Here is a 144,179-nt window from a genome sequence, read left to right on the forward strand (position 1 = left end):
GCCTGGGACTTGAGACCAAGAATGATAAGGGTAATTGACAGCAGTTTGCCTTTCTTGTCCCTAACCACTTTGAGCACAAAGTACAAACCACGATGGTTTTAAGAAACTGACTTTAAGATTTCCTTTAATGCACCTGAAAGGATTTGAGGTAAGGATGCTCAGGTAAAATGCTTGTAAAAATTGTTTCCAAGATGTCAGCATCCCTTTAAATAGAGTGAGTCTAATCTTCTGTAATTACCATACAATCCTATCCTTCTAACATGGGATGCACAGATAACTAACCAGTGTTCTAATCTGACTGTCAGCCGGGGATTTGGTGTCTTCATTGAAAGGGATTGCAGGTAATTGAATAAAGATAAGACAGGATTCACTGAAGATGACACTGTCCATACAAGCTGCTCTCTTGGCAACCACAACCTGAGAAGCAGAAAATATCCAGAGAAAAGGATGGGTTGAAAAGAGGAGCAGTTGCCTGAGTACACATATGCTAGGCTCTCCCAGAATGCATCTGCAAAGGCAGAAAAAGTGGAGGATATTTGTTTTACAATATCCTTTCTTCCCTGTACTGTTTGACCATCCTTAAATCATTCTCATAAGAAGTTTGCCCCAGTATCCCTCAGAAGAGGCAGTGGGTGGGCTCAGGTGGGTTTGCCTGAGCACACGCATCACTGAACACCATGGAGACTTTCTTCCTCTGGTGCTGTCAGTCTGTGCCTTCTCATCACTTATGCATTTGGATCAGGTGTGGAAGACAGAGAAGTCCCATCTTCCATGAAATCACTCATTCCGGTTACAGGGGGGAATTCTTCATCACCTGCCTCCTGAGTACCTTCCACAGACCTAGAGAGGCTAAGGAGCAGCAATAGTAATGCAGAGCAAGTCTGCTGAATCCAGTGGCTCTCTCCCCAGTTACAAGCAAAGAGGACTTCGGCTTCTGCACCCAATTTCCCCTGCCAAGTCATCTGCGAAGGTACAATTAATCACTATGGAGACCATTGCAAACTCACCAATTTGGGCTTAGTGTCTCAGCTGAGCACTAAGTAACAGGTACTGGGTGGCTTTTAGGAAAGAGCTTTTATTGCATGCTGGTGTGAACTGCCTGAAGGCAAAGAGAGGTTTTTCCCTCCTATCTAACAGGAAGCACACAGGCCAGGTGCTTAGGTGGGAATTCCTGCAGTAGAATTGTCTGTATGATGTGGATCAAGGCCCTGTTGCTGGTGGACATGCTGGGAGTTGGGGCTTAGCCATCATACGAACGGTCTTCCATTCTTCATGCCAACAGAGGTTTTTCACCTCACAGGAAGCTCTGCACTGTATGTAAAGCCTTGCAAAAAGGAGTCATCTCAAAAGGCAGAGAAATCAGTGGGAGCTGCAGGTATGCAGGGTCTCCAGGCAGGTCCATGGGGCTGTGCACAGGCAGACCTCAAGTTTCCAAGTTAGGGCTCCCAGTCGTGTCTGGACCAAAAGGCAGCCATAATAGCCCTGGAATGCAAAACCTGCTGAGTGAAACTGGGCCTTTGAGCAGCTGTGGGATGTCTGGGTGTGCAGGCTGTGGAGAGCAGAGTGTCCTCTCAGGTCCCGGCACACAATCTGAAATGCAAAACTGCAACCTAGGAAAAACCTGGGCTGGGGGCAGGGAAGGGACCATTTTGCTGTCACTTGCAGACATGGTAACTGTATTACATGCTGTAATCACAGCCCCAGGCCATCTGCCAGCCCAGCTCCTCATTCAGAGGCTGGAGCACAAGCATCTCTCATCACTCTGCCTACTGCTGCGGGTGGGAGCAGTGGATGCTGCTTTGCCAAGCCCTGCGTGAACACTTCTGGGAGCTGGGACTAGCACAGACCTTAGACAAGTGAGCCCTTGCCTGGTGCCTTGGCACAGGCAAACTAGGGGACTGCACTCAGCTGTAGGTAGTTTAAAGCTTACTTCTCGAGAGTAGACCTAAATATGTCATCTTTTCTATTTGGAAAAAAGAAAAAGAAATTTAGAGCATCTATGGGATTTGCTAGATCAAACTGCTCTAAAGCACTGGCAGCTGCTTGCTGAATTCGTACATGCAGCCCTGCTCCATCCCTGTCCCCTCAGCAAGTCCCCATGACGGGAAGGGGAGTGACAACGGTGGCCAATGACTGCACGGATTTATGCATCAAATGCTCTGTGCATTTCAGCAGCCTTGGAGGAGCTGAATCTACAGCCTGACAGGCACTCTGTGAAAACAGTAGCAATGAGTAACTGCATTCAAAGGCACCCTGGGATAGCAAGGCAAGCATTTTTTAACTAGGTACTGCTGATGCAAAGCCATCAGCACAGCTGAAAGTTCATATCCTCACCCAGTCATCAGGAAAGGACAGAGGGGTCACAGCCTGATGCATCTGTGGGTGAAATATTTAAATTAAATGCTGTGAAAAGGGCCTTAGGGGCATGGTAATATATTGTCCTTGTAATGCATGAGACAATCTGCCATATTCTGGGACTCAGCCCCCCCCCCAAGTTCCATTACTGCAGATGAACATTGAAGACAGTTGATGCAGGCCCTGAATAATTGCTTCCTTTCCCAGTGGTTTCTTGATAGGACAGATAGACTTAAATACCTGTCCACAGTGCCACAGTGCATTTTTGGCTATGAGGTGTACAGAATATCTCTCAAAGGAGATGTTGTGAAGCCTATCCTCTCCTTGAATCCAGAGGTACCTAAGCCCTTAGGGACGCATGTGTCTACATATGATTAAAAGCAGCTCTGCAGCTGCTATGCCTGGGATAGGCCTCAGCCGTCTCCAGGCAGCTCTTCCTGCCAGGATCCCTCTGTTGCAGCTCCCTCTCTACTCTTCAGATGTTGTAACAGCCCCTAAAATTGTGACGGAGATACTTGAGCCTAACTGAGCACTGAGGAGCAAGTACTGAAAGGTTTGCTGGTTCAGCAGAGAGACCCAAAACACAGCTACCAGAAAGGATAAGGCATGCTTTAAAAAGCATCAGTTCCAGCTACTTTCCAGGTTCAGGAAGGGGAAAGGTTAGACCTAGTTTCAGTTTTAGGAAAAGTACTAGATGCATTCCCATTTTATCTAAATCTGTGTTCTCAGACTTGGGCTCTACATCGTTGGTGGTGTTGTAGTCCCAGAAGACCACAAGGCATTGCCTTGTTACATGCCCTTTGAAAATAAAGAAGTTAGGCATTCATCAAAACTGGTCTAACAGAGGTTTTGGACACCGGTGAGGCAGGAATTGTCTTTAATATTGCAATCAGCAAAACCCCTGTGGTTTCCTCCACTCCTGTGCACTTTCTACTCATTTTAAAAATGTTTATTTTCTGAGGTGGCACTGCTTCATTATGAGGAAATAAGTAATGAAAACTATAATCATTCAGCTCTATTTCTGCACACGGAATTCTCTTAGCTGCCGAGCATCATTCAGGACACTTTGTTTTGGCAGCTTTACACTGCTAAACACTTTCACTGCCCCAAGCATCAATGTGTTTTTCACTGGGGCTTTCCACCCAGCCATCTAGGCTAGCTGCGGCACTGCCTCTGTCAGAGTCTTGAGGCTGCAGAAATTTTAACAGCAGATTAAAACCATTCAGATTGACTTGTGAGAGATTCAGGCCAGAAGTGTTGGTGACCTGTCACAGTTATCACTGCACGTTGACAGAGCATGGCCTCATTCCTGGCAACTGTGATAACACCTTTGCCCAAGCTTGCTGTGTCCCTGTTCTCACATACAGGAGAAACAGATTTTCCTGCCTCTGGGGCTGTAGACATGAAAAGTTGAGCAGGTTTTGCTACAAGGGCTGAAGCAGACACCTTTCTGAAGCAGACTCCTTTCTGAAGCAAGCACAAGCAGATCAGTGCACTTTCACATCTCAAATTTGCCTTCATGTTTAAATGAAGAAACAGGCCTTTGATTTCTGGATATGAGCCATCAGGAAAAGTCCCATTTGAAAACAGAGCACTTGAGGGTGCAGTTCTTAGCCTGGTTGCAGGGGCTGCCCTGGTCAGTTGAGTGACAGCACCTCCATCCTATCTATGTGCTCCCATCCCCTCTCCAATGCGAGGACGAATGTGGGCCCAGGGGAGCTGAAAACCAGACCAGCAAATAAGTTAATTATTTTTGAGCTGGGTCACCTCCTGGGATCATTCTTTGTGAAGTGTTGGAAAACCATCCTCGGGGTGGGAGAGGGCAAGAATCAGGTCAGCAGAGATGGAGGAGGGTGGTGGGTACAAGAAGAAAGGGGTGGATTGGGTGGTCCAGCCATAGCCTTGGTTTTGTGAGGTTCCAGATGCGGGACAGCTGCCCCTCATCTACTCGTTGTCTTCTCTCTGCCTTCTGGCTTGCTTTGTCTGAGTTAATAATTAGTGTGGTGACTCTGAGAAAAAGCAAAACACAACAGCCTTTTCTGAGATGGTTTCTGCCATGACATTGCTGCAAGTAACCATGAGCAGATGCATGGGTGTTACCCATGAACACCGGTACGTAGCAGAATACTGGCTAAAGTTAGATTTCCTCACCTAACATGCAAAATAAGCCCAAATGAATGAGCACTACCCTGCTCTGTGCTAATAAAGCAAGCATCCAGCAGTATTTTCAGAGCCACAGATTTTACCCCAAGGTCATTTGTGCTCATCTGTAAATGAAACCTTCCCCTTCAGGAGACTCGTCTCTGAGGGAAGCGTCACCAACTTTTCCTTTGGCTTTTCCCGGGCTCCATTTGCCTCTGGTTCTCCTGAGGCATTGCCAATGGTCTCCATATCCTGAAGAACAGTCTGAGCTGCTCGCACACCTCGTGCACATCTTGTCCAGCTGCCACATGTGACATCAGCTGGCAGCAATAGCAGCCCCTTCCCACCAAGGAGACATCCTCCTTTGTGCATCCCAAGTCATGCTGACTTTGGTGACCTAAGTTGCTGCTTTATTTTCTTCCCATTAAACCTGCAAATTGCATTTGCTGAAGCACATCATCTCTCTTTGGGACTCAGGCCAGTAATTGGGATGAGGAAACCCTCTACAGGTAGTAGGATAGGAGGTGCATAGAGGGAAGGCGAGGCTCCATACAGCTCTCATGAACTGCTCCATAAGAACAATGTGGTTTGTTGTCCTCTCCCAAGGCTGAGCTACATGTCCATGGAAGCTGCCAAAAAGCATGCAGGAAACCTGCTTGCTCTGAGCACTATTGTAGTTGTGGCAAAGAGCAGGCAAATCCTGTCAGAGAGCTGTCTGTCTCTCTGGGCTTCTGCCATCAGCCTGCTCCCCCTAGCCAGTTCTCCTCCACCTTCCCCCTTGCCTTCAGCAGGTTCCCAGAGCAGGCACCTGAAGGACTCAGCTCAAAGGCCACCTTCTCCTGCAGCAATGGCCTGCTGAGCAGCAGGACAGAGGCTTGTTCTTTTCCCCTTCTCTCCTCTTTTCAAAGGTGCTTGACAAAACAGCTCCACTGTTAAAATGTTGCCTGCAACACCCACTATGCCATTGTTTTCGTAAATAAAGGCTGGTTCTGTAACTTGCAATTTTGCCTAGTCCCTAAGAAACTAAATAAGAAGGTTTGCACTGTGTGTGGTTGTTAAGAAGGTAAGACTTCAACCCACCAGCAAAAAGCCTGAAGTTTCTGTCAATAGCCCTGGGGTTCAAAGTAAAATCTAATTAATCCGCAAACCGTCACAAATTGGTGGACTGGAGAGTTAAGCACTGATTGAAGACATTTTCTGTTGGGATAACTAACTCCTCCATTCAGAAGCCATGCCGTGAAAATGGACTTTTTCACCCCTCTAAAGCTGTTTTGCACTAACCTTTTACTTAATTGCTCTTTGGAGTGTAATAACCAATGAATGCGAGAGGGGAAGTTCTGCTGGGGAACTTAGAGCAAGTGCCCCTGTCAAAATGTCACAGCAGAAGATCCTCCTAGTTTTACAGACTGTCTCCAGGGGACAGAGTGTTCTGCTCTGTGTTTTCTTCCAGTGTGGCTTCCCATTTCCCTGCTCCTAAACTGTGATGGTGGCCTTCTGCAGGTTGACTTCCAAGGCCTGCAGGTGCTGCTTGGAAGACTTCCCGCCAATGCTGCTGAGTGCTTATCACTCGCACCAAGACGATGGCAGAAACTTCACAGAGTCATAGAATGGTAGGGTTGGAAGGGACCTTTAGAGATCATCTAGTCCAACCCCTCTGCAGAAGCAGGTCCACCTAGATCAGGTCGCACAGGAATATGTCCAGGCAGGTCTTGAAGACCTCCAAGGAAGATGACTCCATACGGTCCCTGGGCAGCCTGTGCCAGGGCTAACTGGAACTTGTCTTGTTCTCTAAAACCTTCAGCAGCTCCATATTCCACTCCCATCTTTCACTTAGCCTTTAGGAGTTGTGATAGGTCTCCCATCAGTCCTCCAAAACCCCTTGCTCCTTCAGTGCCAGGGTCTTTGGGCAGGATCTTTGATGAATCAAACTGGTAAAGCCTCCTCTCACCATTTTCCAAAGACTTATGGCCTGGTTCGATGAGGGTGGTTCTCATGGGGATGGACAGAGCACTTCCTGCCACAAAGGCCACCCACAGGTGCTTTGAAGGCTTTCTGGGGAAAGGTTTGTAACTCAGAGAGCTGTTCAAAGACAGAAGCTGTGAGAATTCGTAAACCTGGTAATTGCAAATCTGTACTCCCTTCCTCTCCAACACCCTGTCCTCAGAAGAGACAGAAACATTTTAGCTAAATTAAACCAGTGTTTTAGAAGTGGAGCCTGGCAATAGGCACCAAAAACCCCATGCAGTTTCCAGTGGCTAATTCATTGACGTGGTAGGCTGAGAGCTCAGTGCCAGGCCTGCCAGAGAGCCTGACACATGGACATGAGCTTTGATGCAAGAGTGCCCAGGTAGTTTCTGCTACCAGGTAAATGCCTCACACGTTGGATATCAGTGCATGTCAGATACCCTTCACAATAACACCCAGGTCAATATGGATCCCAGCTCAGTCTGTCCATCCATCCCTCCAACAATCTCCTCAACAATGTCTGAGCTCTCTAAAGGAGGTCTCCAAAACCTGGAGTTTCCCCAGATTTTAATGAGGTGGCCAGGTAGAGGAATCTCAGATCAGCTCAGTGTGCTACATAGGAAATATGGGTCCAAGTCCACACATGGGCAAGTCAGAAACAAATTGTCTGGGGGCAAATATAGATGGGAGGGTAAAACCTCCCTATTTTATCTAACAGCTATCGCTATGTTATAAGCACAGGACAATACTTCTCTTTCCTTCTGTGAAATAGAAAGAGGGAAGCTATTTTGAAATGAAGCCTCTGGTGGCTTTTCTTTTCCTTTCTTTGTTTTAGATTGAGCCTGTCTTTTCTGCTTGCGGGACATAGAATGAACTAGGGCATTTTTACATTTATAGGTAGAAGAGTGCTGTTCATAGAATGGTAGGGTTTGGAAGGGACCTTTAGAGATCATCTAGTCTACATTCATACAAATTCATACAAATAAATATATATCTTTGTGATCCGTATCTCAAAAATGTAGTAGTCCTGTTTTTATATACTGACAAAAATTTTAAAACAAGTTCAGCACTTCACCTTTCATCAGTAAATCTCTTCTTATTTTTTCTCTCTCAGGCATTTCACTGCCCTGGCATTAGCAGGCAGACAGCAGAGATGCTCAGGAGAACTCAAAAACCTACTCTAGGCTTTACCCTGACGCCCTTTGTTTCTAACAACAGCTAATTGCCTTTACCTCAATAACAGCATCATATTACAGCCTTCTTTTGATATTAAACATTGAAAACATTCAGATTAATTTCACCTTTCTCCCTCTATATATATCTGCAAGCCGTCGTTGTGACAGACAATTACAGTCAACGTAAACATGTTCCGGGAAACACATGCCAATGTACATGGCTCAGGAACCAATGCTCAAGCAGCTCCCTCGATGGAAAACTTGCTGCAAATACGACATTCACTCACTCCTGAGGGAGCATATTTCTTTCAATGAAAAGTGATGACATGAAGTTGAACCCTCTCCCAGTACTTTCCCACACTATTCCTGCTTGAGACTGCCTCTGATGCAAAGTCACACAACCAGGAGGCAGGGAGCTTGCTGAAAGACTGTAGGAGGCACACCTAGTAATGAATTTGCCACACGGCTGCATTTCTGCACGTGAGTGATTTGTAGCTCTCAATCCACAGAGCTATGATAACTTTTTAATAGGAAAAGCAGGCCCTGATGCTGTACCAGGCAATTTTTTTATGCTCCAGGGAAGTTATGTGGAAGGGGAAACAGCAGAGAAAATGGACCACCAGTATTAAAAAAGCAGGGAAGAGACAGACAAACTCCAAACTACCGCATACAGTATCCCTGAAATGTCTTCCTTCTTATTAAGTGAGGCTCTTATGAGCTTAGGGTGCTTCAAACAGTAAAGTTTAATTACACACAAGCAAATAAAGGGTCATCTTCATTTAGCTTTGAGCTTCTCCTCATACCAGCCTTGGAAGAGATATATCTGTACCATGCTAAAACTCCCTTACCACAAGCAGCAGCCCTAGACCCAGCAACATGCCGAGAGTTTACCCATGAGCCTCATGCTCTGCTACTGACACAGTCTGCTCGGCTAAAGTAGACCAAAGCCATGCTGAGTCTTCCCCCCTCTCCTTTCCCTTCTTCCATACATTAACCACAGCCACACTGCTGGCCTTGGCAGATTTGTGCTGGGCTGTCTCTGGGGAGTCACTGGTGAAAGTCACCTGCAAACTTGACCCAACCTTTTTGCAGATATGCTCTAAAGGGATTTTGTTGCAAAGGTCAACTGATGTCAAGTGCAAAAGTACAAAAGGAACTAATATTTACTTTTAGGATTTGTAAACCTGGATACTTGGGAATTTTAATATTTATCAGCCCATTTACAGGATAAGTACAAAGACCAACACCTTTAGCAAGGGATGCTGGTATGTTCTTTGTCTTGCTGAATAAATCTGACAATTTTCCAGGCAGAGGAGCCTGAACAAATCACTTTATCATTATGGATTCTGAACAGCTGTCCAGTGATCATTTAGTTTACAAAACCCTCTTCAAGTGTTTCACAGCTGCTCCATTGACTCCATTGCATTTTGCACGTAAACAGCACTCAGAAAGGCCCCATAAAGCCACAGTGCTTACATCTCACATCCAAAGCTCAGCAGTGCTCTTTTCCCCAATGTACAAGCTGAAGTGTAAGGTGCATATTTTCAGACCTATCAAACAGGTTTATTGTGGGCTCAGTTCCAAGCTTACTGCAGAACACCAGAAAAAGGACCTCAGCTGGTCTTTGGATCAGCTATTCCAGGAAACAGATTTGTACAAAGGTAGGAGGAGGAAGAAACGGGACTTAAAAAAATTGTGGGATCAATGACAACAGAAATGCTCCAACTGAAGCTTCAAGGCTGATGGCCAGTTTGCATGGCTGTGCTATGCTTAGCAAAAGTAGGACTAGTCTCTACAGCTTGAAAACATTAACTCCAGAGGTGCAGAGAGCTGATCAGCAAATGCTTTTGATTTCCTATGGCTGTCTAAAAGCTGTGCTCTCATCTGAACTAGCCAACTCTATTCCCCCCCTCATATCTGGAGAGAGTTATGCCTTGCTGAAGAGCAATTAATTCCTTTAAGATGGAAAGAACTGGAGATACCTATCAGCCTCCACTGGTGACAAATACATCTTGGACCAGAGACTAGATGGACAACTTGCAGAGCGCTAATATTAAGCAAGGCAAATCCTACCTCGTGCCTTTCAGCTCATTCAGAGTTTATAGGCAAGTCAGCAGCCAGATTCAAAGGGATGGGCTTTGTTGGGTGAAAGTGTAAAGGTGCTGGCAATGCCCATGTCATCTCAGCATCTTGCTGGTTGTTTTCATACTCAGAGAATCCTTGCTAAGTAGTGACTTGGCAAACAAAGTCAGCAGTCCATGGCAATGTTGTTCAAAAAGTACATATGTTTAATAATGATAACAAATACATTTTTCCCTCTGGAATTCCCACTAAACTATTTCAGGACGTCCCATCTGTGGTCACTGCAGTTTGACTGTAGATAGCTACTGTCTAAGCTGGATACATGGTTATGTTTTAGCAGTGTCGTACTTATATATTCTCTATAAATATAATAAAAGATTTAACATTTCTGTTTTCATTCTGATTCTTACACATATTTACTGGGTTTTTACAAAAAAATACATGTCTCTTTCTTGCCTCCCCCAACCTTTTATCGGGTTCCAAAGAAACCTGAGATTGTAATTCAAGTCAGTATCTACCATCTGTTCAGGTACGAAAGTCCAACGCAGGTAAAAGATGGGATTTCAGTGGTCCTTGCTCACTAGCTTTGCTGTGTAAATGTTTTTAGCATGATGAAAAAGAATACTCTTCAACGCTTTTAAATGAAAGGAAAAGCTTAAATGGACCCCTGGGATTCACAGGTGCTCTGTGCAAACAGAAAATGACATTGTTCAATCTGAAAATTGGTAAAATTATTTCAGGGTTATCTTTCTTACCATGTTGAGATTTTTCTGCCCATTATTTTACAAGTACCTTAACTAGCCCAGAGGCGGGTGTTCACACTACACTGACACCCCTGCACCAAAATGATGGGCAGCTGCTGCAGTGCTGAGGCGAAGGTCCCATCGGCAGGGATCAGAAGGACACTCTGGGCATTCATGCTCTGCTGATTTTGCCAGCAAGCATTCAAAATGCTGAACAGTCAAGTTATCTGCTCTGTTGGTGTTTGGATTAATGTCCAACTATTTTTTCTTGCAGATTTTGGTGTAAGGCCTGTGCTGTGCTGAGTACTAGGAACATACGCTCAGCTATGAGGTCTGCTGGAGACCTCCCCTGCCTCTGCTGGCCCTCCTCCCCCAATCCCTGTCTCTCATGAAGCTGGAAGGAAAGCTTCTAAAAGAGGGGTAACTCTCAGCATTACCACAGACATCAAGCCAATGGGGCCACAAAATTGCTCGCAAAAATATTGGTGAAAACAGGGCTGTTTAGCCTGGAGGAGACTGAGGGGTGATCTTATTAATATTTATAAATATCTAAAGGGTGGGTGTCAGGATGTTGGGACATCCCTCTTTTCTATAGTAGATAGTAACAGGACAAGGGGTAATGGGATGAAGCTGGAACACAAAAGGTTCCACTTAAACATAAGAAAAAAGTATTTCACTGTTCAGGTGAGGGAACCCTGGCACAGGCTGCCCAGAGGGGTTGTGGAGTCTCCTTCCTTGGAGGTCTTCAAGGCCCGCCTGGACATGTTCCTATGTGGCCTGATCTAGGTGAACCTGCTTCTGCAGGGAGGTTGGACTAGATGATCTCTAAAGGTCCCTTCCAACCCCTACCGTTCTATGATTCTATGATTCCTACTGATGGTCTTGAGGCAAAATCCTCATCTTCCAACAACCACCTCAAGAACAAGAGAACACTTCTGCTTCCTGGGTCTTGAAGTGGCATTAATTGGGTGGGCAGCAGTGGGGCACACGAGGGCCAGGCCTGCCTTCTTAGGAACCAGACTGGAACAAGCTTTGTTGAATGTCCCATACACACAAACACATACGCAAGCACATTAAAAGAGCAGTCTTTGGCTAAACCTTCTAATTTATAGGAAACGGTTTGAAGACAAAAACAGAACCAAAAAAGTGTTCCCAAGCTCTCAGATGAATGATTTTACTTAGAAAAACAAGACTGGTATGCAGAACATGGTGCCTTTTAGGAAAGTTAATATTTATCGCTCGTTACAATACCAAATTTTTGGTAACCACTGCATTACCAATCTTGCAGTATAAAACGGCATTGGTACTTGTTCACGTGTCCTTTTTTTAGTCTTTTTAATTCACTGCAGTCTCTCAGAAAAGCCTTCAGGTGTGTCCAATGCTGCCTTGCTGTAAGGGGGGACTAACGCAGTCCTGTATGTAGGTGCGCCACAGTACTAGTATGGCTGCAAAAATTGGAGGTGACTGATTGTTTAAACACAGCATGTTGCAATCTGGATTACTGTTTGAAGCATCCACTTGCAGACTCATTGTATGAAAGGAACAGGCCTCTAGCGTGGTGAATTTCTAAGTGATGAAACTTAGTTTTAAATGATCGCGTTTCTTCTGAGTGACATCATTAAAACATTTACTTCAGGAAAAACATTACTCTGTTATTAGCTACTTTATGTCACTAACAGTAAAATCTGCTTTGACTTCCAATACTCCCACTTTTTCTGACTGTTTAGATCACTCGTGTCTTTATTCAACCTTCTACCAACTTCATCTTCTTGGCAGTGCTTTGTATTTGGACGCAGCATCTTGAGCTTTTCCAGCTTTCTATCCACACGAACAACGCCTGTAGCAGTACCATGTACTGTGTGGCATAGGCAAGTGTAGCACAGGCAACCTTACCACAGTTCTGGGATAGGACTGGCATTCAAGGCACCACGCAGATTACCTTTGATGAATCAAGCTGTTAACCTTCGCTGTTCTTCCAATCAATCTCACTGCAATACTAGATGAAAGCAGTGAAAATACATATTCATGTCTCTCTTTCAAGACATGTTTTAGTGTACAGTCAGATGCCAGAGCCCTTTTCTTTCGACTTTAATTTACAGCATGACACCCTTCTTACAAGCTAACCTCTGATTTTCTACATTGGACCACTGTAGTGTATTATGTAGTGACAGTATAACATGCCTGTGGCTTTCCCTTCTTGTTAAAGAAAAAAAAGGTTAGGTCCCAGAGAAGAGCAGCGCAAGTCCCGGGATGTCAGACTAACACTGGCCACTGACAGCATCTGCTGCATTGAAGGAAATCTGTGTGGGGCTCATTTGCTGCAGCTGAGGCATCCTCGCTTCCAGCGGCTTGTCGTTCACTGACTGCATTGTCTGGTTCCTCTTCCGCAGCATCTGTCCAATCCCCATCATGGGGAATCTGCCTCTGCTTTTAACACAGTTGGGACTCCCCAAAGGGTTGTTGGAAACCAGCTGAGTTGGAGACGCTGCTTCTTCCTTTCCTGGATACGCTTTCTCTTCATACGTGAAAGAGACTTGGTTGGGGTGGACGGGGGACGTGCTCCCTGGCTGAAAAAGCGGGGACAGTGTCCTTTCACTTGAGCTTTTGTAGGGGAAATTCATTGGCGAGCCTAAAATCCTGTACTGGTGAGAGGGGGAAACTTGGTCTATTTGGTCCTCTCTGTCAACCGACTCGAAGGAGTGCACGATATTGAGGATGAGAGGAGAGTCCTTTGCCCGGCCCCCGATGCGGGCCGGCTCCTGCTGCGGAGACTCCTGCCTCTTGAGGAGACGAGGGGTTCTAGGGGGTGGCTGCTGCACTTCCAGGTACTCCAGGGAGCTGGAAGTGACGCAGCCTGTCTTGGTTGCCAGGGGTTCGTGGAAAGGGCTTACACCACCGTTGGAGTCTGCAAAGCAATCAGAAAAGGAACCAGAAAAGCAGATTGCATTTACTAGCGCTGCCTTCTCTGCCTTATGGCAGATGGCGTCCAACATCACCTTTAACAAATTTTAAAAGAGCGTGACAAACGCACTAGCTAAAACAAACGGTCTCAGGGATACAGCCAGAACCTAATTCCCCGACTCTCATCTGATACTTACGTTGTTGTTTCATGGGTAATTTATCTGCCGCTTTCCTCAAAGGCAGGAAGAGTGCTTAGACTGAGTAAGACAAGGACATGAAATGGAAAACCACAGATGTCTTCAGCTGTTTGTATTAATTGCATCCTCTGAGGCCATGCCTGAGAAATCTCGCATTTCTCCTTTCTTAGCACAACTTTGCATGGTTTATACTGAGTCCGCGTACTGTATTCTCTGACATATTGAGAGACACAGGGGACAATGCTGAGTTAATCTCTCATGTCCTTCCTTGCATTTTGGAACAAAATCTGTTCTTGGTTTCACACACACAAATATGGAGTAGCTGCACTGCCCAGATTCAGGCAGTTACAGCTGGAACAGATTTGCTGCATCGACTTCTGCAAGAATCTTCCACCAGCAAGGACTTAATATAAATGTAACAGTCTTTGCAGGATGTAGCCCAGTAAAACAAACAGCTCGTGGAGAACATCTGCTCAGGTTCTACAGGATGCTGGCACTCACTTATGCCAAGCTAGTCACAAGAAAACACGTTTTGCTGCCTTCATGGAAAGCTGTCTAAGGAGCTTGCTTTGCTAGGTTCCCCCAAATTGAAAGAATAGCAGATGGGAGTTAATCCCTGATTCCAAGTTCCCTCAGTCTCAAACCATCTAAAAAGGATATAAAATAATTTAGGTCTGCCAGCCCTCGAGGCACAGCCAACAATCTCATATGTATTTCTTTTGAAAGGGGTGGTCTTCTCAGGTGTTGAGACCTGAATGGATGTATGGGATAAAATCACTTGCATTGAGAGTTGTCTGGGAAGAGCAGATTAGGTAAACCTGGTAAACCTGACAAGTTTCTTTCTAAAACTGGCCAAAAATATTTGACCACTTCATTCTCACCCCTTCCTCCCAAGCTGCCTCCTACCCTGTGTGATTAATGCTCTACTTTCCCTCTGGCTGTTTCATCTTCTTTTCCTTTCCCTGCTAATGCTTTTTCCCCTCCTTTTGCTTCCTGAAATTTGCTGGGGTTAGCCCACCTGCATTTTCTCTTGGCTGCCTATTTCCCCTTCCTTCACCATCAGCTGCTGCCCACTGCCTCTTCCACGGATGGCAATCATTACTGGCGCTCTCTTCAGGGTCAGGGGTTTCTCCCTGTGCCACCCCTTGGTCCCTTCTTAGCAAAATGTACTTGCTGGGAGGAAGAAGCTTGTCTATCGGCTTTGGTTTGTCAGTGATCTGAGGTGGGTGTTGATGCTTCCAAGGCATCAGTGTGAAGTGCATATGATTTTCTCTAAGTACATATAAATGGGGAAAGAAAGCTTTTTTTAAAACACTGTGGGAATTCTGTCAAATAAAAAGGGAAGAAAAAGTGAGGCTTCATGACTGCTGAACCTCGTCATGGTTTCCTCACAATGTCTCGTTCAATGTTTGACTACATTATCCAGACCTCTTTCACACACCACCTCCAGAGCAGACAGTGAATGCAAGCTCACAACTATTTACTAACAAAAAGACAACACAGAGGACAGTCTCATTAATACCACACGTGTCTGCGCATGCACATGTGCACGGGTGCACACCACTGGTACTTCTCCCACTGACCTTTTTCTGGACCTCCAGCCTTGGTGACTTTCCGGTCCTTCAGCAGAGCCTTGGTGTTCTGCATCTGTGAGACAAGACAGGAAGAAGGCTGTCTATATGAAACTGGACTTTTCTCAGTTTTCTTTGGGGGCTGACGGTGAAGAATCTCCCCTTTCTTTTCTTGTTCTTTGAGTTTTTTGTCCTTTAAGTTGTAAAACAAACAAGAACAATTTGGTTTACTTAAGGGAAGTTTAAATGACCTCCAGACTTATAAGCACACCACTTACCGAAGCCAAATTAAAACCAATACATTTGCAAGGAACTTATCCTGGCTAGTCAAAATAATTAAACCTCCCATGTCTCATTTGCCTCTGATCTGTGTGACGTGATTTTATGGCTCCCATCTGCTCCGACACTCGTGCAGTGTGAAAGTTGGTTTTGGAAAATTAAAGGAAATAGAAAGGTTTGTCTTCTTCAGAGGCTGTTTGTTCCAGGATGCCTATTGGAGTAAGTAGATGGAGGTTTGTGCTCCTCCATACTGGAAATTTGCCTCCTTATTTAAGCATCATAAAAAGGTCTTTGGTATCTCTTCATTGCTCTTCCTCTGACATTTGAAAAAGTGAGCTGCAAAGCTTTCAAGAAGTTTAAATTCTTTCAGTCATCTATCTTCTGTCCAAACAAGATACAAAGGAATACGGCTCTTGCTTTTACAGCATCTCTACAACTGCACAGGTCACGGCAGGGGAGAAAATTACTGACCCAACCCTTTACTGAGCACTAACTCCTTTTCATGACAAGGAAAGCAGATGAAGGTGAGATTGCAAGCACTACATCCTATAAGACAGGTTTGATCCTCAGCGATGACAGAGGAAAAACAGAACCCAGGAGCGGGCCTCTGAAGAGGAATCATTTTACAGGTCAAATTTATTGTATCTTCTTTCAACATGAGTAACGAGGTTCTGCGAGCCATGTAACGCTCTTTACGTGCCATTGATTTCAGGGAGAGACAAAAGTCTTGCTTCCCGTCAAGAAGTCAGGCATCAAATTTGTGGCTTCCTTTTCTTACCCCTCAAAGGCTTCAAGGAGCTCCTACCTTTCTGGAACAAAGCTGTGTGGTCTGGCTTGAGATATCGATCTCAGAAAAGCGGGGCTTTTGTTTTGGTTGCTTTGGGATAGTTTCTGTGGCCGTAACTCCCATGTAAGTGACACGTTCTGCTGTGTCTTGTAAAAAAGCCACTGTAAGCGCAAGTCTTCTTTTTAAAAATGCAAAGGAGCTCCTTCACCCAATTATGTGCCGAGGCCTGTATCTTGTCAGATAATTATGCACTGTCAGAGGGCTAGTTCTCTTGATTTTCTTTTGAAAGTGAATTGACGTGAGATCTATGGAAACCCTCAAATGCATAGTAATGTGCATGCATGTGAGAGAGACAAAGAAATCCAGAGGACCACTTGGGTTCTTCTGGGCCATTAAACAGCTCTGGAAATAATATATTAAGACATCTAAGAGGAAAACAATGGGACTGCACTCGTTATGATCACTTCCCAGCTTGGATGGAGTCCAGCTCCTCACACAGATAGTGTCTGGGCACTGCTGAGCTCGTTAACCTTTGAATTTTCTAAAGTTACGAAGCCAGAAGGAAGAACTTCAGTGAATCATGAACTAGAGCTCTTAGTTTTAGTACAGTAGTGGTTAGGTGATGTGAGAGAGTGAGAACTGGAGAACCTCTGTGAGCTCTTCACTGTCTTCACCTCAGTGTCCCTTCATGCACATGTTTTTTATCCCGTCTTCCCTTCATCCAGCCCTTATCTCTTCCAATTTCTTTCCCTTTAGCTAGCTAGAGCTGACTAACCCTTCCATAGAAACAAACCAATGCACTATGGAGCCATCACCACTTCACTTGCATGACACCTCTTTGTCCACCTAGTATCTTTCCCCTAGCCTTTAGAGAAGCAGTTAACGTCGAGCCCACCACACTACTCTTCCTCTCAAGGCTCTGAAACTCTGCTGCCAACTTTGGCAGAGATTGGGCTCTACAGAGTATCTTTTTTTAAAGGTACTTGTGAGGATGAGACCAAGTGGTGACTATATTAAGCCTCAAGGAGCCGATGAAGATTGTTAGCAGCTTTCTGCTATTTTGGATAGGTGAGGAAAGAATCTGCATGTCGCTTGCTGCAGCATCTGTCAGAATGCAGGATGTTTCAATGCTGCAGCCAAGCTGCAGCTCCTCACCTGCCAAGTGCTCCTGACTTCACCTTCACACTGCTGTCATGTTTTCTAAGCAGGATTAATACCATAGAATGAGAACACTCATGGAAAATTCACATATCTGGTGTTAGCAACTAATTAGTTTACCCTGGATGAATGCTGTAAATAGTCTTACAAGTATTTTTAAAGCTTATTAACATTGTTTCTCTTAGATGATGGTTGTAAGAGGGGAAACAACCAAAATCCTAAACTCCCAACAAGCCACATACTATTATATTTTAAAAGGAAAGCAAGATTTCCTTCAATGGAGTTAGATAAAAGTTCACTCTTCACTGTACCATGCACAGCCATGTAATGGCATGCTGCCACACAATGCAGGAGTTGTACCAGCACTATACTTGAATAGGTTTGGTATTACATCATCCTCTGCTATTTCCTGTCCTGACCTCGACCCTAAAACCTACTCTTACTCCCAGTAATGGATTTGAAAGGAAGATAAAGGGTATTTGCCTTGGCCCTGTCTGAAACAGTGATAAGGCCATGACACAAGTTCTTAAAAACTGAAAGTTCCCTGAGTCTGAGCACACTAACTACCCCGTGGGAGGAAGGCAGCCCCAGCACTGGTGCCCTGATTTGCTGGAGACAGAGGGAGAGAAACTACTACCTTCTTCCCTCCTTTGTGCACAGCCCTGAGCACTAAAATGAAATCAGCCTGCAAAAAAACTTGGTTATTTAGCACTGGCAGCAACTCCCAGCACCTTCAGCCTTGGCACATTGATGCCACCACCCCAGGTTAGGAAACCTAATGGAGAAGAGCGGCTAGGCATGATGACCACTGCCCACATGCCTCATTGGCTGCCTCCCAGGGGCTAGGGGTGCTGCTGGCAGTCAGCCCTCTGCCTGAGGCAAAGTCCTTATTTCACACCACTGGAGTTAGATGAAAGAAATTCAGTCAGCTGCCAAAGCTGAAGCTGACCAGCTCTCCTCTCCCTTCTATTCCTATGGCAACACACAGCTCCCTTCTCTGTGCATGACTGCCTAGTCACCAGTACCTCTCAGTTCCCCTCTGGAAATGGGAGGTGATAAGGGGACTTTATGTACAGCTCACGAACCCGCTTGAGCTTACAGAATCCCTGCCCCTGCGTCCCAGTGGCACCCACTGACCTCAGTGGCATGAGCTAGACACTATGAGGGCTGTGTTCACATCCACATGAAGGCATTTGATAGACATTTACCATAGTTACAAACGGCAGTAGCATCCCAGGGTCTGTATTCACCCACCTGTGCGGCTTTAACTGTCCTGATACAATACGGGTAACAATACTCCTTTGTGTAAGTACAGCTCAAGTGACAGAAAACATGCTTTATACTCAGCTATGCTCATGCAGAAAGTATCATCGCTGTGTCTGCACTGTGGTTGCATCAAGGTAATTATTTCAAGAAATAAGTGACACCTCCTCATCCTCTAAATAGCTACACTGGGACTAACTCCAAGTGCAGAAGAGGCTTTGGAGGGAGCCTTTATCTCTAAGCATGCCTACAAACCAACCCGGGGTCACAGAGTGCTGCTACCTTTAGTCTTCCACTGTCCTTAGGGAAGTCAAACATGGGTTTCCCTCTATTGGCATTGGGATTTGAGGACTACCACCAAAAGAGCCCATGCATTTCTCTCTCAATTACACGTAGGTGCACTGGCAGGCCTTGCTGCAGACTTCCCTACACAGAGTAGGGACACAGAAGCTGTAAGCTACTGCCTGGATGGCAGGCAGAGCCATTCGTTGCTCTCTGTCACTGGAGGAAGCTGGCCCAGAGAGCATCAGGATGCACCATGCGACATCTGCAGCATTCACCTCCAGGTACCCAGCTGTATTTCCTGGAGAAGGTTACCCTGCAACAGTTTGAAGTAAGCTGACAAAATGCATTTCAAAATAACTATATTCATCAAGTCTACTCATTGCTGATACATTTGATGTAAGGTGTATTTTGATTTATGTTAGGGAAGTATGGTAAGGCCTTTGCTCTGGTATTTCCACCTGGCTTCCACTTCAACTTGTCTTGCAAGCAGTCTTTAAAAGAAAGAAAACCAGCTATGAAAAACATCTGCTCCTGCAATTAGATCACCAATCCAGGGCTGAAGAGTAGCTTTTGAACTAGGCTCTTCAACAATACTGCTGTTTGCGTTGGTAGGTAAGACTTGCACAGCTTATACTACTCCTGTAAGTTTAGTGCTTGGGAAAGAATCAGCCAGGGAAGAAAAATCCAGTCATGAGAAGACCCCTATTACCTGATTCATATTCTTTTCATACAAACTACCTTCTTTGTTTTCAGGCAAAAAGATTGGAGACCGACAGAGCAAAAGGTAACCTGGTTAATTATTTTCTCTGGCCAAGGGAAGTCCCTCACAATACAGTGGGCTAGTTCTGCATCACTTCTACCAAGAAGCAAAAAGTAGTAACCTAGGGAGAATTTTGCGCTGATACAGTTTCCTTGTTTCTGCTAGTCAAGCCAGGGTTGGCTCATTGACACCAAGAATGCCAGGTGACCAGGGAAGGTTATCCTGGCTGTCACTCAGCTCTCTGCCCTACACAACCAAGGTCTAGAGACTCAAGGCAACAGAGTTGTGGTCTTCTTACAACACTGGCAACTTGCACTCCAGAATCAAACTATGGAACCTCCTCAAGAAGTCTGCATTATTTTGCTAGACAGAGCAGTTAAAACTTTCACCTTCCTCATAAAATCTGAAAGTCACCTTGACACTTCCACCCTAGGGCTTTTCTATTTGCTCATTTGAAAGAAACTGAAGGAATTATTTGTCCAGCACAGGCAAGACCACAGGTCTTTTTTTAATCCACAGGTCCAGAAACCCATTGCTTTAATCCCAATTGCCAAAGATCCCCAAATTCAGTCTGCTTTCAGAGTACCTTAACGACCTTTAATGAGCTTTACCTCATAGGAGTCTTTATTTGCCTTGTATTTTTCTATCTGGTATAGTTGGTTCTTGTGGCAAATATTGTCCTGGCCTTCAGACTTCTGTAGAGACAAAAGTACAGAAAAGTAAAGTATGTAACCTAATTGGAGAAAACGAACACTTAATTACTGCTTAATGGACTGTATCCACTCTTGGTGTGGAGGTGCATCAGCTTACAGAGATGGTGAATTTGGTCCACTGCATTTGAGATACTATTGATGGCATCATTGTTAAAACAAGCTTGCTAAAAGAACTTAAAAGATATTGTCAGAGCAGAAGGCTCTTGGGGATAATTTCTCTAGGAAGCAAACATGTTAAGAAGAAAACTCAATACAAACCACCTCCCTGCCAGTGCAGTCACGCAGGAGCCTACAGACCCTCAACTAGTTAAGGCTCCTCACCAGATCACTGTTAGCTGTGTGGAGAACCCAAGAAAGACAGTGTGCAGCTTGTCTTTGTGTGCTGTGTCCACCCCAGCACTCCAGCAAGTACTATGCAAAACGTGGTCTGAGAGCTCAGCTGCCCAGGATGTATAAGGAAGGATGATGTGGCAGCAGACTCCTGTCCTAGAAAAAGCTGCTGTGCAAATACATCAGCAGTTCTTCTGACTCCCAAGACATGCTCAGGGGCCAGGAAGGTCGTCAGGAGAAGGCTTTATATTCATGTTATTTCTCATGTAAAACTTTCAGCTAAGTTTTCACTTACTAACTAAATAAAATCTTAATGGCTCTGGAGCTTCCTCTTGATTTCCTGAATGAAATTACATTGTGTTATTGGTATTACATGTGGCAGAGTTATTTCAACATACAAACACAGTATACCACAAGTCACAAGTAAGGCTCTGTGTTGTGGAAACAGGGACTTGTGAGACATAAAGCCTACCAGCAATTACCTCTGCAACCCGAGAAATTCTTACCTGAAATAACAATTTGCAAGGAAAACTTCCCCTTCATGGTTAGTTCTACAAAATTAGGAAAAACAAAACCCTCAAGCAAAGTCTTGAGATCAGACTCCAGCAAACAGGGAAACTTTTAGTACTTGTTTTACTCTCCTCACCCTCTCGTCCAAAGAATCGGCATCAAACAGTACTTACCCTAAGGCTTGCCAAGTAGCGCTCCAGCTTCTTATTAAGGAGAAAGTAGATGGCAAGTGTGTGACTTGCCCTGTTTGACAGCACTGTGTTGATGACATCGCTGTTTTTGTAGCCAAGCTTCTCGGTCATATGAAGCAGCACGCTTTGGCTGAGATCCTCAAGGTGAATCCTGCACACAGAAAGAGGCAGAACAGGCAGTTTGTACCATTGTCCCAGTGACAGAGCCCTGGACAGCCACTGGGGACGTGGCAGAGCACGAAGAGATGAAATCTCCTCCCACCAGTCTGCAAAAAAAGGGTAGATTATTCAGGAATGAACACCTCAGGAAGCCATGACAGCTGAACAAACAGCGCTCTCCCCACCATGTCCTACCCTGATGCAAAACAGCACCACGATGCTCAGGATGTTGCCATTTGTTACCCTTCATCTGACCAATGAAGACCATCAAGATCATCTGTCTGGTTTTGAAGGAAAAAGAGGTAAAATTTAACTCAGGTAGCTACATTTGCTTTTCTGAAATAACCCTTTCTCTGTAACCAAACACCAATGCATTCAGCTTCACCCCTCACCTGTTGCACAATATTCATGTGCTACATAGGTAGGGAATTTTGTGCTGGGGAAAGGCGATGTACAAAGAACTCTTGAAATGGTAAAACCACTGCTATACTCTCATCAGTTAAAAGCCTAAGTACAAGACACATTTATATATGTGCTCTTCTAGAAGGTCTGTCACATATCATCCAAGGAGAGAACGAGAGTACCACAGCCTCGTGGAAATGGCAAAGCATCTTATCAGTCTAAGTCAAAACAGATTTTCCAAAGAAATCTGCTCCTATGTAGGTCTCTAAATGCATTAGTCAGCTTCCCAGACGTACTCACCAACTCCCAGCCACCTCCAAAGAAATGCTGTTTTCATCTGGTTTCTAAAGGATATTCCTTAATCTTAGTATCAAGCCTAACACTTTCTAAAGGAGTTTAGGTTGTGGGCTTTTCTACAACCTGACTTCTTCCTTCACAAGGACCATTCCCACTCCTGCCCTGCCATAACCCCTGTCCTGTGCACCTGCAACACGAGGAATGCCCAGATAGCAGTCTGGGTCTGATGTAGAGGACTTAGACAAGATTTAAAATGCCGTCTGGAAAATCTCACATAACTCTTCTCCTTCATCTGGTGTGCTTATTAATAAGCACTTGTTCTGCAGCTAAGGAATGCTTGGGGTTGTTTTCTTAAGTTCAAAACCAAAATCTATCTTGGACATTACACATTAAAGCATCTGGACAGAAAAAGAAATTCAAACTATTTCTACTTGAAGTGCTCATCAAAATGAGAAATTTTTGCTTTCCTTTCAGAAATTTCTTTAATGAAAGCAAGCTTATAAAAAAGCCTGGAAGAGTATTCTCCTGAAAACGCAGTTTCTGCTATTCCTTCACCTTATCTACCTCCTCTCCCTTTTTGTACCACATTCCAATCCTGGGAACAATGGATGTTACTCCCAAAATGGTGGAAAAGCACTTCAAGAACATAACACAGACCCTTGCTTGTGTTGATTCAGTGAGGAAGTGATTCTTCACTAACTCAGCAGTGGATTATTCACAACTATTTTGCCACATCTTATGCACATCTGCACACTAACACACTATCTGCACACTAACAAAAACTTGAGAAAAACTCTGTTGAAGCTGACTCAAGTGGCACTTTCTGAGGCAAGCTCAAAAGGAGTTAGGTCGTACCTTTAAGTATTTCAGACTTTCTGTTTTCCCTATAAAGCTCCAGTATGACAAAGTCTAGGCAGGTCAAGCTTAAGGCATCAACTAATTAAACTAAAGAAACATTGAAAAAAAAATAAAGTGAAAGAAAGAATTTGTATGGATTTTCTCCTTTACAGATCCACATAAAATCTTTGTTCAGATAGAAGGATTACCTACTTACGTCTTGTTTTCAGACCAAATGATGACAAAAGCAATGCAATGAGAAAGTAATTGGTTGGGTTTTTTTAATAGCAAAGCATAGCATTCCACACTGATGTTCCCTTTAAAAGTGCTTACAAGAGGACAGGATTATTATCATCACCATACACACATATATGCACAAGCTAACATATGTTCTCTTTATAGTTCAGTACTGCGATTTCTTCTGTTCTTCTGTCTGATTCGTTTGCCTTTAGGAGGGAATGATTAATGGGCACTCCATAAATAAAGAGCATCACACAGCTATTCTGTTTAATAAGCCTCTTCTGTAAGTTACCTACCCAACTGCACCAATTAGCAAACTCTAGAAGGGACGCCTCCACCACAACCTGACTAAAGTCTGACAACAGCAAGCTAGGAATTAAAAAATAAAGGCATGGAAATATACCTACAAATGCAAAATAATTGTGAAAGCACATTCAAGCCTTATTTCTGTTTTCTTCCTCTTTTCTGCAGATAAGACACACACAGCAAGAGAATTAAATCACCCATACAGCTCTCAGTTACACTTAGATTCACTTAACAGATGCCACATTTAGTAGATTGATTAGACTCATTATGACAGTGATTTCATTAGCTTAACGACTCATTCAGTTTATACTTGTTTTCCCTTTCTTTACCATACAATCATCATATGTACCATACTTCAGCACAGTCCAACCACCACAAAAACTCAGCTTTCCTTTGTTGGACAGCATACTATGCAAATCTGTCCTTATATTTAGGGCAATAATGTCGAGATAATGGCTCTGCCTGATCTCGTTCTTATTCCCTGTGAAACAATTGTTCTTAAGGGCCATCTTTATATTCTGTCCATGTAGGACTGGGGATTGCAGGCAGTAGGCCTCACATTTGCCCTTCTTGTTTCAGTGGATGGTTCTGCTGATGCCCCCCAGGCATCCAAGCTGCTCAACATCTATCCAACCACATTTTGAGAGCAGGAGACCTGTTATTGTTCCCAGGTCAAAGAACAGCATAGTCACTGTGATCCTCCACGATGCAACATTTGAAAGTTCAGGCATTATCTCTGGAAGAGAAATGCTTGCTGCTAAATTAGGGCACCTCCATTCCCTGTCAATGCAGAGGGAAACAGAGGTGACTCAAATTAATTGCCTGGGGCATGTGGGCTGTGACCAATAAGCCAGCCAACAGCAATGTCAAAGGGAAAAGTCTCCAAAAATCCCTACAGGCTGTCCCAAGATTCAGGGCTGAAACCAACTTCTGATGCCCAGGTCTCAGAATGATCCAGCAGCAGTAGGAATGCTGCAGGTGCCTCTTGGCTCCACAGGGGCTGGACCCACTGCTCCAAACCATCCTCTGTTCATCTGGTTAGTGGTAGAGCAGAGTGGCAAATGGGTGGGTAGCACTCTTACCAGCAAGGCTGTGACCTGGGCTGAATGCTGAAGGTTGGCTCTATGTATGGCTTGAATATGCCTTTGGGACCAGAGTCCTTCATGGCACTGACCTGAAGAGATGGCCTGCTGGGTGAAGATCAAATAATTTTTGGGTGGCAGACAGTGGTTCAGACAAAAATGCAAATTGCTGCGCTTCTAGGCATGTGCTACATCTAGTATCTGGCAACTGTATGGAGGAAGCTGGGATCTTCACTTAGAGACTCCTAAGGACACAAATTTTGAGGCACTATCAAATCTTAATTATCAAAATTAGTCTTTAAGTTGCCATCTTTGCCTCAATATTGCTTATGATCTTGGCCTGCAAGCTAGTAACTCCTCCAGTGAATCCTCTGCAGGTACTAGATCGTGTATGAGAGACACAGCTGGAGGTCTTTGATATGGGAAGGAGGTTTTATCTGATCAAATATAGGCATAAATTCCTAAGTGGATTGCCTAAGGCTCCATTTGCAGTCACTGGAGAGGAATTTGGATCTTCTGGGCACAAAGTCATTGTATCACAGAATCAAAAAGAAGTCAGACGAATCATTCTGTAAAAAGTATTCTTAATTCTCTCGGTTGACTGTAATTGAAAGCCCAGGCTGGCTGGCTCATGTGCCAACTCTACATTGAAGATATTTAAAGTCAAGCAAGATTATTTCTAACCACAAGTATCTTTCTTTCCTTTTCTTTTTCCCTAGATGGATATTTGACTGGTCATGAGATTTGTTCTCTGCTCGCATTTAGTCATGCATTCAACACTGCACAAGTATCAAGATCAACAACCAACAAAGCAAGATCAAAGCAACTTCACTTTTGTATCACAAATAGACATAGCCTCTACTGGAAAAGTAGCTTGACGTTTACCAACAAACAAGAAGATCAGAACTACCTGTCACACACACCCATTCCAATGTCTGGAGCCACTGGTCATATGATTTGCACCCTAGGCCTTTCTCCAAATAATGCATTGTATGTCAATTTCTGCTGAAAGGGATTGGTTTTGACCATTTCAAGCAATGCATATTCAAAGGTCAATCCTAAAAACTTTTGGGATGGAGTCTCAGAAAGCAATCCCAGAAAATGCACAGGAATGCTGTCACATGAATAGAACTGAAACACCAGAGTCATTCACATTTTAACATATCTAATATATATACACCCTGGCAGGCTTTGTCCACTCATTCACATCTTACCTGTTTGGATATGTGACATTAGGTGGTGCTCTTCCAGGGTAATTCTCATTAAGCCACCGATTTGCAAGTGCCTGCTGGATGTTTGGTCTCTTGACAGGATCTGGCTCCAGTAGAGAGCGTAGAAAGTTTACTGCCGCTGTGAATCAAGAAAAAAAATCAAAACAGCTGTGTCATCTGCTTCACGACTTAACACAGCAGTTGAGTTACTACAGGTGTGCAGCCTGAACAAGAGCATAGTAAGAAAGAATATTTTCCTCACAGTATGTTCTAATGTCCTTGAGAAAAAGGGAAAACTGATAAGGGATTAGTAAGTAAAATAAACAGTGATTTATAGTTACAATGATTTATAGAGTCATAAAGGAGAGAAGAAAAGGCATCTTTTGTTTCAGAGCTTGTTTGAAGTTTCTGAGCAAGTTAACCAAAGCTTAATTTTTATATGAGGACAAAAGGCTGGAGTCAGGTCAGAGGCAAATCCCTCAATCTGTGTTTAAAGCAGAAAGAGGTGGACTAGGGATGATTAGAAGGGAGGGATGCAAAGCTGGGAGGGAAGACATGGACAATCAGTCTCCCTTTGACACTATAAGGACAAATTCTGTATTGGCTTCCATCCAGCCTACAATCAGTTGCAGAAAGTTTAACCAAATTAAAAGAGTACAATGAAATTTTGGTCTGTTTTCAGCTATTGAACCTTCAGTTTTCAGTGACATTCAACCATACCTCAGGATTTTCTTGCAAAATCCCTCAAAAGTACCTTTCTGATATTCTTAAGTCATGTGCTTCTTACATGGTTAGGAACAATGAAATCAAGTGATTTGCTTAAAGACTCACAAGTGTTTATCTGAACTGAAAATAAACTGTTTTATCTAAGTCTGGTCTTTATCCTCAAATTATCAAGGCTAGGTTCAGCTTATTGGCTACAAGATAGTAAAGAGTTAATTACGTCCTCTACAATTCCCTGCATGAAAGATAAATAAACCTAATTCTGGGAAAACCAAGATCGGAATGATTTTGTAGAGGAGACACAGTAAAGTGAGATGATGCCAAATAAGTCCCAAACAAAGTCAACAACAAGCAAGAGGCAGAGGTGATGGCTGCAGCACAATTTTCTCCAGGTCTGATGGACAGGACCTTGAGGGCTTTTTTCCACCTTCTTCCACAGCAGAGCCGCAGTATCCTTCCTGTGCTCTCCTCAGCATGTCATGTCTACTTGTCTCCTTATTACTGCAGGCACCCTGGGGTCACAGGACCACTGTGGCATGGTATAGCGTCCCCTTGCCAGCATAGCTACTTCTGCTCAGCACAGGCAAACCAAATCTCTTAAAAGCTTGTGTTACAAAGCAGATCAAACTTGACATGCTAAGGCCTCAATGCTGCAAAACTGTGAATCTGAGTCAGTCTTCCCTTTCGGCTTTACAAGCATTTGGTCTCACCACCTCAGCATGTTCTCTCGGCACCCTATGCCATTCCTTGCACTCAAGCAGAGCAGCTGCAACATGTCTTCTGCACCAGCAATGCAGTGAAACCCTCATGAACCCATTTCCACATGTGAGGTAGGAAGGATAATATGCCTGCTGGGGAGGCCACAATGTCCTCATCTGAAAAGGGCATAAATGTTAACCTAGCCACAGTGCTGCTGCTCACCACAAATTCTCCTCTATAAGACTGCTGCCCTCCTCTGTGCTTGCCCATCTGTCTCCCTCATCATTTTTATCTCTCCCACTTGGATCAACCATCATGTGTAGTATGGGAAAGGATGGCTGGGCTGACATGCCCAGGAAGGGAAAGTTCCTCTCAAATAAATCTGGGTTAGAACTGACATGTGACAACTCCTAACAGCTTGGATAACCTTGGTGTTCAGCATCCTGCAAAAATCAAGTATCAGTTGGAGAGGGCCCTGAGAGGCTGTTTGTTTCAATGCAGGCCTATCATCAAGAAGCTTATCTGTGGAAAAGAAAGGGCTACTATTATGTATTTACTGGTTCACGTAAGCATTGGCTGGGTTTCTTCCAAGCTCTCTCTTCACAAACTGCTGATTTATGTGAGATGTTTTACTTAAATCTTTCCCAACACTTTTGTTATTTTCCTTCAACAGCAATATTGCAGAATCAGCAGGAAAAGCTGCTATCCAAGTTCATAAGCCTGCTGGAAGCTGATGCTCTGTCTGCTCTCCGTGTGTCCTGAGTGCCTCTCTGTCATGCCTCTCTGGTGTGCAGCCCCTCATTACAGCAAACAACAACGCTCTTGTTCTTCATCTCCTCTCTCTCCAGTACCTCCCCCATCTCTGTGTTAGAAACTGCATGCATCTCATGGGTTCAGAGGAAAATAACCCCTCTACAAATAAATAACCCCCGGTCCACAAATCAGCTACTGTCTGTTTAAAAATCTTGCTTTTTTGATCCCCTTAGCAAAAGGCAGGATAATTAAATGAAGCTTGTGAAGCACCAGAGAGATTTACAGATCCAGACCAAGAGAAACTGAATCTGGAGAGCAGATCTCCCCAAGAGGCTCCCTGGACAGCCAGACTCAGGTGACACGGAAGAGATGTGTAACAGCATTTGGCTGACTGGAGCTGTCAGACAGTACAAGGAGCAGAGCAGCCAAATTTTTCAGTTAGACGTGCAGCTGTGGGACAGCAAAATTAATCTCCCAGAGAAGAAAACATGAAGCTGCCCAATCGATTTTTGGACCTGCTGCTTCTGAAGCCATTTTTCCTGCTGCACCAAGTAGGCTGGTGAACAAAGGGCACTGTGAACCACCCTGCCAGGGCCTCGTTACGCCACAACTCATTTATGATGGGCTTGAGGACAGCACTGATCTGATTAGCCAGTGACCTGCACTCAGTGGAATTTTGTTCCCATGGTGTAATTCTGGGGAAAACTTTGCTCTTTTGACAAATGAGACCAGTATAATGAGAAACTACATTTCTCTCTCAGCTTCCTTGAGTGTATCAAGCTCAATGATGACCAGAAGCAGAGTACGCTTCTGGCGGGATTACAAGACCTCTGCTGTCCTCATGTTGCCTGTCATGAATGAAACCAACTTAGTCTCTTTTTCATGCTGTGAGGGTATGCCTGGTTGTAATTAGGTATATAGGTATTTCTTACAAAACCAGAATGAGGAAATGCGGTGAGGTAATTTCACAAGGCACGAGAGTGCTCCACCTAATAAAAGCCTTTCTCCAAACTACAGGCATGGATAGATGATGGCTTTTCTTTCTGTCTCAACTTAATTTCTCTGTTCTAGAGGGAAAACCATGAGCATACAGAAGCGGTAAACTGAGGAAAAAAAGGAACACATGCAAGATGAATACCAACTTCTTGAGCAACTGAACTCTGCTCATCTAAAATCAATGATCAGATAGCTGTGTTGTTTAAAAAGCTTAACAAAAAACAGTTTCCTAAATGGGAAAATCAAACACTAACTCCAAATTTTCCCTGTTGCTACACAGTTGCTTTGGGTTCTCACAGTCACTCGAGATTTTAACTATTACAAATAAAATATACTCTTGCTTACTGGTAAGACTGGCCACTTTTACAATGGGACTGTGTTCAGTAACTGTGAAATTAAATAGTGAAAGACAATGTACCGAACAAGCAAAACAGACCTGCAAAAAGTCTTTATATGTGAATTTACAGAAAAAGGAGACTTGATTAGAGGAAAACCTAGGAAGTTAACAAATACAACAATTTGCAGAGCAGAGGAGCAGAGTTTCTATCTACTGACCCAAAGCCTAACCACGGCAAGCACAAATGTCATTTTAAATCAGTTTGCCATGTCTGTGAGTGTGCAAGGCCACTTAGACCAAGAGCTGATGTGTACCTTTGCTCACAGGGAGTAAAGGTTAATGCATTTAAATCTATTCCTTTAATTTGCCATCATCTCTGAAAGTTCAGGCTGCTAGAGGGCTCACAGAATCAACAAAATACAGGTTTCACTGGAGATGATAGTGTCAGTAAGCTACAAATGCTACAGAGACACATACACGAGAAAACTTGATCCCCATTATAAAATGGAAGGATGAATGAAACAGTAAAATGAAACCCATCAAAAGTAATCCTATCTTTTTTGCTACCCAAGATCTAGTCTTCAACAGGCCTTTTGTGGGCGATTCAGCATTTAACATGTGTTGTCCCAGTGATGTCAGTGAAATCTCTCACTTTAAGATGACTGAGAGAAGTCTGTTGGTTCAAAGACACTATGCAGCCACCATACAACTGCTCTTTACTGGTAGAAGTCTCACTCTGGGGAGTAAGTTTGGTGATTTTTTTTGCAAACTTGGAAAATCTTTACTATTACATGCAAGTCCCTGAATTCAAGAGTAACTTTGCAATTGATATAGGACTTGGCATCTAGATCAGTACAGCACAAAGCAGACAGTATAATCTTTCTTTTAATTTACTCAGTGGGGCTTTAGAGTGCAGGCTAGAACATTAAAATAGTCATTTTGTGCAAATGGATCCTAATAGGAAGTCTCCAGAATAGAAATATTAAATATTCTGTGTCAAATAGATGGCAAGCCTTTCAGCACCCCAGCTCACTTGTAAACCTACCACTTTACAACATACCAGCAATATGAACTGCTGGCAGGAAAAGTGTACTTCATACAGATGCTGAGTGAACAAGGAACACGGATAACCTGTATGAGAATACCCTTAACTACCTACTTCCTCCATATTCTGATATATCTGTACTTGGAGAATTCATTATGTGACACAACTTACATGGGCTTCTTCTAATACCCTATAAGAACGGTTGCCATTCTTAGTGTTCTGAGTGCAAATGTTATCCTTTTCCTATTTGCAATCTTTCAATTTTATCGTATCTCCCTTATAAACAGGCTGCCAGACAAGGAGAACAGAAGCTCTCCACGAACAACAAATTTAGCACACAAAAATAAAACCCAACTACAAAACAGAGTTTGTTCCAAATGCTGACAATGGTCTTGCTGGAAGCTGAAAAATTATTCTGTTGCCTAGTGACATGTCTTTGAAGCAGAAATTAATATTTCTAATATAATACGTCAACAATTTTGCATTTTGTGAACACAGAAAGGTTAACACAGGTCATTGTCCCAAAATAACCTCTGTACGCATGTCATTATCCCATGATAAATGTGAGGTCATTCAAGGTGGCTTTGCACTCAAGTCTAGATAATGCCCAGGAATCTCTTTTTCCAAAACTATGTGTTCATGCATCCATAATCTATGCTAAAATCATCTGAACATGTAAAACTGACCAATTACTCCACAAAAGCAATTTCACAGGTTTGTTTTTCTCTCATATTCAGCACAATTTGGCATTTCTTCAGCTTACATACAGAAGTCAAAGCAAAAGGAGCTATACTACTGCAACTGGCAGATCTTTTGGAGGCTAAGATAAAAAAAGAGTGTTCTTCACAATTAGTGTGATATCATAGAATCAGAGAACGGTAGGGTTGGAAGGGACCTTTAGAGATCATCTAGTCCAATGCCCCCGCAGAAGCAGGTTCACCTAGATCAGGTCGCATAGAAACACGTCCAGGCACGTCTTGAAGACCTCCAAGGAAGGAGACTCCACAACCCCTCTGGGCAGCCTGTGCCACTGGTCTGTCACTCTCACGGTGAAATAGTTTTTTCTTATGTTTAAGTGGAACCTTTTGTGTTCCAGCTTCATCCCATTACCCCTTGTCCTGTTGCTAGCTACTATAGAAAAAAGTGCTGTCCCAACCTCCTGACACCCACCATTTAGATATTTATAAATGTTAATAAGATCTCCCCTCAGTCTCCTCCAGACTAAACAGCCCCAGCTCCCGCAGCCTTTCCTCGTATGAAAGATGTTCTATACCCCTGATCATCTTGGTGGCCCTGCGCTGGACTCTCTCTGGCAGTTCTCTGTCCCTCTTGAGCTGAGGAGCCCAGAACTGGATACAGGACTCCAGATGAGGCCTCCCCAGAGCAGAGTAGAGGGGGAAAAGAACCTCCCTTGACCTGCTGGCCACACTCTTCTTGATATGTTGGTGACATGGCTCACAATACAGTATTCAATGCAGTCGTTCTGACCAACTGGATCTGAAGTGGTCCCAGCACAACCCTTTGATTACCTGTAGACAGCTGGGTAGGAAAAGGGTTCATTTCTTTGTCCACCATTTTCTGGTATAAAGCTCTCAAGCTGAATGGCTCCACAGTAAAAGGTAGTGTTCCAGTCAGCATTGCATACATGTTCACCCCACTGAAAAAAAGCATAGAGTAAAGAAATCAAAATGATCAGGAACAAGGAATAACTTCAGCTTAGGTTTTAGTGGCTGTATTTCATCTTTAATGTCTGACAGCTATTAAAAAACACCAAAAAACAACTCTCTATTCTGTTGCACACAATGGTTGGGGCAAGAATTCCCAGAGGTTTGCTCACAGAGGGTCACACAATGTGTAGGACATAAGCTGAGAGCAAAGAATCAAGTCCAGCTCTTAGGCAACTCCTCGGCTAAATGCCACACCCCAATTCAGTCTTTCCTCAGGCTGCATAAACATGCCGCTTTCAGAGGCCCTGTCCTGGTACTGCCCTTAGTGTGGAATGACTGCCTGCACCAACAGGGACATTGCAGGTCCTAGGTCAGCACCCAAAGGTGACCTCCAAGGCATCTGGTGCAGCTCAAAGATCAGGAGTGAACAATTACAATTTTTCAGAGCAGAAAACTTACCGCTTGCTTATGCCCAGAAAAGTCAGCAATGAAAACTGGCTTGGGCACTCTTGTTCTTTTTCTTCTTAAAAGGGCTTGAAATTTAATTTGAGTGGAATTCCTCTCTTTTGGGAATTTGTTTCCCCAGTCTGTATGTGCACAGAAAGAAACTAAACCAATGTGCTATCATGAACTGTGATGATAGACACCATTTGTACCATTTGTTCAGCTATGGGGAAGGGCAGGAATTAACCATATTTTCTTTTTTTCTTTAAAAGCATTGGAGAAGTGTAAATGGTTTACAAGAACGACTGTGCTCCGTGTGCTTGTGCTCTGCAGGGCTGGTACTCTCAACCTTCATGTGAATAGATCGCCTGCTACTGGAGTCTCAATTCAGTTGCAATACAATGGTTTAGCTGTGCATCTCTTCAGAAGACAGGCTGCAAATAAGGCTGCAGTAGGGGAAGTTCTACAGAGCCTTGAGAAGAAACAGACTACCCACCAAATCAGACTGAGACATGAAATTGACCCTGGTCCTAGTCTCATACATAAACTATGGTCAACCTTTCTTAGCACTAGCAGCACTTATACTGTACATGTTGTTTTCCAAGCATTCCAAATACTTCAACAAAGAAATTGTCACCATTCTGTTATTTCACTGAATTTTATTCAAACATTATTATCCCCACTTGGTGGCAGAAAATCTATTGATACTAAAGCCCAAAACCAAAACTTCACCGACTTCAGCCAATCCCTCCGCCAGACTGACAAGGATAACTGATACCATGTCAGGAGGACAGCAGGAGTTGCACAGTCTAAAACAATACTGCAGACAAATTCCTCGACTTCAAAATATATTTCTGGCTTCCTCTACCTCTGGCACCAGGGATTTCTGTCTGTTCTTTCGCCTGAACCCTAGCAAGCTCACAAAGGCTCACGAGTTTTCTGGACATTTTTATTTCCCGTTTAACAACTATGCTTTCGAAGTGATGACCTAACTCAGTTTCACATTTCTTGTAGGATTTGACTGTGGATAGTGCACAAAGCCTGTAAATGAGGATCCTTCGAGGAAAAATAAAAAAGCTGTTGGTCCTCTTGTGCCAGAGCCATGTCTTTACTATGTCTGAACATCACTGATCAACAGTTACGCTTTACTGCAGTCTCTCCATGCTGTATGTTCTAGCGATCTATATAGAGGCACATAAAGATCTATTTCAGAACAAGGTATCTGTGCAATGTAGTTCGCAGAGTCATACTAATTGAACAGATTTTCTTGCCTGAAGTAGCCAAATACAAGAATAGCATTTCTCATTTAAGCAATGGGTAATGAAGACAGTAATAACAATTACAAATGAGAGAAGTAACTCACATGGACCAAACGTCTATTTTGGGCCCGTATTTTTTCCTTGCCAGAAGTTCAGGGGCTGCATATGCTGGGCTCCCACACTGGGTGCTGAATGGATCAGAATAGCCCAAGATGCCTGCACAGTTGCTCAATCCAAAGTCTGTGGAAGGCACAGAGACAGAGTTATGAAAGAGACAGATACAGTAAAATCTTGCTAGAACGAAAGGGGAAAAAAAAGCACGTTTTTTTCCCCAAAATCTAAGCAATGAAATGCCTAAGAACAAAATCATCCACACACAAAAATTTAATATAATTTGTTTCTCTGAGGCACTAAATAACCACAAGTTCCACAATCGAAAAATCTTTGAATATGCACAACTACCAGCTTCATACACAAGGCAACTACATTCCACTGGAAACTGTATGGCAAAAACCAGAGTTGAGTTTGTCTCAGGCACTATGTGATGTGCACCGAGCCAAAAGCCATGTCAGGCTGTTGTGGATTCCATACTGCTGCAGTATGTTACACAGAGGCCAAGCTTAAGTAGGACTTCTCAACAGTTTCCTCTAAATTGTGTAAATGAGACATCAAATGTAAGGCAAGAGGGCTCGTTTTCTGGTACTACTGCAGCAATGCACAAATGCATGGGGTTACAGACTCAGCACTTCAGCTCTGACAAGGAGATGTTGGAGAAAGACAGGGAATGTGTTGATTTGGCTCCCCACTCCTTGAGGTCTGCCTCGAGTTATTGTATTTCTGTCCCCTGGGTGTATTTGACGCTCTTTTGCTGGCAATAATAACAAGGGACTGGCAAAGGCTGGCACCATGATCAGAGACAAGAGCCAGCCTCCCCGTACTGAAGGAGGCTGCACTTTCCCAAGTGCTCTCAGCCAACCTAAGCCCAGACTGGTGCCGAGAAGGGTGTTTCTGCAATCTCCTTCATCTGCTTCAGTGCTGGTACAGTCACAGGCTGTGCTGGGTTTAAGAAAGAGTCTTAAAAATACAATCACTAAGCAGGGAAAGAAAGGCAGAAAGCTTGAGAGACGACATAGGAAGGTGAAGAAAGGTTGCAGAGGGTCTTGAAAGTGAAGTCAAACGAATCAACGTGACAAGGTGAAGTAGCAAGACAAGCTTGTAAGGAGGAGGATGACATGGGCAAATCTGACGGGCTGGAAGAACAGTCTTTGCTGCAGGGTAACAAACCAAGGAGCAGAGGATCTAGAGAGATTACAATCAAAGATGTTTGCATCTATTACTAACTTGTTATTGATGACAGCAGCAACAAAAATGCTGCTATTAAGAACACCGACATCTGGTTTATTGCTTTTTTTCAGTCCAGAACTCTTAAAAGAATGCATGTATGTTTAAAATGAAAGCCACTTTATACATAAATGAGGCAGAAGAATCTGAATTCCCCACCTATAGGCCTGTGTCTTGCACCCATGTGTCTTGCAAAAGTGCAGCTTTTTGTGTATGCTAGCCACCTGCATGCTGGGCTAAATCCATCACATCTTGCTGGCCAAATGTAGCCCGCAACTGTTGAGCCCATGCAATACTCCCTCTCCGAAGAGTCATTAATTTGGGTCTCTCCCTTATCTGCATACTTCTTTGCCTAAGACTTGAAGTAATGGCCTTCCTTTAGCTTTTACTCCATGTTAAATTTGGCTGAAATGAGACAGAATTTCCTCAAGGTATTAGAAGCAGCCAGACATGATGGTCACATAAGCCTTGTTCCCTTACAAAACCAGGCAAAAAAATAATAACGTCTACAAAAAGAAGTAATTATAAAGATAACTACATGAGCGAGAGTGTCCAAGACTGCACAGTGCTTTCCACTCGACTGGCTGCATCTCTGAGGGCAAGACAAGCACAGGAGAGACAAGAATCACCATATTTAACATCTAAAGAAACTCAAAGGAGGTTTGCTGGAGAATATTGTCAAAACTGAAGGGAAAATCAAGACAATATCCTTGCCACTGATGGAAAACAATTGTCTCTGGACACTGCTTAATCATCTCTGTTAGATATGTATTATCCCTAGGGCTTAAACAAATACTTCTGAGGATCCATTTACTTAATTAATGTATTTATTAGCTATGGCCTGAGATGAGTTATGTCAACTGTAAATACTTTTATAAACTCCTAGAAATAGCATCTCCACACAGTTCTATCTTTTACCTCAAAATTAACTGAGGTAAATGCAATGTAATGTTTTACAATCAAAGTAAGGGTAATATTCTAAGATGGTGTAAATCAGCACTCCATCATTCTCAGTGGAGGTATACTCTAGTGGAGGTTTTTATTTGCTTACCTATAAACATCTTATTCACTTTTTTTCCAGCTCATTCATTTAATCTAGGCTGGTAAACTCTTGTCTTTTTTCTAGTGCTCATTGAAATGCAGAATGTGCAGAAGCACATGTGTGTTGGTGCCAGGGATTTTATCACAAAAGAAATGGGAATATTGTTATTAACACCGAGGCAGCACATTGTGATCGCAGTGTGATCTTTATTAAGGATGCACCGCTGATCTTGATAAGAATGGTATTACCACCAGCATTGATAATTTCACTGCCATTCCTGCCTCTATCTTGGGTTTCCTTTCAATAAGCCGAGCTAATTACAGATTTCAGATCAAAGGCCACACTTGGTTTTCCAAAGTAAATATTATGACATGGAAACTCCACCACCCCCACTGCTCATACTATTGAAGTGTTGCTTTACACTACTACTCTTTAACGCCTCCAGGAAATCAACATTAAGCTATGGATATATGGCTATTTCTCAAGCTGTAACAGTTGGAGTAGGGAAAGAGTTATTAACAGAAGCTTTAGCACCAAGCTCGTAGATAACTCCGACCTCCAAAGAGCTCGGGAGAGCTACCTATCGGCAGGGTCCTTTTGGTGCCATAGGTCCGTGAGCAGGACTCCAAGGACTTGGCATGGCCTTTGAGCAGCTTTTCACAGCATCTTTATCAAGACACCAGTCACCACGGACCAGTAGATAAAGTGAATTATTTCCAATGTTTCCAATTCTGATATTTTTAGATTTGACAGCTAAAAATAAGTCCACTTAACACAGCAAAGGGAATTTTTCTAATAATACTATATAAGAATATATTATAAACCACCTTGTCACATAGCAAAAAAGAGTAACAAAAGTAAGGTGCCATTAAGCAGATGAGTGAAGAAAGGGATTTGGGATTCAGTCCTCTCTGAAACACAGAAACAAACAGACTTTCAGTATCACCTCCTGGTACATTTTTCATCTTCATTTCATCTCTTTCCTTTATGGTGAGTTTTCTTCATTTCACAGTTATTACAAGGGCAATGGCAACATTTTTATCAGGTACTAGTGTGGTTGCTGCTGTATAAGACATGGAAACCAAGCTCCCACTCTGAAGCAGTTAATGTGAGCAGGTGGTGTAGCTGAAAGTCTATTCTCTTAAGCATGAAAAGCAGCACATAATTCCTCAAAACATGTTCTTCACTCTTGAAGAATCTTCCTGGGCAAGACTATGTGATTACACAACTGAGCCATCATGTTTCTAGAAAGACAGGCTACATAAAATATTATACTAAATGCTGAATGAGCTGAGTGAAAGAACAAGCAGTGAGGAAGAAGAGGAGTAAATTATCCAGGCTATAAACTATCTGCTCTATTCTACCAGCCACAGACAGGCGCTGGAAACTGTTCATTGTCCCGGGAAACTGTGGTAGCAATGGAAAGCTGTGTGGCAGCTCAAGCACTACTTCTGCTGCCACTTGGAAAAGAACTGTTGGTGAGAAGAGGTTGCCCAGGGATCCTGGCCAGTTTCTGCAGCCCCCACTCCAGCTTTCCCGACAAGCACTGGGACAGAGCATGAAGAATAGAGGCATTGCTTCTTCAGGGTAAACAACCAGAGACCGCCAGCATCAGTAGTGAGATATCGCAGTCAGCTCATGCGGTATTGAAGCTGTTTTTACTTACAGCAAAATCATTACTAATAAAGCAAGCTTTATTTTTCTATAGCATATCCAGTTGGATGGTGAGATTTAATTGCTCTGTTTTAAAATACATACCGTGTACAATCTGCTTTGCTTAAAACATCAGGCTGCAGACCTAAGGACAATTCATTTCAATGCTAGTGAGGCTACAGAAGATCAAATCATCTCTTTTCTCTGTTCTTCCCACACCACCCACTGTGAGGAGACCTTTCTATGCAACTGAAGCAAATGAAACAGTTCTGAAGTAATTTTTTTGGCATGTGAGTTTTAATTGTACATGTATCACCTGATCATGTCTGAGTTTGGATGTCGAGTTCACATACTGTTGTGTAATCAAACACCCAATAACAGTGAAGTTCTAGAAATTCTTTAAATCTGTCAGATGTTCATACAGCACTGTTGCAAACCATCTGGTCTCACTTATCTGCTAAATCAAGATAATGGGTGGTATCCATCATTACTGATGAATGATTCATGGTAACATATCGGTATCCTCTTGACCCATAGCTGAGGTAATGCAGAGCTCTCTTTCGCTATTATTTTTCCCAGAGTCAGTTGATTCACTACAGAGTAATGACTAAAAGTCAGGATAACATTTCTAACGACTGAATTCCGTAAGTAAACTTTGAATATTTCAGATTTCATTAACCATCCTCCTCCCATTCGTTTGGAGATGCCTGTGCTTCATATATTACAGCGAGCGTCCGTGTGACCTGAATGCTAAGTGTTTTTCGTCACTTTTCATATCATGAAACCTTTTGAAGAAAGTCAGTTGAGTTTTTCAGTCTGTAACCACAGACACTGCTGTTGGCAAAAGTGTAGGCATAGAGATAAATATAAACAGATGTTTGGGGTTTATTTTATGAAGGGAATATATTCTTTTCATGCCTACACTAACATTAATGGGAGTTATACAAAGGCAGTGAGAGACTATACCCATCGATGATTAATCTAAAATGTCTGCAGAACCTGAATGAATTGAGCGCTGGTACAACTGGTACCTGAAAACAATCAAAACTCTACTGTTGATCTTTTTATTTTTTAACAGTCCTCCAAACCAATTTTGTACTGGGTGCTGGAAGCAAAGTTACCGAATATAAATATAGGAACAAATTTTGCCAGCTGCTAAAAATGTGTGCAACTCCCACTGACTTCAGCAGAGGCATATGCATATGGGGGCAGAATCCAACCCTTGGTAAATAGGAAATTATCCAGATAACAAAATATATTACTTCTGTGGTGTCAATTCTTTAATTCTTTACAAAGTTTCCAATTTGAATATGAAAGCTGTTGGTTAAAAGATGCAGGATTATTCCCATACCCAGTTAAAGCTGAATTATTTGGAACATTTTTTTCACAAGATGCTGTCAGGAACAGCTTGATTGCTATCTATACTCTCTCAGCTCCTCTCTGCAGCATTAGCAGTTGTCACATGGAGGATTATGAAGTCTCAAAAACTCTCTTTATAAAACCACCAATTTTAATTACTGGAATTGTCAAACTGGTTTCATACCAATAAGCTTGATATTGTTGTCTTCATCTAGCAACAGATTTTCTATCTTCAAGTCTCTGAAAGAAATAAAATATTTTGAGTGAGCCAGCAAAATAATGAAGCAGCTTCCCATCCCTCTGATCAGTGTATTTACAAGACTCAAGTATAATAACAGTAGCGCACATAGTTACACATTCAAAGCATAAAGCCCGTGCATTGTCTCCTCTCCAAAATTACCGGTGCTTCACATGCAGTTTCACACTTATTCTTCAGGCACAAAATGACTTTATAAACATTTGTCAGTACATCCTGTAATTAATCAGGTTCTTCAAGTTTCTTGTGCACTTCAAAGTCTGCAGAAATCTTATACACTGGATACATTTTAAATATGTTTTTGGAACTGGAGGTCACTTTCTCATTACTCTTCACAGCCAATGGCTTTTCACTGACCACAGCTGAAGAATACACCTTCTTCTGCAGACCTCTGAGTCAACCATCTGTCCTCTGCTATTGTCTACAAGGGAGACCAGAATCGATCTTCCCTGGGATGAAGCATCCAAACTCCTTATAGAGGTGGTCAGCATTGGAACTCCTATACATTAAAGGTGAAAACTGAGGCTGAGAGATTGACACTTCTTGCCCAATGCCATTCAGAGGACCAGTAAGAAAGCCAAGAGAAGTAGCCACACAGGTTTCTTGAGTGCCATGTTAGTGCTTTCTCCACCATGCCATACTGTCCGATCTCACATGGCCACTGCACAGACCAGGGCTTGGACCAGTTTTGGGAGAAAGAAGGTAACATGAAAGCAATTTCCTTCTGCAATATGACCAACTTCTGCTATGTAAATCAGCAATTTGTTCACACATGTGAACACCACTTAAGAATGTGGCTGCACTTCCCTAAGTCATGTTCTGCCTAAGAAAAATATCTCAGAGACCACACAAACACCCTAAAACCCCAAACGGTACAAACACAGTATTAAGTATAATATGAAAAAAATCATTTAGGTTACGATACAACTTGTCCATGACTTCTAGCAATTGCCTGTGTCTTTATGACAAGAATTTTTCCCCCACACAGATATAAAATATAATTTCTAGCATGCCAGGATAGGAATAGCTCAGACGGGCAGTGATGCTTATCCCAGCACGCTTCGAAAAATCTGGATAATAAAGCCATCAGCTATAATTATGGGAAATAGTGACATCCGTGGTATTTTGCCTTTGTGAGGCAAAGGGAGTAATGAAGGATGCCTCTACTACAGATGAAGATACAAGGCTTAATAAAATAAGACAAGTAAACCAACCAAATCAAAGTACTTCCACAAGAAAGGATCTGGGAGAGAAAGAAAATTAGATGTGACCAACTCCAAGCATTTTTTTAAACATTCCTCTATTTTATTTCATGCTCGTGCCTTGCTTCAAATACACCTGATGCAGAGGAGTCCTTGCAGGTAGGATGCCACCCACTTCAGCAATACAACTACAAGGACCTTCTCCAAACAGATGTTTCTATACTCCCATGAGCATTTCTTGCAGATTTTCCTTGCTTCACATGTGAAAAGAAATAGGAGAAATACAATACAAATCTACCAACAGAGAGTATTTTGCAATTTTCAGGTATTCAGGAGTGATATCTAGGCCTTCTTAAAACATCCAGCTGAACACTTGCTGAAGAGAGGACTGCCTTCTGCATCTGTCCATTTCTCAGAGAAGCAATGTAACTTAGACAATACAGTACCAGCCTGAAAGACAGGAGACAGGGCTACCAAGATGATTAGAGGATTGGAACATCTATCTTATGGGAAAAGATGGAGAGACCTAGGGTTGTTTATCCTGGAAAAGAGATCGAGGGGAAACCTTATGAATGCTTATAAGTACCTAAAGGGCAGGTGTTGAGAGGATGGGGAGAGTCTTTTTTTCTGTAGTGCCCAGTGATAGGACACATGATAATGGTCACAAGCTGGAACACAGGAAGTTCCACTTGAACATGAGGAAAAACTTTGCTGTGAGGGTGAGGGAGCCCTGGCACAGGCTGCAGAGGGAGGGTGTGGAGTCTCTTTCTCTAGAGGGTTTCAAAACCTGCCTGGAGGCGTTCCTGTGTGACCTGATATAGGTGGACCTGCTTTAGCAAGGGGGCTGCACTAAACAATCTCTAGAGATCTCTTTCAGTCCCTACCATTCTGTGATTATGTTCCCTCCTCTGGCAAAAATCCAGTGTTTTAACTTGAGGAAACCTGCCACATTAGAAGTGACAGTAAATTTAAAGGATCACAGCAGAGATGCAACTGCATCTCTGTAGCTGACAAAAACCCAGCCTACAAAGACCCTACTCCAAAGTCATGCTCCCACCCCAAGTGTAAGCATCGGCTCTCAGCCAAACACCCAATGAGCCTGGCTGGCATCCTTGGCATCCATCTCATCTATGGGAGACTCCAAGTGCTGCAATGGTGCTGCAGACCCACTGCCCTGCATTCTCTAAGATGAGCTTCCCTCATAAAGCAATCACTGCTGCTGAGAGATGGCTTGATACAAGGACAACACGTCCTGCCAGATCAATTTGGATCAACCTGCTTCCCTGTACTGCCAAAAAAGGGCTTATTTTTTCATGTCTTGCATTTTTATTGCATGCAGGTGGAGGTTTTCACAGATAGTGCGACTGGCCTCTAGAAAGACACAGGGGCTTGAAATTTAACAGAAGAGGCTGCCAAAGAATGGTATGGGAAAAATGAAAAAAAGATAAAACCTCCCAAAACAAAAAACCAATACTAAACTGAAATCAACAGAAGCCCATGGAGCTTTAGGTCATACACTGCAATGCTCAGTATGATGACTCAAAGGAGAAAGACCATTTTGAAGCTCCGAGTATATTAGACCTTAGTTAAGAAGAGGTAAGCCTTTAAAAATAAAGGCAATGGAATGGAAAGATGAAAGTTGTAAGTTGAGGAGAAAAGACACAGAGGCAATTAGAATTATAAATGAGTGACAGAGGGCTAAAAATAAACACATTAAAAGATATTTAAATGGGTTCAAGGTTAAAAAAATAAAACTAAAAGTAAATATTAAAGAGCATTTTAAAGCTATCAGAGGAAAACACTTAAATATAGTCTCAGTACTGGGTGCAATCAGCCCTGGTTAATTGAAGATGTTTACCCATATGACTACTGTCAGCAGGTTTGACACTAAGTGGTAACCAATCTAATAGTCCACACACATCATATTTTTGTCAACCTATGTCAATATGAAAGCACTTTTTTTCAGCATGACAGTGGGAGCTAGGACAACAGTTTTTTACACTTTGATACAACCTAACAGAAGATAGGAAACTATGCAAACTAGCCTTAGAAATGCAAAGCAAAAGCTATATGTAACCAAATGAAAAATCCTCAGACTAAATTGTAGCTGGAGAACAAGGGCTATGCAGATGTGGACCCCTGGGCAGCCTGATCCTCTGCAGCAGGATGGCACAGAGACTGCAGGTACCCACAGCCAGGTCAGCTGAAGTGCCAATAGAGCCTGTGCGTCTCGACACATCTGAGGCCGTCAGGACAGAAAGGTTATTCAGTGAATATTTTAGGTGACTATAACAATGCACCAGACAACACACTATTTCTTTTTGACAAAAAGCACAGTGGTACAATCCAATTACGTATCTGCCTTAGGCTCATCCTGCAGACAGGAACGATTTCCCCAAACTTGCTAAATGCTTTATTACCTTGGTTCTATCCAATTCAAACTTCAAAGAGAGGCTTATCTGAGTTGCTGCTTTGTTTGCTTACATCAATTCATTGCAAAGGAAAAAGTAGGACCATTGCACCCAAAAGTGTTAGTGAACTCTGAATTTCATGCACTGTGTTATAAACGGTTTAACAAATTAAAATAAATTTTATGGTATGTTTGTGGCATGTTTTTAGTCCTAACAGCACCAGAAGAAAAAATGAATTACTCCTTAACCACCAACCCGCGAGTCCTGGAGGTGAGCTAGAAAGGTTGCAGAGATTTGGGTTCATCATCATGACAATATACATTTCAAAGGCTTTGTTATTAAAATATTATTTATTGAGCCTGATTCTTCTATCAGTCACAACGTCACAGAACTTGGTGTGGTTGCCCCTCCAAAAGAAAAATTTGGTCTACTGTGTTCACTAAAACAATGTTTCGTTTGTTTAAAGCAGAGTACTCCAAGAGAGAATGTCCAATGGTAATTTTGAAATGGCATAAAATAGAAAGACAAACCAGCTTTGCACTTCAAAAGCAGACTTTGTTCTGTAGTGCAGAATCTGTTATAAATATTGCATCAGCACACAGACTACTGGCACTTAAAATTAATAGGATGGAAGTTATCAAAGCCAACATGTCAAAGTAGCAGGTATCAAGGCAGGTATGGGATTCCCTCTGCTAGGGAAAGAGATCACTGAAAAATATACAAACCCCACTCAATTTCTCAGTGTGTTTCTGTGTCTTTCAAAATTCTGATATGCTTTTAATTACAAAATGGCAGTGGAAGGTATGAATATGCTGCCAAAGACAGAAAAAAGGGGAATACAGAAAGCTATCTTTGCTACCAATACATTATGAAACTCTTTTCTTTGACATCCTGACAGTAATTACATTGAATGGGACTGAATTTTGTTAAAATTACTTTAAAAGGAGTTGTTGAGAATTTCCTGTGGGATGCAGTGGCAAGCATCAAGGCTTTCACTTCATTTTCTCTGTTGTCCTTACACTCCCAAGGGGCTTATTGTTCATGCTGCTTTTTGACAGCATGAAGGCCTATGTAAACACCCTCTGAAAAGAAAGCTTCACCAGACACTGCCATTTGGGTTTGTTTTCCTCTGTCAGAGGGAAAGATAAATATTCCTACCTGATTCACAGCTGAGCTTGTTGCAAGTATATTTTTAGCTACCAACCATAGCTACTTCCGATAAAAAGAATGAAACACAAATGATTACACAAAATTATATAGAGAATAGCAGCTTTTTTTTTCCCCTTCCTCATTGAGCAGCCAAGGGGTTCTGAACCCTGGACATTCCTCACTAGAGATGTAGCTCCTGCACTCAGGAACTTGCAGTCTTCATCCATTGTAGTAGAATAAATATTTATAATTTAAACTATATGTATACAGTCAAACATGAGCTTGGAGGTTTAACTGCTCTAAATAAAATGAGGTTTCTTGAACTTTTTAAATTTTAAGCTGTCACACATCAGTGCCTTTTGACAGAAATATTTCCATTGAGTTATGGGTCTCATCTCTTGTCCAAATATCAGACTGCTTTTTTGCTATGCCAAGCCTTGATGGTATGTCATGAAGCTTACCGACTAATATTCATTAAATAATGTAAGCAAATTTCATGCAACTTATTTCACCTGACTTTTTTTCATCCTGAGTTGCAGAAGAGGGTAAGTCATCTATATTATTCCCTGATTTTTTTGGTAGTAAAATAGTTAGTGAACACTTTTCAATGTCCTGCCCCATTCAATGTGAATGACGAAAGCATTTGGAGAGAGACAAACAGTAGACTGCTTTCTGGGCTAGGATGCCATGTTTTGTTTCATACACAGTGAGAATGCAAACACCCACACATCACCACGTAGATGAAAGTGCTGTTATTTTTACCTGCCTTAAAATAACAAAAATAACAACAACAGAACATTGCCTTTTCATGTAGGGTGAGAATGAATCAGACTGCTGCACTATTTTTTCCCTCCCTTCAGTCTCCCATTGAGTAGTCTGTTTTTAGAGTTGCTACATTCAAAAGCCTGAGATGCTGAAAGACCACTCCTGAGGTAACTGTTGTTCTTTTTCTCTCTTGCTCACAGAGAGCCAGAAGGGCAAATCTCTATCACCACACCAGGGTTCTTCCTGCAACTCTACACTGCTCTACATTCTTCGTTTGCAGAGAAAGTCAAGCTAGAGAAAATACTTGTGGATAATATACTGCCTGTGATTCTGTCAAATTTTATCAGTTTAAGCAGAATTGAACCTGCTCATTACCCCGACCCATGCTATAATTTGAGAAATAGAATGGATGGGAGCACACTGCCTTTGGGGTAAGGATTAATCCAATGCCATGACACTGGACAGAAAGAGTTCAGCTGCTAAATACAGCAGAGCATGTTGGTATTTCCAGAGCTGCTTCCTCCCTTTGCTCACAAAAGTCCCTCATGCTTCAGCCCCTGTCAGCTGCACTTCACAGGGACAGCAGAGAGAGAGGGGCAAAAATGCTGAGAGCATGCAGCATCCGTGCAGGAAGTGGGGCTCCTCAGGCACACCTTCTCTCTGGACCCCAAAGCCTTGCCTTCTTCCCACCCCAGTAACTTGTTGATTCTACCTTGTACTCCATGAACAAGCCATTTTTGTACAAAATGTGGGTTTGAATCCTCTCTGAAACAGAAGGGTATTAAAATCAAGCCTATCAACCCCCCAGAAGCACTGCAGCCACTACGCAGAGGATAAATTTTTCAAGGAGATAAACCGCGGCTGCTGAACTCTTGTTAAGATCTAAACACGTTCATCTTTTCCTGCCATGTTTTCCTCTTCTCATCTCAGAAACTCTGACGTTTTTCCTTCCTTTCTGTCTCTGTACATACAGGATATCAATTGATCCCTTAAAGCATAACGTAGAGTTCTTCATTTTCCATGACCTAAAACTGTGGGGTTAATAATTTAAAGAGGTCAGCAGTTAAGCTGCTGATAAAGAATCCACAGAATAGACGTGGTAGTTGCTCAAATATTTATATTACAGTGGTACTAGAAATTTATCTCAAGATAAGACCTCAGTACACCTGAGGTTGTATATGCACGTAGCACCTATCCCTACTAGATCATAGGGAACATGCAGGTTAAGACAAACAAACTGCAGTTTTCTAAGCACGTGGAGTCCCACCATGCCAGATGCACCGAAGAGCACTGCACAGTGGTAGCACACAGATGGGCACAACTGGAGCAGCTGGCTGTGGGCTGCCTTCAAGCAGTTTGTCAGTTGCCTGTGGAGCAGCTCCGTGAACGAGCTCCACGCTCTCCACCTTCTACAGAGGCAGTGCAGCCAAGGAAATTAAGACCCAGATTGTCAAAAGTAGTCAAGTGTCTAGCTCCTATGACGTGCCTACATAACCCAAGAAGATGAGGCCTACACAACTTGCTCAGCATCATACAGAAGTATGTGGGAGTCCAGACCAGTTGGCCCAAATTCAGAAAGTAGAGACTCCTTCTTAGACAATAACCTATAAAATACATCTAAGAACAGAACAGGAGACGTACTAGCTCAGACCAAAGGTCCACCCAGCAACCATCCTCATGTTTCCATAGCAGCCAAGTGTAAATAAATGAAGAAAGGCACAGAGATGAGCACTGCAGTTCATAGTCTTCAAACTTCTGAGGTCCTGTTCTGGCAATATAACAAATGGAAAGAGCAGAGAAGTAGAAGCAAGGGAGTTCCATGGCCCCATTCAGTCTTCATCCTAGCAAGGCTTTGGGCAAATCAGTTCATCTCCCTATTTTGCTGTATTTCCACCAGTAAAAACAACAGACACAACCACCTCCTCAAAGAAATAGCGAAATGATTCATTAGTTAATATTGGTACACAGCTTTGAAAGAGGCAAAATAGTGCTACTTGCAGGAAAAGAGCTCTACTTTTGCAAAGCTCAAGCTTATTTTTAAGGACATGGAGTATGCCTCCCATGTGCTCACTTGACGTTACACATTTACTTAAGCGCTTTCTGCAGACACTTCCTAATGACTAAAACATCAGCATCTAAACAATATCATCAAGATCAGACAAAAAAGCTGTCAAGAATATGTTTTTATAAGGAAGTCTTCTTACTATACAAATAAATGCCAAAATACCACTTAGAAGCTCTGCGACAAATTCTACCAGTGAGAGTTTTTAAGATTACCTGTGAACTACTCCAGCGCGATGAAGATGTTCAACTGCCAGGATAAGCTGCCGGATATATTTGCGTGCTTCATGCTCCTCGAGTCTTTTTTTCTCGTAGATTTTGTGCATCAAGTTGCCACCAGGGCACAGCTCCATGACAAGGTAGTAGCTGTTTTCAGTTTCCAGTATATCCAGCAGTTGAGCAATATTTGGGTGGCGGATCATTTGCTGGATCTGCCCTTCCCGTCGCAGATTCTTGGTGACATAGGTGTCTTTTTTGGCTCTTTTCTTGTCAATTACTTTCACTGCCACCTAATGAAAATAAATCAAACCGAGTTGTTAAGAGTCACACTGATGATTTAGTGCTCTAACCTTGTATAAAAAAACCCCTAAAACCAGAACAAAACAAAACAGCCAAAAACCAAAGGATGTCAGTCTCAACTGATACACTATGGTTTCAGGCACAACTACCCAGATCAGTGAAACAGCTGTTTTTCCAATCCCAATGACAATTTTTTTTTCTTTATTCCCCTGTACAATAAAAGACAATTGTTATTACAAGGAAAGAGGTAACAAAGGAGAGGAGGTAAGCTCATTAACCATATCCAACCACTTAGTACACTTACTGCTGGGCACTTATTTTATCTATTTTCCCAGAAAGTCTTCAGGCTGATGTTCACAAGATCTAAACTGCCATTTTTGGCTTTCCCTGGCTTTGGATATATGACTTGAAATTATATGCTTCCATGACAAGTTTCTTAAACTAGAGCCAAGTGTTAGTTTTGTGTGATTAAACAGAATAAAAATGTTACTATGAAAACCAAAATAATTTTGCTGCCACTGTCTTCACACATTTCTTTTTCCTCTTTTAAAATACACACAAAAAGACGATCCCCTTGTGACTTCTAGAAGTGAGCAACTCTGCAAAACCCAAGAAGGTAAAACTTTTCTTTTAATGCAAGTTCTCAGTGGCAGACTTGCTCACAGTGGTCCAAGTTAACCAAAGCCTATCAAGAAAGGATATAATAAAGCTAAGGAGACTCTGTACCACAGTCATGTGCTAGCACCTATCCAAGTGCCTTGCTTCTCATTGCTGGTGTAGAATGTCACATGAGAACAAAAGGATAGGACCAGTTAGGATATTGCTTTGGTCTACACCTAAAGAATCTGGTTTATTTTGTCATTGTAATGGATTCATAAAATAGTTGCAATAAAAGTACCTGCCTTTTTCTGCCTCAAATTTATAGATATTTGTTTATTGAGATTTCTTACTTAGATGGGGTGGTGCAGACTTCCAGGTCATATGCACAAGACAAAGACAAAGCTGTGGAACAAAAGGTACCACTAAATTCTCCTCCCAGGCTCCTCATTTCCTCAGAGCTCTGCAACAAAGGAAGTCCTTCCCCATGCACTCCTGGCCCTGCAGCTCACCCATCATTACCCAAGTGACAGTTGCTCATTTGTCAGGATGAGAAGGGGGAAACACGGTGCTTGGTATCCCTGCGTGACACTGAATTTTACATGATGTGAAAGAGTGTTGTTTGCATGGGTACAAGTCCAACAAAATGCACAGAAAATGCCACATCTGCCCCCCAGACAGAGGCACAAAGATCTCGCGTCCACATCTTTGCTGTCTGCCTTGGAGGACCTCACACAGTACCTTACTCCTACAATAAGAAGAAATAACAAATGTGGGGAAACTCTCATAGTTTTATTTACTCTAGCCTTAAGACTCAAAAAAGAACACAAACTCGTGAGCTTTCCCTGCGTCTCCAGCTTGTACAGCATCCCTCCTCAGAGCTGATAAACTAACTACTTACAGCAAACTCACCTTCAACTACAGCCAACTACATCATGATAATCCACAACATTACAGGCTGGTAGGCTTCAGCCACAGGAGACAAACTTATGCAAAACATATCTGGCTGCCTTCCTAGCTTGAGAAAGTGCCAAGCACACATCAAGAACCTGACATCTCCCAGTCTGACTAGCCTTACCTTTTTTCTCCTGCGAGCAAATGAAAGGTTAAACTAACAAATATTTTTCTTTTCCTTTAAAGAACAAAAGTCACAAAAAATACAGTCTGGAAATATGACAACAGAAATAGATCCATACCCTTTGACATGAATGCCTTGAATCAAAGTCAAGTTTTATCAGTAGAGGAATTAAAGAATAAAACTACAGGAGTTGGGGCTTCATAGTCTGTCCCAAGAGCCAGAAGCCAGTATTACTGAGCACTTTATTAGTTGGATACATTTCTGCTGCTAAAAGATCGCTCTGACAAAACATCGTTAATAAAGGGCTAAGGCTGAACACCACACACGAGGTAGCAGCGTAGGTGAAGCCCTAGGTGCAGCATCGGGACCAGAAATGCCTGGAAGCTATATTCCTGACTAGTCACATTTAAGAAAGATTATTTATTTAGTCATAAGATAAAACAACATGGAAATCGGAGCTTAACTTCACCATTTTTGAAAGCCTCAGGTGATTCACCAAGGAAATCGTCTTAAATGAGTACGCTCTTCCATCTAATGAGATTGAACTGAGAACATGCGGCATGCATGGGTTATTTAGACAGCAAACCACAGAAGTTAATTCTGTAGAGGACAAACAAATTCATGGGTTAGAGGAACATGAGATGCCAGATTGCTGGCAAATCTCTGAAAACAAAAAAATTAAAGCTGATACTTTCTGCAGCTGCAGGATCCAAAACAGCATGGAGCAGTCACCCTCAGTTCTCTGACAAAAAAAGAAAAAACACATTACTACACACGTGCACATCTACTACTGCATGTGGCTGCAGAGATGGAGGCGCTTGAACCCTAGGAGACAGAGCCAGCTGTGTGACTACTTAATGATTTTTTCACTATCACAAAAAGAATTAACATTCTGTGCCTTAAGGACCAATTTTCTCCTTGCTGTTGACAGATACTTGGTCAGACACCCTACCCATCCCAGCAGACAGGCAAAGTTCCTTTCAGACCTACCCTTGACTCTAAACTACCTTCCCCCTTTCAAGGCCCTCTGCACTGCGTCTGAGATCCACCAGCACAGCTGACAGAGGTGACAAAGCTGGAAACAACACTTTTGCTTCGACAGCAGCTTTGCATAGGGGAAAATGAAAAGTAAACACCAGGTAAGTCTATGTCAGACTTGCATCTCCCTCACCAGGCAGGACACTTGCTTCAGCATGATAATGCTTGCCCCTGAGACAGACATGTGTGGGACCCTGCACTCCCTCCTAGGTTTGTACCGCAGCACAGGGCACCCGGGAAACATGTCAGACAGATACACCATCTCCCCCCACTCCATCTCAGGCACTATTCAAAAGCCAGGGTCTTTAAAGAAACCTCTGGAGCTCACAAGCAGCCTAGCAACCTTCATATAGATGTTCTCCTTAACAGCTTCTAGGCTTTGCTCCTCTCTGTTCCTCCTGGGTCTTCTTCCTTACCATTCCTTTCACTTATTTTCCTGTCCTCCTAGTCAATATCCTTTCCCTTGCACAGCAATTCTCTTTGATTTTGCTTTCTTGTAGGATCACTTTTTGCTTTCCTTAACAAAATGCATCCCATGGCACAACAGCTGTGCAAAAGTGATTAGCACTCTCAAACAGAGCTCTGTGGGGTTTTTCTGCTTGTTTGGGTTTCTTGGATTTTCCTCTGATTTACAATCTATTTTGAAGCATACAGAGGAAATCTCGACTGAGCTAAATATCTCTGATTTTGAGTTCATCCAGAGTTAGACCAAGGTAAGTGAAGAACAAATGTTCACCGATGCATTCAATATAGACAGAGTCCTGGACAGTGTAGATGCCTGTGCAAACACCTGAAAATTTCATTCATGCAGAAGAAAAAAAAAAAACATTCAGTACAGAAAAAAAAAATGTAGATGTTAGATAACCATAAACTAAACACACTCGAGCTCTCATAGTCTACTCAAGACATGACAAGTATTTAGTTCTGCTCTCCTTTCAAGTAGGGACTCTTTGTCTTTGCCTGGTGTCTATCTCTTGACTTGAATTCTTGGCCAATATTGGCACAGAAATAAAAAGGAAATGATACAGCAAGTAATTACTCTGAATACGTTGCAAGAGTGGCTCTTCACATTCACCACTTTGCTTTTGGTTAAACCTTTGTTGCATAAATAAACAAACGGCTTAGATTATTCTGTGTTATGAGATATAAAGATGAGTAATAGGCCATATTTTTGGTTCCTGAGTCCTAGAATTGCACTGTTGGAATGAATTACTTTCCTGAAGTTTATGGTGTGACACATCATATGAGCAATTGCTGCTTCTCTCAATCGTGGCACTAAAATAGTTCAGGTTGGGCTAAAGTGTACTGAAGTAGAGGTGAGGGGGAAGTGCAAGCATCGCTTTTTTCCATAGATCCTTGGAGGATACAGTGACACTGCTTACTAAATGCAGCTAAAACATCACCAGCAAATACAGGCACGTGTCATCACCCAAACAAATGCACGTGTTTGACACACACGGGTGGAGGATTTTTGCCAGCTAGTGTTTTAGGACGGTTTGTCAATCTGCAAGAGAGAGGCGGAGGGGTGGAGCTGACTGGCACCAAGCTGCACAAAAACAGTCACAGCAAGGCCTTGAGAAAAAGCAAGAAGAGACAGTTTGAAGGACCAAATGTTGCCTGGAGAAATTTAGAAGCCAGGGCTTGGGTTGTGAGATCACTGCTGCATCTAGAGAAAACACATTTTGCATCTTCTTTGTGAACAGTCATGCCTCAACATACGAAACTGCAAGAAAGCATGGAAGGTGACGCAGGAACATCCTAAGCATGGCCCAGCATAGCATCCCTATGTCCATACAAGTGGACTACTTTGTCTCAGGCAGCTCCTCATATCTGTGCCCTGACAGCAGGCTGAGCCACTGAGCCGGTGATGGGTCTGCTGCCGCAGGCAGGATGAACCTCCAGGTGCTCAGGAGACAGAAGTCAAAGTCATCTTCTCTCCTACCTTTTCCCCTCACCCTGCCAGTGACACCTGGGAAAATCATGGGTCAAGAAGTAGTGCTTTTGCTAGTGAGGGAAAGATGTTTGCTTACCCAGCAAAGGGTGTATTTAGAGCACTGCTTGCCTGCTCTGCATTGTTTTGTCAGGCTGTGGCTCAGTCTTACTGAGAGGTTTTTTTTTTCCCTTCAGACCAACTCTCCATAAATACTTCTCGGTCCTGGAAGTCTGCTTTGAAATCTTGTATTTTTCAACTTCTGTTGTGCTTCAATAAGTAATCCAAGGCATGGTATGCCCATAGAGTACTGCTGATGGGAAATGAAACATTGGATACCAGGATGAAGCTGAACACAAACATGTAGTAATATTGGGGAGAGGAGAGCAGATCCAAGTCTGCTGTAGGACCAATTTTCAAACATATACAATATTCATGAAAAGCAACTGGGGTTTCTGGTTTTTTTTGGTTGTCTGTTATGTCCCCTAGCCCCAGCCTCCTCCCTGCTTACAAAGACCTTTATTCATGCCATGGTTTTACAGTGAAAACATCTATCCCTCTACCTAGCTTTCCCTGGTGAATCTCAAGCTTGGACCACCTAAGACATATCATGATTCCACCTGAATAAAAATCAAGTAACAACCATATGACCTTCACTAAGTTCAGCCCCCGGTTTCTTGCTTGCCAGATTGTATGCCTTTGCACAGGCTGTCTCTTGGCAGAAGGATGCACCTCCGTGGCAGCAAGCCTTCCTGTTTGCCGGAAAATGGGTTCTCTCAGCAGTCTGTTTGCTGAGTCAAAGTCAAGAGGTCTTGAACAATATATTAGACACTTGCAATAACATCTAGAACAGTTTCCTAGCAATGGCTCCAGCCTGGCAAATAATGTTATGACATGTTTGACTTTACAGAGAACAGAAGTTTGCATATGACCTTGCAAAATCAGGGTATGACATTTGGAGGACTTCTTAAGAGCTTTCCCCACTTATTCATCCACTTGAATTGTTTCCTTCTGCAAATTCTCTTCTAACTTGAAATAAAAGGAAGGCAGTTCCTGCAGACCTCTGCCAAACAGAGTTCCAGCTGAATGGAGAGGAAACTGGTTTGAATGAGAATCCAGCAAGCACTGTGGGATTTGGCCACGAGGCCAACATAACACAAGAGAAGCAACTTCAACTGTCGGAGAGACTATTCAACTACTAGAAGGACAATCCCTTGCCTTTTTTTCTTCCCCTCCTCTTTTTTTGCCAGAGTCCACTTCTGGCAGACCTGCTGAAGATGATGCCAAGTCAAGCAGCAGTGCTGACTCTTAGCACAGTCTTGGGCCTCAGGAGGTCTGGTGCACTCTGACCATTCAGATGAAGTTCAGAGTCGTCTGCTACAGGATGCAGCTATGTGGGGACAGTCAATAGGAAGGCCTGAGACTTGGACTTCTGCACAGAAAATCACAAACCTTTACCATCTGGTTTAAGCTTAGGCAGGAGAATGAGATGAAGAGCCAAGCCACATAGATATTTTCGGCCACTGTTAGTGCAAGCCTATCCCCACCTCTTTTTTAAGTGTCCAAGAACACTCATGGAATGGATTCATTTTCTTCCTTCCTTTTGGTGATAGCTGTCTGGCATCACTTGTAGCTTGCTTTTGTATTTACCACTGTTCTCACCACAAAAATCTGAGCTTAGGTTTCAAAATCGGCTGGTGAATTTGGGTGGCCAATTCAATCATATTAAACAGTCATAACTTTGAAGCCTGCACAGTTGCCAGCACAGTCCTGAAAGCAATCCCATCAAGGGTACCTCAGTTTGGGCAACCAACCAGCTTTTCACAACTGAATCCAAGGATTAGAAAACGCTAACTTCATTCACTGGGTAGTGTTTATTCTTTCCTTTAGCTCTTACAGCTTGGCAAATTTTACAGTACAGTAAAGGAATAATTTTTTTTTTAAAGGGGTCATCCAAAAAAATGCATACCAGAAATCAAGAAACTGTACACCTTCAGCAAGGACAACACGTCCCACTCAGGACAAAGAGGAATCACAGCTCGTCTGTTAGGACTGTCAGACAGTTGAGTCTAGACACCATCATAGAAAGCCAAAATTAACTTGCGCTAACTAACTTGTGGGACTAACACAATGAAATTGTAAGAAAGGTAACATGCTTGATGTTAGGCATTTGCTAAATTATCTTGCAGTACATAACATCCAATTCAGAGAAACTATGTGAAGAGGGTGGGACTCCCTTTTGCTATCCTGCTTGTCTTCCCATTTCCCTAACAAATGTCAGCATCCTATTCATCTTTCAAGAACAGCTTTCAAAGAAAACCACAGAACATTTCTGAAAGTACCACAAGAAGGTAACCACTTGCTAATCATTCTGCTTCTGGAATAGGGGAGACAGAAGTCAGGTTAAACATGCGCGTGCATGTGTACATATATGCACTGTGAAAAGGCTGCTCAGTAGCTATACAATTAGAGATGCATTGATGGTTTAGGTTAAACAAGCAATAACATTTCTGAGCTGCACACTTGAGTGGTGATGTTCAGTCTTTGATACATTTGTATCTGCTCTTTGTAGGACACCTCAATATATAGTTTTCCTTTCATATTTGCTCTGACATAACTAAAATTGGCAATCAAAAAAGACAGGGAGGAGTTACCTCTGTTAAATTATTCCCTTTTCTTCTGAGTCTCTGACAGTGCAAGCAAATAGTTTTGAGCTTTGCAATACATAAAACCAGCTGCAGTAGAGATGAGTACAGGATAAAAGTCTCAGTAGGCAGGAGGCCACTCTCAATCAGCCTCCAATGGAATAGAAAGTCTTCTAAGTAAGAAAGTACTTCCAAGTATGCTCACTCATTCAGAATCAAGGTATGGATGGAAATTGAATGGAAAGAATCATATTACCAGGGGATAAAAAGGCAATCTTACCATTTCCTACTACCCAAAGATGACAGTATCCAGCAATGCAGAAAAGGATTCCAGAATACTTTAGATAAGCAAATGAATATGAGCCCTCTTGGTGCCACAGCCAACTTAAACATAATCCCTAAAAGCATAAGCAGAATGTATTTGTTAATGTAAGAAAAGGTATTAATTACACCTGTCCAAGGCACTGTAGACTATTACTAGATTATCGTATCCAGCTTTATTGCCAGTAATTAAAAAATGATATTAAAAGTTTGGAAAGAGTTCTGAAAAGAGCTCAGGAACAGTCTTGAGGTCCAAGAACTGTTTGTCGTAAGAACCAACAGAAGCCCAAAATATTTAATGAGGAGAATTTTAAGCACTGACTTATTTCCTGCAAGCACCAACATGAGAAAGAGATTTCTGATAACAGCAAGCTCTTTAATCTAATAAGATAAAAATTAACATCCCAAAAGGTAAATTGGGCAAACTCAGGCTATAAACACAATCCATGTTTTTTCAGGTGTGGTGAAGTAATGACAGAAACATCTTATCTTATAGAGATGAATGTATATCTTGAATTCTTCCTCCCTGCCCCAAAACATGCAATAGCTCAATAAAACATTGACACGGATACTTCTGAAGAGAATACCAGAGGTTGTGTTCTATAGGAAGTCAAGCTGTATGACTGCTGTGATCCCTTTGGGCTTCAGTGTCTGTGCCCATACACGTGCAAAAGGTTTCCGGTCCCTGCAAAGAGTTGCAAGGGATAAAGTACGACACAGAAGGCTGGGGCTGACCCAGGTAAGATGCTCTAGGAGCTGTCAGCAGCCACATCAAGTGATGTAGATTTCTCATGCTCTCTCTGACATCCTTACTGAAGCTCCCTAGTGCAGAAGACATAAATTATCACGAAGAGTCATGCAAATACTGATGCTGCAGACAGCCCAACTCACCCATGGCTCTGCTGCTGACCGTATTGGCACAGTCAAATCAGTATTTTCACAAGGAGATGGAGTTTTGATGTGTTTGTAAGGACATACTGTGGGGTTGCTCCTGCTGTGCTAAGAGCAAGAAGAGACCACATGAAGGTTTTAAGACTGTCAATATTGCAAGGCTGTGCAGACAGACTCCTCGGGCTCTACTTTAGTACCCTTCCACACAGTACAGCCTTCCTCCAGTATTTCTGTAGCTCTTTCTCCCTTTTCCTCTTACTTTAGTCAGGAAGGAAGGAAACTGAGTAGAGAGGCAATTACTGATTTAACACGCCACTGATGACTTGTCTGATGTGGACAGTTTCCACAGAGCAGCTCAGCTTCAGTGGAGGACAGCCATTCTTGGCCATATTTCTTTCCAACATCTTTTTTACTTCATGTCCTATTTATGGGTAGTTCATGCCACACTTAACAGGCAACTGTTGTTATCTTCTCTTGGACAAGCTTGTGCACTGCCAGCTGCCCCCTTCCCTCTCATCTTCTGCTCCACTCCCTTCTTCAAACAATTGAAAGACATATTCTTATCTGCTAGTGTCTTTGCCATCTGAAATGGCAAAGAGACCATTCAGAGCACAGGGACCAGCAGCAGATGGTTCTAAGGCAAGAAGGATGTCATAATTCTGCCCCTTCCCAACTGCTTTGAACAGAAACTTCTATGATTTTTCCTTGGTGCTTTATGTCCAAAGCAGCAGAATTTGTACAACGTACAGATGCCATGGGGTCAAATCACAGCCCAAGAGCCTGGGAAGCAGGAACCTGCATGGCTACAACACAGACCTACCCATGTGAAGGAATGCATGGCTTGTCCTGAGTGAGTCATGGAGAGGATCTATAGCACTTCTGGCAGAAAGACACCAATTCCAGTGACCTTTCACTTCCCTCCTAATCAACTCATTAACGGGGTAGCCATAACTGCATCACTTGAGAGAGTGAAGCACATTTTTACCTCCCTGGCCTCTGAAGATATCTACACAAGTCAAGAGAGATTACACAGAGACTGATGGAAGCAGTGGCAGCAGAAAGCCAGACGCAGAGATACAGGAGGATCCATTAAAGAGGTTCCAACAGAAATCCCGACGAGCTTGTCAAAACCAGCCTCCTGGCTGGAGACATCCCCTGCAGGGAAAAAGGTGTGTCCCTGAATGTTTGGGACAGCTGGTTTTGCGTTGCCATTGACAAGTAAAATACTCATCAAGTATCATTTTCCAAATATTAGCTGTTTTTCAGAAAAGGGCTTTTTGACCACCACCTCATACCCCCACCATCTTCCCTCACTAAGGTAAGACTGAGATGCTGAAACATCACCCAGCACTTAGTGTGAAAACTCTTTGAGCTGGTATGACCAGCTAATGGGAAAGACATTTTTCAGGGCCTGTCACACAAGCACACAGGGAGCTTGATGTGCAGATGGAAAACTCATTCGAACCAGAAAGGTCCCTATTTCATATGATGGCTACTCACAACTCCATGGGGAAGAGGTCAGTGTGACAACTGCTGCAAACAGAGGTCCTCTATACCTAGATGTGGCCCTAATAGGCTGTCAGGACAAGAAGGAGTTGCCAAAGCTGAGGCATAGCAAGGCATGGTTGATGTCTCAGTCACAAGTGAGCCATATCCCATCCAGCTGTTTCTGATAAACCGTAACTTGCCTTCCTAATGCTGAAAACCTCTGTCACGGTGAGACGGATCAAATTCTCAGGTTACGCGTGGTGAAGCGCAACCAGAGAAGCTCCAACACTGATCCCTACAGGAGAAACCTGGCGGCTCATTCTTCCTTCCCATTCTCCAGATCATGGATTCGGAATGTGTTTCCTATTAAACAGTCCCCGTTTCACATTTTAGTGATCAAATGCATAACTGGACTTACGGAAGACTTAAGTGTCCCTGATTTAAAGCACTTTAATACCAATACAGTTTTATGACTTTCAGGAAGAAAAAGACCAAATGGAAACCCAAGAGATACTGTTTTTGAGGTCCGGGTAATATCTTCCTTTGTAGTTATTTAAAACACAGCAGATAAAATATTTACAACTGTTGAGAAGCAAGAAAAAGGTGTCTCCAATAAAGTTTTTATATATAAATAACATCTTTCTCTCCCTTAGCTCTGTGGACATTATTCCTAGAAACTACACTTATTCTCTGAAAAAAAAACTAATGTTTCCATGACAATCTTCCACAACAGGCAGAGAGCAAAGGAACTTTATTATATATAACTTAGCTTTTTTTAGTTCTTTTTGTTGCAGTAATTTTTCTCATACTGCCAATAGCTCTGATCTTGCACTGCAAATGAGAAGAGCCCTGTTGGGGCTAGCATTAAAGGTGTTGGACCTGCAGCTCAGCATTGCAACAGCGGAACAAAGCATTGATAGAAAAGGAGACCTTGGTCTGGGCAGCACCAGCTTTCCGCTAATTTTTTGTAGGTGGTCTCCCTGGGGGACCATGGTAACTCCCCCCAGACTCTTTCCTTGAGGATGGTCCTGCTCCCCACTGTCACAAACACTAAATGCAGAGCAACACACCGCTTTTGCAGTGATCCACCATTTGAGCTTCAAGGAGGTACCTCTGTCCTAGCGCAGACCCCAGAGTCATGGTTGTGATGGTGGCTTCTCTCTTACTCCATTAAAGCTCATTGGAAAAACCTACCTGGTTCTCTTCATCTGCATAACCCCTGTCAACCCACCAAAACCAGTGGCACCACTAAGTTCATACTCTCACAGAGATCAGCCACCAGACAATCTATCAGAAAAGCACAGCACAAGTTGATTTACAGAGCCAAAGAATGGAGACGTCTGAGTTCTTTGCTCTTATCTGAAAGTAATAGCTGGAGCTGAAATAATGCAAAGCGTGGCTACACTGCAAGCAGAGAGGTATTCAGGATGGTCTGAATCAAGCCAGTTTGCTTTGGCTCAGTTGTGTCCCATGCTGCTAGGCAAGCACCCAACGACACTGCAATCCACTAATTCTTCTGGCTGGTATCTACTCAGTCATTGCCTTTGAACAGTTTTAGATGCTTCTCCATAACCTTGAAGAGTAGTGTAGTCAGCACACAAACTTTCAGCTCATTTTTACACTGTTGTTCGTACAGCACGACAGCTTGAGTTTTAGGCAGACTAATATAACTCAGCCAACAAAAGGTTTGTCGCACCATCTCACGACTCCTTTCTTTCTAGGGTTACACTCTTGTGAAGAGTGAGTGCTGCCCATTAATAACCTTCACTTTCCTGACTGCAGGCAAACAAATGACTCATGAGAGCAGAGGGGCAAAGATGCTTAATGTGTTATATCCGCTGATATGCGTGAAGCTACGGTAACATTCTCCAGCTTGTTGGCATAAAAGGAGATACAGCAAACTGCAAGGTATAGAAAGCAAGACGTGTTTTAATTACCAAGACATTTAGAGGTAACACATGCCCGCAAAACCAGGCATATAGCTTCATAATATATCATTAAATGTGTTTAAAAAACCAAAACTTGTTAAGAACAAATACAAAGATCCAGGTGCAAGTGCCGCATGAGAAGTACACCTGCTGCCAATTCAACCTAAACACTCAACTTCCCTCAATCTGGCATATCCCACTAAAATTATAACAGCCTATACGGAAAGCAGCACATTGCTGACATGCACCGTTAGCGATGTCCTTAAAACTGCTGAATGTAAACTTGAAAGCAGATTATCTCGAGAGGATAAGCAACTGCCACATGTGCATCAATTGAGCTCACAAGTTGCAAGCCACAGCTGAAAAATATTAAAGCAATCTTTCTGGAAGACAGACTGCACTTAATGAACGATCTCTCTTGCCTGTTAAAGCCTATTCCTGCTTACATCAAGTATGCAATGGAGAAAAGGGTTAGAGAACAGAGCATGGATTTATGACAAGTGTCTTATGCAACTAGTTTTTCTCCAGACGAACAAACTATTAGCAGATGAAACAAACTGAGCGAGTAGGCGCACATCACCAGTTTGGTTTTATTCTGTCTCATGCTCAAATTCTTGCATGCTCCATAACATGTATTGGTGAACGCTATGCTGACATAGGAACCTATCTTCTCGTCCTGCTTCCAGCCAACTCATCACTGATGCCGTTGCAACTATGACACTGTTCTTCAAATCATTTTTTGAAGCAACATATGTTAACAAAAGCACATTGTTTAGTAGCTTCAATACAAATTCTGCATCTGCACACACATACAAACTTCTGTGAAAAGAATAGTGTCAAAGCTGTGAAAGCAAACAGAAGCAAGGAAATGTCAAAATTCAGGCTGCAGAAACACCCTCATTTTATTCCCTCTGTGCATATAATTATGAGTGGCATATCATCCAGGTGCAACAGTTGGCAGTTGTTCATAACAGTGAACAGCATCCTGGGAGAAAGCCACCATGCAGATGTTCAGTAAGCACTTTTGAAAACAAAGGAGTTTTTGGATAGAGATAAAATTTAAAACTATGCAGAGAAACAGGTAAGAAGAGAACTGCTAATTAAATACTTAGAACAAATGCATCCAGGAAACTATATACAACTAGCACTGGAGGAAGAGCACAAAATAAAAGATTCAATTTCAAATTAAAATCCTGTGGCTTTATCCTCTGAGCCACTGGAAGCAATGAAGGCATTTCAAGTTTCATAGTTTTGCATGCAACCTCACAAAATCTGAGGGAGGAAAAAAGAAGGAAAGGGTTGAACTGAAAGACTGGCGACCAGCTTAGAAACTCAACTTCTGTTTACAGTGAAGTAACTTACCAGCCCATTTGGTTGGCAAGATGGTTTGGCAAGTGAAAATGACCCCACACGTACACCCACAGCCCCCAAAACTCAGACAAAGGTAAAGATCCTAGAACTAATATATATGAGTATATATCAAATTTCCAAGGTTTTGAGACAGGACTACTACTTGGGCAACCCTGGATCTTGATACAGACAAAGCTGATGATGCCAAGACCTGTCAGAGAAGCCCTCAACAGGAAGCCTCCACCAGTGTTGGTTTCCCAGATGAAGAGCAGTAACGTTGCTGAGTGAGATGTGGCTACCAAGGGCATTAATGGGGCAAAATCTCACCTGCCAATACACAGGCCTTTGGCCACCAAGTCTCCATTCCCTAAAGTCTATGGCAGAGATACAGGAAAACAGTGAATTCGCTCAAGGTAAAATTAACACCGTGACATTTGAAAGGGTATATGGCATTGTAACATCTGCTGTTGTCTACTGGCACCACTTTTGTCTGTATTTCTCTGTGTCCACTTCCCTATACTCTCTTACATGATTCCTAGAAGACAGAAATCATGCAAAACAAGTCATTCCAGCCTTTGCTTTGCCTAACAGGTCTTGGTGGGCTGAGATGAGAGCTGCCTCCTCCATCCTACCTGAGAAGGGGGCAGAGAGGTCTGCATCAGGAGATGGCTTGTGATGGGCAAAGGTGAGATGCAGGGCCAGGGACCAATACTGTTACTTATGTAAACACTGCTTAAGCTGACAGCCTTTGCCTAGTCATGGGAGGCATTTTAGGCAACAGCTGCCTTGACTGACGCAGAGCAACCACAGAACTTGCACGGCCTGCATCTCACACGGACTCCCTGGCAGGCAGCCCCAGGCTGAGAGCCACACTGCTCCCCCTGTGCTCATCAAAAAGAACCTCAGAAGGCAAAGGCCTGGCACGAAGTTTGCAGAAAAACACATTTTGTTATGCCCGTGCATCATTTTGCGGAACACATGCAGCGCAACATGCCACAAGCGGCCAACAATCATCCTTTGGAAACACCTCCTCTCCTTTGAGGAGAGCCTGCAAAACCAAAAGAAGCACTTCCAGCTCTCTGCAGGGAGGTTGCTCTGCCTACCTACCCACCCCAGCAACTCCAGGGTGCCCACATACATCTCTTTCCCCCTGCTCCTCTCCAATACAGAAATGCATTCTGAACACAAATTCTTCTGTGAAAAGACCCCTTTTAACATTAATTGCTTGCCTTCGTAGAAGAAAATGGTAAACTATATTTTAGCTACTGCTTCCCACCATTGCAGAAAGCCACTTGACTAACTGTAACTAAAAATATACCTTTTTTGAGCTTAACAATAGTGCTAAAGAAAACAATAAACAAATCTTTCAGTGGACAAGAGATCAAGTGATTTGACTTGCCCCAAAGACCCTTTTTTTGTAGTGCCAAAGACTACACCTAAAAGTAGTTAAATGTAACCGTGGTTGAAGTTTGTTTATAAGAACACATTGTCATCCCACAATGCTTCATGGGAGTTATTTGGACACTTCATCCAAGTCCACAACAGATAACAATCTATATGATCTACTAATAGAAGGCTCTATTAGTAATTAGTAATTGCAGCTGGCGTTGACATGGCGGAGAGTAGTTCTGTGGAGAGGAACCTGGGAGTCCTGGTTGCTAATAAACTGAACATGAGCCAGTAATGTGTCCTCACGGCCAAGAAGGCCAAGGACATCCTGGGATGCATCAAGAAGAGTGTGGCCAGCAGGTCAGGGGAGGTTCAGCTTCCCCTCTATTCTGCCCTGGTGAAGCTTCATCTGGAGTCTTGTGTCCAGTTCTGGGCTGCCCAGCTCAAGAGGGACAGGAAACTTCTAGAGAGTCCAGCACAGAGCCACCAAGATGATCAGGGGACTGGAGCATCTTCCTTATGAGGAAAGGCTGTGGGAACTGGAGCTGTTCAGCCTGGAGGAGACTGAGGGGGGAATCTCATTAATACTTACAAGTATTTAAAAGGTGTATGTCAAGGGGATGGGGCAACACTCTTCTGCAGTGTCCAGTGACAAGACTATGGGTAACGAACAAAAGCTGGAAAACAAAAAGTTCCACTTAAGGAGAAACATCTTTACTGTTCAGGTGAGGGAGCCCTGGCACAGGCTGCCCAGGGAGGGTGTGGAGTCTCCTTCTCTGAAGGTTTTCAAAACCCGCCTGGATGCGTTCCTGTGTGACCTGATCTAGGTGGACCTGCTTGAGCATAGGGGTTGAACTGGATGATCTCTAGAGGTCTCTTCCAAACTCTACCATTCTGTGAATCTTTAATTCTGTCTAAAAATTTTTTTTAAAAAAATCATTATCTTGCACTATCTGCCTTTATCCAGTTCCTGTCACCCAGCGACTGACCCTTCTGAGCCCCAAGCAGAAGGCTTGAAACAATCCAAGAGTATATTGTGCACAGGCTCTGAAAGTTAGCTGAATACAGCTAACTCAGCGGGGTTTCAGAGCCACAATTTAAAGCTAAATTGGCTTGCTCTTCACAGAGGAACTATGTTTCCTTACGATTAGCAACAAAGACTGCCTGAGCTGATCTGACAAATCAGCCTTTTACCCAAAAATGTCAGATTATAGGCTGTGATATTTTCCTTTAAAAGCAATGGAAAGAATAATCTGTTCAACGTTCTCCTGTGCTCAGCTAAAATACACTTAATTGCATCAGGCACTACCAAACAATTTTCAAGCCCAGAAAATAATAACATGCCTAACATTGTGGCAACACAAACCCCAAGATGTACCACAAAAGATCTGACTTCAAGTCCAATGATGGAGACGTTCGTTGGGAAGGCTTAAAAATCTCACCTCAGCTCACCCTCTCATGCTTAGGTGCTTGTTGGAGCTGCTTATTCCCATCCCACACAAGTCATTCAAAACGCATCCACCATCAAACTGCCCTCAGAACAGCTGGTAAAGTAACTAGCGTTTGGCCAAAAGTACATAACATCTCATGCTCTCTTGAAGACCTCTTTAGCTTTTAGCAATTTCAGGGTGAGGTAATGGCAGATTTTTGGCACCCGCTCCACATTGCCTTGATTCTGTACAATGCATTGTGTCAGTGCAATGGATCTGAGCCTAGCTGGGGACTCGTTAATCCACAGATTTCATTTCTAAACACACAATTTTCTGAAACAATAATGCGCATTAACTCCTCCAGAGTTGCTAAAGTCTGTTGCAAATCAAAACCTGTTTGGGCCTCCCTTACCGAAGTTAGATATTTCAGTGACCGTAAGGGCCCAGGCTCTGACAAAACAGCTACCAGACATAAGTACCTAGGCCTCTACTTTACACTATTATGGCAATTTTATTGAAATTTAGGCACAATGCCCTTGCTCAGCAATGTCTTTTTCTTTTTTTTTTTTTGCTTTCAAAATACATGCAGGCACTAATCCTGGAATAATAGGCTCATAAAACATCAGCTTAGAAAAATGCAGCAATTACACTGATCCAGCAAGCTGTCCATGGGAGATGGCTTTGTTTCCACATTTTGCTTCGCTGAACCCCACTTGTGAGCGTATTAAGAACACGCTCCTGCAGATTAACTTTTCCTCTGCAAGTGAGGGAACTGGAAGGCTACACACAGCCGGTTTGTAGCTCACCCCGTGGAAGGAGGAACAGCACTGGGCCCTTACGGAGCGATTGTCTCTTCCGGCCTCTGGATGAGAATGGTGTTACTCTTGAGGGATTTCCCCCTCTCCACAAGTTTAGAGGCAGAAGTGTTAAGGGAGAGATGACAGAAGGTAACTGCCACATGCAGCTATTGATGCCACGTCTCAGACAGCTCCATTAACTCCAGCCTGACTTTGGCCACCTGATGTCTGGTGGAGGAGGTCTGCTTCACCTGGGCTCAGACACTGGCACTGTACCATCTAACCCTGCAGTGCCTGGTCCACTGCTCACTGAGATTTCTCAGAAGGCACAAACGTTGCTTAATCAATGGATCTGGGCCCTTCACGTATCAGGACGTGCTTGTTTGCCATGGAGATAAACCATTTATTATGCAAAATGTCCTCTTCCCACAGAACCTCCTCCCATGACCTGCTGCTGCCGGTCCCCACTCTCACACTACCTCGTGCTTTCATTCCCAATCCCATTCCCACCCTTGCCAGGCTCAGCCTCCTCTCCGACACAGCCTTGCACTCCAAAAGAAAGGAGCCTGGGGAAGCAGATGTTTTTCTTCTCTTCTTCATATCACAGGCAGAGCTCAGTCGCCCATGGTGGGCTTCATGTAGGCAGAGCTGTCAGCAGCTGTGAGGCAGAGCCAGTTTGGGCACGCTTCAACTGCCTTTGGCTGGAGGCCACGTGAAAGCTCAGCAGAGGAGTATGCCCAGAAGAGCTGAGTGTCCATCAGCTCTCTATCTGGGGTAAAATTCTCACATGGGGTTACATGTGGGACGAAAAGCATTCACCCCTCGGCTTAGAAGGAAGAATCTCACTGAGATAGGACCTCACCTGAAGCAAATCATTAGTTACTCATATCTCCTATCCATTAACTCAAATTGCTTATCCATAAATACCTGGAATTAAGTAGGTGGATTTTCTGTGAAGACGGACCTTTGATTAGTCAATTTAAAACTATGTGACTGATCTTTTACCTGCTGAAGTCGACAGCAAGAGCTTCCTTTGATCCCACGGTGCAAGATCGGGTCAGATGGAGCTCAGAGATCATCATGCCCGTCTACAAAGACGGACAAGTCAGCTCAGCAGAAAGGATGTGAGAGTCTCCTAGAGTTTCTGCTCATCACTTTGTCACAGTGTTATTCAAGACACTGAGGTGGGGGAAAGAGAAAAAAAGCAGCAGGCCTGGGATCTGAGACAGAGGGGCGTGTGGTGGGCCTTTTTATTTTTTCCCCTCTTAACAGACTGAGATAAATGTAGCAATCCAAAAACGTGGAGGTGGGAAGGACGTGTATGTACATGTGCCTTTTATCAACTGGAAGATCATTGGATGTATCTGTTACCAAGGAGAAGCACACGCTTGGTAACAGAGGAGAGCAACATTATGATTTTTTGCATTCCTATACGATAATAATCACTAGCCTTATCATTTTCCTCATTATGAAATTCAGAGCCCTATATTAAATTTGACAAATTTACAGGAATGAAGAAAAAAAGAAAAGGAAAAAAAAAAGAGGGAAGGGGAAAAAATCCAAGAGTGCAGGAACGCAAGCTACCAAGCTGCAGTCCTAACAGCAGCACGTTTACAGAGCTGGAGGAAATCACACTGTACTCAGCCTCACTGGTCCAAGGAGCTTTCGGTAACAATAAGGCATCCCACGTTGGGTAGCCCTGTGTAAAGGATCTGCTAAAAGAGGCAGATAGCCCCAACAACTCTTCATCGGAGGCCCCAGCAGGATTGTCTTTGCTCTGCTTACTGCCCAGCTATGCCCCTACTACTCTTTATAACATTGTGACATGTCCTGATTGGTGGGTAAAAGCCCCCCCTGAAGGGTTTTGGATAATAAACAAAGCGGAGACCTTCCATAGACTTTTCTTACTAGCACAATGGGAAGAAAAACCCCTAACCATCTAGTGTGCATCTAGCTTCTTTTGCCGTGCAGTGATACCCTCAACTTCTAATCCCCGAACCGTACCCCTCCTGCGGACACACGCAGCACCTCCCATTGCCTTGGGTACCTGTGTGCACCTCCACGCCAAACGTCGCGACTAGGCTGCACACCGCGACTGGTCCTCAGCAATACAAGTCTCACAACGAAAAACACATTTCTGACCAAAACCAATAAACAAACAGTCAGAGAAAAGGACAGTTCGAGCCAGCTGAAGTATTTGAAGAGGAAAGCAACATTAGAGCCACGGAAACCTCTGCGTGCGAGGGGGAAGTGCCGTTTTCGAGCCCGGAGCGTGCGGGAGCGCCGCGGCAAGTTGGGAGATGGCGGGGAGAGTGCGAAGGGTGCCTCGTCCGGGGAGCTCGTCCTCCCGGCCGGCAGCACGCTCATCTCATCCACCGCCGACCCCGAACCGCTCCCCACACACAAACACACACATACACACGCTCCGAGGGGTGCTGCTAGCCACTCGAAGTGGGAGTCCGGGCGCGGTACCTTCTCTCCGGTGAGCACATGCAGCCCCTCCCGGACCTTGGCGAAGGAGCCCTCTCCCAGCTTCCTGCCGATCAGGTAGTTGCCGACCCGTTTGGTGTGCTGGAAGTCGCGGAGCCGCTCCCTGGGCGCCGCCGCCGCCGCGCTCAGCCAGGCGGCCAGGAAGCTGCCCTCCGCGCCCGCCGCCGCCTTCCGCGCCTCACCGCCGCTGCCGCTGCCCGCCACCGCCGGCGGCTCGCTCAGGAGCCCGTCGCCCGCCGCCGCCGGCATGCCCGGTCCTGCCGCTACCGCTGCTCCAGCCGCTGCCGCGCCGCCTGGCCCCGACCCGCGGGGCGGTCACCGGGCGGGCAGAAAAAGTTGCTCGAGCGAGAGAGCCGCCAGCCAGGCTGGGGCGGAGGGGCTGGGGGGCGGAGCGGGGCTGGCAGGGGGCCGGGGCTGGGGCTGGGGCTGAGGCGAGCCGGCGGCGCGGTGCCCCGGGCTGCCGCCCCTCATTGGATCCGGCGCCTAGCCTCCCCTCCCCTCCCTCCCTTCCCCTCCTCCCTCCCGCCGCTCTGCCCCGTGCCGGCAGCGGCTGCAGGCGTGAGGCTGCCGCGCCGAGCGGGGAGGAGGGGACCGGGGGAAGGAGGGAGGGGGAGAGCGCTCATTCAGTTTGAATTTGCGGTAATTTAATCCGCTCGCACGCGGCGGGAACAGATGCGATCCGAACCCGGGAGCCTGGGTGTCTTCAAATTCGGCTGACACCCTCCTCCCTCCCCAACCCCGGTACCACAACCCGGGGGTGGCAGCGCATCCCTCTCTGGAATTGAACCAGGAGTCCCGGCTCCCGGGCAGCGCCGTGACTCTGCGTGCGGCTCTGTTTCACTGCTGCCGGGAATATCTTTTGTGCTGTTGTTTCCCCACCTTCCTTCCTCAGCTCTCTTCACTCCCGTGTCGGGGAAACGTGCTACCGCGACGCGGTCGTGACCGCCCCACCCGCCGCTCCCGCTGCTTCGGCGGCGCCGGCAGGCTCCGGTCCCGCTCCCCACTGCCTTCACCACCCGCTTCTCCATCTTAACCTTCCCAGCGCTCGGTTATTTTCTGCCTCCTCTTCCTGTTCTGCAGCGTAGTGTTCCTTGATGAGCTGCACTCCCCGGCCCCACATCCCCCCAAATGCTCTCTGGGTCTTAGTAGACAGGGAGAAAGGAGACGACCTAGGCACCCATCCCCCGCAGGTTGCGTCCAGGGGACTATCATTTCCCCACCTCGTGGAGGGGAAGAAGAAAAGAGAATATTGCCATTTTCACTGCCCAGCCCCCTTCAGCTAAGCTGGAGGCTGCACGGGCAAACACGAGAGGGAGAGCAGGGATAGGAGATGAGAAAGAGCCGACAGAGCTACCCTGCTTTGAGTTTCCCGTTGCCAGTGATGCTAACAACCTCCGGCTCGTGCTGTGGAAGATCTATCAAAACAGTTAACTCATTAAAATGCCTCATGGCTCATAATGATTTTAACCTAAAACCTAACTTTAGCGTGGCAGCAGCAAAAAAGTAAATCAAGGACCTTCATTTATCTTTTTAAGCTTAAACTGTTTTCAAGTTTTGCGCGCGTAGTTGCGTTAATGCTTTAAATAAAATCATGTGCACCTCAGAAGATGCGAGCTTATGTCAGCAAAATCTCCCGTAAAGATGCAGTTAGACCTGATACAAACCGGCTTAGAGCTTTGCTGCAATCACATTCCCGCCCCATGTGAAGCTCCTTTTCCCACCAGAGGGCTGGCTAGCACAGCTCTCCCCACGCATATGCTCCCGGCGCGTTTTAAGCTCTTCTTATACTCTTTAAAAATGTCAAGCCAATTTTACACCACACTGCTGCCCATTAGCCTCTGCTTCTGTCACTCCACTTCGGTCACTTCACTGAGGGAACTGTATCCCTCTGGTCCCTTCTGCTGGCGCAGTCTAGCTGCATAACTAATCGGATTTTTGGCTGGCATGAGTGTGGATGAGCCATGTGCTCCTTCCACACCACCTTTCCTTGACACGACTGCTTGGTAAAACTTCCTAATTTAAGCCAGAGCGAAGCAACATCATGATTTCACCATGCTGATCATATTGGATAACAATTTGTAGTCTCCCCATTGTCAGTCCAGGCTTCTCAAGCCATAGTTAATTTGATGAAAACATACCCAGGTCTGTCTCTAGCCAAAAGGTGGGCAGCTGCCATGGGAGGCTGGTGGTGAGGAGCTCTGGGCTGGCTATGTGGGATGAGGCATTGCTGCTGCCAGAGATGCTGAGCCCTGCCACCTCCTGGTGACACCATGGCTGGGGCTGGTCAGGGTGCAATTAGGGCATGAGCCCTGTCCACCCATTGTGCAGCATCAAGACAAAGGCTCTTTGTCAGCCCTTTTGGATCTTGACAGTCTTCTCCCCCACTTCAAATGCATCCTTGTTGGGATCCCTTCTCTTTCCTTGCAGGGGTAACAAAGTGCTGGGAAGAGCTGCTGGGAAGAATCTGCTGGGAAGAGAGGAAGAGGAGCTGGATGCGGAGAAGGCACCCATGCTGAGTGGAGGTGGTGACTGATAGCTGTGCCGGATGAAGGCCACTACAGCAAGGCAGAGCATGGGGAAGGAGAACCAGGGAAGCAGACTTGCACCACAGATTTCTGGAGCTCAGCTGGCTACCTTCAACCTTCCAAATTTGGCTCCTTGAAACTTTTACTGACCCTTCCAAAATTGATTCCTGGTGGCTAAATATAGCATGGTTCCATTGCTGAGAACCCTGGAATTGGCTCTGCACCACTGCACTCAATGAAATGCATATTTTCATGTGAAATTTCAAACAAAACAGAAATCCAGCACTGTCCCAGTAGGCAGCAACTGGAGAAGGAAAGCTCCAAAGCCAATAAATAGTATTTTGGTTTTAAAATGTACTTTCATCCCATGCTCTGAATATATTCATAAATATTACAGTACATAGCCACCTAAAAGAAAAGTTCGTATGTTTCCTGACCTACCACTATACCAGGAGCAGTTTGGTCTCCTGTGGGAAGGTATGGGGCCACAGGACCATGACATGCTGCCTGAACTGATGGCTGCTGTGCTGAAGTTGTGATCCTCGTAGCTGGGGTGCACTTTGATATGACACATCCCTAGCAGCAGAACAGGTCCTGCTTCCACTCTCCCCAACGGCACAATGCTGTGGCACTGTGTTTGTGCTGCTGTGCTATAAACAGGGTTGTTGAGGTGATCCAGGCTTTTTAGAAGTGCCAGGAAGTTTCAGATGACTCCTCTATTGACCTGGCCAGCGGAGAAATATAAGTGGAAGTGCACAGTGAGGCAGTGCAAGTAACCTTGTGTCACACTGTGCCACACTGATGTCATCCTCAGACAAATTACCCATGTTATCAGACTTTCCTCACTCTCCAAAATCAACTGGGATTGATAAATCTGGCTCCCAATGAATCTGAATCGTCCAGGAGAGAACTTTATTAAGTACATATTGTCTTCCAGTTGTGGAGAGGCTATATTCTATATTTTTGAAAGATAAGAATATGCTAAAAGTGTTTGAATTATATTTGCTATATAGCTGTTCCTATAAGTGATTAAAGGTGTGTTTCGGATAGACAGTGCAAGAATTCCCAAGTGTCTCCTGTGCAGGGAACTGAAACAAGGAAATAGGAAACATGGCCGCCCAAAAGAATGCTGGAAGATATGCCTGGATGCAGCTTCTAGGCAGCCATGAAGAGCAGAGGAAAGGTGTAGCCTCAGCATGCCCTTGGGCAGGAAGAGCTGTAAGGTAAAGAACGCGTGCATTAGCAGCAGGGGAACAGCTGGTAGGTTAAATGGTACTATATGCCACAGAGAGAGATGCTTAGTGTGCACAGGCCCACATCCTCTCAGTTACTGTAGTGGTTTTACCTGGGACAGGTTTTTTGGTAGTGGGGGGAGCTACAGGGGTGGCTTCTTTAAACAAAGATCTACCAGATGCTTCCCCTGTAGCTGACAGGACCAGGGCTAGTCAATTCTAAGATGGACCTGCAGCCAACCCAGTCCTGGCCAATAAGTGATGGAGGTAACACCTCTGTGGATAATGTATTTGAGAAGAAGAAGTTGTTGTACAGTTGCTAAACTGCAGCAGCAGCAGGGAGTGAGAATGTGAAAACATCTCCACAGACACCAAGGTCAGTGAGAAGAAGGGGGAGGAGGTTGCTTAGGCCCTGAAAGAAAGATTCCCCTGTGACCTGTGGTGAGGACCAGGGTGAGGCAGTTTTTCCCCTACAGTCCATGGAGGCCACCGGGGAGCAGAGATCCACTCACAGACCATGAAGGAGCCCACGTCGGAGCCGGTGGATGCCTGAGGGAGGCTGTGACCCCATGGGAAGCTCACCCTGGAGCAAGTTCCTGGCAGGACCTGAGTCTGTGGGGAGAGAGGAGCCCATGCCAGAGCAGGTTTGCTGTCAGGACTTGTGATCCTGTGAGGGACTCAGGCTGGAGCAGTCAGTACCTGAAGGACTGTTCTCCTCATGGATGACCTATGCTGAGGCAGAGTGTGAGGAGCTGCCCCCATGGGAAGGACACACACTGGAGCAGTTTGTGAGGAGCTGTAGCCCATGAGAAGGACCCATGCTGGAGAAATTCATGAGAGATTATCTCTCATGGGAAGGGATCACACAGTGTAGCAGTGGGAAGTGTGAGGAGGCCTCCCCATGAGAAGAAGCAGCAGCAAAGTCCGTCTGTAATGAACTGACAGCAACCCCCATCCACCATCCCCTGTGCCGCTGGGTGGGTCCTGGGAAGAGGGAGGGGTGGGGGGAGGTTTGTTAAGATTTGGTTTTATTTCTCATCTCCCTGTTCTTATGGTTTATTAATAAATCAAACCTTTTTCTCCCCAAGTTGAGCCTGTTTTGCCTGTGACACTAATTGCTGAGTGATCTCCCTGTCCTTATCTCAACTTACAAACCTCTCATTATATTTCTCTCTCACCTATCCAGTTTAGGACAGGGAGTGATATTACAAATTGGTAGGCACCTGGTGTCCAGCCAGGGCTAAACCACCACGGGATGCCTGAAAAGGGATGCACACTGGTGCCAGTAAATCCTGACTGGCATAGAAGAGGGGACTTGAGACCATGTGCCTTCATTGTCTGCTTACCCAGCAGTGCCACTTGGGGAAGTGGGGACCCTTCCCTTGCCCAAAGGAATATACAGACAGACAGAAGTATGTACCCTTGTTTAGGCTCATGGCTACCACTTGGCCAGCAGAAACATGGTTTTGGCCACTGTGATGATTAAACAGATGTTAATGGTATGTTTGCCAGCCAAACACCTGAAAGTCAGTCAACCTCTTTTTAAAATAAAACTGACAAGGAGTGGCCATTGCAGCTAACATTAGGAGACCTCTGAAAGAGTCCAGTGAATTTCTATTTTTGTTTTAATTGACTTGACTTGAAGACTTAATGAGTTGACAGTGTCCTTTTAAACAGGCGAGACTGCTGCCTTCTCACAATTTCTATCCTGTCCAGCTGTGCCCATCAGGGTGCAGTCTGGATGAAGGAGGGATCAAAGGCTGCATTCATTTCTGTCCATGCTTTAATTTAAATTTAACTCCAGTGTGCTTTATTTTGAGCTGCAGTCTTTCTAGGTAATGACATTTTCTGATTAACTGTTGAAATTACTAATGAATTAAAGGCAGTAGTCTGCCTTCAGGTTGCAAAAGCTGTAATAACAAGCTGCTAAAAATAATTTAGAGCTTGATTTAAACCCATGACTGCAAAGAAATCCAGAGTTACCCTGACAGTATTGTCCCTTTCTGACTTTAGCGTTTTAAAACATTGTGATAAACCTATTATCGGCTTGCAGAATGGGAGCTTTGAAGCCATGAAGAAGACTGAGGTCCCTGGGATCAGTCCCCAACTCTATCCAGGCTGAATTCTTCAAGGGATCAAATCCCACAGCCAAGCCCCCAGGCTGGAGAACCACCACCTCCAAGGAGGATGTGGCTGGGGACAGAATTGGAAAATGCTGGTCCAGCAGCAGAACATGGCACTGCAAAGGAAAAATTGGTGAGCCTGAGAGCCCATCAGAAAAATGCTTTGCCTTACTGTGCTGTTGCCTCTTCTGGTGCATTTTGTGGTGGCACAGTTTCCTAAGCACTTCTCAAGGGATGCACTTCATCATCTGGGATGCTCCGATTCTCTTTATGTCTCATCTGCCTATGTGATTGACATCAATTGCTGTCACTTGTGCTTCTGAAGAGATCTGAGGTCCTTGAGTGAAGGAATGATGAAATCTCATCTCTCTTCCATGGTACAATTGCTAAAGAAGCAGCTAAACTCATAACCATGGTGCATGAGAGCAATGAGTAAATTCTGTTCTGGTCAAATTAAGAGTAAGCTCTGTGCATCTCCCATATGACCAGGCCTTTTGAAATCAATGATTAACTGCTCACTTCATTCACGCTGTAGAAGAGACCCTGACTTAGTACTGGTATCTTAGGCAAAAAAAAAAGTCATCCTGCTATTGTTATTATGCTATTATTATGCTCTCTTTGGTATTTTGTTCTGCATTAAAATAACTGATGTCTTTGGGGTTTGCATCGGTTTGGGGTTTTTTTGACAGATGTCTATGTTTGTAATATTTGGATTTCAGATATTACAGTGATATTAATTTAAACCAGTTGGGTTTATTATAATTTTTGAAGTGAGAATGTATTTGTATTTATTCTTAGCAAATTTGTAAGATGAGGTTTTTTTACAGCATTTAAATCCCTATCTGAATTCACATTGACAAGAACCTAAGTTTACTTGCACTTCTCTAATAACAAATGATGTACCTGGTTTAGCAAGGGTACCCCTTCTCCCCTGTACTACAACGTGGGTAGCATTGAAGACAACAACCCTTTCAGTATGACAATGATGTCCAGCATCAACTGACAATGGTACAACTTGCGTGTCTATATCTGGGTACTGCAGATGCCATTCAGATGATAGTGGTGTTTCTAAATCCATGTCATCTTTTATTGATAGGGAATGAACAGACTTCACCTTCCCATGGTTGAGGGAGCAACAGTTAAGCTTTCATAAGCTTAAAACTTGTATTTGAAAACTATTGAACAAATTTTGAAGCACTGAAACTATATGATGACTTTTACAGAAATATGATGGTGATGAGGTTATCTGTCATTGTCTCTTTGAGCACCAAAAGCTCTGTTTTTCCTGTGCTCCCATCAGAATCTCCAGTTTGCTCTCTGCCCTGAGGCTTCTGTAATGGAGCTCTCTGCAGCCAATATAAAAACTGAGAGCGTGCAGTGACTTGGAGGTATCATAAACCAAACTGAATTTAATATCAAAGTAAACAGCAGGGGGTTGCTGTGTTGAGGTTGTTGTTCTTTTTCATATTTCATTAATTAAGAACAATTCTTGAATTTAAACTACTGTGAAACCTTCCTTGTAAAGCATGTTGTCATAAAATTTAGGACCTCAAATTTAAGTTCAAAAGCCTTTAGATGTCAGAAATGGATAAGGTGTAAAGAAAAAGGAAATCAAGGAAACCAGCCTTTTGTGAATCTCTGGAATTAAGAGTATTAGTGTCTCCTCCAGAAAAAGGTGTGAGGTATTATGAATGCTGACAAAGCCCATTCAGTGCGCTTCTTGGGTCACTTTCTGGTGTCATTGGCACACTGTTATTGTGCTCTTAGAGTCTTTTAAATGCATAATGAGAATGAGCATGTATTTGAAATAAACTTTACATCCAATTAGGGACTGGTGCTAGTCCAAACAATCCTGCCAATGTCATGCCAGAGAACATTCACGCAAGTAACCTGCCACAGTGGAAAATCAGAATCAAGAGGCCCTCAAGCTGTAAAATTATACCTCCTTACTCTTCTCCTTTTTCTTGGCAATGTCAGAAAATATCTCAGTACCACAGAATATAACACAGAACAGGTGTTTTTCCCTTTGTTGCTGCAGGTTAAGCACCATCAGCCCGTGTTTGTGGTGTGCCTGCATCTGCAGTAGCCACTTTTTTTTCAGTCAAATAAAGTCAGCTTTCTTGCAAGAAATGTGCCAAACACCCATGCTAAAATGTGAACAATGCATTTCTAAGCCTGAAATCTTTTTTTTAATGACTGAAGGAATTGTTGGAAAGCAGAGTTTTACAGCAGTGAAAGGACACATCGCACTATCCCCAAACTGTTGCACCTGTTTACTCCGCACACATGGGCTATGGGAGGGTGATTACAGACAGGATCTGAAACGATCAGGTCAAACTTCTCACTGTCTTTGCTAGCAATGCTTTAGTCCTGCTGCAAGCTTTTCCTCCACATCACAGACGAGGGCAGTACTATCCTTATCAGCCAAATGTGTGTGGAGACTACGTTGTGTTCCTTCCAGCTCCTACCTGACCACTTGATCTCCTTCTCTGAAGGTACACAATGACTGGTGCACAGAGATGTGCCGTGGGAGCGGAGAGGGTACGCAGGGTGCAGTTAGTGTTGCTGTGTCTAGCACCACTTACGGTTCAGCTCAGGCTGGCTTGAGTTGCCTGGGTTGTTAGTTGGAACAGCTCTGCACATCTCAGCTCTGGCCCAGGCTTCCTGGATGCTAAACAGATGCAGAGTAACAACTGCTCCTCTATACTGTCAATAAACAGGTTTCCATAGGCTCATAATGTACTAGATATGTAGCCTGTTAACTTCAGGAGCACTTCACCTCTGAGAAAAGTAGGAGAAATGATACATCTGAATTGTATAGTGTGGCAAGGAAAAAATTTAAAAGTGCATCCAGACATCACTCTGACTGTTGCACACAAATCCCATCACAAAACCACAACAAATACAAATCTTGTTAGCATATTTAGTGTTACATAGAATTTGGGAATCCTTATATATTTAATCAGATGAAAAATCTTGAAATGAATGCAGTCCTGTACTAAGCTTCCAAAGTTCAGTGTGGTGCTTTGCAGCTGAAAACACTAATTTTCCGAGTGTCTTCATTTGTATATGGGTAGACTTGCTGCTTGGTTATTGCAAATCTCATTTGCAAACCATGGATAACTTGCTGCAGTCGTGCCCCTCTATGCAGCTTCCCTAACTGTGGAAACCACATCAAAAATTCAGAGCTGGGAAACTCAATCATGAGGTGCACAGTTTTTCACAGGTGAATAGTTTGACATATGTTAAGAACCTCGCAGAGACCTGAAACATGCCCGAAGTGATATTAGCGTAATAGTAAATAAATCAAATTTTAAATAATGAGTCCTGTTTGTGGGATTTTACCCAAACAGTACTTGGGTAGAAGCTGAAATCTCTAACAGTTCACAATTAGCATAAAAATCTATGTGGGACTATTCTTAACTTGCAAAAAGAAAAGCGTGCACAGCATTCTTCAAAGATGAAAGTAAGTATGGAACCATTTCCCAGTTTCTTTATCTGTGAGATTCATGTTTTAATAGGACTGCTCATGAAAGTGAAAAGGCAAAGATCTGGCTTCTGATTCTTGTGTTTAGAGCTTTGGAAACACTGAAAGGCTGAAGCAGGTGTAGAGGATGAATGGTGGAAATAGAAACAACGTAAGGAAGGATGTGATGCTGCTGCACGGGAAGCAGGCAGCCACTCTGAGCATAGGTGAATGGAGGGATGACTTGGAGGAATGCATCAGATTTCAAGTGGAAGCAAGATTATGCAGAGTCAGAGCTTTTCAGTTGGAACATCATCCGATCCCTTTGTGATCTAGAGTACTTTCTAACGGGCTTTTGACATCTTCTAATTCCCACCGGGCTTTATATCTATGTCAAAACCCCCCATGAGTTAATTAGTGCCTGTTTACTTTACCACTCTCCATTTAGTCTGCAGATATTTCAATCAACAGGTATCTCAGCTTGATACCAGGCTTGTACTTTTTTCCTTTGTGTGCTCAAAAGACAGACTAACCAGACTCAACTCAAAAAAAAAAAAAAGGAGAAAAATAAATGTGTTTCTTTGTTACCTTGAAATTCTTTTAGTGTTAATAAGGACTTTCTGTCATGTGATCTTCTTCTATTTAATGATTCAGTGTTGGTTTAACTGTGAACATATAATATGCATCACTGTTGTTATGGAGGTATTTCTTTGCAGGATTACGAACAAACAGGCTGGAAAAGATCATTTTCTCCACCAAGCACGAAGAATTCTCATAGCACAATTACTAAAATCTGAGGGGTTTATTTGTCTCAATAAATGTATTTCTTTTAAAATGCCTGGAAAGTAAAGTTATTTTGTTTAGTTTCCCTGCAAACATCTGGACACATATACATTGTTTAGAAAAAACAGATACATACTAGACTGGCCACTGTTCATCTCACACATACTCCCACAGGACGAGTTAACCATGAGCCTCCCTGCCAGACTCTCAGGCAAAAATTTGAGAAAACAGATGGGCTTTACATTGTGCCCTGAAGGTCAACGGACGTCGGCTCCGCTAGGCCAGTGGGAGAAGTAAATTCCTGAGCTGAGGATGTTTCACAGAGAAAGCAGAGCTTACACTCTCCAGATGTTCGAATTCAGGGTGTGTCAGCAAAAGCTCTCTGGCTGGGCTCAGCTGTCAAGATAGTGCTTAGAGGACCAGAAGAGGAAATTCCAGTCAAAACTACGCCATTTCACTGGTCCAATCTGATGGTTTCAAATTCACAGCACCAGAATCAATGCATGAAAATAAATATGGTATGTGGGGACTGCTTATTCCATAAGGAATCTTTCTCTTGATAGTGTAGGTCAAACACAACATTCTTGTGGAATTATTTCGTCAATTTACCTGAAAGTTTCCTGCAGTATGAATTTATTCTTTTTAGTGAACCATACTGCTTGGTTTTCTTTCCAAAAGCTTGCACTGTGCAAAGCCTTCCTTCCAAAGCTCGTTTGCATCCCACCCGCATTTTAGCTAACAGCCAAATCTCTCAATGTTGCACAGTTCCCTTGCTGCACAGCTACACATCACTCTCACATCCAAGTTTCTGTCTCGGGTGTCTGAGACTGCCACACCGTGGTAGTGAGCAGCAGGTCCTCCAGAAGCCAACCCAACTTCCCTCATAGGGAACTTGGCCAAAACCAGCCTATCTGAACAATGCTCGCTGCATACTCAAAGTGATGTTTCCTCCCATTTATTTTCTGTTTCTCCACTGGTTGCTTTTTCTTTCTTGCTTATTTTTCAGTCTCATAAACGTTATCAACAAACTCAAGTCTGCTATCATGTTGGTTCAAAAAACACAAACCAGTAGGAGCTCTGGGACAACTGATGGTTTAGACCATTTGCCCATGTCTCTAGTTTTTTTCACTTAAAAAAAAACCAATTAAAAAAATGTTGGTGAATTAATCTTTTCCATAAGATTCTTTTGCCCTTTCTTTCACTGGTGTTTTCAGTACCAGAGACAAATTTCTTGCCCCCAGTTCCCAGTCTGGCTGCTGTTGCAGCCACTCGGGCTCTGGTTCCAGGGATGCCAGCAGAGTTTTTACTCCAAACACTTACAGAAACAGAGGGTAGGAGTTGGCCAGTGTTAGCAGAAGGAAAGTTGAACAGACTGTTAAAGTAGCTGGCAGACTACCAAGCTCAGCAGAAACCAGCAGTTTCTTCAACAGTGGCCTGCCTGGCAGCCATAACCACAGACAGTTCAGCAGGACACGGTGTTTAGCAGCTGGCACTGCACAATGCTCCTCTGCTGAAACCATGAGGTCTGGATAAAGCGTCCAAAACACTCTAGACCTGGGACCACTACCAGATGTGTCTTTTCAAATCCCTCAACAACGGTCAGCTGGCTTCACCAACAGACCAAGGTGCCCAAAACATCTTCACAGCCCTGGGCATCCCTGCAATCCTGAGCTTCAAGTGAAGAGAGATAAAACTCCCAAGCCTCCAGTGCACTGAGAGCACAGTTTTGGAGAGGGTTTTGATTGGCTCCAGCCTTATTTCCACGTGAAAGTCCTGAAGCTGTAGACTAAACCCGGCCTTCCAGCACCAGTAGGAGGGATGGCACTTGCACTCCCATCCAATTCCTCAGCCAGCTCACTTGCAGACCCAGCACTAAGGAGTCCCTCACTCAGTAATGCTGATCTGAGCATCTAAAAATCATTACTCATGCCTCCAAAAATCATGAATCTGTCTTGAAAATAATTTTTCTCTCTTTTTGTCTTTCATTTTTGGTATATGGGGTTCTTCTAGGTTAGTGTTCTACAGGTCATTTAGTCTAGCTCTAAGCTTATGTGATCTCTCAAACTTTACAAAGGTAAACGCCCAAATGAACACTCTGGATTAACAAAATCAGACAAGTCCTAGTACAGAGGTTTTACAAATTAGGGCTTAAATATGTATGGAATCCATTTTGGGCATAGAAATTGCTATTTACAATTTTTTGCAGAGAGGATTCAGTCAACCCATTTTTATAAATCCTCCAATAGAAAAATGGAAGCCAATTCCTGATGGGTCCAAATACGGGTTTTACATTTTTTACTGGCTGACTTTATAGAGAAATGGAGGGGGAAAAAATTTACAGATTTGAAAAAACAGTTCTGGGTTGGATGATAACACTATCACTCAAAGATGTGGTTGAATACATCAAGATATCAGGTTGATTATTACAAAACCCAGTAGGTTATTGTTATGCACCTGTTTCTACAGCAAACACACACTTTCTCTCTTGAATCAGTGCTAATTTATCCACCTGGCAGATGAATGCTAAGTATCATGAAAGATTTTGCAGGGAAGGGTAATTACTCATGAAAACTTTGGCTTTGAGATCACTTTCAGACCCTACTAGTCCTTGTCTGCTTATAACTTAAACAGCCAAAAGAGATAATGTGACTGAGACACTGGGTTGATACTTCTGCCCATCAGAAATAACATCTTAGCCCATTTAAAATGTGGCCCATCAATACATACACAAAGGAAAAACAACAAGGAGTAAAGAAAAAAGCTGCTAAATGATCAGAGTATTCTGCACTCCTATAACCCCACCGACAACAGCATCAAATTCTGCTCTCCACAATTCAAGAAGTAAGTTGATAAAATGAAAAAAAAAGTCAGAAGAGAGCTAGGAGAGTGAAGAAAGACCTAAATCATCCACTTTGACAGTGGAAGAACTTGGTTCTTTTAAGCCTAGAAAGAGGAGAGGGTGCTTGCTCATTGTCTATTTGTCTCAAGTATGAACACAGGCTCACAGATGAAGCTATAATGAGATCCAGTGGCTGGGAGCTGAATCAATACAAACTCAAGCTATAAAACAAGACACATATTTTTAACAGTGAGGGTAATTAACCACCGCAGCAACCCAGCGAGGCATTATGGCAAAGTCTCCTTCTTTGTGATTCTTTAAATCAAAATCAGATGCTTTTCTAAAAGACATCAGATTTCAAACAGGAAGAAGCCTCACACTGTGTGTCAAACAAGAGGGAGGGCTAGAGTGTCACAGTAGCCCATCTGGCATTATGAACCATAAACTAGAATTATTCTTTTGTAAAGAACCAGATTCTCTGCAGAGAAACGAGATAAAGTTTTGCCATCGGAATTGGGAGTCACACTGTTGGAAAACAGAGAGTGGAAAGGTGAAGCAAAGCACTGTTTATAGGGGCAGACACTATCTTTTATGCAATCAGCTGATACAGTTCTATCAGCTTTCACTAACTTGTTCAGATTTTTTTTCCAGCTATGTCCATTCATCTAATAAAATATTTTATCTCCTGGCAAACGCAGCTTCACTTATCATGGAAAATGATTGAAGGACTACTCAAAAGCTTGTCATTAGGAAATGCAAGGAGAGAAAGAAGCAGACTTTCAATGAAAATGAGAAGAAGATGCAAACCATGAAAGAGTGAAGGACAAATGAGACAAAGTTACATTTATGTGATGAATCCTTGGATATATTTAAATATCTAGTGATTAGGAATACAGTGAAAATGAAGAAATTCTCGGTATACTCCTTATGAAGGTGCTGAGCTCCTGAGTGTGTGTGAGATTTGGATTGAAAGATTAGAAAAGTGACAACAGTTAGATTGCTACATCTACTTTTCAATTAGGGATATCTATGTCATTTATGGAAAATAAGTGCTCTAACCTCTGATGACATTATGCCCTGACATTTTGTATGCCACTGGGAGGGGCCTGAAAAATTGGCTGCTCATCTTCTTTGTCAAGTAATTGAAATTTTGCAAATCTTTAAGTGGAGTGACTTCTGTAGAATAGACCATCAGAGCACCAAAAACGTTTTAGCTGTGTGTGCAGAAAAGATAGGCTGGAACATCTTTCATACAAGGAAAGGCTGAGGGAACTTGGGCAGAGAGGAACCTCATGAGGTTCAACAAGGACAAGTGCAGAGTCCTGCATCTGGGAAGGAACAACCCCATGCACCAGTACAGTCTGGGGGTCGAACTGCTGAAGAGCAGCTCTGCAGAGAGAGACCTGGGAGTCCTGGCTGATAATAAACTAAATATGAACCAGCAATGTGCCCTCGTGGCCAAGAAGGCCAATGGCGTCCTGGGATGCATCAAGAAGACTGTGGCCAGCAGGTTGAGGGAGGTTCTTCTCCCCCTCTACTCTGCCCTGGTGAGGCCTCATCTGGAGTCCCGTGTCCAGTTCTGGGCTCCTCAGCTCAAGAGGGACAGGGAAGTGCTGGAGAGAGTCCAGCACTGGGCCACCAAGATGATCAGGGGTATGGAACGTCTTTCATATGAGGAAAGGCTGCGGGAACTGGGACTGTTTAGTCTGGAGGAGATTGAGGGGACATCTTATTAACATTTACAAGTATCTAAAGGGTGAGTGTCAGGAGGTTGGGACATCCCTTTTTTCTATTGTATCTAGCAACAGGACAAGGGGTAATGGGATGAAGCTGGAACACAAAAAGTTCCACTTAAACATAAGAAAAAACAATTTCACTGTGAGGGTGAGGGAACAGTGGAACAGGCTGCCCAGGGGGGTTGTGGAGTCTCCTTCCTTGGAGGTCTTCAAGACCCGTCTGGACATGTTCCTATGCAACCTGATCTAGTTGGACCTACTTCTGCAGGAGGGTTGGACTAGATGATCTCTAAAGGACTCTTCCAACCCCTACAGTTCTATGATTATATGAACTGGGCTGTTTAGTCTAGAAAAGAGGAGACTGGGTGGGGGGGATCTTATTAATATTTATAAATATCTACATGGTGGGTGTCAGGAGGTTGGGACATCCCTTTTTCTTATTGTATCTAGTAACAGGACAAGGGGTAATGGGATGAAGCTGGAACACAAAAAGTTCCACTTAAATATAAGAAAAAATTATTTCACTGTTCAGGTGAGGGAGCCCTGGCACAGGCTGCCCAGGGAAGATGTGGAGTCTCCTTCCTTGGAGTCTTCAAGACCCGCCTGGACATGTTCCTATGCGACCTAATCTAGGTGAACCTGCTTCTGCAGGGGGGTTGGACTAGATGATCTCTAAAGGACTCTTTCAACCCCTACCATTCTACGATTCTATGATTTACAAAGGGAAACTTATATATGGTTCCGTGCAACACAAGACACATCCATTTTTTCCTGTACCTACTTTTCCAGTCCTTTCCTGTACCCACACTATGTTGTGTGAAATTCCTAGGACCAGAGATGGAGCAGGAAAAGCGACTGTGATGTGTGTCCAGGCATACTTCTCACCATTAGCATGCATCTGATGCCAATAATCCTGCAAATCCCTCACATAAATAGCAAAGTGTTTTACTGTGCCACACAATCAAAGTGGGTAAGAAAAAAATCAATCAACAGACTGACAGTGAAGATTATATAGCAAGAAGATTATAATGAAATACCTTGTTATTAAGTGTGCTGCAGCATTCTGAATCACTTATAGTTTGATATAGGTACTTCATTAATCTGTTCCCTAAAATACAATAACATAAGATAAGAAAGAAGACAGATGGAAAAGATAGATCTTTATCTTGAAACAAACAGAATAAGTAGTTTTAAGTGGAACAAAGTGATATCTAAATGTATTTAAAGCATAACATTAAAAATGTATCCATCCTTACAAAAAAAAGTTTACTTTCAGATGCAGCACTCATGATATAACACTGTATAAGCATTAACACTTGAGGAGGTTAAAGGTTTGGATGCTCAATAGGCAAGGTTTTATCCAATCAATTAATCAACATATATAAATATGACATCCTGTGATCAGATTAAAGCCTAGTTTATCCAAAACACAAAAAAGTATGTATAAAAATCATAATTACATGAGCTCAATTTCTTAGCATTCTGAATAAAATGCTTAGAAACTTCAGGGTCATTCAAAGCATAACATGTGTATCTTCACAGTCCATGCCAAATGTATCTCATTTCCAGTTGGTTGATTTCCAAATAGTGAAATATTAAAAATACAGAACAGTTCTAAAAATCTCTCCAGAATGTCAGAAATAATCACTTCTGAAGTATGTCCTAGGCACTACATTTGAGTAAAATATCTAAGTAAAAATATTTAGAACTACACATATTCGACATTAATATGTTTCCAACTATATCTATATGCTTACAAGGCACTTTTCCTAGAATCTGCCATGAAGCTTACAAGGCACTTTTCCTAGAATCTGCCATGAACTTACCTATATTTTAATAAGATATTAATTTAACATTTATTTACTATTAATAATTTAATAAGAGATTCCTAATTGTGAGTATAGATTAATTACAAAAAACAGAATTAATAATTAATGTATTGTAAAACATCTTTGCAATGCATGTTTCTCTTCACACAAAAATCCCCAAGTATGTATACATCAGGAAAATTAAACACATGCATACATGTGTGTAGGACAAGGATCATGCTAGAGAAGGCACTGTGGCTGCAGGTAACATCATTAGAGACATTGCAAATAAAATTAAAAGACAGAGTTATAAATTTATTCTGGTTTAACTTTAGGGTAACATGTTTTACATATTATGCTTCTATTTATATAGCCACTTACATGGTATGTCAACAGAAAACAATGCATTCAAATAATTCACTTCAGCTAATATATTAAGAATGCTCCCTACAGAAACCCCCTAATTGTACTCCAGAGTGCAAATGGCGCCTTTAGAGATAGAAAGGATATTGAGAATGGCCTGAAAAAAGATGCCACAAGCCAGAGTCCACTTGGAAATGTCAGCCAGAACACTTTGGTCAAGAAGTGTGGCAGTGCTGGGGAGTGAAGGCAGCTGACCCCCGAGTCACTCAGCAGTGCCTGTCACAGAATCGCAGAATCATGGAATGGCAGAGGTTGGAAGTGACCTCTAGAGATTATCCAGTCCAACCCTCTGCTAAAGCAGGTTCACCTAAATCAGGTGACACAGTAATGTGCCCAGGCAGGTCCTGAAAACCTCCAGAGAAGGAGACTCCACATCCTCTCTGGGCAGCCTGTTCCAGGGCTTCCTCACCCTCACAGTAGTTTTTCCTTATGTTTAGGTGGAACTTCTTGTACTCTAGCTTTTCTCCATTACCCCTCATCCCGTCACTTGAGACAACAGAAAAAAGTGCTGCACCAACCTCTTGACATACACCTTTTAAATGTAACTGTTAATGAAGTCCCCTCTCAGTCTTCTCTAGGTTAAAGCTAGAGATATAGCTGTCACTATAATGCCAACCCCTGCTTTCCAAAAACACTGCTCTGGTTATTAAACAGAAAAAACCCAACAAAACAGCAAAACAAACAAAAATTCCCTCTGCTATGACAGGATTTTCAAAGTACAGTCAGCAGAAACTAAATTGCCATTGACAGTAAATAGGAATCAACCACCTAAGTGCTCGTTCTGCCTCTGAAAATCCATCCTGAGGACGATGCTACCACCAAAAGGATGGCCAAGGAGTTTAACCTATATTCATAAAGATTTCCTTACACGCCACAAAAATACACATTTCACAAGTGTCTGAATTGTCCATCTACTGTCCCCCATTTTTTTTTTCACATGGCCTTCTAACTTTCAGTTGTATATAAGAGCTCACCACACAAATCTTTGTCCACATCTATTTTCTATCCTTGACCATTTTTACGTTTTCAGCAAGTGAGGACAACCTCATAACACTTGTATCTTGTTTCTTTCAATATTCACTTTTTACATGCTACCTAATACTAAACAACATACGGTAATTCAATTTAAGTAATGTCAGAGGCAAGAGACAGGCAAGGAGGAGAAGGCTGGTTGTGAAGGGTCACATCACCCACTACAGCTGGCATTAATTCCTGCATATTGATATGATCTGAAGAAAGGGTCATGCACACTGCTGGTGGTGGTTGGTTGCATAGCAACAGCAAGAATGAGTGCAGAAACCTGAATACTACCAGACAAGAGAGCCACAGCAAGTTCTCAGAAGGCAAGAGAGTACAAATATATGAGTTTGCAGAGTAACAGCACACCACATCACAGAGAAACACTGCTCTTTTAACAGGAAATTAAAAGTGAAAACCCTGAAAAACCCAAATGACTTCCTGGTTTTCATGAGATGTGGGAAGGTTTGAGGCGATATGCTGCATACACCTACAACCACGAGATAAGTCAGGATGCACCTGGCTAGAAGTGACAAGCGGCTCAATGTTGGGGCCAATTTTAATTAGTACCTTCGTCTATGACCTGGGCAAGGGGATTGAGTGCACCCTCAGTAAGTTTGCAAATGATGCCAAGTTGGGCAGTAGTGTTGACATGCTTGAGGACAGGAAGGCTCTTCAGAGAGATGTGGACAGGCTGGATCAATGGGTTGAGGCCAATTGCATGAGGTTCAACAAAGCTGAATGCCAGGTCCTAAACTTGGGCCACAACAACCCCATGCAACACTACAGGCTTGGGGCAGAGCAGCTGGAAAGCTCCCCAGAGCAAAATGACCTGGGGGTATTGGTCAACAGCTGGCTGAATATGAGCCAACGGCATTCTGACCTGTATCAGAAATAGGGTGGCCAGCAGGACCGAGGAAGTGATTGTCCCCTTGTACTTGGTGCTGGTGAGGCCACGCCCCAAGTACTGTGTTCTGTTCTGGGTCTCTCACTACAGGAAGGACATTGAGGTGCTGGAGTGTGTTCAGAAATGGGAAACAAAGCTGTTGAAGGGTCTGGAGCACAAGTGTTATGATGAGCAGCTGAGGGAACTGGCACTGTTTAGTCTGGAGAAGAGGAGGCTGAGGAAGACCTTATTGCTCTCCATAACTACCTGAAAGGAGTTTGTACTGAGGTGAATGCTGTTCTTCCAAGTAACAAGTGATAAGATAACAGGAAAAAGCCTCAAGTTACACCAAGGGAGGTTTAGGTTGGACAGTACGAAAAATTTATTCACTGACAGGGTCGTCAGGCATTGGAATGGGCTGCCAATGGGTTGAGTGACCAGTTCTGGAAGTATGTAAAAGACTGTAGATGTGGTGCTTAGGGACATGGTTTAATGGTAGTTTAGTAGTTGGCTTGGCAGTGTGAGATTAGTGGTTGGACTCAAGCTTAAAGGTATTTTCCAATTGAAACGATTCTATGATTCAGTTCCTGTGGGCTTCTGTGGGACACAGTCTTCTGAGTGTTTTTGTAGCTTTTGGAAATGCTTTTGCATTTTCAAGTCTCTGCTGCTTTTTGACAAAAGCTTTGAGACTGCTCTTGAAAATAAAGCTTTTCATCCCTGTGAACACCAAGCACAGTTGAAGGGCATCTTCCAGAGTTTCTAGCACCTTGCAGGCATTATCATAATTGAGAGCTTAATTTGCTACTGCTTGAGCCTGGGATGACTGCTCATATTTAGCACCTCCGCAGGGTAACCAAGGATCCCCCTACATTCACAGTAGGATTTCAAGAATGCCCTTCAACTATTTCAGGAGCTTCAGCAACCAACAAACCACTGTCTGCTTTTCTGCAGAAAAACACAGGGCTTCCATCTGCAGACCTGATTGATGAGCACCCTGAATGAGTGAGCATTAACTTCACATGTACACAATGGAATTTTTGTGTGTGTGTGTAATTTAAAACAACCTACATATGTTTTGTAGGAGGCTATACAGCTAGCTGACAATTTCACCTTAATGGTATATTGCTATTTTGATAGACTTAGTATTAGTTAATGGGTTCAGAAGCTGTTTTTCTCTACCAAATGAAATGCAAACATAAGTCATGAGATATTCAGCAAAGCCAAATACATTGATACAAATGATACGCCTTGATGTTTCATGTCCTCTCGTTTTGCAACAGACTTCTTAGAGTCCTTTACTTGCTTCATTAGTGCTAATCCACCTCGGACCTCAAAGTGAGCAGTGACTTCTCCTGATAGGCACCGTCACTCACATCTTACAGAATGGGTACCATGGCCAAGCACCTGACCAGCAACACAAGGATGCTGTAGTGGAGCTACAAAAAGAAGCCAGGTCTCCTAACTCCCACAGTACCTTATGTCTTGAACTCAGTTTTGTACTACTCAGGCTCTTACAACACCCTTCTTTTTCTAGTAATCCAGACTTTTAGAGTAGTACATGAAACAATGTACCAATCATACAAATTGTTTTCTGTCTTTAAGTATGGAAAGATTCACACAGGCAGAGTAACATTTATTTTGGAAGGGTCTGTTTTGCAAATTATATTTTAAATGATGGTACCTCTTTTTTGTCAAGAATCCAACACCCAAACCCCCAACCCAGTGAGTTTTGCAAATGAAATGTTTAACAATTGTGCCAACAGTTCATGGTCAAAGAAAGCGTGGTATTATACATGCATTTAGTAGCAGGTACGCCCACGCTGCCAAGAGCTGCTTGAAGCCTATGACCAACACAGTCAGACAGAGCAAAGCAGCAGCAGAAGGCTTACATCTCACTGCCAAGCACCTGCAGCTATCCACTGAAAGAACTACTGAGGCCTGGTTTCCACACACATCCCCATCAAAAAAAAAAAAAAAAAACCAAAAAAAAAAGGCAGTCTGGATAACAACTGTGCCTCATTCCAGATAACTCTCTTCTGGACCATTCGTGAGCCAGGACTTGAGCACTTACACTGCAGCCTCCCCAGAGTGAGTTAGTATGCAGTCAGACAGCCCACCCCTAGTGCTCCTTGCAGTCCTTCCTCCTTTCACAGCACAGAGTCTTTTATCTCCTGCCAGTTGTCAGTATTTGACATCAGCATACAATTGCCACCAGAAGTATTTTCCAACCACTTTCCCTTCCCAGACTGTTGTTTACAGTTTCAGTATTCACAAAGCCCAGGAGCCCTTTGGATTACTTAGGAGCTTAACACTTGGATGGGGATCTTCAAAGACTGGGCTAGGGGTTTACATGGTTTAATTTGGTCTTGAATCACAAAAAAAAATGCTATTACAGCCAGACCACAAACCATCCTCTGCAAGAATTCTTTTGCCTGCCACACAGAAAATATGGTTGTTAGTGGCCATGGTGCAGTATGCATGTGTGGGAGTGTGTATATCTATAAAAATATAGTGATTTTATTACCAAGAGACATCTGATGAAAACATAAATTAAACAGGTTTTCAAGTAGTTCTCACACTTCGTTTTCTGCCTGAAAGAGAGATCAAGGGCTGAGGAAATTCAGAGGCAAGCTGTCACTCTCCACTGCACTGCTTGCTGCTTTGAGAGAGAGCAAAACAATTGGTTTGGAAGTAAATCCTGAAAATAAATCAGTGATAAAAAAAGGATAGTGGGAAGGCAGCAGTGGGCAATGTCAGGTGAAAGGGACAGCAGGTCTTGGGAGGTTAGCGATCTTGGCTGTTGGTGCAATGAACTGACAACATCAACCCCCTGTCAGACCCTGATAAAAGGTTTATTCAAAGACCAGGGTTATAGAGCAGATGAATCCCAACCCCGTGAGAATGACAAAGGCGTGAGTCCAAGGATTTTAGGCAGCACTACCCTATGTACAGGAGGCCAAACCACTCTAGTGTCTGCTTCAATTTAGATGGGCCTCAATCTGCACAAAACTATGCTGAGAGTCAGCCTTGGGAAACTGTCCCCACAATCTCCTATATACAAAGACAGTGCTCCATCCTTTTAAACCTGGCTACACAGAAAAGCTGTATTGTTTTAACAAGACTAGTGTAAAGCAATGTCCCTGATGTTTGACAGAGTTGTACTGGGATCAAAAGGGTCATGTTGGGATGGCTTATCACATATCTGTATGGGAAGTTAGTTATGCTGGAGAACAGTACAACTCAGTTTCCATGACAGATATAAACCCCATAATTTGGGGAGGAAGTGCAAGTACAAAAAAAAAAAAAAAAACCAAAAAACCCTATTTCTGTGGAAAATCATCTTTAGACCAAGCCTTAATGCATACCACAAAATCTTATCTGGAAAAAAAAGGTTCTTAAAAAATGCTTATATATTATTCTCCTTCAAAAAAAACCCTAGTCAAACACCAAAGAAACCAAACCAAACCCAACCAAAATAAACACACCCATAAAAGAACACATGGGATAGCTGACAGTTGCCTTCAGAATTCAGTGGCATATCTGAGCCTTATTACTGAATAACGAAATAAAGAGCTTGACTATGTGGAGCAACAAGTTCTTTGACTTTCTTCTTGACTCTGTGTGCTTCATGTGCGACGAGATCAAAGCGATCTTTTATCCTGTGAGCTAGCATTTGCCCAAGATACTGCTATTCCACAAACGCAACTTCAGCGGAGGAAAGTTCTCTTAGTGTCATTTACCCTTCTTAGTGTGTACATAAGTGCCATCGTGTGGCCATACGAAGGAGCGCAGGAGAAGTGGTAAGAGGTTAAAAAATAGGTTCAAATCTTAAGTAAAACCTGAAAATTTATTTGCTTTAGAGAGTAGCACACAAAGAACAAGGGCCTACAGATTTACGTGAAGGAATTTCAACTGGAAAGTGAAAGTTGCTTCCCAAAGTTCAGAACAGTCAGGTTTGCCAACATCCTTCTAATGCTGGTAGAGTGGGGAAGCATAGACAAAAAGCTCTGCTTTTAGATGCATCTTAATCAGGTAATGACATTCACCTCAGCTGGAAACAGCTGCAGCCAGTAGCCCAGAAAGTCCTCCTTAGCCTGTGTTCCCAAGATCAACATGTGGAAATGCTAATTGATACCACAAATGAGGATTGTGCCACCAGTTCTTCTCAATAGTACTGAGAAAAAAAGCACTTGAATCCTCCTTAGGGCAACATCACTAGGATTTCAGAGAACCTGTACTGTGTTGCTGCTGCAGACCAACACTACAGAACCCTACTGAAGATATGTACCTGAATCAAGCGAACCTCAGCAATATGTCCATGCATTTCTCGTGAGGATAGACACTTGTTGCCATGTTCTAGAAACTTAGGCCTAAGAATTGTTGTCTCTTGCACAGGATTTCTTTTTCTTTCCTCTCCAATTAGAAATTTTTACCAGTATGTTACAAGACAAAGAAATGGTTAACAGTTAGTTACATATTCCTTCTTAGCCTTTACTACTTTGTGGTTACATCCCACAGTAAATCAAGTATCACTGCTAGTACCCAGAATTTTACTTCATCCCCTGACTGCCTTAAAATCTCATCTTCTGAAGGAGTGACTACATGACTACAGGAACATTTAAGTTAAAAAAAAAAAATCTAACTTTATTAGCAAAAAAACTAAGTTCCAAAAATTAGAAAACAAATACATGTTTTGACACATGTCTGCTGTTACTGGTGAATTTTAAGCCCTGCCTATTACAGGAGAGGAAAAAAAAGACTGAACATTTTTTCAATGCCTGACATAGATACTATAAAATTAGGCACATTAACACAGGTTCAATAGAATGGGTTACTGTCAATAGATTATATGATATACTGAAAACAGATTACAAACAGAAGTAACTTTGAAATCCAGGACTCCTTTTGCCCTAGATAATATGGGGAGGGAGAAAGGCTAAATGAACAACAGGTAGCCATTTTTTTGTTCCCATGCAAGACGTTTGCCTCAAGCTTTTGAGACCTACAGTGAGCTTGATGAGTTTTGTGATTATCACGGAGAACAAAGCCCCCGGTACTTCTGACCTAGCAGAAGATTAATCACAGAATAAAGGAACCTCATACGAAGTACAGAGCAAAGGAACTGAGGCCTGCAATAACGTATCACTGAAACCCACCGAAGCCTGTGGGAACTTTATCTCAGTGAAACTCAGAAGTATAGAACTTAAGGATATCAGGGTTTGATCCTATTTAGAACTGATTTTGCAAAATAATTATCTATGCTGAAGAGGTGAATATTCCCAGGCTTTACTCAAAGGAAACATAGTAAGTTGAAAGCTGGTTTTGTAAAGACAGCACTTTCTGCTTCTGTTGACAACCTAATCTGATTTTTTTTTATCCTAAACAAACAAGCAAACGTAACAAGAAACATAATTCCCAGCCTGTCAGACACAGTGTTTTGCTTCTCACCCCAGGTGGCACAGTACAGAACCCTTTGAAGTAAAATTTAATTGGATCCAAAATTAAATACTTTATTTTAAAATACCAAACAAGAAAGAGGATAAAGAACTAGAACCACTGAGTTACCAGAGACAAAAGTAGCACAGTGGTGACCAGTTTCACATTCCTAAAATTTTTTAATACTGGCTTACCCACATGCCTAGAAATTGACTCAAACTCAAAATGGTGGCTGCCTTAAAAATCACAGGCACTTATTTCCAAATAAGTGATTCACAAAATATGTTATTTGTGATTCCTAATTGAAAAAAAAAAAACCAAACTTGCTTCCTATTGTGCAGATTTCCTAAAGCAGTGAATAAGTACTTTTAATGTGACAATCCGAACATGTATTTGTGTCACTTGGTTACAGTTGTTCTTATAAACCCCATAATGCACCAGACAGATTACTAACCATCGGATAGAACGGTTTGGGTTGGAAAGGAACTTCAAAAGCATCTAGTTCCAACCCCCTTTCCATGGGCAGGGACAATTTTCACCAGTCTAGGTTGCTCAAATCCCCACCCAATCTGGCCCAGAATACTGTCAGGGATGGAGCAGCCACAGCCTCTCAGGGCAACCTGTTCTTGTGCCTCACTACCCTCTCCTTATATCTAGTTTAAATCCACCTTTCAGTTTGAAACCATCACTCCTTGTCCTATCATTACTTGCCTTTTTACAAAGACCCTCTACAGCTTCATAGGCCCTTTTAGGTACTGGAAGGCTGCTCTCTTCCCAGAGCCTTCTCTTCTCTAGGATGAACAATCTCGACTCTCTCAAGCCTGTCTTCACGGGAGAGGTACTCCAGTCCTATGATCATCTTTGCAGCCTTCCTCTGGACTCACTCCAACAGGTCCATGTCCTTCTTACATTGAGGAGCCCAGTTGGACACAGTACTGCAGGTGGGCTATCAGAAAAGCTGAATAGCAGGGAAGAATCACCTCCCTCGACCTGCTGGCCACACTACTTTTGATGCAGTCCAGGACAGAGTTGATTTCTGGGCTGCAGACACATATTGCTAGCTCATTCCTTTTCCATTCACTCCTAAGTCTCCTTCACAGGGCTGCTCTCAACCTACTCATGGCTCAGCTTCTATTTGTGCTTGGGATTGCCCCAACCCATGTGCAGGACCTTGCACTTGGCCTTGTTGAACTCCATCAGGTTCCCAGAGGCCCACCTCTCAAGCCTGTCAAGGTCCTTCTAGATGCCATCCCTTCCCTCCAGCATGCTGACCACACCACACAGCTTGGTGCCATCAGCAAATTTGCTGAGGGTGGACTCAGTCCCACTGTGTGTTACACCAACAGATGTTAAACAGTGCTGATGCCAATACTGACCCCTGAGGAACACCACTCGTCACTGGTCTTCACTCAGACATCAAGCCATGGACCACAACTCTTGACTGCAACCATCCAGCCAATTCCTTATCCACTGAGTGGTCCATCTGACATCCACGTCTCTCCCATTTAGAGGAAAAAATGTTGTATGGGACAGTGCCAAATTCTTTACACACGTCCAGGTAGAGGATGTCAGCTGCTCTTCCCTCATCCATGTAGTATATATTTCTGTATCTGTTTCTTTCCTCTATGTCCAAAGTTCCCTATGTTCACAACTCCTCTTCAGGTAAAAACTGGTTTTTTTTTCCAAAAGAATTAGTCTTTATTTAATGGTTGTTGGTTCTGAGCAGTCTGTGATGGGCAGTAGACAACAGAAGTAATGCTGTAGTAGCAGAGAAGAAGGAATTTCTGACATACTTTGATCTTAAGTCTTGCACCTACAATAAAACTTTGTCTAGTCTCATAATCTTGCCAGCCTACACACCAGATCAGAAGAGGTTGGTCAGGTAACTATGGAGAAGCAAAGTAGGCAGTCTGTTCTCATGTGTCTACTGGCAAAAGCAAGTTTAGATTGCACACAAAACCTATAAAGCTGTTTGTCTTCTACCAAGACATTATTCTATGCCATAAGCTTTCAAGTGCAAAAGCTCCATTCACTTAATAAGGAGTTGCACAGAGATCTTGCAAAGTAAGCTTCTTATTATCTTTCTGTATGATTAAGAATCTCTGTATATAGTGCGGTAATATTCAAGATCTACTGGAGTCAGGGGATTAGTGGGCAGTCCCATTTCCATAGGGTTATCCAAGATACTTTGTTAAAGACAAAGGCTTCTTCCTGTCTGCAAAATATTAAAATAAATGGTTACACTAAGCATCAGACACACAAGCCACACCCTCAGTGGTTAGATAGCCATCAGCAGCAGTTTTAGATATTGCTTCATCGTCAGCAGAAAAAATGCATGTATTTTTTTAAAACACTAAAGGCAACTGTACAATAGTAACATTATGGCAGAGCATAAAAATCTAAATGCTCACAACAAACAAAAACTCATAAATTCCCCCAGCTCCAACTTGCCTCAAGGAATTGTTCAAAAGTAACCTTCTGCAAGAAAAAAGTATTTTACACCAAGCTCAAATCTTGGTATTCACTGAGAATACAAGAGAAAGCCCAACAGCTAGAATGTGTTAAATGCAACCATCAGATCCAGCTGTCTGCATCAGGAGGCTGCCTGCAGAATCACATTGTCTTACTTTGGCCCCTTGTATCACTCCAACAGTGCCAAGGAAGACAGACAGCCTCTAAGGTGATCAGCTGTTAAACTTTTCTAGGTTAGAACCCAGCACCTTAAAAACTCTACCCGCATACTTACAGTGGAACTTAAAAATCAAATGGAAAGCTCTCCCTGAAGCTTCTGCATGCTGATTCACTCCACTAAGGAGGCAGGAGGAATACTTCTTGTCCTATGAAATCTCCAGGCAGCTTTCAAAGCACAGCTCCACTACAGTCTGCCTGCAGTAATACTGGAGTTTACAAACAGTAAAAGAACAGATTAGCATCCATAAGCATCAACATAACTCAAACACAGAATTGCCTATAGCTTCAATCCTAATAAACAGTAAGGGAAATACAAACTCTTCCCTCAAAGACCTATTGATTTCAGCGATCCCATTTTAGTGTGGCCCCCATTTGAGGCCAACATTTAGACAGCAGTAATTTAGACGCCAACATTTAGACGGCCAACATTTAGACGGCATGATGTGAGGTAGAGTGTCAATCACATTGCAAGTACATATAGTAAACAGTATTATTTTAACAAAGAATATAAAGCCACAATATACTGAACATTGCAAGATAACCAGTTTTGCTTTCCACAGAACATAGGATTCCAGGAAATTCTAGCACAAAAAATTGCCCCATAAGTTAAATTACACCAGTAAATTAGAGGGTGACAACATGCAAGTGATAACTAATTCTTACTGAATGATTCAGAGAAACATCGATAGGCAGGCACAGATAATCAGAGAACAGGGAATATGACATTTTTATGTTTGATCATTGTCAACCATTTTTTTTGTCAATGATGTGCAATGCTAATAATAATTTAGGAGCAAAATTTGGGATTCTTAACATCGCCAAAGATCAAGACTTAATGTTACTGGAAGAAGAAGTGACAGGCAGATCATTATATGAAAGTCTTTAAATGCTCAAGCTAACTGAAATTTAGTTAAAATTTGTGTTTCATTATGTATAAAATGACAAGGACTACATTGAATTAAGAAACATTTCAGATTTCATCAAGCTTGAATAAGACTTGCCCAAGTATTTCATCAGCTGGTACAGAGACAAAAAGAATCGTTACATCAAGTAACCATAATTTGTTCTCAACAGCAATTTTCATACATTGGTCTGCCCATTTACTGCCCATCTGTCAGAAACAAAAGCATGCTGAACAAACTAAACTCATGCACCAACACAAGTCATAACTGTTAAAACAAAAGATAAATGCAACAATATTTAAAAATATGTATTACGCAAACAATAAGAATGACGTTAAATGCTCCATGAGCTACACTGCATTGCATGGTCTTTGAGGCAAGGACCACCCTTTTTATTGTACAAATACGTATCACAATGCTGGGCATCATACACTATATGTTTCTACAATGCTTAATGTTGTTGCAAAAGCAGTCTTAAATAATCAACCTGCTTGAGCTCAAGTACCTGCAAATGTAAGATTGACAAAAGTATTATGAAAAGAATATGCTTTTCATTAAGAAGTTATACAACTGTCTCCTTTCTCTATAGGTAGTAATAAAAGAATACAAGCAATGACAAATCTCACTTCAAAATTACCAAGCCTATTATCTTGATGAAGCAGATATGAATAGCAAAGCCATAGCCTAGTAAAACCCAGACTTAAGTCTAAAGCTGCAGTAATTAACCTAACTTGACCCTTTCCCACCCCTAAATCCTAACATTCAGCCCCTGAGGAATCAGAATTTAATTCTCAACAAACAAAAGTTGCCATGGATAATTCTACAGAGCCTGAGGATTTTTCTATCCTGCAGGCAGAACCAGGATGGTGTCACAGCACAAACCACCATACCAAACTTCAGCTTGGTAGGTGAAAGGGCACAGGGCTTAGCACAGCAAGGTAAGCACTAACACAGCCAGCCCATCAAGCACCAAAGCACTGCAGCTATCAGCCCATGTATTAGACAACACTGAAACATACTGGGGTACATCTGCATTATTTTTTCAGTAGTAAAATTACACCAGTAATAGAAGCTACACATGAAGCTGGCAAAAAAAAAAAACCCCACAAAAACAAAACCACCAACTGGCTGGCCATACATTTTTCCCTACTCTTCTCTAGCTTGTCAGCTTTCTTCAAAAAAGAACTATGAAAGCTATAATTACTTTTCCTGATGCAAAATTAGCCCCATAGAAATGTACAACATCTAGAAGAGCTTTCCATTTGCCGCTAGAACCTATGAATATCAGTCATGTCACTGTATACAAACTCCTCCTTACACATTTCCTAACCTGAAGCTTGGTCTACTCAGTTAATCTGACCTGGTCAACTTTCTTTGAATTTCAAAATATTTGCTTTTAAGGAGGGATAATTCCTGGCCAGACATATATAACAGCAAAAAGAGACTTGAGAGTAACCTACCTGCATGTGACTAACAAACACCGTGCACGGCGTAATACTAGAACACAAAATAAACCAAACATACAGTTGGATTCCTGTAACATTCTCAGTCTCCTCTTTCTGATTTACTCCCTTGTGGGTATACTGGATAAAAGCTAAACAATAATAAGTTAAACAATAAGATTTTGAATACATCAACAGGATTGCTACAATTTTACATTGATTATCAACACATTACTATGGCACTTGAAAGTGTACTTATGAAACATGCTCTTAGATGCCAGTAGCCAGATAACATCCTCGAAACTACACTTTGCAGCATAAATTCAGTTTTTTCATGAACACTAGCAGGAATGTAGTCATTGATTACCTATCTTTTTTGTCAGTGCAAAACATTTGTATTTGAGAGCAGCAGTTCGGTTTTATTTAAACAAGCAGCAGTTTATTCCACTATGACACTATTGTTTATGCCAGGCATCAAAGGCACTGCAGTGCTGGTCCTTTGCTCTATTCAGAGCAGGCTTTACTCTCTGCCACCTGTGAGACTTAAGATTTAATTTTTTAAAAAGGGAATGAAAAGAGTGTATATATATGCAGGAGCAGCTTTCAACTGAGCCTGCAGCTCTCAGTCCTAGCCGCGCATCCTGCCCTGCACCACCCCTTCCCACCGAGCCGAGCCGAGTCAGGCCCAGCTCAGCCAGCCGCAGCCTTCCCAACAACGCCGCAAAAGCTGCGCCTTCCCCTGAGGGGACGAGCCGAGGATCCTCCTGGCCCCACGCAGACCCCGCTGCCCACCCGGCGGCTGACCGAAGCAGCTGCTGACGGTGGGCCGCTGCTGACACCAGGCTGAGTGGCAGCGTGGCGGACAGGTCTACCCCCGCCATTTCCTTTCCCTTCCCCTCAGGGGACGGCACGCGGAGCCTCCCGGCCCTTTCCCAACCTCACTCCCCACCCAGCGGCTGAGGGAAGCGCCTGCCGACCCCCACATCCAGCCGCAGCCAGCACGAACCCAGGTGGCAGCGGGCGGATGACTCTACCCCTGCCATTTCCCCTCGTCTCAGCGCATATAGCCTTTGCGTGCTATATGGAACCTCCATCCCACCCCTCCAGCGCCTAAGCAGACATCAACCCACAGCACCACGGCAAGCAGCACCAGGCTAAGGAGGAGCGGGACAGACGGCTTTATCCCCGCCATTTCCCCTCCCCGGGGGCGGGGCCAACTCCGACATGGCGGGGCCCGGGGAGTGACCCGGCACCGGGTCACGTGGTGCCCGCGCCGCGCGCGCGTTCCCTTTCCCTACCCCCCCTTCCTCCCTCCCGCTCGTTCCCCCCCCCCCGCCCTTCACTCTCCTGTGGGTGGCGCGGGGCCGGGAGGCCTGCACGATCCCAGGGTGCTGTGCGCGGCGTGGGCTCCGCCATCCCGCTGGGAGAGACGGTCTGTGCCGGGGCCCTGCCAGCGAGACGCCGCCGCCGCAGCGAGCGCGCCAGCCAGCTAGCGAGAGAGAGGGGAGAGCGCGAGCCCCGCCGCCGCTTAACGGCCATGTCCGCGCGCAGCCCCTGAGCGGGACCGAGCCGCCCCTCCTCCCCTCCCCCGCGCGGGCGCCCGCCCGCCCGCAGCAGCAGCCGCCGCCGCCAACATGGAGGCCGTGAACGCTTTCAACCAGGAGGTAGGAGCCAGGGAGCCTGGGGGAGGGAAGCGCGGGCTGGGGGACGGCGGCGGGGCAGAGCGTGGTGGTGGTGGCCGCCATCGTTCCCCCTCACTCGCGCCTAGCTTCCGGCTCTGGGCCTGGCGGGCCCGGTGCGGCGGCGCCAGAGGCCTGCACTGAGGAGGGCCCGGGCAGTGCTCAGCCTGGCTCGACCCGGGGCCTCCCGAGGGGCGGGGAGCGGGGGGAGGAAGTGGAGAAGATCGAATGTTCTGAGTAAAATGGAGGCGAGCGGGGTCAGGCCCGCCGCGGCAGTTGCAACGGCCTGGAGCGTTTCCCGAGCGACGCCGCAGCCCGGGTTCCCATACGGGCCGGGACGGGAGTTGGGAGTGCTGAGAGGATCTCTTCGGGCCTCTCTCTTTGGTTTCCTCCTCGCGCGACCGGGGAGTCGTCCGAACCAGGATCTCTCTCACAAGGCGTTCCCACTGAGTACGTGTTGTTTAGGAGGGGGAAGCCGTGTTTCAGGTTGCGAGGCACTTTAGTTTCTTTACCGTGGTTTGGGGAGAGACCTGCTGTGTGAACGGGCGGCAAGTAGGATAGGCTGGAGGTTGAAGAAGGAGAGGGAAAACTTCGGGTGTGGGGGATTAAGCTCCGTATAATAAATGATTTTTGGGGATGGGACTAAGGGCTCGACCCTAATGCAAGGGATGTGGGAGGTCTGTTGGAAAGCATAAGGTGTTCAGTCACCTCTCATGGTGCAGAGAAGGTGCTAGTCTTCTAAGGATTTGTTAAAATTCTTTAGTCAGCTGGTCAGAGTTGGAAACAAAAGTGGACCGTGATGTTTTGTTTGTTTGTTTTTTTTTCCCAAAATATATTACATAATATTCTAGCCTCTACTTTATAAAAGTTTTTGACACATGACTTAAAATGATTCTTAGATTACGTGACACTCCTGCCTCAATTTGATGATTTTACTTTTGAAGATCCTGTATAGACTATATAACTTGCATAATCTTGTTGCAGATAATCAGTTAAAACTAAGCCAGAACCTACTCCAGGATGTTTAATATGTTTTGAAGGTTAGGTTGCTGTCCATGTTTGCTGAACAGAAACAGGAAAAATGGCACACTACTCTCATGTGATGCAGTCATGCAGTATAAAGTTCACTCTCTGCAACTGCTTTTCAGACACACACACAACTGAAAATCTACTAATCCTGAACAAAACTATGGAAATATAAAGTGAAAAGTAGAGACCATATGCCTCATGTTAAGAGTTTGATTTTTTTTAATTTGCCCATGTTATCGGTGTAATGTTCTGTTTCAAACCAGGGGTATGGAAGGCTACAAAGCAACTTCTTGAGTATGTTAAAAGAGAATGGCACACATGCAGCATTTTCAGTTTTCTTGTAAACAAAGAACAGAAACATTCTCACCTGCCTCAATAGAAATAAAAGTTCTAGCAGATGATTGCTTTCATTTCATTCATTTCAACATGTTACTACTTGATGAAATATAATTGTACAGACAATGCTTAGTGTTTCTCAAACAATAAAACCTGCTTCTTTTACTGATCTGGTGGTGAAAGTATGTGTGACTTTAGAGTGTAAGCAGTATTCCTTGGTGTTCTGTGACTAATCTGTTTTAGAAATGGGCATGTTTTATTTCATGCATGTTCCTCTTGGAGTTAGTAAAAGCACGATGCTTTTGTTCGATGCGGTCAGAAATACTGAGTGAAATTCTGATGGCTGTCTGCTGAAAGGTAGTAAAAACCTTTTCATTTGAACATCAGTTATGGGGAAGAAAACTATACTTGCTAAAATCCCTGTCCTACATCGTTTCTGCATATGACTAACTCCCTAGGATTACTTATGCGTAAAGCTAGCACATTAATAAATTCAGGGTTTGTGTAATTACTGTCCTGTTCTCAGAAGGCATGTTTATGATATTAGCTAAGAACATAAAATCCAGTTCTTAAACTATTCCCTTAACTTTTCAGCATGTGTCGCCTGAAGCTGTGCATGCAAAACAATACGTACTAAAACTGTGAAACATGTCAAATTTTTTTGAGGAGAGTAAGATTTACAGTCAGATATTGTTCCATTTCTGGACTTTCTCAGTGAAAGCAGAGAAAGTGAAGGAGCTGTTTTACAAAAGGTCTCCGTGTTATTTACAGAGTGGTGGGAACAGCACAGGCTGATGAGTGTGTGAGAACTTATTTTGTCTGTAAGGCTGTCTTGTAATGCACAGATGTTGTGAGGCCTACAGAGGTACCAGTCTCTGTTCACTGAATAGTTATTTTACTGAGAATGGAATAGTTTCAGCAGTGAAAATGGAAGATTGGGGTATCTACAGAATATCCTGTAAGTCAAGAATTCCTGAACTTGCTGACTGTACAGCACTGTTACAGACTGAGAGTTGCGGTTTCGTAATGGCAACTTTAACTGCAGCAGCCATGAGTCTTGTGCTGGACTTGCCGTGTATGCTGGAGGTGATGTGCTTTGGGCTTTACTATCTCTTCTTGTGGAAGTGGCAGCTGTCAGCTCTTTGCCAGTCTGCATGAAGGAGGAGATGGCACTTACTGCTTCAGGCAATTTGATCATTTGGGATTTTTTGGGCAGGGTTTGGTGGTCACAGCATTTTCTTGAATGGTGGGAGGTCCCAGTTCAAATCATGGCTGTATATTAGGTGTCTTTTAAGCTAGTAGATCAGCATTCTCTGCACTAGCAACACTTTTATTTATGCTATTTGAAGAGTAGTTTAGTCTGATTTGGGTTCCAATTCTACTCGGAAGTTCAGTTTCTGCCCTTTGTGTTATAGGCTTCTGACAGTATGATTATGTGTAGTGAAGTAACAAGTTTCTGCCTGTCACCTAATTGTGAGAAGTATGTGATCTTAACTACCCATCTGAACCGAGGTAAAACTTGGGCTAGCACTTAGCAATTGTGGCCACCTAGGCAAGAACACTTAAAGTCAATTAGTTTGGATCTGCCAATGAGTTGTAACTCACACGGGTTGCGTAATTTGATCACGTTTGATTGTGTTGCCCATTCCCTTAGTCCTGTTCTTTCTACCTATGTCTTGAGTGCAGGTTTACCAATAAATGTGCCTCTTAAAAATTCTCATTTTTTACAGGAGGAAGCTCATTTTTTATATTGACCAAATGTGTTTGCCTCTCTATTTTTATCCAGCTGTACTCTGAGCATGTAGCACCAACTGAATAGGTAGGATTTGACAGTTCTGTAGTATAGTATGTTTTGCCTGGAATTCATGTACTCTTATGTCTATATGTTGTATTAAATAAATAGTACCATGTAAGTAAATCACAAAAGGTGACTTGATAATGGTGCAAAGCTTTTTAATTTTTTAAGAAAACAAGTAAACTTTTTTTCTAGAAAAACAAAACAACAACCCACAACCAAACCAAACCCACACATCTGCCATAGTTTATAAAGGTTTTATTCCTTGTCATGTTTTAATATTGAGGATATGTGTTTCCTTTAATCTGAAAAACTTGAGGGATAGTTTACTGGTTATAAAAGTTAGAAATAGAGATTTCTTCACAATCTTGCTGCTTGCTGGAAGCAGAATTAGGTCAAGTTTTCTATTTTGTAATCTTGTATTTGTATTGAGTAATGTAGTGTATTCACTTAATTGCCTCAGGTTGGTAGTTGTTAATCTGTACCACAGAAACAACTGATATCACACTTAAGCATGCCTAGATCACAAACAGAATAGGTGTTTTGTGGGCTGGTTTTATTTTTGTTTTTTATTTTTTTTTAATTAGAGCTACAGCTTTCTTCTTTACTGGTTATCCATATTAAGTGAACTGGACAGTTGTATTTTTGATCTAGTATAACTGTCTTAAACTAATGATAAGATTTCAATTTGCATGTTCTATTACAATCTATTTCTCCCTGTTCTTCCCCTCCCCTCCTCAGGTCCTATAAATAGAGGTTAGTGTGATCTTCTTCACAGGGGTTCTTCAGCAGTTGCTGGAACTCATGAACCTCAGTTATATTCCTTCTGTTGTATGGCAAAGCAAGGACACGACTACCAGTATCTCTCAGGCTGGAGAAAAGATTGATATAGTCTTTTGTGCATTTTGGCACCCTTTGTCTCTTTTTAAGAAAACAGTGAAAACTGCTACCTGGGGGAGCTGCCTACGACGATTCCTATATTCTAGTGGGTGCAACAGGCTGTATTTTTAAGGCCTTTCTGCATGTCCTGGGAGAGTGCTTAAGCAGCCGTTCAAATGCCATTTTGATGGGGTAGAAAGAGAGGAAAAGAGTCGCTACTAGAGTTTGAGTGAATTTAGTTCCTTTTTAAAACTGATATGCAGACTGAAATTATTGCAGCAGTAGCTTGCAGCTCTTTTGGAATGGAAGTTGCTTTGTTGGTTTTATGACTCTATCATGGTAATTGAAGGGTCATCATGGCTGTGATCCTGAAAGAGCTGTGTCTAAAGAGTTGGACTAAACTGTTTCCAGGAATATTGAAAGCAGTGGCATTCTAGTAGAGATTCTTGGTAAGAGAATAAAGGAGATAAAGAGCTTTTCAAGAGACATGCTGGAGTTATGAGCACAGTACTGATCCTGTTAAGTTTCTGAAACATTAATGTAGAACACAAAATTCAATTCTATGTACTTTCATGATGTCATTTTCATATGAATGTCTTTTTAAAGATGTTTTTCCCCGGAGATTTGGAATTTATGAATGGTCTTTCTAGGTGACAGAAACAGCTTATTTGAGGAAGTACTATTTAACTTTGTTGCCTGGGGTTCATATCTGGTCAAATTTAAATCTCACTGTATTTTCCAAAGAATGTAGCATGACAGCATGAACTGTATGGTCATCTCTTACCTTCATCAGCACTTGTATGCTTCACAGCTGATGGTCAAGAATTTAAAACTTACATTGATCCTCTGAGACAGCTTAATATCAGAACTTTGGTAGACATCATTATCTTTCTCTTTTTCCTACCACCTCAAGAAATAATGACGACCTAAGAGGAAAGGATGCCGTGAGTTGTATAGGGGAAGAAAAGTTTATGTCTAACTGATTTTCTGTGGTTCTGTGTGTATCTTTTTAAAAGTCTGACTTTTTAAAGATCTAATTATGCATTATAGTAATGGTATTTTGTTAACAAAATAGTATGGTATCTGTGCTTGTTAGTTGCATCTTCCATCATCCTTCTTTTTTCTGTAGGCATGTGAACAAATAAATACTATTGTATGTCTGTAAGTGACTTGTAGTTTGGCTATATCAGGTACTTTCTAAATGCTTGCATAAAATACATTTTAAAAAATAATGAATGCATGTACAGAGTTTACTGACTGTGTCACATATATGTATGGAGCCTGCTTAGGTAAATGTTCTTGGTCACATAAGACTTGGCAAAATTGTTGAGGACACATCAGACTCCCCTGTGAAAGTGAGAGAAGGGAAGACCGAATGTGAGTATTTTAACAGTGACCCAAGTGCTCAGTATCTGCTAATCACTAAACACTGTTTCTTTTGGTATGTCAGGCTTCTGTCTATGCAGCTTCTTTTCTGTGGATTTTATGTAGTTAAGTATATGAAGTCCTACCTCTTTGTAAATAAAGAGACCTTTCTCGGGCAAAGAAACTTCAGCAAGGGAGTGAAGCCAGGGAAGTCAGTTCAAGTCTCAAAAGGTATTTTTACTTTTCTACTATGTTATCTCATTGTTAAAACAGTTAAATAGGCTTAAGATCAAACATGAAGCTTGAGGAAACCACAAAGGATATAAGCTTGATCTTTTTTCTTCTGTGCCAACGGGATCAGTCTCACTGGATGACACTGTCTTACTTCCTTTCTAGTAGTTTTGGGTTTGGAAACTGTGTGCTGCCCTTTTTTCTCTGACCATATGTCTTATGTTTTTCTCTTGGCACCCCTGTTCTTTTTCTACTAGCCTGCACACATTACTATCTGGTTTTGCTTTTCTTGTAATGAATTCAGTAATGAAATAACAAAGCTGATAGTATTCCTACATTTCAACTTGCTCTTTTTGAAGACATGGCTATGCCCAGACATGCTGCCTTTTTGGGATTCTGAGGTAAGGCTGTGGGTAAATTGGAAAACAGTGATTCCCCCTTTGCTTAAAAAATGCACAGTTCTTGGGTTTCTGTGTAAAATAGACCCTCAATGGGCATTGTTTGCAGTATGGCAGAAATGAATAATTTGCTGCTAGACGGACTGAAAACTAAAGGCCATCCTGTTCCTTCTCCTGTTACTCACCTCTCCTAGTACACCTCACCCAGGGCTTAAGAACTGAAGCAGGTTCTACAGTTTGAGTTAAAGGTGTTCTTGGTTCACTCCTGCTACATCTTTTCTATAGTAGTTATTCTCTACTTTACATTGAGAGAAAGAAGTTACTAGCTTGCTATTTAAATAGTGTGCAATATGATTAGTCACCTTTTGCTATCTACTATAGTTTAATGAGAGGGTCATCTTTGTTATTTAATTTCATTTCTTAGGTTGCAAATGAGCAGGTGATTTTTCTGCCTTTGAGGTTCTTGGCTCTAAAGAATTTTTTTTTTTTAATCCTGTACTTCTGTACTGTTGTGAAGGGTATGCAGAAATAACCTTGAATCAATATTTTGTATAATTTCTTGAGTTTAGTAGGTTAATACCTCCACTTTTTTTGTAGTACATGTGCTGATATGGAGAAACAAATCAATGATACCTTTTAAAAACATGTGCAGCTGCAGCATGCAGACTTTCAAATATAGGGGGAGAGGTTCCAGAAATGTTCGGAAATTATTAAGTTGAAATTGTATACTAAGCTAGAGCTTTTGTATAAACAAAAGTGTGCTTTTTTCATGCTACATTCAACAAGTGAGACTTAAAATTGAAATAAGAGAGTTTTTCTTACGAACTTTGCCTTAATGATTTTTATTACATTTTGTAGTGAAGCCTTTCTACTAGTTTTTCTACATTAGTTTTTCCTTGTGTGTGAAGGAATCCACGCAGACAGCAGGAGACATTTCTTCTTAAACTATGGAAATTACCAAAACTGAATAAAGATATCAGTATTGAATAGACATAGAATAGTAGGAATTGGAAAGGACCTTTAGAGATCTAGTCCAAACTCCCCTAACAAGGCAGGTCCACCTAGATCAGATCACACAGGAACGCGTCCAGGTGGGTTTTGAAAACCTCCAGAGGAGACTCCACACCCTACCTGGGCAGCCTGTGCCAGGGCTCCCTCACCCTCACTGTAACCCGGAATTTTCCTTATGTTTAAATGGAACTTTCTGTGTTCCTCTTTCTTTCCATTACTCGTTGTCCTGTCACTGGATACAACAGAAAAAAGGAATGTCCCCACCTCCTGACATCCACCATTTCTATATTTGTAAATATTAATGAGATCCTCCCTGTAGTCTACTCTTCTCTAGACTAATCAGCCCCAGTTCCCATAGCCTTTACTCATAAGGAAGATGTTCCAGTCCCCTGATAATCTTGGTGGCCCCGTGCTGGACTCTGTCCAGAAGTTCCCTGTCCCTCTTGAGCTGGAGAGCCCAGAATTGGACACAAGACTCCAGATGAGGCCTCACCAGCACAGAGTAGAGGGGGAAGAGAAGCTCCCTTGGACCTGCTGGCCACAGTCTTTTTGATGCACTATTCTGGTCTTTGTGGATTAAATAATTCTTATGTAAAGTTTCAGTTAATTTCTTTTCCCCTGTTGACTCTTGCCTGATGATGCCCTTCCTGTCTGAGTGAACAGGATACCGTGAGTGGCTTTTGTTGCTAAACAAATAGACTGGGGACAGTGGGCAGTAGAAAAGGAGGCAAAGGTAAATTCCTGCTTTTTTCTTTAGCCAGTGGTGTCTCTATATGGGCAAAGACAGTAAGCAACAACTAGGAGCCGTTTTGGTTTTTCTCCAAACATCCAGTTAGATCAGCAAAAGCAGCAAGTCATTTCTAGCAGGTCAAGCTTTACAGGCCAAAGAATTCCATGGACATGATCCTGTACATTGGAAATGCTCTCAAGATGGAAAAGATTGTTGTCTTTGGTTTTTTTTGTTCTTTAAGTAAAGTGTAAGGTTCCGTATTGAGGTTGTTTCTTGAGTTGATCCTGGTGCCCTTTGAGGAGTTAGATGTATCATTGTAAGGACAGTCCTCTGAAAATGGTTGGATTTTTTTGGGAAATGTATATGAAAGAAGATCCAAGTCTAAGTGAACATATGCAAATGAATGTCTTACTGAACAGTTTCCCCTTCTAACAGTGAAAATCCATGAGGACCTAGTAAAGTTGTTAAATTTTGGATTTACTCATCTTTAAAATATGGTTTTGACACATGTAACTATGATACTGAAAATTAAATAAAAATAGTCATTCAGTATTCTAAAATCTTACAAACAAAATAAAAGGCAACAAAATTTTGATGCGCTGTTCCAAGAGAGAATACATACACATACACATGCACATACATATGCATATACATATATGCATACATATACATGTATGTAAAGACATTTGCATCTCACTTTAATGTGTACTTCAGCTGTCTGTTCATCCTGAGCTGTAAATATCTGCATGTGCTGACCTCATTGCTTTTACTATGTTTTTCTTGCTGTTGTCCAAAGTGCTGTCTGTTAACAGCAAAGGAACAATTTACAGGGATCTGCTCAGTCCTCTTCTTCCAAAGCTCTTGTGTATTCCTGCCTTATTAGCCTTAGTTTCAGCCTCTCATGTCATTTAATTAGTGACTTCTCCAAGCTACCATATTCTTTATTGCATCCTCCCTGGCTACTTCAGCACATCTATCTGGTTTCCCTTTTTCTTGCCCTCTGGCAATTTCTTTCCTCTTGGACTTTTTTTTTTTTTTTTCCTTCCCCCACCACCCCTGGTTGTAATGTCATTCTTGGGATAATTTCTAAGACACTTCTTTTTGGATTTTTGCCATTGTTTATTGTCATCTGCTGTCCAGCTATGAGCTCTCCCAGTTTCCTTGCTCTCTCTGATTGTGTTCCTGAAATACAAACACTGAAGTGCTGCTTTCATGATGGCTTCTTTGTTCTTGTTTATGGGACTGGCTCCTTTTTCTAGAGGACTAGTCATTTGTGTAACCAGTTGTTAGTGTGTAGAGAAGAGGATATGGCGTGCCTGTCTTAGTGCTGGCTCCATTTTTCCTCCTCTTATGAATCTCAGTTTTTTGAGCCTTCTCGTGGTTTGTTTGTGGGCATTGGGTTTTGGAAAGAATTGTTTTCTTTCTTTCATTAGCTCTGAAAACAGGTTTTCCTGAGGTTTAATAATAGTACTGACTTTGTTCATCAAGAGCCTTTGCACTTACTGTAAAGCAATATATTTTGAGATAGAAGTTGAGCTTTTTTTAAAAAAACAAATCATCTCTCTCTTTCTGTCCTTATTTCTGTCTGTTCTCAGACAGTTTTTGTTTGTCCATACTGTGATTTCTCAGCAAGCGGGAATGTTAGGTAAAGTATGTCTTACTACTTGAATGGCATTAAAAATCAAACATTCTATCACTAGAACTTGCCCTTTATGGATATTAATAATGAAAAGTCATTGTCTTGACTTGATTGTTGGTGTTGGAAAAGGTATCTGGCTACCACCATCTTGAAGGACAATTTTTCTTCCGTATCCCCTGGAATGGCAATTGGATTAAGAAAGTAAATAGCTTCTTGCCTAATCTTTGTATTTTATTGGTGTAAGGCTTTCATTTTGTATTGCTGAAGTCTTGTTATCACTTTATGTGCCTTTAAATATTTGGCCAGATTTTTTTCTCTCATACATTGGTTTTTTTCTTAACTGAGACAGTGGATAAATCAGTGTAAGCTGGTCTCATCACAATGGTCTTGGAACTTTAAATGAATAGAAAAAGAAGAACATACATTTTTAAATGACATCTTACTTTCCATTACATTGTCAAATGAAGGTACGTTTATTCTCTTACTTTGAGTTGTGCCAAGTAATGGATTACATTTTTGGCTGGCATTTAAAGGCTCTATTTTTTCTTTATTGTAAAGAGTAAAATCAAATTATGTAACACAAACCCATTTTTTTCTGTGATTTGTGGGGAATATTTCAAGGTAAAAACAAATATGTCTGTGTAGGAAATAATGAAAATCTCCATGGATTTTTGCTTTTCACAAATCATGACAATATAGTGATTTTAGGTTCAGTAAGCCACAGATTAAATAGAAAGTTAAGTTTATGGGAAGAATAGAAAACAATATTTAATGAAGTAGACCACTGAACCATGAGCTGTGCTATAGAAGGAGGAGAAATTAAAAGGTAATACTGGGATGTCCTAGCTTCTTTTTCTTCTTGAAAGATGAGAACGAAGATTGAAGAAGAGAGGATGGTCCTGACAAGCCAGTGTGAATTTATGCTTCAAGGTCTAATGACTAGTAGAACAGAAGTATGTACAGTACACCATAAAAGTATAGTTTAGTAGATGGTGTAGTTCTTGCAACTGGTTATTTTATTATGTGAAATGACAACAGCAGCTTCTGGAGTACATAGAATTCTCTGTAGATCCAGAGTAGGCAGAGTGATGTAGAAAGTAGTGAAATGTGCATTGGATTTTGCTACCTTCTGGTGTGTGTGCATGCATGCATGCTTATGGGTGTCAGACTGTAGGACTATTGTTTGAAAAGAAACCTCCCCAGATCTCTTATTTCCTTGTTTTCTTAAAATGATTTACAGGAAGCAAAGTTTAATAAGACTGTTGTGCTGTTCAGGTGGTGCCAAGGTCCTGAGAAAAATTTATCGCTCTCATTCCACTTTCTATATTGAGCCCTTCATGGATGTTTCTTCTGCTCTTACAGTTCTGTCTGCAAGTTTTAGATTCTGTTTCTGAAATGTAAAGCTAATACTATATGTTTAATACTGGAAAATGAAACAACGTCTTTTCTAGGTTCAAGACTTTTTGAAAGTGTTTTGTAATAAATTTCCTCATCCATTACATATGTCGTGGCAAAAGTATTTGTGAACATGAAATTGGGAGGACTGATTTACTTAGAGTTGCGCTTCCAGATTTGCAGAGCTAAACATCCTACCTATATCCTACATGCTTTGAGTAGAGAATATGCTTTCAGACTTTAAAAAAACCCGAACACCCCAACCTAAATCTAGCACTGCAGAATCTGTTTTGTGCTTAATGGGCCTAATAGAATAGCACTCTTAACATGTAATATGATTAAGACTCTTTGAAATGGTGTGCCTAGGCTATGCTTGTACAAATGAGATGAGAATTATGTAAGTTGGATTCACTGAATGCCTCAAACTGTCATCCGTAAAGACTAGTAACTTCTGAAAGTGATGTCCTTGAGAAATAAACTTTTCCACTGGGTGACATTAATACGGAGAATAGTGCAGAGGACCCTCCCAAGCATTTGGTGCAGTTCATTTTAATAGTAATATGTATGGTCACGGCAAACAAATTGGTAAACATCTGTTTACATTTGTAATGCCTGTATGTTGGGGGATAATTTGAAAACTTGATATTGATTTGATTGCCTTGGTAGATGAAAGTTGTCGTATTTCTGTGCATGTTAAAGATTATAGGATTGTGTCAGTCTATCTATGAGGCCATCCTAACATTTCTGTTTGATAAGCAGATACTCAGGCTGATTTTAATCAAGAGATAGTTATTTCTGGTTTTGTAAAATAGCAAGTTCCCATACCGTAAGTTAGCAGATACCAACTTTGACAGCAGCCTTAACAAAATCTGGTAAATTAGTGAATGTGGATTAGTTCCTAAGGAAGACAGCTTTGAACATTGCCTGGACAGATCTGCCTGTTAGTCCTCTTGTTTCAAGGGCAAGCCAGCACCTTAGTGATAGTGTGGAACATCAGTAATTGATGAATTTTCTGAAATGTTGCCTTTTTTGTTAACTTAAGAATAAATTAAACTTCAGAATACATTTTTAATATTTGTTTTCTCTGTTGTAGCTCTTTTCACTGATGGAGATGAAACCTCCTATTTCCCGAGCAAAAATGATTCTCATCACAAAAGCTGCCATTAAAGCTATTAAGGTAAAGTACAGTAGAACAAACAAGAACCTGTAACAGTACCAATATTTTATTACTTTATTTCTAAGTAAATGCTCTGCTTGATTTCCCAGTCTTAGTTTCATGGATGTTTTATTCTAGTTGGTGTTAAGAGTGTTAGCTAGAAGCAAGTGGGTGGTGAATATGACCTCTTGGTTTTAGACTAGTAGCATAACTCCAGCTTGATTTTTTTTTTTTTAAATAATTGCTTTTTATATATATTTTTTTTATATTTATATATATATATGAGTATACCCACTCAGTTGTTGTGATTTCCATGCAATAAAATTTTAAGTGTTGCAGGATACAACTGCACTGTTGCACACTAAAACGTAGAGAACTTGCTTAGGAAGTAAATGCAGAAAGCTCTCACTGATACTCTAGAAGCAGTATGTCTATCAGGTAGGCACTGACATGCTTCTAACAGAAAGCATGGCTTGGTTCTGTCTGTTTCCCCCATGAAATCTTTCTCTGCTTGGTTAACTTAACAGGGTAACATGCTTTTTAGAATGTCACTACGATGTTCCTAGACATTAATAAGTGCAAAGAGTTAAAATACTTGTAAAATAATGTGCCGCTGTTGAGTAGATGAGAAATTAATTTATGTATTTATTTTCCAGCTCTACAAGCATGTTGTCCAGATTGTAGAGAAGTTTATCAAAAAGGTAAAAAAAAAATTCTACTGACAAAGATATTATCTATATTCATTATTAGATATAGTTGATAATGCCAGTAAATAACCAAAAAGGCTTCTGTTGTTCAAGGATTGAGGGAGAAAATTCTGCTCTGTTAGGATTTTATACATTTTGGTATATCTTTGGCTGTATGATCTCCTCATTTTAGTTTTCTGTAGTGCATAAAAAAGGGCGGGGGGTGGGAGGGGAAGAAACTGTGAAATTCTCCCTTCCTCCTCTACCCTGCAACTATGGAGAAAGCTGGAGATACTGAATCACAGAACGTTAAGGGTTGAAGGGACCTCGAAAGATCATCTAGTCCAACCCTCCTGCCAGAGCAGGGCCACCTAGAGTACGTCACACAGGAACTGAACTTCATATTAATTTTCACTGGCTAAGCTAATATATATTTTCAGAAAATACAGTTTTCATGCTTGACATGAAACAACAGGCAATACTCACTAAAACCACACTGTCATGCTGCCTGAAGTAAATTCCTCAGAGTGAACAGGAAAAATACTCCTTTTCATTCAAAGTCCTTCAGAGACCTCCGAAGGGAAGGACTTCGCATTAAACTCTAGAGAATAGGGTTGGTGGAAGTAGTGCATTGAATGTGAGGTGATAGCAGAGTTGTGACAGTCTATACTGTAATGTAGTAAACCTATTGTTGCAGTCACATGTTGTCAAGCTAAAGGTATTTTAAAAGCAGTGATTTAGAAGATAAAGTCTGCTTCAGGCTATCTAGATACATTTACTCTGTCCCAAATGGGAAAGCATGTTTTTCTCCTTTTCTGTTTCTATAAAGAAAATTAAAGCAAAACACTAAAAGAGTATTTTACATGAAATGAATGTAATTTTTTTCCTACACAAGTATACTAAGTATACATTTTGTGTCAGGATCTAAGGTGAATTCATGTTACTTTGTTACTATCACTGCATAATGGAAATTATTTTTATCTTTTCAGTGCAAACCGGAATATAAAGTCCCTGGGTTGTATGTTATTGACTCTATTGTTCGTCAGTCTCGTCACCAATTTGGAACAGACAAAGATGTTTTTGGGCCAAGATTCTCTAAAAATATTACTGCCACATTCCAGTATTTATATCTCTGTCCATCTGAAGACAAGGTACAACTATAATTTCTCAAGTGGTGGTGTGAATTGATAGCAGTGCTACTTTGGTGTTTCGACTTAAGTGAAAACTGGTTTGGTGATTGTGTCCATGGTGGTGAATGTTATATGAAATGGTAAAACATGCTGAGAAGGATTATGAAAGGTGATAGTTCAATGAAAATTCTGGTTAAAATATTTATTTTGCCTAACTTAATCAGTTTTGTTTTGCCTATGCAGTCACTTGAACAATGTGCGTGTGATTATGCCAAAACTTTTCTTCTTGAGTTGCTTTCAGGAAAACTTGCTGTGGGAGATCACGTATCTCACAAAAACAAAGTGTTACAGCAGAAATTCTGGTGTTGTAGGCAGTGAAGGCTCTACTTCCAGATATTTTCTAAGAAAATAGTCCAGTTGATTTCTCCAGTCTTTACAGATCCTATAATTGAGAATTTCATTGCTTCTCTAATTGTCAACCCTGGTTTAAAGCCTCCGTTTTCTTAGTTTTGCTGTACTTGCTGGTAGAACAGAGGCTCAGAAAGTATTGCGAATTCATGATGGTCCAAGTTGCTACCCACAGAAAGTGACTGTTGTACCCTCTGTCAAAACAGTTTCCAAATACTCCCAAGAGAACTGTGGTTTAGAAGTTGGCACTTGTTTTCCAGAAAATTGCCTACTTGCTTTTTTGATTAATTACAGTACTGTAAGAGCAAAATAGCCTTTTCTATCCTAACTGACTTTTCCCCTAACTTTTTAACTAAGCTTTTTGAAATGCTTTGATGTTTTGTAGTTTCTGATATGTAATATTTAGACCTTTAGGCCCTGCGTCTGATATTTTGGAGTTTCTGAGTTAATAACCTGATGAAATCGAGCAGTCCCTTCCTCTTTCTGTCTTCATAGTTACCATTTTGTTCATCTAAATGAATTAGACCATCTGTCTTCTTTATAAAACTATTTGATATCTCATAGTTAAGATGCTTTCCACTAGGGGAATAATACTATTTAAAACATGCTTGCTTTAATAAATTTTCACTATTGAAACAAAAAAAAAAATTATCTACAGATACACAACAACTATGATTGCTGTCCAAAGACAGTGATACTTTTAAAACAAAACAAAACACCAGCCTTTCTGTAAGATTAATATATGACAGAAAACAAGAGCACTACTTTTTTTTTTTCTTTGGTCCATATTATTTTCAAGTGTTCTGGATAGGTAGAATACACAAAAACTACTATGCTACTATTTTAAAGTTAACTTTTTTTCAGATTTGGTTTAGGCCAATCTAGGAAAAAAAGGACCACAATCAATCATAAGTACCAAGGGTCTTTGGAAACTCAGAGCCAGGGGAAGTTTTGGGAACTGTTTATGGGGGCAGCACTGCAGCCCCCCCCCCCCCCCCGTTACCAAGCAAAAGCGGCTCCTCACAAACCCATCACACAGACCAAAATCTTCTTTTAAAATAGCCATTACAGATTTCTCACTAAGTGATCTTATTGTAGGAAACATTTTGTAGAAAACATTTTGTAAAATTCTCTAATCGCTTGGCTTATGAAAGTATAGGTGGATTTGCATGGGTGTGTTCAACTGAGTCACAGTAAGGCATTTTACTGTTGAAACAAGAAGGAACAGAATGGATTAATTCTTAGCGGCTATAGTAGAAGTAACTTAAAATGTATATATGTACAGGTCAGCTGACAAAGTATACAAAAGGGATGAATATATCAATATAACCTGTATTCTCAGTTTTGCTTGCATGGTCCAACTGAAGTAGCACATCTAGTTTGATATTATTGTTTAATACTGGGCTAAAGAAAGAGAGACTAATTTCCAGCTTGTTCCTGAAATGTTAAAAAAAGAAACAAGCTTAAAATAACATCTGACAATCAGAGGTTCTAATTTAATCTTTCTGTAGGGATCACTTAGAATGTTTTTCACTTGCTTTCCTGATCTTTTGAATAGTGATGGAGATGAGTTTTCCAGTGTCAACATAGAATTGGTTGGGTTACGAGAAAAAAAGTCAAGCAAACAATCTTCTGTCTAAAGCTTTTTTCCCCACATTTTATGGTCTAATCCTCCCTCTCTTCATTAGAGCTTTCCAACTCATCTTCATTTTCTCCATCTTTCTTGTGGAATTTGTTGTTTGTTTGACCCCTTTATGACCATCTAGGGCTAGGCACAGTTTTAGAAAAATGGCAGAATTTGCTTTTTATTAAAGCTGGCAGTAAAATCAGTTGGCAGTTTTTACCTTTGCCATGTAAAAAGTCTTGCTGACTTACGTGACAACATAGGGATTGTTAAATAGGTATGCCTGATTATGCTAAACTCTTAAAACCTTTCTTCTCAACATGTGGAACGTAAGTGTGGTGTGTGTGACTTAGGAAAGCTGTATTTAGCATTGATAGTTGCTTTTGTTTCAACAGAGCAAAATAGTCCGTGTCCTGAACCTTTGGCAGAAAAATGGGGTATTTAAAATTGAAATAATTCAGCCTCTTCTGGATATGGCAGCAGGAACTAGTGCCACTGCACCCATGACAGAAAATGCTACTAATAATGAAGGTATGAATGACATTATAACTCCTCCGTTAAAAAGGGCGAATGCTAAGAGCTTGTTTGCTTTCACATTGAAGCGCGTACTAAGTTTCAACAGCAGCATATTAATAAACTCAACTTTGCAATCACAGTTACGTGGGGCAGCTGAACTTATTCTGAACAAATGCTGATACTGTACTTCATAAATTATCAGATTATAAAAGCTTATTTCTTAGATATCTGAAATTTACATTGTTTATGCCTGTGTACCTACTTATGTGCACACTTACAGATGATTTTGATGTCTCTCTCTTAAAAAAAAGTTGGATTTTTTTCTTTTCATCTGAAATACTATTCTGTTTGTCAGTTTTATAATTATTATGTCATTGTTTGATGTCACATTCTGATAAGTGTGAACTTACCTGTTAAGAGCTTTATCGTTCTTTCAGTCAACTTAGTATCTGAAAGGAACAGCTGTCAGTTTCTTTCAACGTGCAGCCCTGAAACTTGTTAACTGGCGTTTTTAAATCCAAATTCTTGAACTGTAAATTTATGCCTGGCAGTAGGCTTTTACATGGGCTACTGGTTGAAAACCACTGACCTAAAGAGTAAGGTAATGACGGCCTGCCCACAGTATTTTCACTGACCTACTTTATGCTACATAAAAAGCTCCTAGTGAGGTTAACAAATTGTGGATGAGAATATTCAAACTACAATTCTCTCTTTCTCTGGAGGGCTTTCTTTTTGAGTTTGCACTCTATATTTCAGACCTAAGTTTGGTAACCTCCTTATTTATTGCGCTGATGTATGTTGAAGTAGGACTGGTGAAATATGTAATGGAGTGAGTGAGGTGTGATGACAGACAACAAAATAATGATGCACAATAACATAAGTGAAATAGTCTCCAGTGGCGTTTAGGAAAGCATATCCTATTGGTATGTTTTATAAATGTGGTGGAGTAGGGAGAGGGAATGTCTTGGTATCTGAACTTGAGTGTAGACTGATAGCTGTACAGTTTCATTCTGATATGACAGGTGAGTGGCACTATTTTTCCATCTTTGTCTCATCACTAGTAGGTAACAGGTTGCCCGCCTTCTGTGTAGGTGTTCATGTACAGAATCACTGATTTCAGTGAGATGCACCAGAGGGGATAATTTGGCCTTGAAATATATATGCTAATGAATAATAATAAATATATTAATGCGTTATGTGAAATAGAGTCTGCTTAGCTCATAATGCTACAAAGTCTGTTCACCAAAAAAAAGAGAGGAAAATGCAGATTTTCTCCCTTGAGCAAGCAAATATCCTTCTGAATATATATTTGTATTTAAAACAATCACGTAGCTTTTTGCGGTATTGTTATGTGGTGTCTGACTTCCGGGACCCATTTGACTCTGCTTACTGCATGTCAACACTGCAGTTATTTAAACTGCAAATAGATGAATAGCTTTAAAGAAGTTGGTAATATGAGGCAAGAATATTGCTTAGTATCTTGAACTAAAAAATATTTCTACCTGTGAGGGTTTTTTTGGCTGTCTCCTTGTACAGATTTATAGTAGTCCACTAAAATATATTTGCTGAAGAATAGTTACTTGCTCACAGCATGAACGAATTATGATATTACTGCTAATTTACTTTGTACTGGCTAAATGTTTATTTTAAAACCCCCCTGTAATATAAAGCAAAGAGAACGGGAAAGCATGTGTAGGCAAAGCTAATAGCATCTCTTTAAATGTGGTCTCTCTTTTAGTAAAGCTTAATGGAAATCGGAGATTCTTCCTGGAAAAATTAGTAAAAATTGTTTGTATGGTAGAAGCACTAATTATTCAGATCCAGGTTTGATTTATGCTCATGTGAAAGTGGCATGTGAGCAAATCTTATTAAAGAGAGTTGCTTGTGAAATAATTTTTTTCTTTAATTAATTATTACCAGACCTTTTCAGCAAAAGTTGAGTTACTGCTAGACAATAGAAGATAGCAAGAAAAACTCAGTTGCTCTTCAGATGAACTATTAGATGATCGATTTGAAATACTCTCCCAGAAGGATGAATCATAGAATGGTAGGGGTTGGAAGGGACCTTTAGAGATCATCTAGTCCAACTCCCCTGCAGAAGCAGGTCCACCTAGATCAGGTCACATAGGAACATGTCCAGGCGGGTCTTGAAGACTTCCAAGGAAGGAGACTCCACAACCCCTCTGGGCAGCCTGTGCCAGGGCTCCCTCACCTGAACAGTGAAATTGTTTTTTCTTATGTTTAAATGGAACTTTTTGTGTTCCAGCGTCATCCCATTACCCCTTGTCCTGTTGCTAGATACAATAGAAAAAAGGGATGCCCCAACCTCCTGACATCCACCCTTTAGATATTTATAAATATTAGTCTCAGTCTTCTCTAGACTAATCAGCCCCAGTTCCCACAGCCTTTCCTGGTATGAAAGATGTTCTAGTCCCCTAATCATCTTGATGGCCCTGCACTGGACTCTCTCCAGAAGTTCTCTGTCCCTCTTGAGCTGGGGAGCCCAGAACTGGACACAGGACTCCAGATGAGGCCTCACCAGGGCAGAGTAGAGGGGGAGAAGAACCTCCCTTGACCTGCTGCCCACACTCTTTTTGATGCATCCCAGGATGCCATTGGCCTTATTGGCCACGAGGGCACATTGCTGGCTCATGGTTAGCTTATTATCAATCAGGACTCCCAGGTCTCTCTCTGCAGAGCTGCTCTTCAGCAGTTCAACCCCTAGCCTCTACTGATGCAGGGGGTTGTTCCTTCCCAGATGCAGGACTCTGCACTTGTCTTTGTTGAACCTCATGAGATTCCTCTCAGCCCGCACTTTGTAACCAGAACTAGCATTTTAAGTCTATTGATGCACATTGCTTTACATTGAGTAACAGTTTCTTTCTTGAAGTTTTCTAAAATTGTTCAATTGTAAACATTGAGTTGTGATCTGAAATGCCATACTGGACTAGCTTTCACATAGGCCATTTTTCTGGTTTCGTAGTGTATGTAATGCACAGATGTGAACAGTGAATGGAGCAGTTACAGAATATGCCGTTGGGATAATTTAGATATGACTCCTTGAGTTAAAGTATTGCTTACAGGCGTTTGTTTCCAAGAGGTAAATGTAAGCACTGAAGAGTAAGGTGAATGTTTTGGAGTAACCTAACGTTCTCTCAATTCTTATAAAACTCTCAGGTTCACCGCCCCCTCCAGCAAAAGTCCCTTCAGAGCCAACTCAGGTTACTGCTAACTCAGTACCTACTGTGCCACAGTTGCCCAGTTCCGATGCCTTTGCAGCTGTAGCTCAGCTTTTTCAAACAACGCAAGGACAACAGGTAATCTCTTTATATTTGGTTCCCTTCTAACTTCAGTTTTTATGTTAAATGAAAGGGAAAAATGAAAGTAAAATCCTCAATTTGAAGCAAAACAAAAAGCCGCCCTGAAGTCGTTAGTGGAAAACTTGTAAGAGTTAAAGTTAGTATTTGATTATCCGTGACCCTTCTGTCCAGTAATTATGTTATTTGAGGAAAATTCAGTTATATATTCCTAAATAATGAGTTCTGAAATGATGACGTTAGAAAGTTTCAAGGACAGGCAGAATACATCAAACTCGATGTTGAGTTATATCGTTCAGTCAGCATAAGCATTTGCACTGTTGAAAGGCCTGAAGATTGATCTGGGATCTGATGAATTTTGCCACCGAATTATTTCTGCAAGGCCAAGTAACCATTTCAAGTTCTTCTAGTTCAGTCAGATTGTCGATGGTGTTTATCCGATGCCATAGTCTAGTTTGTAAAATTTATATCCTACAACACCTTCAATACTATGTGTTTATATCAGAACTTAATACTAAACATGTTTTTGTAGCTTCAGCAGATTCTTCAGACTTTTCAACAGCCTCAAAAACCCCAGTCACCGGTCATAGATAACACTGTGATGGCTCAGGTTCAAGCTATTACTGCTCAGTTGAAAACTACAGCAGCAGTACAACCATCAGAACAAAAAGCTACTTTCCCACCGCCTGAGCAAAAAACATCATTTGACAAAGTAAGTCTTCATTTTGTCTTTGTATTGAACTTTTTCAGTTCAGCAGAAGACTGTTTGATGGATGACTCAATGTCCTGCATTTGTTAGGAGAAAAATGATGCAAATTTTGTATCTTCTCTTTCCATTTGGAGGTCACCTTTCTGTTCTTACAGCGTTTTCTGAAGCTGAATGAAAACTACTTTTGGACAGTTTCTGATTCTGTATTAGAATATAGATTATTTTTTCTTTTTTTGCTTGATTATAACCTTGTCTTTAAATCCACAGCTGTTAGATATATAGTAAGACTTTGATAATAAGTATATTTTAGCTCTCAATTTTATAAGATACAGAAAAAATCGTCTCAATGTAACTTCTTTCAGAAGCTGCTAGATCGGTTTGACTATGATGATGAGCCAGAAGCAGTGGAAGAGTCAAAGAAAGAAGATTCAGCTCCTTCTCCTTCAGTTTCTCAGCCAGCTTTGTAAGTTTAGTGTCATAATAAAATAAAAAAATCTTTGTTCTAAAAAATCTGTAGGTTAGAATGCTAATTAAAATTCCAAGTTACTTCAGTGCTTAACTGTTACAGTCCAAAGTTAAAACATTGCTAACAACTTCCAGTGGGAGGGAGTTTTTGGCTTTTTACTTCCGTGATTTGGTGTAGGTTTGGCATGTTGCATCATTGACTGAGGAACGTGTTCTGCAGAGAAAATCTCAGTTTTGGTTTCCAGATGAGTTCCTTGTTGTTATTGCACAACTTGAGTGTGTCAGAGCATTGTTAGTAATTAGCTGGATTGCTTTCCTGGCTGGGGAAAAGGTGCTATTCAAAACCTTGTGATAGTTTTAACTGTTAAATTAAAATTTGGCTTTGCAGCTTTACGGTCTCAAACATTAAATAACCACGCAAACTAACTCGCACTCCTGTTTCCCTTTTGATGTGCATTATGATAAAGTCTTAAATTACATGATCACATACTAGTTTTTTCCACAGGACCTCTCTCTCATTCAGTGCACAGGCTGGATGGTGCTCAATACCTGGGTTAGTCAATATTTTTTTTTCCCCTGCTTCAGTATGTGGCCCTGTGTCTTACTTTCTGTATATGCCATCCAAACCCTGCTCTCAAAAACACAATCACTAACTTTGTCATTGGCTTTCTTACTGTGTTTATCGTTTTGAGCACTTTAATGTTCCACAAGTATTAGTTAATTAAAATGCAATTAAAGTAAATGAGTAGTATTTTCCCTGTAATGCAGATGGAACTCTGGAGTACAGAAAGATGAGGTAGGTCAAACATAAGCACTGCTTGTGTATGCCCAATCAGACATCACTGGACTAGGCTTTTAGGCATGTTTGTTTTGCTAGTGGTGCTTGAAAGCCTCTGTCCTTAGTGCCTTATTGTTGTGTGCCTCTGAAGATTGGATTCCAATAGTCTCAGTTGGGGCACACAAAATCAATAATACTCTCTGTGAAAAACCAATCGGTCCAGAATCATCTAAGCATTGTGTGGCGCCTATCTTAAAATACTACAAAGTTCCATTTCACATCACAGTAAAATTCTTTTATCTTCCTGAAATCCTGTTAACTTTCTTACACAAACTGCATCCTGTAAACAGGTCCTATTAACTGCACAGACCTCATTAATTCCCTGAGCACTGTCCATTCTGTGTGTTGAATCAGGAAGCGAATGGCATTACTGTAATCCTTGTGTGATATACGTATCCCTTTCTTCTCTGCCCTGAATTCTTCCCAACTAGTTCTTTTTTTCAGCAAAAGTATGGTTGATTTAGTTCCCTTGAGGAAAAGGCTTAACTCTGTTGCTCTCAAAAGAGGAAATGGAAAGAAAAAAAATTAGCCTAAGGCAGACAACCTTCATGAAAAATTTCCATAGACTAGACTGAGGTCTTTAGCAAGATCATGGAAGTACAGGGGGAAGACAGGATTAAGCCTCTATGTAGCATTTCTTTAAATGTTAAAGGACTTAACACTCTTACAGTGGAGAAAAGATGAGGAAGCCACTAGTTTTCACTTTTTAGAGAGAAAATTGGTTCATAATAAAGATAATTTTTCTGTCTAAATTTGAAGAAAGAATGTGTAAATGTACATAGAAGTATATAAATAAAAGAAAAAAATTCTGTATATCTACTGACTTGTCTCACCAAAATATTACTGGTTTTAGTGGATTTCCAGGAGAAGGTATACAACAGCCAGTGTTTCCTCAGCTCCCAAATATGGATCCTTTTCAGCAGCGAATGATGGGAATACAACAGGATCCAATGCGTCATCAGGTAACTTGAGGTTTTTTCCTTGTCCTTCTGTTGTGTTGCATTTTCCATCTTCTGTTGGTTTCTTTTATGCAGAAGTAAGGAAGTGGTGTTACTAGTAGTGCAGAGCTCATATGGCTTAGCCCTCCAACTTTCTCAAGAAACATGTTTTTATACACCTAAATGCTTGTCCTATTTCATCTTTTTTGGGGTTCTGGTCTTCTGTTGTGACTTTGGAACAGAGATACAATTTTACTTTAGCAAACTAAGAAAGCTAACATAATTTTTTTGCCTAACTGGAGGTTTTCACGTGTTTTCTCCTTCAAAGGTTTCGCTTCCTCCTAATGGGCAAATGCCAGGTTTTGGTCTCCTGCCTACCCCACAGTTTCCACCCATGGCTCAGCCTGTGATTCCCCCAACAGCACCTGTGCAGCAAACTTTTCAGTCTCCTTTTCCAGTACAAAGTGAACCACACGTGCAAAAACCACATCAGCAGGTGAGGACCCCTTGCCATAAACAGATGAAGTTCTCAATGCATGCCTCTTGGATTTGTATAGCTTGTTCAGGAGAGGATATTGAACGGTAACCATGGACAGAGAATGGCTGTGAACATAGCTCATGTGAGAGAAAGCTGGTTTAGCTGCAGTGCTACAGAAGTCCGGTATTTCAGAAGTCTAGCAAAAATAGTCTATGTATGCTTTATGCCTCCTTTTATGAAAGGCTTTGGATAGCATTTCATCCTTCCACTTCTTTCTTTGCCTCATCATCTCTTTGTCCCTATCATGCTTCGGGAACATCTATTCCATTTATTTGTGAATTTTGATTCATGGGCTCCTAGCAGTATAATCTCATTCTAGAGAGAAACTAACTGGAAAAGTTAAATTTGAAGGGCCTGGCAGTTCACTAATACACTGGAAGGAGACTCAGAAATCTGTAAAAGTTTTTAAAAATCCAAGTGCATGTAAATGCTTCTCTCTTGTTACTAAGATTTTGGAGGATATTGTTGGGTCAGTAGCAAGTTTAATATATTTGTCTCTTGTTCAAAAAAAGGAAATCCAAAAATGAGAGATGTGGTACCAAGCTGTCTTTATGTGGTAACCTGTGGTGTCGAGAGAGTCTAGAAATAAGTTCCTGCTTTCTACTTGGAATAAAGGAATGATTTTCAAGAGTATCTTTGTAATTCTTTTGTCTTGAATTCTGTTGAATAAGTACATTCTGACAGATTGCTTGTTGGGGTAATCTCTGCCAGGGTCACATCATGAAGACTATTTCAGGTTTAGGTGGGGCACAGTATGTGGGAATGGGAAGTTGTAGAGGATCTGGGGTAGGAAAGGAGAAAGCTATGTTGAACTTAACTGTGGTTGTTGGGTTTTAAGCATGTTCTTTCATTTTATGTGTTGTTTCAATGATTCACTGCTTCATTCTTTAAATTTATTATATTGCAATTTGCTAATATATATGGCTTAAAGTAGTTTCCTATAATATCTTGGAGAAAAGTTTTCTAGAAGACATTACCTGTGATTTCGATCGCAGAACAAGATCCACTGATTGACTTTAGGGAATACAATCTTATTCTGTGGAGATATACACGGTGCTGACATTAGCTAAAATGGAAATTAGCTAAAAGTACTGGAAAAACAATAATTTGCAAAATGAAAATGAGAATTTTGTGTACATTTATTATGTTTTTGCAGTGGTTGTATTAATTTAATACTGGACTGTCTCCCTATTAGTAGTGGTAAAGCTTCTGAGAAATGCATTAAAATGCATTGCATTTTAATTCCACATATGTGATTATTCAATGTAATTTTAGTGCTGTTATTTAATTTAATCTAGGCATAAAATGAAATAAAATGCTTGTGCTACTCAACTGTAATACCAATCAACTTAATATTTCAGGATATAGAAGTGGAACAGCCACCTATTCAAGAGGGAAAACGGCATGTTTCTGACAACAGAAAGTCAAGATCAAGGTCTGCATCAAGGTAAATTAGTGTAAAGTTCTTCAAGTGAGAGTATGTATTATATCAAGTATTGGATTTTAGCATAAGGGACTTAGTGTGTCATGTCCAAAGACTTGAAAAGTACCAATTCTGTTTGAGTATTGAGGAGAGTTGTACTAATTTTTTGGAGCTCAGAGAATCCAGTGCTGTGCTGCCAAATCTACTATGGGGATGGATGACTTCTGAGATGACAGTAAATAACTGAGAGGTGAGCTAACTCCTTGCACTATTGGTGGAGCTCATTTTCAGTGCCTTAGGACATAGTCCTGTTACCTGTATTTTCAGATGGCTTCTTGGGCGCCCTGCTCAGTACACTTTTTTTGAGGTCATTTCTTATAAACACCCAGTTGTGCTGTGCAAGTCAGAGTCTTTTTTGACTAAATGTCAAGAGACACATTTAATCTAAGGATTAATTAGAAGAAATTACTGTCTGTGTATTAGTCTCTATATGGACAGCACAGTGAAATTTCTTGGTAAAGTCAAAACTGTCAAGGGCTTCACTTGAATCCCCTTCTGCAAAACAGGTAAAAAAGAAACCCCTTCAGTCATTTACCTCTGAAGGGAGTTGTGTATAAATACAGCTGAACGTTTTATGTACTTCAGTGCAGTGGCAATGAGAAACAGAATAGTGACTCTTAAGACCTGTGAACCTCTAAAAGTCATCTGCCTTCTAAAGGAAATTTGGTATCACTTATTGATAGTGAATAACTTCCATGCCTGACAATACTGAGTAAATTTTATGGAAGCCAAATATGATAGTTTTGTCTGTGCTCCAAAAAGACTTTTCTTATGAAGAAATCTGTGATGCAATGTACTGTGGGACTTTGCCTGTCACGGGAGCAGTATTGCATGTGTCAACTGAGGTAATGAATCTGTCTCCAGTATTAAAGCAAAGGCATCTCCTTAATCTTCTCCTTTTCCAAGTGTCGTATGGCTTCTTTGAAGGTTTACTCTATCTTTCAGACCCTGAGTGGTTTAGAATTTGAACATTATTTTAAGTACAGTTTCACTGGCAGAATTTATTTTTAATCTTTTTTTAGGCATTCTTTTGTAAAAGCAATAAACACTTTCCTTATTTAAGCAGATGTGGTTTTTTTCCGTGTTGATGTGGTCACAGTTTTGATAGCCAACTGCAATACAAATTAACAGAAGATAAATTGAGAAACACCTGTTCAGCTGGAGTGTGTTACTAATCTACTGTAGCAATTTTTTTCTAGTTCTAAATGCATGTGAATGCACTTGGATTTATTTATTTATTGTCTGAACTCTTGCCTGATTATTTCCATAGATATCCGAATCATTTCTCTCTCTGTCAGTGCCTGGGTCAGAAAGATTGAACATAAATGGTTGTTGGTTTAAACTAGGTCACCTAAAAGGAGACGTTCAAGATCCAGCTCCCGATCTCGAAGGTCACGTCATCGTCGATCTCGCTCTCGGTCCAGGGATAGACGCCGACACTCTCCCAAGTCTCGGTCACAAGAAAGACGTGAACGTGAGAGGGAGAGAGAGCGCAGGTCAAAAGGCCTTCCTCAGATCAAGTCAGAAACTGTTAGTGGTAAGTTTATTTGTTGTCTTTATTACTGATGTCATTCTGCAAATTCTTATAATACCGTTTTTCAGATGCTTCGTATCTTCCTGGTTCATAGAGGGAATTTTTTTTGTCTGTGCCCAGTATTTTCTCTCATGAATCTTAAAGGTCTGTAAAGATCCTACAGGAGATACTATGCTGATGTAAAATGATGTGGTGGTTTAGCCCTGGCTGGGTGCCAGATGCCCACCAAGTTGTAATATCACTCTCCCTCCTGAACTGGACAGGGAAGAGATAAATATGGCGAGAGGTTTGTGAGTTGCGATAAGGACAGGGAGACAGCTCAGCAATTAATGTCGTAGGCAAAACAGGCTCAACTTGAGGAGAAAAGATTTGATTTATTAATGAACAATCAGAACAGAGCAGGGAGATGAGAAATAAAACTGAATCTTAAAACACCTCCCCCCACCCCTCCCTCTTCCCAGGACTCTCCTTCCTTCCCCCTCCGGCAGTGCAGGAGATGGGGGTTGGGGGTTGTGGTTAGTTTACTACAGATGGACTTTGCTGCTGCTTCTTCTCAGGGGGAGGCATCATCACACTTCCCACTGCTACAGTGTGGGGTCCCTCCCTATAGGAGACAGTCCCTCATGAACTTCTCCAGCGTGGGTCCTTCCCATGGGCTACAGTTCGTCACAAATTGCTCTGGCATGGGGCCTCCCATGGAGGCAGCTCCTCACACCCTGCCCCAATGTGGGTCATCTACTGGGAGAACATTCTTTCAGGTACTGACTGCTCCAGCCTGAGTCCCTCACGGGATCACAAGTCCTGACAGCAAACCTGCTCTGGCATGGGCTCCTCTCTCCCGACAGACTCACAGGTCCTGCCAGGAACTTGCTCCAGGGTGAGCTTCCCATGGAGTTACAGCCTCCTTCAGGCATCCACCCGCTCCAGCGTGGGGTCTTCCACAGGCTGTGAGTGGATCTCTGCTCCCCGATGGTCCTCCATGGACTGCAGAGAGACAACTAACTGCCTCACCCTGGTCCTCACCACAAGTCACAGGGGAATCTTTCTTCCAAGGCCTAAGCACCCACCTCCCCCGGTTTCTCCACTGACCCTGGTGTCTGTGGAAATGTTGTTTTCACATTCTCCCTCCCTTCTGCTGCTAGTGCAGTTGAGCAACTGTGCAGCAACTTCTTCTCCTTCTCCGATACATTATTCACAGAGGCATTACCTCAGTCACTAACTGGCCAGGCCTGGGTCAGCTGTGGGTCCGCCTTAGAATTGACTGGCCCCGGTCCTGTCAGCTACAGGGGAAGCTTCTGGCAGTTCTTTGTTCAAAGAAGCCACACCTGTAGCCTCCCTGCTACCAAAACCTGGCCTATCCAAAACCACTACAAATGCACATTTTAGAGAAACTGTAAACGTTGAAGAAATGTACTTCTTGTCTCTATAAGACTTAAAAAAGAAAAAATAAAAAAAGGAAAAGTTGGAAAGTGCACTTACTATGGAAATGGCATTGAATAAGTCACTAACAAGGTTAAAAGTCTGGTTGCTTGTTATAGTTGAATTGTCACCACATTCTGCAGGAAGATGTTGTTAGTAAGAGGTGTATCACCCTGTCGTGGTTTAGGCCCATCAGGGAACAAAGACCACGATTAGCCTCAAGTACCGAAGAGGCTGAGAACTGCTCAAGGGCAGGGAGAGCTTAATTGCCGCTTAAGGTTCAGGACAAAACAGACCAGGCTACTCGGTTTGGGGAAGAAAAAAAACCAGAAAATAATTTAATGCAACATCAACCAAAACATACCCACAAAAAACCCAAAACATAACCAAAACGAAACAACACAGAGGAATACGTCAATGAAGAGTCCAACCAGCCTTTTTAAGAACACCTTCTTGCCACCCCTCCCCTCTTCCCGGGCTCAGAGCCCTGATCCCAGGGTTTTTACCTTGCCCCCCCCCGAACGGTTCGGGGGGGCAGGCAGTGGAGGTCTCAGTCAGTCTGCTCCCAATAGCTTCTGCCGTCTGTCCCTCCTCAGGACAGGTGAACTCCACACCAGTCCTCCCTGCAAGTCCATGGGGTAACTCACACGCATGGCAGACCTGCACGGGCTGCTCCGACGTGCACCCAGTCCAAAGGCTGCAGCTCCTCTCTGCCTCTCGTGTGGGGCTGCTCTGGGGCGCGCAGGCTCTCCAACACGGCCTGGGCCATGGCCGTCTCCCCACACAGTCCCTCGCCCGTCCGGGCTCACTCACATGGAGCTGCTGGTGGCTCTCAGTCCTGCCACGGATCTCCACAGGTTTCAGGGGCACAGCTTGCATTCTCGCCACGGCCTGCAGAAGGGTCTCCGGTCTACTGCTCCTCCTTCCTTCCTCCTCTGGCTGAAGGGTCTGTGTGGTCGCCTCCATCTTGTATCACTCTTACACCTCCTGACTAGCATTCCAAATTCCCGTCCCCTAAATAGTGATGGCAGAGGCGCCAGATTGGCCCAGCCGGGCCGGAGGTGGGTCTGAACCCAGGAGCTGGGGGAGGGTCCGCAAACTCTTTACCGGGTCTTCACTGCAACCTGCTCCCCCTGTTACTAAGCCAAAAGCTGCTCCTTGCTAAACCAGAACACACCCTGAGCAATCTAATCATTTTGCCAGTAAGTACCATCCATATCTTGCAATGGTGGCCTGTAGCCTGGGTTTTGTACTAAGGAGAAATGAGTGAGTTACCTTCTTGTAAAATATCCACTGTATGTATTGGGATATTTCATGGAGCACTGTTAGCAGCAAAGCATATTATTCTTTTTTTAATGATGAATTTGCAGATCTCACGCTCATCAAAACGTGTGTGTCACTTCAATATTAGTTAGCTAGAGAGCTTCTTAGTGTGTTCGAAGAGTGATTCTGATGTAGTTGCTGTGGTTAACTGAACTGTTAAATGCATCTCCAGGCCCGCAATCAACAGAGGTTACTGTCAAACGATGCTCTAAAGATTAAAATAGATGTTTTAATATTATCTGGCTTCTCTGTTTGAATAACTATTGAGAAATTACTATTTTTGACCTTCTGGCTTGTGAAATGTGTATTTCCAAGTGCTCTTACAATCTGTATTTACTCTTTGATTGTAGTTTGTAGTACTACACTTTGGGTAGGACAACTTGACAAAAGGACAACTCAACAGGATGTTGGAAGTCTTTTGGAGGAGTTTGGCCCAATTGAGTCAATAAATGTAAGTCTAAATTGAGCGGTGTAAGCTCCTTTGATACGCCTTCGTTACAAAAAGTCTTTCTGACTGTTTTAAGATAGCTTTATTTTTGATACATTCCAAAGAGTCAAGAGCTCTTATTTCCTTACATAATTGTGGTTTTTTAAATGTGTAAAACTGAGTTCATTTGGCTGATTAATAGAAAAACAAGGCAGCAGTTGCTGTAGTTTTTTGCATTTAAAAATTCTCTTGGGAGTAATACAGAAATTTATCTCATTTTCATAAAAATCATGTCTTCTCTGGAGAGAATTAGGTGAGAAAGGACTATTGGGATGGCTACATAATTACATCTGTGCTGCTGGGTTCAGTCTACTCCATTTTTAATGGTAGAAATGTGGACTCTCAGCTGGTTTCATTTGCTTGTTCCTCTTCTGTCATTTTAGTCACAAACATGGAGAACTATTGTTATGCTTTGCTACGTTTAAAGATATTTTTGTATTAAATGATAGCTCTTCTGGTAGCTACACAATTTTAGTTAAACAAAAAGAAGTGATTGGAAGTTTGAGGTACATGGAAAGAAGTGAGATATTAGAGTGTCTTGTTTCTTCTAACAAAGTAACTAATTGCTAGACCATTTACATGAAGATTACCGTTTAAAAGTTTTAAGGTATTAAATATACAACAGTCATCCAAATTCTCCCACAGAATAGAGTTTAAAACTTTATACATAAGAAGTTGCTTTTAATTTACTAGAAATTTGTATTTCCAGAAGATACTAGCTATCTTAGCCCGTTAAACTAACCTTCACTTTCCTACCTCCATAGTTCTTTTTGCAACACCTGCTGATCTTTCAGCTTACTACAATTGAACACTTGTTAATGTGCTAGCAAAATTGAGTTATTTATTTTTTTAAACCCACCCAGATGATACCGCCTAGAGGATGTGCCTATATTGTAATGGTTCACAGACAGGATGCTTACCGTGCCCTGCAAAAACTGAGCCGAGGAAATTTCAAAGTCAATCAGAAATCTATAAAGGTACTTGTTGGAAATATCTGTACAAAATTCTGTATAAAGTTACTGTAATTATTGTAAACCCTCTTCATCTATTTTAGACCTTTGGGTATTTTAGACTTTTACATATTCTGGATAAAGCAATCTGTTAATTTATGTCGATGGAACGCTTTTTTCTTGGTAAATATTCTTCTTGTTCTGTAATCTGACTAGTGGCACTTGTATCTTGAAAGATTGCTAACAATTGTCTACTTAACAACAAAAATCACAGAATTGTTATTGTTGGAAAAGACCTTTAAAATCATCAAGTGCAACTACTAACCTCAGACTGCCAAGCTCATCACTAAACTAAACCAAACCATGATGTCTTTTTAGTCATTACAGTAGACTGTAAATATTTTTTCTTGTTGCTGGTTATTTGTTGTACAACAGAGTTTAATTATATATGATAATCCCACAAAGAGCGCTCATAAATAAAGAAGAACACATTCCGTTAGTGAAATTCTTCCTTTTGTAGTGTGACTCTGTCCTCTGAAGGGAAATAAAATTAATCTTAGTGACTGACATTTGAAGAAACTGCCCTCATACATTTTTACAAATTATGTGCAAATCAAGCCCAGAAATAAGAAACTAAGTCTGCTTACAAAAACCCTCTTACTTCAGAGTTTGGTAACTAACCTGTTTTTCATGCTGTTTCAATTAGAGTATTATTTTTGCTTTTTGGACTTAAAATGCTATTTCTGTTCTGTGAGAACAAAATATTAAATCCACAAAATGGAAACATTTGACAGACCATGTGTATTTTTTTTTTTCCCCCCAAGATTGCGTGGGCTTTGAACAAAGGAATAAAGCCAGATTACAAGCAGTATTGGGATGTAGAATTAGGTGTTACTTACATACCATGGGACAAAGTGAAACCTGAAGATCTTGAAAGTTTCTGTGAAGGAGGAATGTTGGACAATGAAACTCTAAGTCCAGGTAAAATATCACTACCTCTCTAAATGCTTTTTAAAAATTGTGCTTTTTGCTGGCATGCTGAAGTTGTTGTGGCTGACTTCTATGATTGTGAGGCACACGCATATAAAATCCTTGAAATGGCTAAGTAGTGCAGCACGCATACACTGGAGAGGCTTTGTAAAGGCCTGTCGTTCATCTGGTGTTGTGCAGCTGAGTGCACATGGATATCAGGTGACCTTTCAGCTGTGCTGGGGTTTGCCCTTGATGGTTATGCAGGGTGCAAGTGTGTTGTGCTTGTTAGTCCCAGAGCCAGCTTGGTGTCCTCACCCCTCCCCTGTTTGTGTGAGCCACTCCCAGCAAGGGAGCCTGCCTTGGGAATACTTTTGTAGGAACTGAGCTGACAGCAACTTCAGAACTTGAAGAAGAATACCTGTAGTTTTTGCACTTGTGACATTTTCAGTTCCTTTAGCAAGACTTGTATTTCTAGGTAACTAGTAGAATTCTTGTTGTTTTGTATGTAAACAGTGAAAATACCAGGCTTCTATAGTTGTATTAAGAAAATTGACACCTCTTACAATTGGCAACTTACAATCAATTATAGGGTTAAAATCAATATAGAGTTGGTGGTGTGTTGTCTGTTGTGATTTTAAAAGCATTATTAATTGAATGCAGTTCTGAGAAATTGCCGTAAGTTCTTTGAATTGATACTGTAGACTACTGTGTGGTTTTTAACCATTGTATGGTCTGCTGTCTGGCTATCAAAACACTATTTCAGGACTTTGTCATTCTGTCCAATTTACCCTAATTAGGTAATGGTTATTCTAAGTAGTAGCATCTCTTAATGATAAATACACAAAAATCAGTTGAGTGCGTGTTTTAAATTAAAGTTAACCAATGATAAACATAACCTCAAGGGTTTCAAGTCTTCTGGGTGCTTTTCTCATTCCCACAGTGCCTCTTCACAGATCCATGTTTTCCTGCTTAGCTGTTTCTTCACGAGAAATTCTGACAATTGGACCCGTATTACTTCTGTAAAAGGAGTTTAAAGCTGTATTTGCTGTCTTATTTTGCTGGGATTCTTTATTGTTGTATTCTTTTCCTTGATAAGGATGTGAAAATGTTTTTTCACAAATGACTTTTCAAATTAGTAAAAAAGCTGCTGCCTTTTTTCTCAAGAGCAATGGAATGAATCTGTTGAAAGCTTGTCCCAAAACTGCCTAACTGTTTTTGTTATGGATAATGTGTTTTGAGTCCTGGGCATGTCTAAATGCTGTCAGTGCAAAGACTTGTTAAATGACTAATGATAGGAATAATTTGCCGTGTTTCAGTGACTTGCTGTACTGTACTTAAAATAATTGAGACTTTATATTGCCAGAAATATGTTTAAATGGTTCTTAGCTCTGTGCTTCTCCTTATCTGAGAAAAAAGTTGTAATTTTCAATTATGTCGTTGTTGTAAACATCACAAAACATGGTACTTTTACATGGCAGTACTTGACTACTTGTCCATTTCTACTGAGCTGATTCCTGCATGGTTGAGTTTATTGTTTTGGGTTTTTTTATAGAGTGGAAGGGAATTCCCAAGAAATCTGAAAATGAAGTAGCTCAAAATGGAGGTGCAGAAGCTACACATACTGAACCAGTGTCACCTATACCTAAAGCTTTACCTGTTCCGATTCCTGTTCCCATGCCTGCACCAATAACAGTACCTCCTCCACAGGTGAGAGAGTGGCTTCTCATTTGCTCTGGGTATCTAAACAGAAAGTTACTTTACATAATAATTCAATATGGCAATACGAAAGTTGAAGAGAGTAGTTGATTTTTTTGTGTGTGTATGCTGGTCATGTTGTTTTCTCTGGTTAAAAATGCTATTGTTAGCAGACTGGCAGTGCTGTGCTGTCAATTTATGAAGATAACTTTCTTGTGCCGTCAATTGAATACACACCTGAAATCCATTATTTCAGCTTCATCACGTAAAAGAATAATGCAGTCTCATAGAAAAACATTTTTTTCTACTAAGTCACAGTGCCAATGGAAGACTGGAAAAAAAACCCAGACCCATTAAGGTTTGGAGAATGTTTTGTGCCCAGCAGGAGGCGGTTTGATTTCCCTGAAAAGGGATGTAGTTTGCATGAACCAGAATGGCCCCGGGAACTGAGTCAGCATGTGGTTAGTTGGAATGATGGAGGATTTGCTCCAAAAACTTGTTGCTGCTCTAATGCTAATTTAGCATATGTGTGTCTGCCAGATCTTTATTTGAAGTATTGTAGGACTGTACTTATAGTACCTGTTATCTCAGTCCCTGGTAAATGATTGTAGTAGATTCTTAGTGGGCCAAATTGCATCCTGTCAGTTTTATAATTGCCCCTGGGGTTCTTTTCTAAGTCAATTTTCCTCACTGTTGGGTTAAGTAAGCTTGTAGACCTTCTAAAACATGCACATTGCTTTCATATTTGTCTTTAAACAGCCTTTGGTAATTCAATATAAAAATTTTCAGCCGCCTCCTTTGTTGTTAAAATAGTTGTGTAGACAAAGCTGATGTTGTATGTTCATTTACTTAAATAAAACCCCCACTCTAAAATGTCACCATTAGTTTAAGTAACATGTAGTAATAATTACTCCCTACAGTGTTTTAATCTACTTATTCTAGCATATTGACAGATGCATTACTAGTCTTATAGTAATAGTTTCTTTATTGTCACATTTAAAATGGTAGTATACGTTCTCCCCAATGGGAGGAAGTGTTAATAAAACTCTTTGACATATTGAGAAAATGTGATTTCTGAACTACAATATGGCAAACATTCAGAAAAGGTCAAGATCACCAATTATTTTGCAGACATACATCATTTAGCCATACACAGCATGTTGAATTTTCTGTTGTTTTGACACAGCATTCCTGAAATGCTCTAATAAATTAACACATCAGTCAAATTTCAGAGAGCTTCAATAGCCATTAACTTTAATAGTAGCGATTTTGTTTATTTTCCTTAAATCCATGCTGGAAAATAAAGTGTAAATTCAAAACCAAACCTTTTCAGAATATGTTGGGTGTACTGATTGCTTGTCTCAGCCTCATCAGCTTCATTTACTTACTATAGCAGAGAAACTTGTGTCTTCACAAATTCAGGCCAGAATCAGAACCAGAAAACTATATGTAGTCTTCATCTTGGGTTTCACTGTTCAACTTTTTAACGCTGTCATACACTTGGCCATTTCAGTTGTCTTCTCTGTCCATAAAATCACAATTGTTTAACAACTTGCAAATAATTCTTGTAACTTACAAATTAAGTTGAGCTGTGATGATGCTGGTAGTGTTAGCAGTAAAAGAAACGTGTTTTGTAATGTATGATGTGACCAAAGACCTAGAAGAAGTGGAATATAATGAGCTTTTTCCTTTAAGTAACTTTATACAGAGTACCATCTCATGTTAATGAACTGATGTATTTTTGTCCCCTGACACAAGCAGAATTGCTTTCATTTGTGTTTGGCTTCTATATTGGAGATTGTAAGAGGGGGGAAGGTTGTTCTGAATGCTGGATCACTGCTGATGTTGTCCAGCAAGAAATGGTCTTCACTACAATACCAAGTTGCTCGATCTGTCATGCTGCTTCCCTCTTAGGCATGGAGAGCTCCCTGCTTACCCTATCCCTCTGACTGAACCAGGTGGGTTTGATGCCTGTGGTGGGTCAGAACAGGCCAAACTCCAAGACATATTCATTTAGATGCGCTTGGCAGTCTGCATTAGTTACTGAGAGTTATTCCAGGTGCCAGTGTTGCTAGTAAAACACCAGGTTTCCCCAATATTTATCTTCCAATTAATAAAAAATCTCCCCAGTAGCATTTTTGTTACTTCATTTTATCTCCTTCATTAGCTATTATTTTTAAACTCTTCATCACTCCTTCTCTGGTGAGAAGTGTTTCTCTGTCAATATTTGTTGTCCGGTGCTTCCATCTCTTTACCAAACAAAAACTTTGTATGACAAACTGTATTTTGAATTTGGTGTCGTGACATCTATGCACAGATTTTTTCCATAATCCTTTTTTTCCTCCTGCTTAAAGGAAAGGTTTTAACGCATTACAATTATGTATTAGAGGGTTAACTTTTTAGAAGCAATTAAGTGCAGCAGTTAAGTTTGTATAATTAGGTATGAATGTCCTCTAATATATCTAAATCACCTTCCTTTGATGTTACTTCTATTCTGGTTCTGTCATAGAATCATAGAATGGTAGGGTTGGAAGGGACCTTTAGAGATCATCTAGCCCAACCCCCCCTGCAGAAGCAGGTTCACCTAGATCAGGTCGCATAGGAACATGTCCAGGCAGGTCTTGAAGACCTCCAAGGAAGGAGACTCCACAACCCCTCTGGGCAGCCTGTGCCCCCCTCACCCTCACAGTAAAATAGTTTTTTCTTATATTTAAGTGGAACTTTTTGTCCAGCTTCATCCTATTACTCCTTGTCCTGTTACTAGCTACTATAGAAAAAAGGGATGCCCCAACCTCCTGGCCATAATATTTTACTATTCATTATACCTTCTCAAGCCATTGCACACACATGCTCCATCCACAGTTTTCTCAACTTTTTACTATTGAAAGACTGACAGCAGTTAGCAAGTTGCCCCTCTTTTTTAAACCTTTTTGCCTTCTTGATACCCTTTCTCAATTCCTTGTGCTATGTGCACGCTCTGTACGTGAACGCTTGTTTCGTGGAACATGATCGCCAATAACGAATCTGGCTCTCTAGCTCATTTTTTTAAGTTGCTCTTTAAAAGAATTGCCCTGTAAAACAAACAAAAAGACCTACCAAGACTGTTGAGTTACTGCAGGTTTACAGCACTTTTTCTGAAGGTTTAATTATGATTCCTGGAGAAGTTCCTGTGTGACCTACTCTAGGTGGTCCTGCTCTGGCAGAGGAAGGTGGAGTAGATGATCTTTTGAGGTCCTTTCCAACCCTTAAGATTCTATGATTAGTGGAAACACCTCTAGGCTTACTCAAAGTCGATGTTCATCTGGGTAGTCTTGGCCTTTCATAGTGCTCCTAGGTGTGCTTACCTGTGCACTGTTGGCCACGCAAGCTGGTCCTCAGAAGGTCCCCACTGCTCCTTTCTGCTTGTCTGCCTTAACCACCTTCAGGATGCAGCTCTCCCTCACAGTGTCACCTGTAACTTTTGTCAGCTTCTCACATTGTTACCTGTCAGATCTGGCAATTTCTCATGCTGCACCCAGTATTTTCTCACATTCTGCTCAGTTTAACTTCAGGTGCGGGCCTAATCGGCAGCTTATTATAAACCAATAAATAACCCATTTAAAACTAAAAATAAAAGGATGGTCTGTGCTAAAGCCCAGTTCGTTAAGGCCTATTGTAATGAATTAATTTTGCAATTCTTAACAGTACAGGTTTTAATGTGGCTCAGCTCACTAAGCTAGCCATTGGTAAAGGACTTGGAACAGAGGTTCAAAGTGGTATCAAATGCTTGACATCATTAGGATCTTTTCTGGGTTTAAGGAGAATATTTTATTTAGTTTGGTTTAATGCCACCTCAGTTCTAAAGCAGTGAAGGGCTGTCTTTCTTTTCTGTACAAATAAAAAAATGAGTGATCAAGGGTCTTAGTGTAGAAGTTCTGAAATTTTGGTGGTCATGGAGGTGAGTGACTTACAGTCACTTGAGCTCACCACGCTCCTTTGCTTTAATAAATCAAATTCAAACACAGAGCAGATTTTGATTAAATTGTTTTCCTTTTGATTCCATACATTTCATTTAGTTTTTGTAATCACTCATGAATTCAAGGACAAACTTAAGTCAGTTGTCATTCAGAGCTTGATATAATGTAATACACAATACAATACACAAGCTCAAGTAGTGAAAAAGGGAAAAAAAAATTAATTGCTCTAAAGTTATGTGTATTATAGTGCATTATGCCAAATGCTAAATTGAATTCCAGCTACTGTGTGAAGAGTATATGTAGATGAGTTACCAGCATGAATTGATGTTGCTTTATTGTGGAGAATCTTTTTTTCCTAAGAACAATGGCAAACAAGATCAATGATATTTCAAGTTGTAAATGTTCTTTGACTGCTAATTAGATCAGTTATGTAAGTCACCTTGTTGCAGAGTAATTTAAAGGAGGTTAACTTTTCTTTTTTTGATGGGCAAAGCACAGAGGACAGTGGTCCACAGTTGAACAACAAATATTCAAAAATTAAGTCTTGAAGAAACAAGTTTTTCCCCTTCCTTTTTTCCTTAGGTTCCACCACATCCATCAGGTCCTCCTGTGGTTGGTGCACTCCAACCACCTGCTTTCACGGCACCTTTAGGAATCCCACCTCCTGGATTTGCTCCTGGAGTGCCACCACCACCCCCACCTCCATTTTTACGACCTGGTTTCAACCCAATGCATTTACCCCCAGGTATGTTTAATAATTTTTTTACAATATTGAAGTTTTTCGTTTGTTTCTTTTTTAAGCACATAGCAAATAAAAGCATCTGCCATATAAACTGCACAACTATATGTTGGTAAAGTGATACTCAGTGTTAATACGTACTTTTTTTATAGGCTTTCTTCCTCCTGGACCACCTCCACCTATAACTCCTCCAGTTTCTGTTCCTCACACTCCGGCAGTAAATATCCCAAATTGTAAGTGTTTACATCTTGAGCAAGAGGCAGTAGAAGGAAGGTATTGTGCAAGCAGGAAAGCTGAATTTTCCTTTTTTAATTTGTCAATGCCTTGTTTCTTAGCTACAGCAACTGGTGTGAATGAAGACACTACAAAAGACTCATCTGTAGGAAATCCCATCCCAACAGTGGTTTCTGGATCAAGAGGGAATGCTGAAACTACCGATAGTTCTAAAATATATGGGACTGTTCCACCTCCCGTAGCACCTACTAACGTGCCTGCTCCTGTCACCCAAGCTATTCCACATCTTGGTAAGTTCATTTTTGTATACGTTCTTCAGTTTGTTGTTCCCTGGACTTCAGAATATTATTTTGATTTTGCTACTGACTTACAGTTCATGAGAAAGCAAAGCAGATTTTTCTAAACTTGTGGAAATTTCTGTCCTCCTGTTGGCTTTTAAATCTTTTTTAGAGCACTGATTTTGCACAGAAGGAGCGGGAATTTTATTTTTTTAAATTATTATTAGTATTGAAGATCCATTTTTGGAAGAAACAAAACAGTTCTAACGTTTAAGTTACAAATTTGGGACAGAACTAAATGCTCTCTACTTTTAACACATTGAGATTCATTCTGTGTAGAAAGTTAACTTGCTGCAGAGCATTTGTGTGACACAGGAGCTGTGTTTTAGATCTGACTACTACATGTATAAAAGTAACTTGCAGAGAAACAGTATATTTTCTAGTGTATTTTTTAAATCTTTGAAAATATGGTGTATTTTTTACTTATGGAATAAATTATTTTAATAAAATGAAAACACAAAAGCATTGTGTGAGCTCTGCGGTATTACAGGATTTGAAATGTTTTTAATGATACATTACCTGATTTAAATATTAGAAAATGGCATTTTTACTGGCAAAAGCAAACCAACTTTGGATGTCTTACCTGCATTACTTTCCATGATGTGATCTGACCTTGGTTAGATTTGTAAAGTGAGCATATACTGTTTAACCTTACAGAGGTCTGCTAAATAAATATTTTAGGATGGCTTTTTATGGGTTAATGTCAAGAATATAGTCAAGAGATTCATTCCCTACAAATTTTAATGAGATTCCTGTATTTATGGGATTTCAGATCCCTAAATCGGAGCATAACAAGTGAAAGACAATTTTCTTTAGTATGTTTCTGCCCAGAATTTTGCAGCGTGCACTGAAAAAGGCACGCTGAGAGCTGAGAGCTGAGAGCTTTCTGCTCTCAGCAGAAGCTCTCCCTGAGAGCTTTCTGCTCTGTTGGATTTGATGGCTAAATTTTCCAGCCATGATTAATGGTTTTTGAATCCTTCATGTTGGAATCTCTAAATAAGACCTTTTTAAAAGGCATTTTCTAAAAACTGAAGAACTGCTTCTCTCTGAAAAGAAGTCTACTTTTTAAATATCTATCAATGCAGATAGACAAAAGCAGCAGCTACTTGTATTAGTTACCTTGGACATTTGGCCAGCAGAGAAAAGCTTTAAAAAAAATCCTGTGGTGACACCATGGATTGAGAGAATTTGGTCACGATAAGGATTACCAGACTACACATCTAAGATATTCACATCTTAATGATGAACTTAAATTTACTGTAATACAATATTACCAGACTTTTGAAATTTCATGGTGTGTCTTACATGTCTTACACGACATAACTTTTGTATTCCAAGCCTTTGGAATGTATTAAGTTACTCTGCAGTTGGCTGTATCACACAGAAGAAGAAAGGTTCTACAAAACTAAGATGAAAGCAAGGTGAATTATACACTCACATTAGGTACTTGGACAGCGGCTTTTTTTTATTCTTACAAATTCAAAGAAGCTGGATTTGAGAAATCTCAAGATCAAGAACTTGCCTTTGTTTTTATTAACTTGTTGATTGAATAGTTCATGCAGATAAAGTTGTCCATGTGGTCAGATCCACTTCTCTCAACATTCAGTCTCACCAAAAAGGGGATAGGAAAATATTTTTTTTCTTTTTGTAAGATTGCACATGTGAGCTTACAGAGTAGTCCTGAAGTAATAGCTTAGAGATCTGTCTGTTTACTTAAGTAATAGCATTTTATGTTGATGAGTGTCTTATTTCAATAAGTTATTTATACACAAGGAGTTATGTCAAATCCTTCCATCTTGACATTTCGGAGTTAAGGGCAACTACTCACAATCTGACATACATGAAAACTAGAAGAAATGTACTATGGTATTTTACATGATTAAAGATAAAATAACTAATACCAGTTGTCTTTGATTTTAAAACTTAGCAGTACATTAACATCAATGAAACTATCTTCTTAAAACCACTTTGATACTCTTCAGTGGGGCTTAGCTCTGCATATGAGAGTCCAGATCTGGTCTCTCCTTAGTCTGGAAGAAAAATGTGAGAAAAGTGACTTTTTTTTTCCGCTGCTCGTGCTGATCTAGATAGCAAAGAAGTGTCCCTTAAAGTCTTGTCCTCCCCATCCTCTGAATTCAAGAGCTGGACAGACTGCGTCGTCATTCCTTCCTTTCCATTCTGTGTGTCAGGTTTCACTCCTCAGTGTAGCCTTAGTGTCTGACCTACAGTTTAGCACAGGTCAGAGTCAAATGAACTGGTCAAAGTGAATGAGTAGGTACAGCATCGCCCTCAGTGAGCCATGGGGAGGTGCAGACAAAGGAAATCAAACTCTTTGGCCTGAAGGACCTCCTGTTGGCAAGTATTTGGTTTAGCAGTTTGCATGGGTGACTGGTTGTGTGACTCGTTTCTCACGATGTCCTCAAACTGCTCGTTAAACATTCCCGTGATGTTACTCTCCAAGCTGAGATAAGAAGGTGGAAGGAAGATTTGTTTGACAGCGTCGTGAAGTGTGTTGAGGACTCTGGTTGGGGAAACAGGGATGAAGGGGCTTGAGTAATGTAACGTGAAGAGTGAAGAAATGTCCCTCGGATATGTGGTCAGGATTAAAGAACTTACTTCAGCAGGCTGAATTCAAGGAATGAAGATTGCTCCGAAGACACTGTCGTAGGAATCTGTACAAACCCAGGAGCTCTCTTCTGATTTTTGTAACTTCCAAATGAAGCCTGTCTACCTATCTGTTCAGTTTTTATATGGAAGATATGTTAAAAAATACGTCTAAATTGATTATTGTAAGATTTCATATGCTTGCTTAGTAATGTAAGTTACATTCTGTTTCATCTCCAATAATTTCATTTATTCCTCCAATGTAATTCTCCATCTCTTCCACCAAAGACATGTTTTGTGCTTAGGAGGAGTGATCCCTCATGGCCATTGCATCAGATTTTTGCTTGTGCTTAACTATAAAAACCACTCTCAGGTTGTTTGGATTTAGTTGTCTCCTCAATCATATTTACTGCTCTGTCGTAGCTTCTTGTTCTTAATTTGAACCAGGCTGTAACTGGTTTTCTGAGTATGTGCTCATATGTCATTTTATAAATGATCTGCAAAGCAGGTATTTTTAGACTCGTTTCACATGTGCATATTGCAGAAAGTGACAGGCTTTTAAATCATTTCTGATTTGCCCACTTGGTCTTAGTGTTGAGCAAATGCTGTAATTTTGGACCAGTAATAAACTGCTGTTGCAGATGCTGTATTTTGAGTATTCAGGTTGTGATCTATTACCTTGATTAAATACACCCTACTGCAGTTCGTAGGTTCTGGTCTAGTGCTCTTTCTACCAAAATTCCTACAATGATAAATACATATTATCAGAGATTAATTCTACTGCATTTCTCACTGAATTTGTTATTTATTTCCTTCTAATGCATGCTGAATTGTCATTCTTTTCTCCCTTGCTATTCTGTGCTTAAGTAACTACATGGTCTTTTTGTACTGCATTAAATTACAAAAGACAGACTACAATATTCTCTGAGCTCATGAGAGTATTACTATATTATAAAAAGTGGATATTTCCTTCACAGGAAGGATGAGCTTTTTATTAATACAGGATATTAACAGTGGGAAACCTAATTTCTTGCAAGAGCCCATTCTAAAGGCATAACAAACACTGCATGTTTGCTAATATGACCGTTGCTTTCATAATGCCAACTGGCAAAGAATTCGGAGGTAAGGGCATGTGAACTCTCAAGCAACATTCACGGTATTCCGTTTTGCCTTAATGATTCCCTGAACCTGGGTCAGTTTAGTGTTCTTGGTTTGTAAAGCAGGAGTTTCAGAAGTCTTAACACCAATAACCAACACTGCATGTAACGTGGTTTGACTCTTAACGTCCCTGCTTGGACGTCTGACGTGAGTAGGAGCAAGCTCCCACTGACCTCAGTGATGGACATTGACTACCCTGAAAAATGATGGTATTTATGGCAAGTTATTTCAGCTATGAATTCATGTTTAGGCTCGTAAGTTTGGGCTTCTTTCTTTACAGTTCTCGGCCTGGTCTTGGCTTTTGTATCAAAGTCTCGCAAAAGACACAAGACTTACAACATTGTCCCTCTGTCAAGAATTGCCTAGTAGTATTTAACGTTCTAGTTTTAAGATGCAGCGTTCCCCATTGGAGAAATAGAGGAGAATTAATGTGATGTGCTAAATGTTACAGAATATCAGCATCAACCTGCAAGTGTCAACCTTTAGCCCATTCTGCTGGAGGAGTAAACTTCTGACTTCTTGTTCTTGTATATATTCCCATCCTGTTTGCGATGGAAGTGTGTTTGAAACAGGATTGCTATGTGAGATAGATACAAAAACCCCCGTTCCTCCACTTGCTTTGTGGTAACAGCACAGCTGAGAATTTTTTTATTTTAAGAGACACTGTCATAACTTAATGAGTAGAGTTCTGTTAAAAAAAAAAACAGACAAGAAAAAAGCAGATGCTACACTTCTTGGTTATGTTAGCATTTATGACACTAGTAATTATCACAAGGGAGCATGGACTTTGTCCAGGAAGAGAATCAGAAACGAAATCACAGTGCCACGGAAATCTGGCTTTTTACCGTATTTACCAAACCAGGACAGGCAACTCCTGTGACCTCCCTGGATAGAAGACACCTCTTCGGGACAGCTGCAGCATTTTGGGCTGTGTTTTATGAGTAAAATGAAATGGTGAAACTTTTGACACTGTGTGATTTTTCTTGTACCTCTGAAACAACACTTGTGGTTGCCATCGGGTTTTCTGAGTACACTTGTATCTTGTGTTCTCCAGAGCAAACACTCACTGCACGTTCAGAACGCCTTTCGCTGTGCAGCACTGGTAAACGTTACAAATAAAAATCAGTTGTGAAAGATGATGATATTTTTGCACATTTGAAGAGTGTCACATATTAGGGCTGTGAGGATTACATCCCCACTCTTAAAAGCTGTATCTTGTAATAAAGCCTATCTTGGCCAAGTTACATGGAATAAGCAGCCGGTGGAAGGGATGGTTGTATTTTGTGTCCGTAACCAAGAAGACAAAGGCTCACAGTTAAGAACAGAGGAATGAAGTACAGCCTGGGGCAGATAAATTCTGCCGCTGCTGGCCTGCAGAGGGATGAGGTAGTCATTAAATCACTTCATTGCTTCTCTAGGAGCTCTGGGCCTTCTTTCCAAGTTTGATAAGCTGTTTAAATTTTACATACTGTCTTTTCCCTATGTGAGACAACAAAGGGCTTTAAACTTTCCTAGATGTGGCACATGCAATCTGTACTGCTCATTTTACTGAGCATTTTCAGGAGAGAGATGGGTGTGTTTCTGGACAGGTCCTTGAGTGTATCTTGGTGATGGGTGCCTCATGTCAGCATGGAGAGGAAATCACTAGTTCTGTCAGCAGCATGCTTCAGCCTCAACATTGAGTGAGCTGTTTTAAACCAAAAAGCATTCAGCTACCCTGTAGATGCAGTCCAGATGGGAAGAGAATGAGCTTCAGGTACCATTATGCTGCTTCTGTGCTGCCTTCTATGCAGAAATAAGGTTGAGAAATTGAAGTACTCATACTTGTTACATTTAACAAAGCTTCTTGCACGTCACGTTTGTGCTGTTGTAACCCACATCTGCGTTGCTGCTGTAGAGCCGAAGCATGTGCTTATCACTCTTCAACCCCGAGATGTTGGTTATTCTTTTATGCCTTATTTATAATCTTCCGTGGAAAAATTTGCCTACCAACAAAAGTATATCTTAAACCTCAGAATTCAGCAAAACAACATTGGTGAAAGACGTCACTAGCCATGTGTCTGTATTGTCAGGTCTGTAGTGCTAAGTCATGGGAGGAGTTTAAACTAGATGGCTCATGGCCTTGGTTGCGAGCAGGAGGAGGGCTGTGTGATTTAAAGTTAACAAGAAGAACCAATTAGAAAAGAATATACTGTTGCTGCTGGAACGTTTCTTTCAAAGAGAGTGACCTATCAAGCTGTGTCTTAAAAGTGACTGCTTGGAGGCAAAGGTAAGACGAGAGCATGGACTGGAAGAATATTCACATCTTTGTTACCCGAGTTCTCCCCGTGGGCAAAATCATCACTCAGATAAAGGGGTTTCCGTTAGAGATGCTGTTAAGTGTAAGTGGTGGTGGAGTGAAAGGGCAACACGTGCATCCATCGGAAGGCTCCGGCATCTAGGGGATGGAGATGCAAAATGAGTGAGAGGAAGAGGGGAGCGAGGGCAGCAGGATGGAAGGTTACCTGGGGTGCCAGCTCCGCCGGCCTCAGGGAGCTCTTCTCACTGACAGCCCCACTATGAGGGCTGCTAGCATTACTTCACAGAGCTATTTCACTTTCTAGTTTGACCTAGGGCAGGAGCTACCAACATTTTTACGTAACCTGCATTCTTCACTTTCATTTCTATTGATATCTGTGGAAATACAACACCTGTAGTCTCAACAGATGTGTGAAAGAATGTGAGGTGGATTGGGAGAGGTTTGTGCTCGTTCAGCTGGCAGCTTGTTGGTCCCTTTAAATTCCATTTTGGGAGTTTTAAAGACAGCACGGGCTTTCCCAGCCACAGAGCTTGTTTTCAGATAGATGACCACTAGTGAGCAGAAAGACCCAGTACAAAGGCTGTGGGACGGGAGATAATAGCGGTAGTCGTACAAAGGGAGGCCCACAAGCAACTGTGTATCATCGGTGCAGAGTCCTCATTGAGAGCTGGCTAATCCTTGGCTTTGGCTCCGTGTGTTGATGTCAACAAGCACTGGGCTGAGCTTTGTCGAACAGTATGTTTTGAGAGTTCCTGCTTATTTAACTCTTGTCAAGACCGTGCTAAAGACAAGAGTCCAGAAATAAAAATGGAAAGCAGTTGGTGTTGGATAAGTGCTATTAAGGCTGTAAGATGGTACTTTAAAAAAACAACCCAGAAATGACCTGTTGCGTTTCCTTTTGGTTTACACTTCAAGATTTGTTCTACTAAAATTAAACTTTGTTGTGTCCTATTTCTCTGGAACAGTAAGTTAAAGTCACTGTCCTGTCTGACCATCCTCCTTCCTTCACAGCTTACTGCACCTGCCGCCTCCTCTACACGCTGAAGGGCTTGTGACCAGTATTTTAGCCAGATAGGACTTTGCTGATGTTTGTAATAGAGGAGAAATGTTTTTAAAGGAGGTGAGGTGCCCGGTGAGAAGCTTGGAAAGCATAACCTGTTAGGAAGGTGTTTGGTCAGCCATCAGTTGCCAAAGCAAGGCCCTTAGCTGGAAATCAGGAAGAGCTCTGACCTGCAAAATGGAATTGCTTCTTCACAAAAGGGAAGCCTTTAGGCCACAGTAGTTACTACCTTTGTAATGTTAATTACTTCTAGCACCACACCGAACTTCTGCTCAGAGCTGGTGCTCTCTTGGCGGTATGTAAACTGGCACAGAATGCTTTCTTTGCCGGCTGCTCTCTTCTCTCCCCCACTTTTGGTGTTACTCGTTCCATAAGATTGTTTCTGAATGCTTTTGAAACCATGAAATGCCATATTTTTCCCCTCCTGACAGCCTCTGATGTTACTTTGTGCTTTGTGTTTGTTCCTTTCAGGCACTCAGGGAGTGGCACCACCACCACCAGCCCCCGTGGTTGGGCTACAGACTCCATCCACCGGCCTCCTGGGTGCCCGACCTGGTCTGATACCACTCCAGCGACCGCCAGGGATGCCGCCCCCTCCTCTGCAGCGCTTCCCCTTGATGCCGCCGCGACACATGCCTCCCCACATGATGCACAGAGGGCCCCCGCCGGGGCCAGGGGGCTTCGGGATGCCTCCCCCCCACGGAATGAAAACCCCCTTCCCACCACCGGGTCACTTTGTGAGGCCGGGGGGGATGCCGGGCAGCGGGGCGCCGGGCGGACCCGAGGATAACAGAGAGGGGAGGCAGTTCAGGA

General features: G+C 42.0%; 2 protein-coding genes and 1 long non-coding RNA gene across 6 annotated transcripts in view; 1 reads left to right on the plus strand and 2 right to left on the minus strand.

Annotated features, from left to right (window-relative positions):
- Positions 1 to 12,627: 12,627 nt before the first annotated feature.
- HUNK (hormonally up-regulated Neu-associated kinase) lies at positions 12,628 to 67,243 on the minus strand. The gene is made up of 11 exons (XM_061988653.1): positions 66,977 to 67,243; positions 47,320 to 47,612; positions 39,444 to 39,499; positions 33,969 to 34,104; positions 32,024 to 32,151; positions 25,945 to 26,080; positions 21,390 to 21,558; positions 20,275 to 20,358; positions 16,395 to 16,423; positions 15,144 to 15,343; positions 12,628 to 13,367 (listed from the first exon to the last, which is right to left on the minus strand). Exons 1-11 carry the CDS (start codon positions 67,241 to 67,243, stop codon positions 12,721 to 12,723), a joined length of 2,145 nt encoding a protein of 714 aa, XP_061844637.1. The 3' UTR covers positions 12,628 to 12,720.
- Positions 67,244 to 91,272: 24,029 nt separating this feature from the next.
- LOC133626022 (uncharacterized) lies at positions 91,273 to 97,586 on the minus strand. Its single transcript, XR_009819227.1, has 4 exons — positions 97,434 to 97,586; positions 96,322 to 96,455; positions 94,015 to 94,165; positions 91,273 to 93,483 (listed from the first exon to the last, which is right to left on the minus strand). It is a non-coding gene; the product is annotated as an uncharacterized LOC133626022 (long non-coding RNA).
- Positions 97,545 to 144,179, plus strand: part of SCAF4 (SR-related CTD associated factor 4) — a 47,501-nt gene continuing 866 nt past the window's right edge. The window contains exons 1-21 of one of the 4 annotated variants that reach the window (XM_062001956.1): positions 97,545 to 97,967; positions 109,884 to 109,967; positions 110,603 to 110,647; positions 111,622 to 111,783; positions 114,190 to 114,325; positions 117,488 to 117,627; positions 118,160 to 118,339; positions 118,699 to 118,799; positions 119,307 to 119,354; positions 120,493 to 120,601; positions 120,906 to 121,073; positions 122,477 to 122,550; positions 123,945 to 124,135; positions 127,225 to 127,325; positions 128,225 to 128,338; positions 129,136 to 129,292; positions 130,836 to 130,990; positions 135,517 to 135,679; positions 135,826 to 135,906; positions 136,009 to 136,197; positions 143,838 to 144,179. The exon at positions 143,838 to 144,179 is cut by the window's right edge and continues 866 nt beyond it. In XM_062001956.1, coding sequence (XP_061857940.1) covers positions 97,938 to 97,967; positions 109,884 to 109,967; positions 110,603 to 110,647; positions 111,622 to 111,783; positions 114,190 to 114,325; positions 117,488 to 117,627; positions 118,160 to 118,339; positions 118,699 to 118,799; positions 119,307 to 119,354; positions 120,493 to 120,601; positions 120,906 to 121,073; positions 122,477 to 122,550; positions 123,945 to 124,135; positions 127,225 to 127,325; positions 128,225 to 128,338; positions 129,136 to 129,292; positions 130,836 to 130,990; positions 135,517 to 135,679; positions 135,826 to 135,906; positions 136,009 to 136,197; positions 143,838 to 144,179 — 2,770 coding nt within the window. In that variant the 5' untranslated portion in view covers positions 97,545 to 97,937. Of the gene's footprint in view, positions 97,968 to 98,353; positions 98,433 to 109,883; positions 109,968 to 110,602; positions 110,648 to 111,621; positions 111,784 to 114,189; positions 114,326 to 117,487; positions 117,628 to 118,159; positions 118,340 to 118,698; positions 118,800 to 119,306; positions 119,355 to 120,492; positions 120,602 to 120,905; positions 121,074 to 122,476; positions 122,563 to 123,944; positions 124,136 to 127,224; positions 127,326 to 128,224; positions 128,339 to 129,135; positions 129,293 to 130,835; positions 130,991 to 135,516; positions 135,680 to 135,825; positions 135,907 to 136,008; positions 136,198 to 143,837 lie in introns of those variants that run through there. The other 3 variants (XM_062001950.1, XM_062001964.1, XM_062001972.1) reach the window with 3 other exon arrangements.

Source organism: Colius striatus, chromosome 1, assembly GCF_028858725.1.
Source record: "Colius striatus isolate bColStr4 chromosome 1, bColStr4.1.hap1, whole genome shotgun sequence".
Lineage (NCBI taxonomy): Eukaryota > Metazoa > Chordata > Aves > Coliiformes > Coliidae > Colius > Colius striatus.

Excerpts from the sequence above, each read along its gene's own strand:
- HUNK (XM_061988653.1), bottom strand. The coding sequence starts at position 67,243 with ATGCCGGCGGCGGCGGGCGACGGGCTCCTGAGCGAGCCGCCGGCGGTG. Across the intron at positions 20,359-21,389 it reads GCTACTTGGCAAGCCTTAGG|AAGTCTGAAGGCCAGGACAA; the intron begins GTAAGTACTGTT and ends TTGTCTCTACAG. Across the intron at positions 13,368-15,143 it reads GGCTGGAGGTCCAGAAAAAG|ACTCCAACGGTGGTGTAAGC; the intron begins GTCAGTGGGAGA and ends ATTGCTTTGCAG.